Source organism: Pinus tabuliformis, chromosome 6 (assembly GCF_031772625.1).
Source record: "Pinus tabuliformis cultivar Carrire ecotype Pingquan chromosome 6, CPIR1, whole genome shotgun sequence".
Lineage (NCBI taxonomy): Eukaryota > Viridiplantae > Streptophyta > Pinopsida > Pinales > Pinaceae > Pinus > Pinus tabuliformis.
The window spans coordinates 285,873,463-286,017,641 of record NC_142292.1 but is presented as its reverse complement, the minus strand read 5'-3'; the positions used below and the strand labels follow the sequence as shown (position 1 = coordinate 286,017,641).

Below are 144,179 nucleotides of genomic sequence, written 5' to 3'. Positions count from 1 at the left end.
GCTTTACTATGCCCTTTCAATTCCTTCAAACTAATTTTTCAAACCAAGCTTATTAAAAATTTTGAAAAAAATTACACACCTTTTTTCACTTTGTAGGAGCTAGATATTGAATCTGATGTATCTTTGTAATTTTGAATCATCCAGCTCTAAAATTGAGATTTGTGGTAGCCCTCTATGTCCTCTTTCCAATGCCACCAATCTGATCCAAATTGGATTCTCCAAGGAAGAGTTATGCCAAATCTCCCACATTGACCTGATTATAGACTAGTTCAGAAGAACGAACTTGTACGACGTGCCACGAGTCACTGTTTCAACCTTTGGCTCTAAAAAATATATGCAAGAAACTACAGTCCATCCTCTTTTTTTACCTTCTTATGAAATTTCAATCTGATGTGCAGAGAGAAAGCTATGACGGTTTTCCCCAGGTCACCTTTTTGGAATGTAATTCAGGAGTCTACAGAAAGACCAACTTCCTCAGATCATATCTCCGTAAATATGGCGTAAAAAGCTCTGAAATTTGGACCTGAGGTTTAGCACGATGTCTTCTCAAATGGGTTTTTTTTTAAGCTTCTGAAACATCACAGGACAATAGTTATAGTGAAAATTCCATGATGACGTATTTGGAGCAGCAAAACCCTAGAATCCAAAGCTCTGATACCAAATGTTATGAACCCAGCTCACAAAAAGATAGAAAAGATAGATCAACGCCTTAGAATTAAGCCTCTTCGAGGGGGCAACCTCCTTTACATTACATAAATGAACAATTCTTGGATGATTCAAATGACAAAACCTCATTTCTATATATAAGAGTCTAAGGAGTCACAATATAACCCAGCTGACCTAACAATAATAATATAAAGCCACAAAAATAACAATAGAGAGATTCTATGGGGCACAGTAATAACAATATGGGAACAATAGGGGCACAACAATATTAATAAGGGATACACCTACAATAGTAATGGGTCAATCACTAGTATTATAGGGACCTAACAAATTCACTTATTCCATATCCCTTTACTGACTAATAGATAAAACCATCATCGTTACATAAAGTAACTTTAGGAATGGAATAGTAAGTTACATAACATAACAATCAATGTTGCAATATATTAACATAATATTCCTATTGTAATATTACATCATTATCATCGTTCATTTAATTAGGCTAGTTAATCAAATGTTTGATGATGTAAATGTTAACCTCATGCAAGAAAGAAACATCATTAGAATGGAACAATAGGAAAACACATCCTTAGACATCGACATACCCTGGAAGCCCTGTACGTAAAAACCAACAAACATTTAATTTTATTAAAGATATCATTAGGGTGTTCACTCCTCACTCAATGGTTGTAAGGGAGTCCATGCCTTGACCATTGGCATAAAATATTACACAAAAATATCATCTTAAATACAACATAATTAGCTAGAATTTATTACATTATCATGATATGATTTACCTACAAATATTTGAACATTATGTCTTTGTGGCCCGATTCTTCCCATTAGTGGATTATCCTACAATTGACATTCCTTCAATTTGAATGGACCACTAGTTCTCTACCTACCATAATGTTAAAGATAATTTTTCCTTCACATAAATCACAATCCTTTCCTACAATTACTACTGTTATCAAACTCTGACATCCAAATAATAAATCTTTACTAGCTATGCATCAAACATATTTTCATGTGCATAATTAAAATACACACAAAGTATCAAGATGTGTCTCTTTTAATAACACCGAACATGCATTAATTAAAAGCAGATAACTACTAAAACATGTCTATTTATCTTTTCATGTGTAAGGTTATTGTAGAAAGTTCTCTATAGATCAGCTAGATCTGATACCATGTAGAAATTCTCACTGTAGATTAAACTGATTATGAAATATACTAAAGCAAAATACTTGATCTACTTCTACTATCAAACTTTGCGGAAGCTTAATCAATTTGAGCAAGGTCAAATAGAACAAATATAACAGATGAAGAAGAAACAATCACACATGAACACAGAAGAATACTCTGGGGAAAGCCTCAGCTAAAAACCTTGATCTCTGTATTATCATACAAGTGGAAATATCTCTGGATTACACAAAGCTTTAGCTCACAAGCTATCCAGCTCTCAGTACAATCCCTCAATGTTGCTCATAGATTGAATAGACACAACATATGCCTTCCTTCAGTCCTCCAAGCCTCCTATTGCCTTGCACAGTTTCTCCTGGGTCCTCCAGCTGCAACCTGTGTGATTCTCACCTCACACACAACATTGACCTCTGAAATAACTGTGCAATCCTAAAGGAGATAATTCCTTCTGCATGGATGAGTTTCCTATATAGGAAAATTCCTCCAACTGATAGTACATTGTCCCTTCCTCTGATCTCAACTGGGTCTCTGACTGAACTAACATGCATGAGTTATTTATGAGAGAATATTCAGTTATCTGAAGTACACTAGTTACATGCATGCATGCATTAACTAACTAAACTCACAATCAATTCCACAAATTGTTGGAACTAATCTAACTGGACTTAACTCAATTAACTGAGCTAACTAATTACAACTCAAAGTACAACTCATCCTGATCTCCTTAATTAAGGGATAACTTCCTCAATCAAAGGGATAACTGTTGCATGTCTTCACATAGACTTCATGTTTGATTTTATCCAACTAATTAACTCATGATGAATTAATTAATTATTTTTCCAATAGCTGCTAAGATCAAATTCGAATTTTAATTCTCAATTTTAGTTCAGGGACTAACTAAAATTGGAATGTATCCCAAAATGCTATTTATAGCAATGCTATTTTTAGCATTTCTATTTTATCATTCCTTGTTGCTATTTCCAACACTGGTTCCTGAAATGCTATTTATAGAATTTCTATTTTTAGCATTTCTTGTTGCTATTTTCAATAGTTATGACACATGTCTATTCTTCCAAATCTTACGTGCATAAGGAAAACTACATTAATATTATCAAGGCATGCTTGTATATCCACTTTTCACATGTATTATAAGTAAAGAAGTAGATACAGTTTACCTCTACCCACTAGAGTACGGTAATATTGAAAGATTTACCATGATAATATTTAAAATAATTTCCATGGTTATTACTATCTCTTGCACAAGGAGGGGGAAAACTTCCCAAAAGATATACATCACAACTAATATTATTATCTTTACACAAGAACACATTCTTTTCCAAAAGGAAACCCACCGTAACTACTTGTATTCTCTTAAAAGAAACTAGTATATTAGCTATGATCTTTATGCATGCAATTATATAAAATTTATCCAAGAGAAACTAGCTCCTTAGCTATTATCTTGGTGCAAGAAAATACATATTATTTTCCAAAAGAATATTTTCCAAAGGAAAGCTAACACAATATCTATTATTTATACATGCAAATAAATGCTCTTTTCCAAAAAAAAAATAACATAATAGATATTATTTCTTGCATGAAAATACATAATATTTTCCGAAAAAAAAAAAAAAAATATATGATAGCTATTCTTCTTGCATGTAAAACATAATCTTCACAAATAATTCCCTGCAATCGTTTCCAATAAAAATAACATGGCTTCTCTATCTTTTTAGGTGTAAATTTCACATGCATTCTTCCCAAGAAATATCGTGACCTCTTTATTTTTTTATGTGCATGGTTCATATGCATTCTACTTCAAGAAAATGTCATGACTTCTTATCTTTTATATGTAGGGTTCACATGTAACCTTTTCAAGAAAAACAACATAGGTAATTTTTTATCTTCCACACAGAAGCCATGAAATCTTTCCCAAAAGTACACAATAAATCTTTCCAAAAAATATATTTAACCTATGTTTATTCCCACAAGAACCGAGAAACAAGATCACATACCGCAAAATATGCTTCACTGACCTTCTCACCAGTTTGTTTTTGTTTTTATTTCCACTTTACTCTTGCTACATTATATTTTCAAGCTTGTAATATTCCTCTATGGAACTGCCCACTATAATATTTCTTGGACCATTCAAGTTTCCTTGCAGCCCGCCAGCTAATTTCAAGTTAATGTTCCACCAACCCATGTTATTTCTCATACACTCAAGAGATTGTTGTGTCACTAAATAGGGTAAGAAGGTATGCCCTAGTGTGGAGGGTGAATGTAAAGGAATGGGTTTATTCCACCATATTGGCAAATTTTCATGCATAAAATCTAAGGAAACACATCAAATCTATACATTTTTCTGTAGATTCAACATCCCATGTAATGTACTAAAACATAAGATAATAATCTACTCTACTTTCAATAGCAGAAACTAATAATGATCGATGAAAACAATAATCAGCAAGAGGAAGAATATCAATTGCACATAACACAATATTTCTCTCGAGAAAGCAACTGCTCAAAACCCCGATTATCTATATTGGATTAATCAGAAATCTAAGAAGATTATTGGATTAATCAGAAATCTAAGAAGATTATTGGATTAATCATAAACCTAAGTAGATTATTGGATTAATCTGTAGATTTTTCTGTAGATTCAATAGCTCATGTAATGTACTAAAACATAAGATAATAATCTACTCTACTTTCAATAGCAGAAACTAATAATGATCGATGAAAACAATAATCAGCAAGAGGAAGAATATAAATTGCACATAACACAATATTTCTCTTGGGAAAGGAACTGCTCAAAACCTCGATTATCTATATTGGATTAATCAGAAATCTAAGAAGAAAATATAATGCTTGTTCTCACTATAACAATCCCTACATAAGTTTGATAAACTCTTTGCCTCACAAGCCCACTCTGGCCAACACTTAGCCAATTTTGTTTCATGCCAAACCCCTATTTCCTTATGCAATTCCTAAGAGGATCAACCCATATTTAATTGGGAAATCCTTCTTCCAAAACTACGCAATCCAAACTTAGGTCCATAATTGATTGCATGCATAATTTGTACAACTCATAAAATCATACAAATGGTAGTACATTGACCTTGCACTCTAGACTCAACTGGGTATTTCTCTAAACTGACATGCATGAGTTTCTCTTGAGTGAATCTCTAGTTAGCTAGAGTAATACTCAAGATGAATCAATGCACCAACTCACTACTACACCTCTACTATTTCCTCGACCAATTAGAACTAGTTTAACTGACTGTAACTCAGTTTAACTGAGTTATCTAATTACAACTCCAAATAACTCAACCTGGAACCCTAAAATTTAGGGATCACACTTATGACTATAGAAATAATTCCAACTTGAAATTCCTAAGTTAATTAAATTAAAATTAATTAACTATTTACAAGTTACTATGAGAATAGAATTCGATTTTAATTCACAATTTAATTCAAGGACAAATTAAATTGGAATTTCTTGTTGTTATTTTTAACACTTCCTCTTAACGAGAAAGAGATTATCAACTACCCTGATCCTATCTCTATGAAACTCAAACTTACATCTTGACAATGCCTTTGTCAAAATGTCAGCATCATGATCCTCTTTGGGAATGTAATCCAACAACATAATCTGCCTCTGTACACAATCTTGAAGATGATGATATCGGATATCAATATTCTTGTATTGATCATGAAAAAATGGATTTTCAAAGAGTTTGATACAACTCTGATTATCATAGTAAATCATAGTTGGATCCATCTGCTGACCAAACAAACCAACCAGAATCTTCCTCATCCAGATGGCCTCACATGCTACTTGACTTGCAACCATGTACTTTGCCTATGTCAAAATTAATGCAACCAATCTTTGTTTCTTATTGTACCAAGAAACAACTGCTGACCCAATACTAAATATCCCTCCTGGTGTGATCTTCCTGTCGGATGGACTCCCTTCCCAATATGCATTGGTGATGCCTTGAAGCTTCACTCCATTTGTCCATCTATACCACAATCCATACTGAGCTGGTCCTCTGATATATCTCAACACATGCTTGGTCACCTTCCAATACAACTTAGTAGGCCTAACCATTACTTGAATAAAAAGGTTAACTGTGTAGCACATGTCCAGTCATGTGTTCACCAAATACACGAGTGAACCCACAAGCTTCATGTGAACAGTAGCTTCCACTACTTCACCCAAAGTAGCATCCTCCTTCCTCCAGTTACCTACTAAAGGAGTCTCCATGGGTTTATTGTTATCCATGTGGAACTTGTTAATAGTGCTAGACCTTCCAACATGTCAAGGGGATCTCCCCGGTAAGAAGTCCCAATTAGACCTCAGACCGTTGGTGTAGGAGTCCCAGCAGTGGGTCGTAAGGTAATTCCTTGACCGCGATGTCACACAGAGGAAAGTAAGATGACTCTGTCAGTAGCAAGGGTGTGACTACTACAGTGAATTGAGGAAGGTGAATGAAAGGTTCTAACACAAGTGGGTTGGGAAGAGTGTGCCCCTTGACAACTTGTAACAGTACTCAGCTGGGAAGGGAAAACACGAGTGAAGATGCATCACAAGCTAGAAAGGAGAGCATTCGACAATCCAAAGTGATGGTTAAACCAATAACACATTTGCAACAAGATTAATATAATTTCATATGAATCAGTTCATACACAAATATGTAAGTTAAACAACATATATCATTAAGGAAATCGAAACAGTCCAACTACAATAACAACATATGCATGAAAATGTGTTGGCTTTTATTATATAAAGAAGTGTAAGTTCCAATCTTACAATACCTCCATGTAAACCTGCTAGCCCCAACAGTGAAATGTTACATCCACATCTGTCTGCTCCTCCAGAGAGATGTAATAGCTCCGTTCAGTGGAGAAACCATGGCGCGTTACAATATTGTCCAAGATTTCTTCAAGATAGTCTTAATAGAAGCTTGGCTGACCAAAAGCCCTTACAATGAGTTATGAGGGACTATTTATAGCAAAGGGTGGGGTGACCCTTGACATTCCCCTTTGTGACAGTCCAACTACCCTCATGACTCTACACCTACTCTATGAGTGTTACATCTAACTATTAACACTTGACTTACACTTGACATGACGTGACATTACAATGCACATGTACTCATGTGAGACAACATGGCTTAAGCAAGCCATGCAAGAAATCAGTGACACTTGGTACATTGTGATGAGACCAAATCTTTGACATGCTTGTGATGGTGAAGGTGATGAGTTGATGCCAAGCTTGGTCATCTGTGATGGTGTGCATGTAGCTCATGGTGACATCTTGTTGAAGCAAACTCTTGCCTCTATTACAACCAATGCATTGGTCCAGCCCATTCATCCAACTCGTCTACTAACATGTGCATGGTCTTCTTGGGTGTAGCTAAACTGGAAACACACTAATGCATAGTATTTGTGTTGATATTCAAGTGTTTGTTGGCGGTCATGCACATTAACTTTCCGAAGTACATGTTTAGCTCCAGTTGGACTTGCTTCTTGTCTTCGCCTTGGTGAGTGTGCTGAATGGGTTGGATCACATGCCTGCACACAATTACATGCATGATGTTGAATCGCTTGCATGTGATCAACAACACTACTCACCACGTTTGCTCCATGTCAGCTACTGGGATGGATCTTCAACTTGTACGGGTGTAGTTTCATCAGTGAGTGCATGTTGCGCCCGTTGTTGTTCATGTTCCCGCTGTAACTCATTCGCTTGTCTATGCAGCTTCATGTTCTTCCTTGACTTAATACTTCAGCACATGAAACTCCTTCTTTGTTCCATTCTCTATCTCCATACAATCTTCATGTCATGTCGTCACCTCATAGCCTGAGTCTCCAAAGTTGTTTTCATCATCAATGGATATGCTTGAGCTTGCAACTTTATTTCGCCTCTGTGTTTTCAACAACCCTCCTCTTACATTCATTGCATCTGGTATGCTTCCTTCAGCTGCTATTCATGATGTTTCTCGCTATGGTGTTGTTGTTGTCATATCTTGATGCCCTTGTCTACAAACAGCTTGATGTCTTCGTGAGTAGGCAAGCTCATAGACACTTGATCAACTGCATCCCCAAGTGTGCTTTAAACAATGTCTTCAATTCTGCTCTCCTCGAACCATTGTACCTATGCTACTAAGAGGAAAATGAAACCTGTCATACCTTGTTACAGGGAAAAGTTTCTATGTAGAACTACTAATCCCACTAAGGTGTGGTAGCTACCTTAGAAACAAACAAAGTAAAACTATTTTCGTTTTTCCTTTATGAAAGATAGATGAGGGAAGAATAAAGGAGACCAACCTCTGTCTTGCGCTTGGTTCCTTGCTCAATTCCTCTCTCTTCTGATAGTCCTTTGCTACTTGCTTCCTTGTACACCTAGCTTCACAGAGTACCTGTAGAATCAAAGTAGCATAACACTATACAAGAACATGGATCTATTATCATAAACAATCTAGGATCAGATGTAAATTGACCATACAAATGCATAAAACATTAATGACACAAGAGTATGGAGGAAAACTTGAATAGCTTTATTGATAATTAAGAAAGAGCCAAGAGAGTTACAACCAGTTGTTCTGACCCAGCATCATCCTCTCAGCAAGTAAGCCCTTCTTACCTCATGCAAAGCTTAGATCACCCAACACAATGATGTTGATGCAAGAGCATCTAACCCCTCCTTAATTAAAGAGGAATCTGAAGCTAAGCGAGGAGGACTTAGACAACGTAACTGAACAAAGGGAAGATCTGCTCTTAAATTGATTTAAAATGAGAGATTTAAGTAAGTTGTTGAGTGAGTTTAGGATCTTATGAAGCAATAGCGGATCTGGAATGATCCAATCTATTTTCCTCCATTCTTATAAACTAGTCTTGGTGCATTCGTAGGGGGGCCAGACGCATGTATATCCAGCGCTACCAAGGCAACCTAGCTCAATAAAAATGTATTGTAATCTGAATTCAGAGATAATATAAATCATGTGTTTTGTGGTTACGATTTTCTTTCATTATGTATATGAGTATGTCAGTTTTAATTTGATCCTGCGTGCTGTTGTGAGAAGCGTGAATCCAATTTAAAGGCATAATACTTAATTGAGGAGTGTTGAGAGAAGAGTAAGATCGATTCACAGTTACAGCGTTATAAATCTGGTTAAAGAGCCAAATTCTGGCTTGGCGTTGAAATCTCAAGAATGTCGAAGGAGCGATATTACAATCGCGTGGAAGAATCTATTGAATGAAATAGCTTTAGGAATCGATCTGCAGGTGGAAGTGAGGGGTAATAGTATTGACGCTCAGCAGAATGGTGAAACCGATTCTCATCGTACGTTTAATGATGAGAAGTGTAATTGCAGAACATTGCTCGGACCTAAGAACGAAGTGTTGCAGATTCGACCGATGAAGACAGATCGATTTACATGAATTGATGTTATTATATTTTCTTTGTATAAAGATAAGTACCAGGGTATTGATGGATTTTATTGTTGTATAATAAATTGTTTTGTTTAGATCGTGGGCCATAACCCACAGGTCAAGATTCAGAATTTCTACATGAAAGGGGATTTTGGGCTTACCCCAAGATTTCTTTTCATCAAGTGGTATCAGAGCAGGGAAAGTTTCCTGCGAGGAGAAGGATTCCAGAGAGAAAGAAGAAGAAGAAGGTACAGTTGGTTAAGTTGGACAGTTTGTGGTCTTACTGTTGTGTAGATGGCGACAGCGGAAGGTGAGAAGATTTGCAGCAACCTAGAGCAAGGTGTGCTCAATTGGTTCCAGAGAAGAGAACTAGAAGGATGCCAAAAGACCGAGTGCGGAGGGCTTGGTGAGGTATCGTGTAACAGAAGGAGACTGTTACTGCAGAGGTTGGTTGCAGCTCACAGAAGATCATGAAAGCAGTTCTACTGAAGGAATACAGTGGATAGAATTGCTAAGGACCAAGAGAAGAATATGACCAGGAGGTCATAATTTTTTTTTACCTCAGGAGTCTGATGCAGGAGCATCTAACCCCTCCTTAATTAAAGAGGAATCTGAAGCTAAGCGAGGAGGACTTAGACAACGTAACTAAACAAAGGGAAGATCTGCTCTTAAATTGATTTAAAATGAGAGATTTAAGTAAGTTGTTGAGTGAGTTTAGGGATCTTATGAAGGAATAGCGGATCTGGAATGATCCAATCTATTTTCCTCCATTCTTATAAACTAGTCTTGGTGCATTCATAGGGGGGCTAGACGCATGTATATCCAGCGCTGCCAAGGCAACCTGGCTCAATAAAAATGTATTGTAATCTGAATTCAGAGATAATATAAATCATGTGTTTTGTGGTTACGATTTTCTTTCATTATGTATATGAGTATGTCAGTTTTAATTTGATCCTGCGTGCTGTTGTGAGAAGCGTGAATCCAATTTTAAGGCGTAATACTTAATTGAGGAGTGTTGATAGAAGAGTAAGATCGATTCACAGTTACAGTGTTATAAATCTGGTTAAAGAGCCAAATTCTGGCTTGGCGTTGAAATCTCAAGAATGTCGAAGGAGAGATATTACAATCGCGTGGAAGAATCTGTTGAATGAAACAGCTTTAGGAATCGATCGGCAGGTGGAAGTGAGGGGTAATAGTATTGACGCTCAGCAGAATGGTGAAACCGATTCTCGTCGTACGTTTGATGATGAGAAGTGTAATTGCAGAACATTGCTCGGACCTAAGAACGAAGTGTTGCAGATTCGACCGATGAAGACAGATCGATTTACATGAATTGATGTTATTATATTTTCTTTGTATAAAGATAAGTACCATGGTATTGATGGATTTTATTGTTGTATAATAAATTGTTTTGTTTAGATCGTGGGCCATAACCCACAGGTCAAGATTCAGAATTTCTACATGAAAGGGGATTTTGGGCTTACCCCAAGATTTCTTTTCATCAGATGTTGCCTCAAGAAACCAACAGCAATTCCTTACAAGATGCAAAATTCCAGCCTCTGGATCTCTGGGATGAGAGATCCATATATAGATATCTATAAGGGAAATGAGTCAGCTTGTGATTTGATTAGTGTCTTCCCTCTGATAGTTCTTGCTTCCACTTGGAGATTGATGATCTCTTACTCATCCTTGGTCGAATTCAAAATGGCAAGTGTCACAGGAGAAGTTTCTGGAAGATTCCATGCTTCTCCACCTCACGGATTAGCACTGCCATTTATCTCTTCTCACCCATCGCACCCCATACAAGGGCTTTTTGAAATGCAATGCACCCATAGAGTGTACTTAGGTGAGATGCAACGCACTTTGCCTATGGAGCAGGTGAAATGATCCTGTTTTGACCAGTTCTGAGTAGTTTTTCATGGAGAACTTCTGGGAGAAGCTATAATCAGTTGACCTTGTTCCTTTAGGGGTTGGAACAACACTTTTAGGTACTTAGGATCCCTTGGTTTATGGACATTTTATGCTTGGGGTTGCAGTGCCCAAAAATTTCTATAACAGTTGCCCCCTAAAGCATGAGGTCGTTAATCTTTTTTGATGTCGGGTGAAAATGCTTTATCATGAGAGTCCGAAGTTCTTTCAAGCTAGGAGGAGACCTGTAATAAGATACAATACAATACATTATCTTCATAATATTTTCATGATCTAGCTGATGTGGGCATTCCCATGCTCAGCTTTATAAATTCATTTTCATGTACATAGGACAGACAATCGTCTGAGTGTAAACTGATGATTCTGGTAGAGCCATCATCCCTTTGATTGGATGATTATCTGCGCAGCAATGATGTACATTTGATGTCTTTATTTTCCTGAATATATATCGTAGCGCAGATGGATGAAACTAGATCCGGGGTCTTCAATCTCGTTTGATCTTCACTCAAAGTACAAGTCGATCCATGTGAGAGATGTTCTGGTGTCGAACATGGAAAGACATCGCCTGATTACCAGCGAATGATGTCAGCTGTTAACAGGCACGAGAGGAATCACCGATAATGATAATGACCCTCAAGGTACTGCAGTACAATTCACGTGGTGTGAATAAAGGACTTGGCGTCGAACACCACGCAAAATCTTTCGGTCGAAGGCCATTGATGTAAACCTGTCGCCGGAAGTGAGAAACTTGCCATTAAGGCATGCAAGCTTCAAAGTACTGAAAGGGGTGTTCCTAGATCAACTTCTTGGATAATGAGTTGATGTCGATAAGAAGCGAACCATCATGGGAGGGCCCTAATGAATCCCACATCAATGACACGGAACGGAGCAAATGATTTTAATGGAGGTGAAAACAATCTGGTGATATAAGGTTCAGGGTGGTGGTCATGAAAGAATGGAGCATAAATGTATTGCAGCGGGTGAGACACAGGTGAATTCTCTGAGTGACTTCTCTTGAACATATCGACGACACTGACGTGATAGATTGGTAGCATTAACCCCAAATGTGGATGGTGTGATGGGACCATGGTGATGTGACCGGTGAATGAAACAACCCAACCCGACTTGCATGCGGAGTGAAAGTGTCATGTTCAAGAGCGACTTGCTACCAACAAAGTTTCTTCAAGTTTTCTTCCCAATTTTCCCCAGTCATTGCTAACCAGTACCTCTTTATTTTTGTCAAGCTTGAGGAGGATAACATATGCTTTTTCTATAATTTTCCCTTCGGGAAAACCCATTACTATGTTTTAACAAGCCTAGCGATAGTGAAACTCGTTCTTGTCTGCTATGGACAAGTTTGTCGCTATTAAGTTTTAACGAGTTTAACCACAAAGATAACTCGGTCCTTTTCAATTTTAGAGAGTCTAAAAAAGGGACGTAAAGGAAACTCCAAAAATCCTTTTTCATCATCTAATCCCTTAGGTCCGAAAAAGTATAAAACAATATAGAAGGGATGAATTTTTGGTACTTTTTAACGAGCCGAATGAAACAAGCGCTCGATCTTTTTGTGTAATAATCCCTCAGTCCAAAAAGATTAAAATCTAAAGGAGGGATAGCACTTCCGGTCCCTTTAACGAGCTGGAGAGGCCAATGGCTCGGCAATCTTTTCATATTTTACGAGTCAGTTGAAAAGAGCTTAAAGGAGACTCGTCTTTGAGGAACGAGTGATAAAATTGGGTAGCAGCTGATTCCAGGTAAGGTTTGGAATTTTCCAATCATGGCAGTGTTACAAGGATGGCTAGCGGGATCACTCTTCACAGTTGTTCCTCAAAAGGGGTAAACAATCAAATGGAGGTGAATGATCAGCCAATACAGAGTGGAGGTGATGATGGGAACACGACCAAGGCTTTAAAGGCTGAAGTACTACATTCACGATGGTTATTTACCGGGAATTGGTTCATTTTTTATTGAGCTTAAACGCTGGGGGAAACATTTGCTCATTGCTTATGTTTATTTTTTAACGAGCATGAAGTCCGCGTTAAAACTGCTCGATTAATCCAGTCGTATAATAAGAATGTCTCATATATGAAAACGGCAATTTTTAGAGTTTTTCCCCACATCCTTTCTTTATGCAAGTTAGGAAACGACCAATCCTACGATTTTAAAGAGTTAGAGGACCTACAAATTTAAAAAAATAAATGGTTGCTCTTCGCTTGCACGCCAAAAGGTTTTCATGCCCCTAGGTATAAAATAAAGCTTCAAGGTCACCTTTTATTCTACCATCAAAACATTTGTTTCGTCGGGAAAGGTTTACCTCTTTCAGATTACCAAAGATTGTTCTATCTGCACCGCAAACAAAACACTTCTTCGGCGATGCCTACCTAAATAGACAAAGGAGAGCGAATCCACTCACATAACTTTGACGAGGGAATCTTATTCCAGCCTAACCCCCTTTTCTAATCACGGACGGGAGTACAGATTAGTCATATATCTCTCGTGAAAACCTACCCTATACTCGAAGTTTTCTTACCGAAGCAGACCAGGGTGCATGCCCCCTGGGTTTCAGTCATGTCCCCCGAATCACTCGCGCTCATCAGGTGGATGGATTGAGGATTGATGAGACATTCCTTGTGTGAAAAGACCATTCAGGGATGGTATATGACTATTTGCTATGTGTGATCTGGGAAATGAAAGCTGGTCTACGAGCTTGACCACTCTTCCTTCGTGCGGAAAACACATTACTCTAAAGAGTGAGGAGACAATTGCTCCCATGCAATAAATATAGTCTTCTCCAAGGAGTAGATTATAATCCAGGGGTCCTTGGACTCATTACATTCATATGAACAGTTTTCCCTCTCAATGTTATGGGCACATTGGGAAGGATCCCTAACGGTCGATTGGTTCCTTTGTCAAAGCTTGTTAGATTTCTCATCTCAGGCAAAAGCGATGGCGAACCAATCGCTTTCCAAGCAGTCGAGGAAAGGATACTCATAGAAGCCCCTTCATCTATGATGGTACCGGCCATAACCATTCTATATATTTGAACAATGATTCGGAATGGTACACTAACCGGTAAACGGGTCTGCCTAGTTGATTCCAGTCAAAGGAAACAACTAGGTTGCTTGGAGGTGGGACCGAATAGAAGGCCGGGTACGACTCTGGCGAACTTCCTTCCTGTGGTAAAGGAATGGGTAAATTGCCCCCATGTTCATCGGAGTCTGTTCTTACGAAAAGAATTTGGACGGTGTCATCCTTGTTCTCTTTGGTGGCTGTATCATCTGAAGATGGAACCTCTGAAGGCAAGACCAGGTCAACTTCCGTCTCGACCTTTTCACTTTCATCTGGTATGGGTTCAAATGGTTTGTCTTCAATGATAGACGCTTCGACCGACCACCCGGGTGGGTCAGCCGGATTTTCAACTAGTGACGGACTCGGCAAGAGTTTTTTATATACAGGAGGAAGTCGTAACGGTGAAACCGGACGATCATCCAAAACTCTTTTAGCCTCATCTAAGAAGGGACAACGGTGGATGGCATGATCGCCTTCGCACAATTTACAAGGAAATCTATATTTTCCTTTTTGTCCATGGGCTTCACTTTCACTAGTCGACGGTGTGTTTTCAACTTGATCATCAGAGGTTGACGACATTGGGTTTTGCAAATGAGGAGACCAGTCCCTTAAGATCCGAGGGATGCAGGGACAATCTCTATGATAGTGGTCTCATTTGCAAAGGACACATGGAAATTTAGGCCTGGTCGGTGCAGTGTGTGGATTTTCGCTAGACAATGCTTGGTTGCCCCTTTTCACCTTTGGCTCCTTCTTCTTCTTCTCTTCCTTCTTCTTTTCCTTATTCTTCTCTGGTACTTGATTTTTGGCTTTACCAGCCTCATCAAGCAAAGAGGAAGGAGGAGAGGAAGAATTGGAGGAAGTAGAGGGTTGGGGAGTAAATCTGGAATCATCTAGTTGCTGACTTGATTGTTCAGGAATTGCGGTGTTCTGAACGACAGAGGTTGAGAAGAGCCATACGGGCAAGCCGATTGTCAATCCTGGAAGCGACAATGTGGCCATGTGGGGTGCACCAACATCTCCCCAAGAGGAGAAGGGATTAGGATTTCCTCCAACGGGAATTCCTTGGTTGGTGGATTCCATTTTCTCAACCTGAGACCAACGTAGGAAAGGTGATGATTATTCCGTTTAAAATAAATTTTAGACGCTTTGACACAACTCGTTTTTTCAATTTTAAAGAGTCGAGAAAAAACAAAAGATGACTCTAGTCGCCTTCGATTTTTAATGAGCCTGAAGTGACAAGTGCTCAGATGGACCTTTTCCGTGAAGGAGTCTGAAAAGGAACGAAAGGGACTGCTCTGGAAATCTAGGTAGAGGGATTACCAAACCAATCGCAAAACTACAGAACACTTTTTACGGTACGGCAGTCAATCTTCCCGAATGCTGTGTTCAATGCATTGCGATCGATAGGGCGGCAAACACGGCTTCCTATGGATAAAGGATAAAGCCTATTGTGGTCTCCCAAAATATACTCGACGGTACGTGGGAGCACAAGTCCATACTGGCACTTATCATCTCAAAGTGGAGGAATCACACAACTAACAGTGAGAACAACAGTTACCAGGCTTTACGACGTCGGAATACGTCTCTAGCCTAGACTTCTAGATGTTGTGCGTTAGGTTCCAAAGCGTTGTTAGATTCATTAAATTTATTTTATAGTTGATCTTGCTTAATAAATTTGCCTTTCAGGTTCACCCCGTGATGTAGATGTACAATTCCTAAAATGCAATCTAAGATGATAAATAGTCTTTTATCTTCTTTGTGCAATGAAAATCCTAGCTACTAAGGAAAGAAAGACAGAATTCTTTCAACAAAGAGCAAAGAGCACACACTATATGCACTGTCCTAAATCAAACCAATCAAACGGTCTAAATGCAAATGCACATGCATGTATTTGTTTTCAGCCTTCTTAATATGTGAATGATAAAAAGAAAGCTAATGTGCAAATCTAAATTACTTTTCAAGCGACAATTACTAACAAGTTTCTTTTCAAAATCAAAAATAAAGACAATGACAACACTTTGCGATTTGGAAATGAAGACTTGCTTTTGACACTAGAAAAACTACAAATTCAGATCAAATACAACAGTAACAGGGTAATCGACTATCAAGAGCAATCAGACTCTCTTCTATGACTGAAAACGACACTTGCGACACTTTCAAATCAAGAAACGACAGTACAATTATGTTACTTTTTTGCAAAGGAGAACTGAAAATGACTCAACAAATACACAAAAACATTTACAGTTCTTTGCACAATAGAGGCAGAATATCAGCAAGGAAAGGGGTTTCAAACAGAGGTGTACTGACTACAGGCAGCAAAATTCTTGAATAGATCTGAAAAGAGTGAACAGAAACCAACATTCAGGAACAATGTCTAGTCTGATCAGCGCACCTGTAACACAGTGAATTTGAAATGCAGCGCACCTACTACACTCGGGAAGTGCGCTGAATTTCAGATTCACAGAACAGAGAGTGCGTTGGGCTAGAGATGAGACTTTGCTTGGGTTACGGGTCACAGTTTGCAGTTTAGTTCAGGGATTTTGGACGAGCAAGTGGTAATCAGTAAATCAACAACAGGGGTAGATCTAAGGAGGTTACTAGAGCCACCACAAGGGCAATTAGAGAGTTTGTAAATCAGTTGTTTAATTCATAAAAAAAACCCGGAGATTGACTAAAGCAGCATTTATCTACTTTGCATTTGCATAGCAAATGCAGTTCGAAAGCTACCTGGCTCAACTTCAGGCTCCGTCTGTAAGTTTATAAAGTAAACAGAATGTAGATAAACAAACAACCTAGTCGCTCCCCAGCGGAGTCGCCATTTTGTTACAGGGAAAAGTGTCTATGCATAACTGCTAATCCCACTAAGGTGTCGTAGCTACCTTAGAAACAAACAAAGTAAAACTACTTTCGTTTTTCCTTTATGAAAGATAGATGAGGGAATAATAAAGGAGACCAACCTCTGTCTTGTGCTTGGTTCCTTGCTCAATTCCTCTCTCTTCTGATAGTCCTTTGCTACTTGCTTCCTTGTGCACCCAGCTTCAGAGAGTACCTGTAGAATCAAAGTAGCATAACACTACACAAGAACATGGATCTATTATCATAAACAATCTAGGATCAGATGTAAATTGACCATACAAATGCATAAAACATAAATGACACGAGAGTATGGAGGAAAACTTGAATAGCTTTACTGATAATCAAGAAAGAGCCAAGAGAGTTACAACCAGTTGTTCTGACCCAGCATCATCCTCTCAGCAAGTAAGCCCTTCTTCACCTCATGCAAAGCTTAGATCACCCAACAAAATGATGTTATCTCATGAAACCAACAGCAATTCCTTACAAGATGCAAAATTCCAGCCTCTAGATCTCTGGGATGAGGGATCCATATATAGATATATGTAAGGGAGATGAGTCAGCTTGTGATTTGATTAGTGTCTTCCCTCTGATAGTTCTTGCTTCCACTTGGAGATTGATGATCTCTTACTCATCCTTGGTCGAATTCAGAATGGCAAGTGTCACAGGAGAAGTTTCTGGAAGATTCCATGCTTCTCCACCTCGCGGATTGGCACTACCATTTGTCTCTTCTCGCCCATCGTACTCCATAGAAGGGATTTTTGAAATGCAACGCACCCACAAAGTGTACTTAGGTGAGATGCAATGCACTTTGCCTATGGAGCAGGTGAAATGATCCTATTTTGACCAGTTCTGAGTAGTTTTTCATGGAGAACTTCTGGGAGAAGCTGTAATCAGTTGACCTTGTTCCTTTAAGGGTTGGAACAACAATTTTAGGGACTTAGGATCCCTTGGTTTATGGACATTTTATGCTTGGGGTTGTAGTGCCCAAAAATGTCTATAACATACCTGGAGACATGGAAACACTCATGGCAAGCAACCTGCTAGTCGAAAACCGAAATGAACTAGAGCATCAACTTGCAGCATACCTGTGTGACTAATCATGAAGGTTGTGAAATTTCTGCCGAGAGGTCAGGAGACTAACTGCCAAGACCATGCAACGCATAGTATGAGCTATCATGAGGCATACTGGCTACTGGAATTGCACAATGCACAGTCCAGCCTAACTGTTGACTACTGGAACTGCATAATGTGTGATTTTAGCTGGCAATGACTGCAGGCTCAATGACTGCATTTGCGCAATTTTCTGAGCCAGCAGTCACTGTCCCTCAGGATTTCACAAGGTATGCCTGAGGAACAGTTACTGGGAAGAAATACACATTTCTGGAGAGGGAGACAGAGCCTTCCCTCTCAGGATTGCACAATGTTGTCTTGGTGAGGTAGAGTCTGGGCCAGGGCTGGCTAGACTCGCCAATGGGCAACTGAATATGATGGGAATGTGAATGCATGTTGATACTAAGTTTAAGCATAAGTGAATGATCATGCATGCAAATGGTTAATGAAAGATTCAGAAAATGGAACAACATGCATGTGGGTAAGGCAAGTCGCCAAATTGGCAACTGTTCATGAAAAATAGTTTCATGCATGCAACAATAGTGAGATAGCAATGAAAATTGAAACGGTGCTAGGAAAATCTAGTATACATGTAAACGACAGCAAGCATTCAAATAAATTAAGCAAAAAGCACTCATACAATCGAAAACACAAAAAGCGACAAAAATGTAACACAAGACATGGGAAGCGAGCCTACCCCAAAATAGTTGAGTTGAATGTGCCGACTGCTCCTAGATGTGATGTGGGATGTTAAAGCTACAAGTCCGATGTGAGGAATGATCTTTGTGATGTCTGGTTGATGATTTTTGATAACATCGAGGTTGTGACGCGCATGCCACAAATCTAGGGAAAGCAACACTTGGTGGGAGGTTTTTGAATTGATCCTTGCATGTAACGTCCAACTAGTAAAAATAGATCCCTGAAACAAGGGATTCCTTTGCATGTTGCCTTGGGAGAAGCATCCCACGCATTCAAGTTTGTTTTGCTCGGTTCTAGAGGGAACCGATCAACTTAGCTGCACATGCAAGAGGTTGTTCAACTTCTTAAAGGAAATTTGAATTTCTAGCTATGAGCTAGGCTGACTGCCTAGGAGATTTGTGCAAAATCTAGGCAGAGCAGCTGATTGTTCCTCAGATTTTCAGAAATTCTGGGCTGAGTAGCCCTATTGGGGAAATTTGCACATTTTTTGTTGGGAGTGTTGGCTGGCAGAATTACTCAATTCTGGAGCCCAGCAGGCTGCCAGATAGAATTTCGTAGTTTTTGGAGGGAAGGTTGGTTTCCCTCCAGAAATGCACAATTTTCTAGGGGAAGCTGCTTAGCCTAGAGCTGGACCAAGTCTGATTGAACAGCCTATGAGGTAAATGCATCAAGTTGTGATCGACAGGCTACCTTTGTGCATGAAAAAAACTGAAGCTTGTGAACTTGACGAAGCAAGGCAAGCCATTGTGAAAGGTTTGTAGGGAGGCTCCAGAATGGGCTAAGGCAAAATTTTGGAGGGTGTTTGTATCCGCTACAACACTTGGCGACACATTGGTAGAACTACATCTCTTTGAATGGACCTTGTTCATGAAAAGTAAGTCTAACAACTCTCGAAGTATTGTTTAGTTCTCAACTCATCTTGGTTTCATGCTAACTTGATTGTAAGATGTAGCATCTGCCAAGCTCTTAGTTGATTGACACACATTACAAGCTAAGGCAACACAGTTGTTTCGATTGGGGTTGAGGGTTATATTGATGCACAAGCAGTATATTTGTCAGAGTCTTAGTTTCATCCCTGGTGTTGCTCCACTGCTAGCAGGCCTGGACAGTACCCCAGTGGAGTCACATAGGAACAAAAGCATAGCTCCGCTTCCAATGAGCCTGGTCAGTACCCCGGCGGAGTTACTTGCATCACCTCCCTGCACAGGAAGCCTTTCTCTTCTTTCACCTTCTTCATTTTTCATATTGAATTTTTTGACTTTTCATTTTTTATTCTCACTGTGCATAGCACTTATTCATTTCAAAGGTAGAATATGGATCCCACCTTTTTGAGAGCATAAGAGGATGTTCTAGAAGAGAAGTAGTTTATTGTATCTATGACGTTCCTGTTAAGGTTTTCCCCCTCACCTTACTCTACTTAATTGAGCTAACAAGGGTTAACCCAAAAACAACCAACTAGAGAAGGTGACACTAGTTAGTGCGCAAGTGTTGTGTTTTCACCAAGGTTCACTTTGAAAAGTACATATTTTCCTTTGACGTATCATGGAATAAAAGTAACAAGCTCATCATATAGAGGCAAGATGACAGATAACCAAGTAGTGATAGTTGTACAAGCCCTCTTGTACTTTACCCAGCTTCCTTCAAGATTCATACATGGTTTCATGTAAAACTATCCTACGAACGAAACAAGAAAAAGTGAAAGTGAAGCAAGAAAACAAACAAGCAAACAAAGCATGTAAGTAAATAAGCATGCAAGCAAACAACTGAAAGTAAACACTACTCCTACTCTTACACTAACGGTGCATGGGCCTGATCATGTGAAGTGATACTTCCAATGCAACCACTGGCGCATTGGTAGACCCATGTTGGTGAAGGGTTGGTCCACAAGCAACCCAGTTGTGCAAACCAGAAAGCAAGAAATATATAGCAATGAAGATAGCCACACTTTGTGTTTCAATGTGCCCACAGGACATAAGTGAGTGCATGTGCATGACGAGCTGTCTGTGGACTTATCATGGTGTTCGTGGCACTGCATGCAACTTTGAAGCATAAGCACACTCTTGACTGTGACATGCAAGAAAACTAAAAAAAAATATAACTTGCGTCGCAAACAACTGCTTGCAATGTAAGACTCCTCCAATTCATGAGCAATGGGATCGTGCAGTTTGAGTGGAGGAAGTTTGATTTGTGTGTGATATGGATCTTTAATTCATACAAATGACTGATGAGGAGCCTTGGGCGATTTAACAGTTTCATGATCGAAAGTGAGACTAACCCCAAGAGAGCGAGGGCCTACATAACCATCAACTCAAGCTGAAGTGCCTCGACAGTCTTGGGTGTCTCAACTTCTTCATCTAGTAGATCATCATAAACCAATGGCTTCGAAAGATCAACTGCGATAGAGTCATGATCATGATAAAAAATGGAAGTAAATGGATCACGACTGCCATGATCAGAAAAATCAATGAATTCTTCGGCATCCTCATGATCAGATGAATCAAACAGAGGGGTAGATGAAAAGTGAACAAACTCATCCTGTGTATCTCTGAAAAATATAGATGAAGGATCAAGTGGATTTTCAATGAATAACTTATCCTCTTCGTTGTCAAATGATGGACCAACATCCAGTGAGTCCTACGAGTGATCAAAAATGGGTGCATCCGTGGATGAAGACATACATGAAAAATCATGGATGGCAAGTTCACCAAAGAGGTTAGGAAAGAACGAAGGGGGATCAAACAGAAGGGAATCATCCTTCACTAAGTGTTGATGCTCAAGCTCCCACTCATACACTTCATGAATGACAACGCATGTTGGTTTTGCAACACCAACTCCGTCAATGGGTTGTTCCTCGTTAACAACAAGTGAAGAGTTTGGAATGGATGAACACAAGACAGCATCATTTGGAGGAACACTTGAGTGCGAAGACGGAGGTTGTAGACAAGAATGCTTATGAGAACTCGAAGGACTCACAACCAAATCTACACGAAAATTGAGTGAAGTGATGTTGGGAGAATGTGAAAGATGAACAAGCATGTGAACATGCTCTTCAACATCAGTCAGCAGTGGTGGAGCTATTGAATGAGAGGAAGGTGGACAGTCAGTTGAGGCGTTGTCTACATCCACATGAAATTCTATATCTCCCTCAATGAAGAATGTTGAGCGAGTCTTGATTTCAAGCCTTCTCTTGGGATGGGCATATTTCTTAAGGCAATACTTGAACCGGCCCCAAAGATAAGCAAATTTCATCTAGCTCCTCGGAGCTTGAAACTGTAAGTCAAGGAAGCACTACCAAAAATCAATAACTAATTCATGTGGAGCCCTCTGTTGTTGTAACAGTTTCTGATCAAGATGTTCTGGATCAAAATGATAGAACTTGTCTCCAATGAGATCACATAAGTGCTCAAAAGAGTCCACGGTGTCAGCTGGTAGGCTAAATACCCAACGAAATGGAGATTCGTGAAGTGTGTATGCAAGCAGCAAACTAGCCTGTTCGTAAAAAAACTCATCTTCCTCATGAAGCATAAAAAGAAATTCATGTAAGTGCTCAGGCCATGCCACTTCGCCTTCACCAATGATACGTGAAAGTAGACAAGAGATTGAAAAGCTTCCCTGTGATGGAGACATCTTCATGATTCGAAAAACACCGCGGGGAAGAAGAGTGCAAGACTCCATGAAAGATGTGCAAAGGCTCAAAATTGGATGAGAGGACACAGCTTGTCATCGGGCCCTCCCTTTAGCGCCAGAAATGTTGATGGTGCTAGACCTGCCAACATGTCAAGGGGATCTCCCCGATAAGAATTCCTAATTAGACCTTAGACTATTTGGTGTAGGAGTCCCAGCAGTGGGTCATAAGGTAATGCCTTGACCGCGATATCGCACAGAGGCAAGTAAGATGACTATGTCAGTAGCAAGGGTATGACTATTGCAGTGACTCAAGGAAGGTGAATGAAAGGTTCTAACACAAGTGAGTTGGGAAGAGTGCACCCCTTGACAACCTTTATTAGTACTCAACTGGGAAGCAAACACACGAGTGAAGATGCATCACAAGCTGGAAAGTAGAGAAGTCGAAAATCCAAAGTGATGGTTAAAACAACAACACATTTGCAACAAGATTCATATAATTGCATATGAATTAATTCATACACAAATACGTAAGTTAAAAAACATATATCATTAAGGCAACCACAACAGTCCAACTAAAATAACAACATATGCATGAAAATGTGTTGGCTCTTATTATATAAATAAGTGTAAGTTCCAATCATACAATACTTCCATGTAAACCTGTTAGCCCCAATAGTGAAACACTACAGCCACATCCACCTGCTCCTCCAAAGAGATGTACTAGCTCCATGTAGTGGAGAAGCCAAGGCACATTACAATATTGTCCAATATTTCTTCAAGATAGTCTTAATAGAAACTTGGCTGACCAAAAGCCCTTACAATGAGTTATGAGGGACTATTTATAGCAAAGGGTGGGGTGACGCTTGACATTCCCCTTTGTGATAATTCAACTACCCACATGAATCTTCACCTACTCTATGACTGTTACATCCAACTATTGACACTTGACTTACACTTGACATGACTCAACATTACAATGCACATGTACTCATTTGAGACAACATGACTTGAGCAATCCATGCAAGACATCACTAACACTTGGTCCACTATGATGAGACCAACTCTTTGACATGCTTGTGATGGTGAAGGTGATGAGCTTATGCCAAGTTTTGTCATCCGTGATGGTGTGCATGCACCTCATGGTGACATCTTGTTGAAGTGAACCCTTACCTCCATTGCAACTAGTGTATTGGTTCAGCCCCTTCATCCAACTCGTCTGTTAACATGCGCATGGTATTGTTGGGTGTTGTTGAACCAACAACACACTGATGCATAGTGTCTGTGTTGATCTTCAAGTGTGTGTTGGTGGTCATGCAAATCAACTTGCCAAAGTACATGTTCAACTCCATTTGGACTTTCTTCTTGTCTTCTCCTTGGTGAGTGTGCTGAATGGGTTGGATTGCATGCGTGCACATAATGACATGCATGTTGCTAAATGCTTTGCATGTGATCAACAACACTGCTCACCATGTCTGCTCCGTGTCAGTTTCTAGGATGGATCTTTAACTTGAACAGGTGTAGTTTCATCCGTGAGTGCATGTTGTGGCTATTATTGTTCCTGTTCCTGCTGCAACTCATTTGCTTGTCTTTGTAGCTTCATGTTCTTCCTTGAGTTGCTGCTTTAGCACATGTAACTCCTTATTTTTTCCTTTCTCTGTCTCCCTGCGATCTTCATGTCTCGTCGTCACCTCATAGCCTGAGTCTCCAAAGTTGCTTTCATCATCAACAGATCTACTTAAGCTTGCAACTTTGTTCCACCTCTGTGTTGTCAACAACCCTCCTCTTGCATTCATTGCATCTGGTATGCTACCTTCAGCTATTTTTCATGATGTTGCTACTGTCATATCTTTATGCCCTTGTCTACGAACAGCTTGATGTCTTCATGAGTAGGCAACCTCATAGACACTTGATTGACTGCATCCCCAAGTGTGCTCTAAATGATGTCTTCGACTCTGCTCTCCTGGAACCATTGTACCTGTGCTGCTGAGAGGCAGATGAAAACTTGTGATACCTGGAGACATGGAAACACTCATGGCAAACAATCTGTCAATCAAAAACTGAAATGAACTTGAGCATCGACTTGCACCACACCTGTGTGACTGATCATGAAGGTTACGCAATTTTGGCTAGGAGGTCGGGAGTAACTACCAAGACCATGCAAGGCACAGTCTGGGTTGGCATGAGGCTGACTGGCTACTGGAACTATGCAATGCACAGTCCAGCCTAACTATTGACTTCTGAAATTGTGCAATGCAATTTCAGCTCACAATGATTGTAGGCCTAGTGACTGCATTGCACAATTTTCTAGGCTAAGAGTCATTGTCCCTTAGGATTTCACAACACAGGCCTGGGGAATAGCCGCTAGGAAAAAATTCACATTTCTGGAGAGGGAGGCAAGGCCTTCCCTCTTAGGATTGCACAATTTTGTCTTGGTGAGGCTCTTGGTGAGGCAGAGTCCGGGTCAGGGCTGACCAGACTCATCGATGGGCAACTGAACGCAAATGTGAGTGTGAATGCATGATCATACTGAGTATAAGAATAAGTGAATGATAATGCATGCAAATGGTGAATGAAAAATTCAAAAAATGGAACAACATGCATGTGGGTGAGGCAAGTTGCCGAATCGGCGACCATACATGAAAAACGGTTTCATGCATGCAACAACAGTGAGATAGCAACATAAAATGAAATGGTGCTAGGACAAGCTAGTATACATGTAAACAACAGCAAGCATTCAAAGAAATCAACATTACTCATACAAGAAAAAACACAAAAAGCGACAAAAATACAACACAAGCCATGGGAAGCGGGCTTACCCCAAAACGGCTGAGTTGAATGTGCCGACTACTCCTAGATGTGATGTGGGATGTCAGATTTGCAAGGTTGATGTGAGGAATGAGCTCTATGGCATCTGTTTGATGAGTTTTGATAACATCGAGGTTTTGACGCGCATGCCACAAATCTAGGGAAAGCCACACTTGGTGGGAGGTTTCTGAAATGATCCTTGCATGTAACCTCCAACTGCTAAAAATAGATCCTTGAAACAAGGGATGCCTTTGCATGTTGCCCTGGGAGAAGCACTCCATGCATGCAAGTCTATTTTTCTCGGTCCTAGAGGGAACCAGTCAACTCAGCTGCACATGCAAGTGGTTGTTCGACTACTTGAAGGAAATGCGCATTTCTAGCTGGGAGCTAGGCTGACTGCCCAGGAGATTTGCACAATTTCTGGGCAAAGCAGCTGATTGCTGCTCGGATTTGCTCAAATTTTAGCTTGAGTAGACCTACTGAGGAAATTTGCGTAATTTCTATTGGTAGTGTTGGCTAGCGGAATTGCGCAATTTCTAGAGGGAAGGTTGGTTTCCCTCCAGAAATGCACAATTTTGTAGGGAATTCGCTCAGCCTGCAGCTGGTTCAAGTCTGGGTGAATAGCCTGTGGGGGAAATGCATCAAGCTGTGATTGACAGGCTACCTTTGTGCATGAAAAACATTGAAGCTTGTGAACTTGATGAAGCAAGGAAAGTTGTTGTGAAAGGTTGGTAGGGAGGCTCCAAAACGAACGGGCTAAGGAAATATTTTGGAGGGTGGTTGTAGCCACTAAAACAGAACTTCTATAGTATCTCATTGGCATACTTTCCTTGAGAGACAAAAATTTCCCCATCACCTTGCCATACTTCCATGCCCATTAATTAATGCATGATCCCCAAGTCCATCATCTCAAACTCTCTTGCAAGATCCTTCTTACAAGACTTGATCAACTTATGATCACCTGTCATAATCAAATCGTTGACATATAAAATAATGATCAACTTCCACCACAATGTGGTATAGGTTCATCTCTGCTTCACTTTTGGTGAAGCCCAACCCGGTGAAGTAGCTATAGATCCTGGTGTACCAAGCATGGGGTGCTTACTTCATCCCATGCAACACTCTCTTGAGTCGGCACACATGTGACTCATAGTCAAATGTCTCAAAACCTTCAGGACATACAATATATACCTCTTCGTCAATCATGCCATTAAGGAAGGTTGTCTTTACATCCATCTGATGTATCTTCCACCCATATGCATTGATAGTGCCAATATGGATCTGATCGATGAATACCTTGCAACAAGAGAAAAAGCCTCATCATAGTTAATCCCCTCTACCTATGAGAAGCCATGGGCCACAAACCTAGTCGTATACTTCTCCACACTACCATCTACTTCTTTCTTTACCTTGTAAAGTCATCAAGAGCTCACCACTGACTTGTCTATTGGTCTTGGGACACCATCCCAAACATGGTTACGAACAATGGAGTCATACTCCTCCACTGTGGCATCAACCCAAACTAGTTGTTGCACTGCCTCCTCAAAGGAAGATGCCTTTGTCTCAATAAATCTTCTCATAAGATCCATGTATCTAGTGTACCTCTCAGGTGACCTCGTCTTCCTGCATTGTGATGTGTGAGCTCCCACATTCTCTCTCGAATCATGCAATAACATGTCAACCTCTCTGGTGTGCTTTCTCCCATCTCTGGAAGACTCTCCCTGAGTGCATGCCTCCACTCTCAGATCCTTTGCATGTGGATGCTCCACAAAAATCTGAGGCTCCTCAACCTTAGGATCTAAAAGCTCATCAACCACATGTAGTTGAAGCTCCCTCTCAAGGGAACATCACAATCCCTTCTCCTCATTGAATCTGACATCCCTACGAACCACTATCATCCTACTAGTCGGAAGATACACCCAACAGTTGTGAGTTGTATTAGTGTACCCCACAAATATCCTCAACTCTAATATCGGCTCAAGATTCCTCTATGAAACTTTGGTCACATGGAAATATACTATTGACCCAAAAATCCTGAAGTGACCCACATCTAGTCTCTTCCTTGAGAAAGCCTCCTCTGGTGTGCTCATCCCAAGAATCCGATGAGGGCTTCTATTTTGCAAATAAATAGATGTGTTGCATGCCTCAGCCCACAAGTGTAGTGGTAGGCCTTGATCATCCAACATCATTTGTGTTGTCCCTACAATGCTTATGTTCTTCCTTTCGGCCACCCCATTCTACTGTGGGTTATGGGGTTCCATCAACTCTCGTTTAATCCCTTCTGCCACACAGAAGTTCTTAAACTCATTTGAGACATACTCACCACTGTTTTCACTCCTCAAAGCTTTAACCTTCTTTCCAAACTCTTTCTCAAACAATGCTTTAAATTCACAAAACTTTACAAAAGTTTGATCTTTCTTCTGCATGAAAAATATCCATCATTTACAAGAAAAAATGTCAAAAAATATAAAACAATACTTGTGTTTGGTTGTGGATGTTGTCGAGAATGGTCCACACACATCTGAATGGACTTTCTCTAGAATCACCTATGCTTGATTTTCTCTGTCGTGAAGGGGAGATTTGGTGTATTTTCCCAAAGTACACCCCTTGCATGTATCAACTTGCTCTACTATACCTTTAGGAAGACCGGTAGGAATATACCACATGATTTTCAAAGCCCCATGATGCAAGTTTCCCAATTGCATGTGTCACAACTCACTGATGTCGTGGCTCTACACCATCTCTACTTTCATGCTCAAGGCAGCATAATCTTCTACCTCCAATTTATATAGATTCTTAACTTAAATCCCTATCTTCTTTACCTGACCCATGGCTATGTGTTGAAGGAACGCCTTTCCTTTGCTAAAGACCACATCATAGCCTCTATCCTCCAACATGGAAATGGATACCAAGTTCTTCTTCAACTTGGAAACATACATAAAATCTCTCAAGGTGAGAGGAGCACCTGACTCCCTCTTAAAGGTAACCACACCCATAGCACTATACCTCCCGTCATCACCCATCTCGATATTCATCTGGAGATCCTTCTCCTCCAAGTCACTAAAGAGCTCCTCATTGCCATTCATGTGGAATTAAGCTCCACTATCTAGGTACCATACACTACCCATTATTGATGACTCCATGCATGCAATGAGGGTAAAGTCCAATTTGAATTGGGTGGCAAGAGCCTCTCCTGCTACTCCTCTTAAGGACTTCTTCTTGTAGTTATTAAGTAGAAAATTTGTAGCAAAATGTCCCAGCTCTTGACAATGAAAGTACTTGACTTTTGACATGTATTTCTTCTTGCCTCCATGCTAAGAATCTGATTTGGAATGGGAAACCTTCCCTTTCTGTTTCTTTTCCTTGCCTACTAAGGCACAATTTTCCTAATCATCAGTCTTTGATGAGGAACTGTCCTTGGTGTTCCTTCAAATCTCTTCCTGTAGCATATTCAACCACAGTCATTCCCAATCTGGTAGCTTCTCCCTCCCATTGACAGAGTCCTGATAACTATGCCAACTCTTGGGGAGTCTTATAAGAGCTAGGCTCACCATATCATCCTCGGAAATGGTTATTCCAACACTTCTAATCTCATCACGATAGTGAGTGAACTTGGTCAATTATTTTGGAATGGTGTCACCCTTCTACATATTGATTTTTCAAAGTTTGCCTTTCAGTTCCAACTTCCTATGGGCACTGTTGTTCTGAAATAGGTACGTCAATTCTTTCAACATAACATATGGAGTTTCCTTGCCATGGAGACTCAAGAAAATGTGGTTTCAAACTCCCTCAAGTATTATCTACCTCACCTTCGCCACATACTTCTTTCATTCAGCCAGATTCTGAGCATCTGATGTTGGTGGCTTAGGAATGTCTTCATCAATGAATTTCTTTAGGTCATTTTCCTCTAGCACTACCTCCATCTTGTCCTTCCAGGCTATGTAATTCAAGTTTCCTTCCAAGGCATACTCGAGTCTCAAAATGTAGAAATCCATCTACCAATCCTGAAGTATGAATTGCAAATTTGAATTTCACATGTAAGCCCAAACTCAAAATATCCTCTAGTATATTGTCTTCAGCTCTGGTACCATGTAGATTTTTCTGTAGATTCAACATCTCATGTAATGTATTGTTGTAGTAGCTGCAACACACTCCAAAATTTTGGCATGCATCCAAATTTCAAAGCCTTCCTTGGTTTTTCCACTGATGGTTGCAAACATTTGAGCTCATCCATGAGCTCTTGTAGATTCTTTACACCCTTTTACTTGTCCAACTAGCATCATCTTTTGGCATGTTGATTTCTTTGTCATGCTTACGATCTTGTTCTGGATATTTTGAAGGTTTTTCTCTGTGTTCATGAGTTGTCTTCAATCTGTGAACATCATTCATACTCACAAACAAGTTGTAAGCGATGTCATGCAAGTGTAGTCAAGGTCGTTCGAAGGTCTATCCCAACTATTGTACTTGTCGCTCTTACCTTAAGACAGTCTCACTGAGCACATGTTTGTTTCGTTAGTTTGTGGTGTCCTACCATCAAGTCATGCTAACTATCTGATCACAATGTCACGTCTACAACAATTCACTTACTCTCAAAATTAGTCATTTTTCTTCATACTATGTCGACTGGACAAACCCCTTCAACTGGACCCCGACTGAGCTGCACTGCGTAGTATAAGATCTCAGTGAGCTTTCTCTGCTGCCCAGAACTACGCAGTGCTAGAGGTTTTCCTCCTAGGAAGTTGCACAGTGAAATCCTAGGAGTGAGCAAGTTTTCTATCTCCTAAAACTACATAGAAGTTGTCTCCAAGTCCAACCCAATCTTCCCTTCCCACAAGGCCAGTTATAAAGCCTCCCTTTGTTCTACCAAAAATATGCATTGTACTGTGACCTAGGGTTTCACTGCTCTCCAAAATTGTGCATACATATCTAGCTTCCTTCCCTACACTGCCTACAGAAACTATAGAGTCATGTCGATTCAGGCCTCCTGCTGGCTTGCTCTGCTCTATTCCTAAAAATTGTGCAATCCTCACTAGTACACCTTCTTCTTCCCTACTCTGCATTGTTTCTAGAAACTGCATAGTCATGATGAGAAGGCCCTTGTTGCATGTCCCTCAAAACTGCGCAGTTGTGACCAACATCTCCCTACATCCTGATCATGCCTTACTCTAGAAAACTGCACATAATTGCCTACCAATGCCCTTTGTTCCCATGCTTTGTCTCCCATTGAGAAACTACACAAATTCCCAGCTAGAACTTGAGTGGCCTGCTAGGTCCTCATCTTGAAAATTGTGCAGTTATGCCCAACTGAGTTCCACCTTCCATTTGTCACTATTGTCCCTGATTGTGTAATTTTTCCTCCCAATGACCTTTGTGCAGTTTTTTCCGATAGCACTTTGGAGCCCATCATCCCCACTTGAGTTATGCTCTATGTAGTTTCAGTGTCTTATCCTCCCTCCTGGTCACCTGGACCAAAATTGAAAACAATTCATCATGCTAGGCTAGGAGATTTTTGTATTTCATGTTGTCCCATCATGATTGAATTGCAGAATGAGTACATTGATGGAACATGGCACAATGACGAACGGGATGAAAAAGGATCTCATTCTAAGAGACTTGCTCACAGCTGAACAGATATACAAAGAACATCAAGTATCAAGTGAAAGGGATACATTCACTGAACCATTAAGCAAAGACAAAGACCATTGAAGACCCTACAACACTTTGCCATGCGAAGGTGAAGACATAACACACCGAGAGCACATTCATCACTCAGCAGCATAGCAGCTTAACATGGACACCACAGTCAGCTAGTACATGTCAGTAGTGTCATATCGAGTTGTTTCATGAGATGTCTCGGCCACATCACTACTATGGGCCATACTTCTTGTAATCAAATGTAATGTAAAGTGAAAGTCCAACAGATGCACATATGAAGTTGAAGAGTCACGTCAATTGAAAATTTACAAGAAGTTGAATGGCCATGAGGGAAGTCCAAGAGTCACAAGGGTCAAGAATCACCCTTGGCTATATATACCCCTCACTGTATGAGGAAAGGAATTTTTACCTTGGCTCCTCCCACATAGCCTTGAGAGTCTGTAGTCTATTCATTGAGGAGCGATGAGTAGCTCCAATGTCTCACTACTAGGACTAGTGATGTATGGTGTACAAATGTGTCTCGGAACGTTTTCTTAATTCAGAAGCCTATCTCAAGCCAGCACATTTTCACGCATGTTTTGTATTCGTTTTTAATACTATTCTTTAAACGTTTGTAATGCATGTTTGTTTAACCTATACTAAGATAGTTGAACTACTTTGGTTATTTTAGTACGTACATTATTGAAGATGTGTTGTATTTTTTATCACTATTGTCTCATTTGTGTGGACTACTCCGAAGGACATTAGACATACCATTATTGTTTTTCTTGGTTATAACGACTGTCAGCCTCATGTGGACTACTCCACTTGATGGTGTACATGTTTTCCCTTGCACTTTGGTTTTAATGACTACCACATCCATTGTGGAATACTCCGCTGGATGTTGGACAGACCCTTGTTGTTTTCACGTGTCTCTCCCTGGGTGGTAATACTACCTCTCATCTAGAGGCTCACTTTTACCCTCCCCCTTATAGTATGAGAACCTAGACACAAAGTTACATTAGGAACTAACCAGACATACTCACCTCGCTTTTTAAAGATACAAGGATAACACTCTCATCTACTTAACAACAAGAACTAAGGCAAATCTCTAAGATAATGGAAACCAGACCGTCATACCGGATGGGACTCCTACACCAAACAGTGTGAGGTCTAGTTGGCACTTCATACCAGGGAGATCCCCTGAATGTTGGTGGGTCCAGCATCGTTAACATTTCTGGTGCTAGAAGGAGGGCCACCAGTAATTTAACATTGAATGTCCTACCAACCCAACTTATCTATCTGTGAAGTAGGAAATTGTTTCCTTTGCGAATAGAGGCAACCCCTCTAACCCTAGAATGGGTCTAGTCACAGTAAAGAAAAAACAACAATCGATTCCCTTAAATAGTCATCGTTGGAGGCCTACCTCAAACCAATGGTTGATGAAGTTTTGTTGCGCTGCTCCAGCTTCTATTTCTTTCTCCTTGATGAGCAATCAACCTGAAACACCATAACAAAACAACAGAGCACATAATCGAGAACAACAATGATCTATTTACTTATAAAGTTAAGAAATCATAAGCTATCAATTAAATTGTACACAAGATACAGGAAACCATCATTGATTGTATTAAGATGAATCAAGAGCAAAGCTTACAACCAAGTCTTGACGTCGCAAGCCTTCTCGGAGGGTCTAGCCAGTATGTTTCTTCAAGCATTCACTCTCAAGAATGGGTCTCCCAAATAGACTATATCTCTCTCTCACTCACAAGCTCTAATACAAGATTAAGACATTCCACAACCTCTTATCAAACTATTAGTAACCCCACACTTGTCACACTCACACCAAAGCTATCTACCAAACTTGAAAGGACAAGCAGCACTACCCAACTAAAGAACCAGTAGATCAAGGCAATGGTGAGCGATTTTATAGGAGGAGTCTCCATGAAATGAGGGAGAGGGAGCTTATCCTCAAGGGAGGTTGCACAAAATATGGAACCACCATCCTAGAGGAGGATGGGCAACCCAAACTGACCCAACAACCAGCTCTAGAGACATCCAAAAGGCTGACTGTTTGAAAAAATTCGCCCAATCTGGATTGTCACTAGTCATGAACTAAGTCTCAGCAACGGCATCGCAAGGAGGCAATGCATGCTGACCAATCGTCGCGATAAATAGCTGGGAGCCTCACGCTGGGCCCTAAAATTCAACTGTCGCGGGAAATAGGTGTACACCTGCGACGACGTTGCAATGAGACTATTTATGATAAGGGTTCGTTGCGTATATTAATGGCTTACTTGCAACAAGGAAGAAACTTACGAAATAAGGGTCAACTTGCAGCATCAGAGAGAATTTGCTTAATCTTCTTACATGAGTGGGAATATATGAACATGTTTATTTGATACATGACACAACAGAGGGACTAAATGAGGATAGTGACAAATTGTTGTGTAATAGATGCCCCATAAAGCATGAAGCCCGAGAGAGTGGGAGGGCTGAAATGCTTTACGAAACCATGACTGAACTGGAACACCACCTTGAAGAACCTGCAGGTGCAAGTACAACCGATATCTCTAATAGTGAAATACATGTAGTCTAGGCATGGGCACAGCCATCCAAAAGACATATGAAACTTGGTCTATGGTATGGACGCAACCACCCAGTTGATAAGACCATATATATTGATAAAGGTATGGTCGCAGCCATCCAATCAAAGAGTCATGTATGTAATCACGAACCAATCCACACAGCCCAAACATATGTAATCTTAGTTCGAGGTCTTGAAACCCTAACCTATCTTAGTACAAATTCTAGTGCACGAATGAATGTGCTAAATTTGAGCATGATATAAGGTCACTTGATTACCGGCCAATAATGAAAACCGTTAACAAGCACGAGAGAAACCACCAATAATGCCAATGGCTCTCAAGGTATTGTCCAGTACAATCCACTAAGTGTGAAAAATGAGCTGAAGTCGAACACTCGTGGAATCACCCAATCGAAGACCAATGATGAAAGTCTATCGTTAGGCATGAAGAACTTGCCATTGATGCATGCAAGCTCCAAGGTACCAAAAGGGATCTCTAGATCAACCTCCTGGATAATGAGTTGGTGTCGACAGGAGACAATCCATCACAGGAGGGCCATAATGTTTCCCTCATCAACAATGCGAGATAAGGAACAAGTGGTAGATGGTGAAACAGAGAAACAAAGGAGGAGGTAAGGGTGTGAACTGTAGAAGGAGTATGCTCTTGAACATATTGGTGACATGACTCCAGAATATGGCAGCATTTTGCTACCAAGGGATCGGAGGTCTGACAGAGACAACATGGATCAGATGGAATGAGGCAAAATGGCAACCCAAAACCCTGGAAAGCCAATGACGATGTGAGAAGCAAAAGTGTCGTGTTCAAGAGTGACTAGTTGTCGTAGGTAACCAATGACGACTTCAAAATTTTCCCCCACCATTGTTGGCGAGTACCCCAATTATTTTTGAAAACAAGCTTGAAGGGGATAGTATATGCTTGTAATATAAGTTTGACCTTCAGACGAATCCAACCTAGTAATAGCTTAATGAGCCCTAGGGAGGAGAAGCTCGAGTCTCGTCATGGTGGCGCGTCCAATGTCATCAGGCTTTAACGAGCTTGACATAGGTAAAACTTGGAGTCTTTTTCATGTTTAGAGAGTTTGAAAAAGACACAGAAAAGAAAACTCCAAGGGGGTCCTTTTTCATAAATTTGTGTCTCTCGAGCCCGAAAAAGTAATACCCGAGAGAACCGCTTGACCATTACGACCAAGGAGTACTTTTCATAATTAGTGGTCTCAATCTGAAAAAGTAAAAAATTGATCGAAGACACGTCATTTCATAACCACAATCAAACTTGAAACGACAAAAGTCTGGCGATCTTTTCACGTTTATACGGTTAGAAAAGCGCTGAAAGTGGACCACCTTTTTATTCTATTTAACGAGTCAAAAAGGGAAAAACTCAACAATATTTTCATATTTTATGAGTCAGAAAAGAGCTTAAAGGTGACTCATCCTAGAGGAACGAGTGGTATAAATGGGAGCAACTGGTTTCGACAATGGTGGAACTGCTCAAAACATGTAATGGTCAAGAGGCTTGCTAATAAAACCATTCATCACTGCGGTTCCTCGGGAAGGGAAAAACAACCAAGTGAAAGCATATGATCATCCAAATAGATGGTGGCGATGGAATGAAACAACCAAGGCTCGTCTAGCATAATTTAGCAAATAAAAATGGCAATCATGAGATGTAAATCGGGTATGGGTTCATGTTTATACAAGCTGGAACCATGGAGAACTCTACTTGGATTCAATTTCATGTTTACACAAGATTGAAGTGAAATATATATGCTTATTATAAGTTCGCATGCCCCCAACATAATGACACAAATCAAGGTACATGCCCCCCAAGCTTCATTGCATTCAACGAGGTGGATGGAATGAAGGTTTACTTTCGAGATCTTGGAAAGACTCGACTTAGATTTTACGAGATCTTAAGCAAAGACTCGATTTGGAAAGGGAGTTGTTTCATTTTTTAATGAAGTTGACACAGTAAAAGAACTATCCTCATAACCCTTTTTTCATTTTTTAACGAGGTTGACACAAGAAAAAGAACTCTCCTCAGAACTCCTTGATTCATTTTTTAACGAGCTTGACACAAGATTGGGAACTATGCTCGTCACTCCTTGTTTCATTTTTTAACGAGGTTGACACAGTAACAAACTATCCTCGTACTCCTGTTCATGAGCCATATGAGAACATGGCCCCCAAGAGGTCTTTGCATGATGGAAGAAACACACTCTGGGAGGAATACATGTCATGAGACACTAATGACAGATCGGGTTCCAATGCTCCCAATACATGATGTACGAGACCATCTACATGATCATCAACAGATGCAGGGATAGAATGGGTAGCCACATAATTGACCTGTGGCAAGGAAGGGACTGCTTGCAGATAAGAACCGATGGGGGATGATGGTGGTACAGGAGGCACCGGGTGACTAAAGAATGACAATTGATCAATAGTCACCATTCTTCCATCATGTGGAAAACAAACCACATGGAAAAGTGAAGAAACAAGAGCCCCCATGGCATAAATATAGTCACGACCAAGGAGAAGACTGAAATCTAAAGCACCTTGGACAACCATTACATTGATATAGATGGTTTTGCCTCCCAAAGTAACAGGGAACTTCAAAAGGATCCCTAAAGGTTGACTGGTTCCTCTGTCAAATGCCAACAAACTCTGTGTGACCGACACAAGCTGTGGGGAGCCCAAAGCTTGCCAAGTAGTGAAAGGTATGAGGCTAACCGATGTACCCTCATCCAAGACAGTACCAGGTACTACCTTATCATAGGCATGTACTGTAATTTGGAAAGGCATGTAGGATGGAAGGTAGAAAGCAATCAAGTGACTCCAGTCGAAAGAAATGACCGAACTACTTAGTGGGGGTATCATATGATTACCCCCATGCTCTACAGGAACCGAAGAAGGACTCTCTGAATCAGCTCAGATAGGAGGGTCGTTCTTGGACTCAGGAGAATCTGACGAGACAAGAAGAACATGAGCAGTGTAATCATGGTGCTCTTCCAGAACAGAGTGATCAACAGGTGGTGAATCCAAGTCGACACTCTCTCCGACCAGTGGTTGGTCTGGAACAGGCTTAGCACAACCAAGCTCAAAAAGAGGAGGACGGGCAAGAGAAGAATCTAAGTCAATATCTTTGTCAACGAGGAGAGGTTCTAAAGATATCCTCTGATAACCAACGAGAAGTTGAGGTGAAGAAGCTGTAAGACTTTCCAAAACGGCGGAAGCTTTATCCATGAGCGGACAAAGGTGAAGGGGATGGTTGCCTTCACACAGTCTACAGGGGAATCGAATCTTCCCTTTCTTCTTACCACTGCCAATTGAGGATTGAACATCGACATGAGCTTCAGAGGACGATGAGGGACGAGCCAAATCGTGAGACCATACTTCTAAGATCCTAGGAATACTAGGACAATCACGAAGAAGATGGTCACCCTTGCACAATTTACAAGGAAACTTAACCTTCCACGGAGGAGCAGAAGGTGTTCCGACCTGAGATGTACTCAGAGAAATAGTTGTACGAGTGGTCTCGCACTGATCAGACTTCTTCTTCTTCTTTATCTTCTTCTTCTTCCTCTTCTTCTTCTTCTTCTTCTTCTTCTTCTTCTTCTTCTTCTTCTCCTGGTTACTAGATGTGGAACGTTCACCAGGCGAAGTAGGAGATGGAGATGAAGATGAAGGAACAGGGGAAGAAGGTGCAGGCTCAACCTTGGAATCATCATGTCATGATTCAGACGAAGGAGACAGTGGAATATGAGTCATGACACTCGGGACCACTGAGGTTGAAAACAACCAAATGGGCAAACCGATGGTTAACCCAGGCAAGGACAGTGTTGCCATATACGAAGCATCGGCATCTCCAAAAGGCGGAAACGGACTAGGATTTCCATCCGGGGGAAGACCTTGGCTGGTAGACTCAGGGAAGGTTGCCATCGGGAACGAGCCGGAAAAACACTTGCACTGTAATCAAGAACTCGAACTATTACTAGGAATATTTCGTGGGCAGTAAAGTTTATGACACAAGAACAAAACTAGACCTTTTCATGTTTCAAGAGTCGAGAAAAGGACGAAAAGGTGACTCTATCTCTTTCGAGTTTTAATGAGCCTGAAAGGACAAGTGCTCAGATGAACCTTTTCTTTTAAGGAGTTGAAAAGGAATGAAAGTGACTACTCTGGAGAACTAGGCAAAGGTTTACTAGACAAACCGTAAAACTACATATACACCTTGGTGATCAAATGAAAGAAAAAATGACCTAGGAATTTCCGTATGGCAGTTAATCTTCCCGAATGCTGTGTTCGGTGCGTTACGGTTTGCAAGGTGGTAGACATGGCTTCTTATGGATGTAGGATGATAACCTAGTGGGATCTCCCGATATATACTCGATGGTACTAGGAGCACAAGTCTGTACTAGCAGCTATTGAGTCACAGAAGGAGGAATCACCCAACCTTAAGCAGAAACAATAGTGACTAGGTTTAATGACATCGGAGCACGTCTCTAGCCTAGACCTCTAAATAATGTGTGTTAAGTTTCAATGCGTTGTTAAGTTCATTCAGTTCATTTTAGAGTTGATCTTGAATTAGGTTTCAATTTCCAAGCCCTACCGTATATATATCAAAACCCTAGGATGCAACTAGGATGAGTAAAGCATCTTTCATTTCGATGAACACCTACTTACAAAAATATAGAGAGTTCATTCCCAACCAAGACAAAAACAAGAAAAGCAAATGCAAGCGCTAAAAAACACAATGCATTAACACACCAATCCTACAATGCATCGATACTACTAATGATAGAATTAAAGTTTGCTTTCCAATTTCTCAAACATGAAAATTTGAAATGCAAATGTACTTTCACTTTCGTATACTAAATGAATGCAATCTTTTGATTTTGATTGTTTTGAATTTAAAGAGACAAACAAGCAAGTGTGAACTAATCGATCCAAACAATTGTGATCTATACCTGGTAGTGAAGAAATCGAATCAATATCAAAAATTGGTTCAATAATGGACACTAAAAATCAACCAGCAAGCTACAAGCAATGAAAAAACCTCAAGCAAACCAATAAGATGATTGCGGATGAACCTTGGGTGGACAAGAAACCCAGAAAAATGATTCAAAAACTTGAAAGAGCTAGGTCACAAGGCCTAAAAACACAAGATTCACTCAATGAAACCAAAGAGACAATACCTTTAACCAAAAGCAATTAACAAGATGATGGGTGAGAGGAAAACAACAGGGATAAATAAGACTAGTGAATTCAGGATGTGAAGCTGTAAAAACAACTTACACAGGAATCGTCATGGGTATAAAACCAGCAACTAGTGACAATCAGCCAATAGTCGTAGCAACAGAGCAACGTCATTGCGGGAGTACACCTGTCTTTCATGACGTGCCGACTCCAGGAATCGTCGCGACTGTACGAAAGGATTCAGTGACGCACAGGTTTACAAAATGAAGACAGGGCGACGTCGTCGCGACTATCAAGATTTTTTCAGTGATGAGCTCGAAAACAAGAAAAAAAAACAAGTGAAAACTCCCAAACAAACACCAGACTATCCTTCCAGATAGTAAGGGGAATTCCCAGATTGACCTAGGTAACCCAAAAAGCTGATGGTTTAACCCCAAAATTCAAGAGACACTATATCAAAACTAAACAAAAGCAAACAAGAGAAAAAACATAAAAAGGATTCCCTAGTGGAGTCGCCAACTTGTGAAGTAGGAAAGTGTTCCCTTCGCGGACAGAGGCAACCCCTCTAGCCCTAGAGTGGGTCTGGTCACAACAAAGACAAAACAACAATCGATTCCCTTAAATAGTCATCGTTGGAGGCCTACCTCAAACTAGTGGTTGATGAAGTTTCGTTGCGCTGCTCCAGCTTCTGTTTCTTTCTCCTTGATGAGCAATCAACCTGAAACACCACAAGAAAACAACAGAGCACATAACCGAGAACAACAATGATCTATTTACTTATAAAGACAAGAAATCATAAGCTATCAAGGAAATTGTACACAAGATATAGGAAATCATCATTGATTGTATTAAGCTGAATCAAGAGCAAAGCTTACAACCAAGTCTTGACGTCACAAGCCTTCTCGGAGGGTCCAGCAAATATGTTTTTTCAAGAATTCACTCTCAAGAATGTGTCTTCCAATTAGACTATATCTCTCTCACACTCACAAGCTCTAATACAAGATTAAGGCATTCCACAACCTCTTATCAAACTATTAGCAACCCCACACTTGTCACACTCACACCAAAGCTATCTACCAAACTCAAAAGAATAAGCAACACTACCCAACTAAAGAACCAACAGATCAAGGAAATAGTGAGTGATTTTATAGGAGAAGGAGTCTCCATGAAATGTGGGAGAGGGAGTTTATCCTCAAGGGAGTTTGCACAAAATATAGAACGACCATCCCAGAGGAGGATGGGTGACCCAAACTGACCCAACAACCAACTCTAGAGACATCTAGAAGGCCGATTGTTTGAACAAATTCGCCCAATCTGGATCATCGCTAGTCGTGAACTAAGTCTCAGTGACGGCATCGCAAGGAGGCAATGCATGCAGACCAATTGTCACAATAAATAGCTAGGAGCCTCGCGGCCCTAAAATTCGACCGTCGCAGGAAACAGGTGTACACCTGCGATGATGTCACGTGAGACTATTTATGAAAAGGGATCGTCACGTATATTAATGGCTTACTCACGATGAGGCAGAAACTTAGGGAATAAGGGTCAACTTGCAGCATCAGAGAGAATTTGCTTAATCTTCTTACATTAGTGGGAAGTTATGAACATGTTTATTTGATCAATGACACAGCAGAGGGACTGAAATGAGGACAGTGACAAATTGCTGTGTAACACTATCATCTAGTCAAGGCAGCAATAAGAACTCCCTTTCTCCCATGCGCAACTCTTAAGTTGGTTACTCATCACCTCCTAGACCCGAATAAGAAATTTCATATCATCATAGACGTGTTGTCTATCCCATCACCTGTCAGTTTGCTAAGGTTGTTGGACTGATTCTAGGAGTACACACTCTTCCCTCTTCGCGGAGGAAGAAAACGACTACACCCACAGGAGTGGTAGTCTCATGTGTTGAAGAAGTAATCCTCGCCTCTCTTAAAGAGATGCCAGAAGTTATTGAAAACGTAGAGGAACCTCTAGTTTTCCTAGATGTAGAAGAAGATAAAGTCTTACTCTTGGGCTCAGGTTCTGGGGGAGGCAACGGAGGAAGTAGAGGCAGAGACGTACCAATAGATTCAATGGTTGAACAGTCAGATTCAGAAGACGAGGAGGAGGACGAAGAAGAGGACAACATGGTTGACCAATATCTGGAATGGATGACACAGGGCCAATTGGCACTCTCGAGTGTCTTGCATAAGATGCCAAGACACGTAGAGAAACTGTTAACAAAATATGACCCTGATAAAGCAGTGAAAGCATAAGATCATCTAGACATGTTCTACCTACATTTGCAAATACTCGTGGTATGTTATGACGATGTTGCATGTGGATTGTTTCCATGTACCTTGGATGGTAGAGCATTTGTATGGTACCATAGATTACCTGTCAACTCCATTCAGAACTGGGGCTTGTTCATGAGAATTTTCCTTGAGAAGTTTGTTAAAGACAAAACCCCTACCATGTTGTTAAAAGAGTTGGGTAATCTCAAGATGGAGCACAAAGAAAAACTGAAGGATTTTAACCAGAGGTTTAATCGTGACTTGAACAAGTTCACTACAAACACCAAAAACATAGTTACCGATCAAACAAGAAAATGTTCTAGTACCGGTTTTTTTGAGATGGCAAAAAATCACCCGATTTTGAAAAGTGGTGATGCAGAATACACCCTTTTTTTAGCATATTTTTGGTACTTTAAATTTTATTATGTATCAAGTATGAACATTTTTTTTTAAATGTTAGTGATTTTCATCTTGATTTTGAAAAGTGCTAATGCACCATCAACACATTTGTTTAAAGAGTTTATTTTTGACACTTTAAATTTTTTTATGTATCAAGTATGAACACTTTTTTTAAATGTTAGTGATTTTCATCTTGATTTTGAAAAGTGTTGATGCAGCATCAACCATTTTTGTTTAGAGGGCTTATTTTTTACATTTTAAATTTTCTAATGTATTAAGTGTGGATATTTTTTTTAAATGTTTGTGATTTTCATGTTGGTTTAAAAAAAAAACATGAGCAAAAAAAACTCAAAAAAAAAAAAAAAATATATATATATATATATATAACAAAAAAAAAGAACCAATAAAAATGTAAAAAAAAAAAAAAACAAAAACAAAAACAAAATTAAATTGTAAAAAAAAAAAAAAAAAATAAATAAATAAAGAAAAATATTTCAAAAAAGCATATAATTTAAAGAAAAAAATTGAAAATTAAACAAACAAACAAACAAACAAAAACACATCAATAAGGATTTTTTTATGCTAAAAAAAAATAAAATATAACTACATAATAATAATAAATAAATAAACCTAAACAAAATTATTAAAAAAAATTGAAAAAATAAATGAATATTAAAAAAAAAGTTAAATTAAAAAATGAAAAAAAAATCATAAAAATTATAAAATTAAAATAATAATAAAAATAATAAATAATAAAACAAAAAAAATTAAAAATTAAAATAAAAATAAAAATAAAAATAAAAAAATTGAAAAATACCAAGAATTAAAAATATTTAAATTAAAAAACAAGCACAAAAAATCAAATCAAAACCAAACATTTAAAAAAATAATAATAATAATAAAATTAAAAAGAAATAAAAATAAAAAATTGGAAATTGGAAAATACCAAAAGTTAAAAATATTTAAATTAATAAACAAAAATCAAAAATCAAATCAAAACGAAACAATTAAAAATAAAATAAAATAAAATAAAAAATTTAAAACAAAAAAAAAGATTAAAAAAACAAAAACAAAAACAAAAACAAAAACAAAAACAAAAAACAAATAACAAAAATAAAATAACAAAAAAAAATTAAAAAAAAAACAAATTAAAAAAAATTAAAAATTAAAAAAAAATTGGGCCACCCATGGGTGGGGTTGGCCATGGGCGCGGGTGGGTAGGTGACAGGAATTTATTTATTTTTTAATTGCTTTTTTAAATTGTTTTATTTTGATTTTTAATTTTTTTTAATTTTTTTTTCAATTTTAATTTTCTTAATTGTTTTTTATTTTAATTGCTTTCTTTTGATTTTTGTTTTTATTATTTTTTTCATTGTTCTTTATTTATTTGTTTTCTTAATTCAATTTTATTTTTTAATTATGTATTTTTTTTTTTAAATATATATATATATATATATAAATAAAAGTTATGTCTATTTTTTTTTCTTTCTTTCTTTTTTTAATTATTTTATGATATTGTTTTATTTTTTATTTTTTTTGTCAAATTTTTTATATTTAAAAGTTAATTTTATTTTATTTTTTACATTTTTTTAGTTTTTTTTCTCTCGTTTTTTAGTTGATTTTTTTGTTATGTTTTTAATTTTTTTAATGCTTTATTTCTTATTATTAATTTTAGAAGAAATTATGTTTTACTATTATTATTATTGAATTTTTGGTGTTTTTTGCATTATTTTTGTGTTTTTTTATTGTTTTTAATTTTTTATAAAAAAAATTTCCCTTTTGTATTTTTTTATTGTTTTTTTTCAATATTTGAATTTTTTGCTTTTTTTTGTATTATTTATTGTTTTTTTTTTATTGTTTTTTTTTTTCAATATTTAAATTTTGTTTTCTTTTTATTATTCTTTGTATTTTTTTTTTCATTGTTTTTTCTTTTTATCAGTATTAAATTTTTTGTTTTCTTTTGTATTATTTTTTTGTATTTTTTTTATTGTTTTTTTTTTCAATATTTGAATTTTTGTTTTCTTTTGTACTTTCCATTTTTATTTTTTATACATTTATTTTTTATTTTGGTTTTTATTTTTATTTTTTTTCTACAAGGTCAATGTCGATGCTCATCTAGCAACCCAATCCGATTATTAGCAATGTGATAGTTGATTTTAAAATTTTCGTTATAATGAGTCGAGTCTGCCCCCACAATGTATCAATTTGATGGCTGGTCTTTAAGTTTTCATTACAACGAGTCGAGTTCACATACACTACGTGTCAATTTGATAGTTGATTTTAAATTTTTGTTGCAATGTATCAAGTTGTCTTAGGCAAAGATTTTAAAATCACTATATATTTAACATTTAAAGAATAAATTACTCTTGGGTGTTCATTTTTTAGGTTTTTTGACACAGATTTTCCATAATGTCATGCTTGAAATATTTTTAAAACTTGAGTTTTTTTTGTAATCATAATCTTTGGTTTTAATTGCATGGTTGAAACATTGTCAAGATTTTAATGTTTTTCTAAGTCATGATATTTTATCTTTAATGCTATGGTTGAAAACAATTAGAATTTCAGGGTTTTTTAGAGTCAAGACATTTTATCTTTAACAACATGGATGGAAATTGTTGGAATTATTAGGATTTGAGATATGATATTTTATCTTTAACATCATGTCCAAGAATCATTGGAATTTTACAGTTTTTCAAAGTCTGGATATTTTATCTTTAATTCCATTGCTAAAAAATGTCAAAATTGTAACTCGATTTTTTTTTTGCTATTCCAAAATCAACACTTATTTTTTAAGGGTGTTTTTTCATCCATTTTGCAACAAAAAAAAAGGGGGGTTTTTACTTCCATTTAAAAAAATGTTGAAAATTTACCCTTAAAAAAAACATCATTCTCGAATACATAATTTTCATTTTTGGGTTGTTTTTTCATGTTTTTTGGGGGCTTTTGGGCTAGAGTACCCATTTTGAGGTAATAGTTCCCTTTTGATCAATAACTATGATCAAACCTCATAAATCCATCATAGTTGACTACGACGCATCTACACAGTCGACCAGCATTACGCAGTTCGTCAAGCAAGCTACGAAACCAACACTTTTGGAAAATTACCAAGAGGAAATTGATGTGGAGAAAGACCTGCGAGCTATTGGATTCACTGTAGATGACGAACCAGCTAAGGACTCCAAAGACACGGGCAGGAGGTCTCAGGTTGTTGTGAGTAACGTAAAGGAAAAGGAAGCAAGTGAAATCAAAAACCTTACTCAGCTCATCAAGCCCTTGATAACCAAAGTTTCCGAACTCAAGAAGTAGACAAGCGAGACAACTGTGAATAGTAGGCCTACTAGATTTGCATAGAAGAAGAACTCAAATTCTAGCAGTAAGAGTCACCCATCCAAAACTGTGCATAGCTCTAACCTTGTGTTCAACGTAAATGTAATCGTGACAGATCATTATTGCAAGTTCCATGTTGAGCAACATTCAGAGATGATTTGTGAAGGTTGGAACCAAGGGATGAGTGCACTGATACACAATTAATTGATTGATTTATGGCTAGTGAGTAGGATGAGGTAGAGAATGAAGACCAAGAGGAAGTTGTTGAATCTGATGAAGCTCCATGTTTTGGGCATGTTATCAACATGTATGAAGGTGCTAACACTACCTAGAAGGCAACCATCGAGAAGGAGCCTCTGAGTGATTGTTCGGCCCCAAAGCAAAACAGTCGATACAGTTTGAGGAGTCAAGGGGCCCCCACTAGTTTTGAGGTACTAAGAGAAAAGGTAAGAAAACATTTGCTCAGAATAGTGGATCCACCAATCATCTCAACACAGAAAACACAAAGCAAGTCTGGGAAGACAGCTACAGCTAAAAGTACATCCATGAGCAGCAAAGACAAAACTAGCCCACTGGATAACACGAACACAAGTCTAGCCCCGGACAACTCAGTGAGTCTTCCCGCTCTAGACTACAATATTGTTGAAGACATGAAAAAGACCCATGCGAGCATCTCCCTTTATAAGTTAACCAAGCTCACGGGTCAGTGGGATATTCTTTTGCGTGCACTGGGGAAAACCTCCACAGACAGTGTTGCCAATTCTAGTAAGGGACCAAGCAAGTCTCTTGACTCACTCGTATCTATGCTCAACGTGCTTCACATGGAGGAAGCAAACTCACTCTGCCACCATTTTTGTTATCATTTGAAATACTCAACTTCAATGTCCATAATTGTTTGGTCGATTCTGGTGCATCGGTCAATGTCATGCCACTCTCTATTGCTAAGCGGATCAATGATCAATGGAGTAGTACAACTGCGCAGATCATCCAACTTGATAGAACATGTGTGCCAACCATCGGAGAAACCTGAGATGTGATCATTTGTTTATCGTCTCATAGATGAGTTCACTAGTGCATTAACATTGTGATTGTGGACATCCCGAAAGAATATGGTTTATTACATAGAAGAGACTGGCCCAGCAACTTGCAAGGATACTTTGCTATGGACTTCTCACATTTATGGCTTCCATACAAGGGCAGAAACAACTAGATTTAGGCATTGTCAGAAAGATACATGAAACATAACGTTACTCCCTTGAATGGTGAAAATGAACCGTTGGATTTCACAGAACTTCTGTTCGGAAATTTCTTTCTTGAAACGTAGTTGGGGTGTTATCTTGCGCAGCCAAGCCCCACCCCACCAGACACACAGTTGGGTCTCCTTCCTTGCCCAACCGAAAGAAATGAAACTTGTTCAGTACATTGTAACAGTAGTAACAGTAGTGTTAGCAGTACTAGTGAGGAAAGCAGTCCTTGTACAGATGACATGTGGATGTTGTATTTCTACAGATCTAAGACACATGATGGTTCTGGAGCTGGGTGTGTTTTGATAGACCCAAGGCAAAGGAAACATTTAGTATCAAGCCACTTGGAGTTCGAGTGCACAAACAACATTGTCGAATATGAAGCCCTGGTTTTGGGCTTACAAAAATCCATCAGCCTCAACATTGTTGTGTTTAAATTGGTAGGTGAATCAGACATCGTGGTACGTCAAGTATGTAACACCATACACTATGTTTCACCTCGTCTTAAAATTTACCAACAGAGGTATGACGACTTATCTCTAACTTCCAATATTTCAATATTGTTTATGTACCAAGAATGTGCAACGCAACTGCAGATTCCTTGGCTAATGCAGCTGCTAGGATGACACCGCTTAGGGATAGATTTTCTATTAAAAAAATTTATAAGAGATCGATCCCTAATAACATCACTAACTTAAGCATTTTTTATGATGATGAACAGATATTGAATTTCATGGCCAACACTGACATCTTCAAGGACGCAAAAATATATGAAGATGAGCATGAGCAGTCACTATAATACACAGCTGATGCAAGTAAAGGAAAACTCATCCTGAAGGGTGTGGTTTCACTTGAGAAGATATATGACTTGAAAAACCACTTCGAGGAACCCAGGAATGCTAAAACCCACATTCCCACAATGATGCACGAATAGATTAATCTGGGAAAAGACAAAGATCTAAAGTTCGTGAATCTTTGTACATGTTCCACACTCGAAGAGCGGCAAGCCTTTTTCTGCCTGTTCAAACAGTATCGCTATGTATTCGCATGGACGTATGATGACTTGAAAACATATGACACACGAATAATCCAACACATCATCTCAATCAAGGAAGGGGCCAAACCATTTCAGAAAAACCTCAAGAAAGTACATCCATCGTTGGAGCCCCTCATTCAAAAAGAGTTGACTAAGTTATTGGATGCTCGGATCATTTACAAAGTTTGTCATTCTACATGGGTTTCAAACTTAGTTCCTGTGAGAAAGAAGTCCTGCGTGATCCGCCTGTGCATATATTTATGTAACCTCAACCATGCCTCGAACAAAGATAATTACTCTGTCTCGTGTATGGAACAAATCTTGTAGAAAATATCTAGAGTAGAAATGTTTTCTCTGCTAGATGGTTTTTTGGGATATAATTGTTAAGCCCCAGAATTCTTGTACTTAATGCACCTTCTTATTCATCTCATGCCCTACTTATTCCCTTGTTTTACTAGTTTATGAACTCTTTCTACATTCTTTTAATGCAATAGCGAAGATTTGTGCTTAGGTTGTGTTTTAAATAAGAATTCCTTCGTTATATGCATTTCTAGGATTAATTCTCATTAAAATGTTGTTAATGTAGTTTGTCTTGTTCTTGCATCGCACAGGGATCCTGTACCAAGTATATGCGAAATACTCTATCATTCAAGCTTGCCATGAAGGAAAATGCTAGTTGATAGTACAAATATGTGTTTGGAATGATATTGGATCCTTTTTTATAGTTAGAGGTGGACCTATCTTTCATTGACTTATGCCTGCACTAAAGAGCAGTAGTCCTACACTCGAGAGCAACCAATTTGGGGCTTTCATACATCGACGCATTTTCGGGAAAATATGAGAAAGGTTTTTGTTCAAAATGTTGTTTGGGAACCTTCCCATGAGTTGGATTACACTCAGCTCAGACGTGTGGTTCTCTAGAAGCAAATCAACAAATCTGATCAAAATTCGCATGGTTTACAAACTTCTAAGTTTGACCTTGATTTGGGTGAAGATGGAGGAAAATCTCAGAAATATGAGAATATGGGATTTTTACCAGTATAACAAATTATCTAGAACAAAGCCATTTCCCAAGATTGACATTGGTTTAAAAGTTACATGAGGGTCTTTGAGGCGGCTTTATAAAACACCATTGTTTTTCCAAAATTGTATGACCTTGCCTAGATTTGCAAAAATAGCCAAACAGACAACTTTGGGCATGCTTTCCAAGGAAATGGAGATGAATAATAATATTCCAAGAGAGTTTTTGTTGAAAACATGACAAATTAGGTTGCATTGAAACAAATTTCCCAGATTGGCATTGTCTTAAGAGTTACACGAGGTTCTTTGAGGCGATTTTATAAAAAAGACTATTTTTTCCAAAATTCCAAAATATGCCTAAATTTGCAAAATCTATATCAGATTTGTGTTTCTTCAATTGGATCATGGATGAACTAGATCTCCCATCCATGGCATATTTTTGGAATCAATCTCTATATTGTTTGCAAAGGATTGGCTTGTCTAAAGCCAAACTTGTAATGTAAAAATATTATAAAAATAGAGTTATCGCTCCAAGCCTAGGTAGCAAGACATTTCTTTGTACCTTCATGCTGTTGCCCTGAGTGTTGGGGGTTCTACCCTATTCCCTCTGATCACTTAGATGCTAGACTACTGCATATGGTGTAAAAGACTAAGATTTTAATTTAATGCCAGGTTCATGTGTCTCTTATGTCTATTTTTGTATTGGTAATTTCACTCGCATAACTTAAGAGTTTTCCTTAAAGGGAAATGAGATGGTTGGCTAGGGCTCATCCAACCCATCTCATTCTCCCTATCTTTTGTAGTGTGTTTAGTGTGAACAGAGTGATTTTTACATGCTTAAGCTGGAAGGTTTGGCGAAACCCTTGTGAATGTTTTTATGCGTCATCTCAAATCTGAAGAATCCTCGTGTGTGTTGGGTTGATTTCTATTTCTAGTTTCAATATTTTATTTCTTCGTAAAAGCGTCACACTGTTATTTCGTTTTTTGAGAGCGTTTTCTGAGTTATTTTCGAAAGATTGGATAGGGTTTTGAGTTTGATGATTTAAGTTTGATTCATTTCCTTACAGCATAGCATGCCCTTATATGAATACAAATTATGACTATGTAATGATAACTTTTTGCATAAAGTCAAGACTGTAATGATTTCCTCACATAAACGCAAACTAAATATCACTAAGTATAGGAATCATTTATGGCATTGTTCTGGGCTTAAAGACTATAAAATTTATCTTTCAAGAAGAGTATATTTATTACTGTGACAGAGATCTAAAATTGGTTGAGCTTTATCTTTTGGATAGTATACTTTCATTTACATCACAAGAGCTTTTCCTTTCTTCTATCATGAGAATTCCCTTCAGTGTTTTCAATTATTTCTATTGAATGCCATCTTTGGATTGGGAGTCTTTTATATTAAATTTCAAGCTGAAGTTTTCCTCTTTCTTTTGGTTATTTCTAATTTACTAGCCATAGCACATTAATATATGAGTGAAGGGTGGTTGAAAGCAAGTATGTTCTTTTGCAGGAACAATGAGTTCTTCGTGTAGGAACAAAATGGTCCAATACATGAATAGAACATTCCAGTACATGAACAGAGCATTCCAGTACAGGAACAGAGCATTCCAGTACAGGAACATAGCATTCCAGTATAGGAACATAGCGTTCCAGTACAGGAACAAAGTCAGTCTAGTACAGGGACATAGTTATTATAATATAGAAATGAATTTGTTATGTTTTCCTAGCACAAGAAGAAAATTTTCTAGTACGGGAACGAGGTCATTTCAGTATAGGAACAGAATTGTCATAAAATAAATGAACACACTTTCTTTTCCTAGTATAGGAATCACGGTATAGGAATAGATATACTTTTCGAATATTTTGAGTTTTGCAATTGATTTATTGAGTGGCATGAATTTTGAGTTTATTTATTTCTTTTAAGAAGTATTTTTCCAGTAAATTCCTTGACTGTTATTTCCTAAGTGAGAGTCTAGTTTCCAGATTTATTATGTGGTATCATTGTATTAACTAATGGTGTGAGCAGTATCTACACAAGTTATGATTTTCTTTTGTAGGTTGCTAGATTCATTCTCTGACATTTCCATTGATGCACCTTGAAGTTAACGAACTCCTCAATTTACATTTAAATGTTTGTACATTAGTCAAACATATACTACACCCAACATTTTGGCGTGGTTTCCAAGGAGGCGCTTAGGGGATTGACCTTGGTGACCTGTTATATTTGGTTTTCTTTTTCACCTAGTTTTTGTTGCAAGGTTTTGTTTCTTTCCTGCAAATGAATTTTTAGTGTGATTCTCTTGCTTGTTGAAGCACATTGGATGGTATTTCCAGAGAGCTCACAAGCCTGGTTTGTTTTCTTCCTTACAAATGAATTTTTAGTTTGATTCTATTTCTTGGTGAAGCATATTAGACGCTATTGATAGAGAGCTCACAAGAGATGCACTCCGAGAGCTTTCTCAGATCTTGGCAATAGCTGGTGTCTTTACTTACTAGGAGGAACAAATATTGGAAGAAGTCAAGAGCAGATCCATCTTTTCATATGTAATAAAGGAACAAAATACCCATGAACTATCCCTGCAAGAAAGTAGAAAGCTTGATTTGAATATCTTTGTCAATCTAATGAGGAAATTGAAGAATCATGGATCAGGTCGGAAAAGGAGGAAGAGCCATTGGAAACAGAGATTGAAGAGTTCTTGACATTTCTAACAAAAGGTCCAACCTACACTAAAGAAAACAATCAGAAATCTTGGGAAGGCCGACATGATATGCCAGAAGAGGGGACGCCACCAATTACTAATGAGTGAGAAGACCAATAATATGTGACCTCCATAGAAAATTGGTTCCAAACAATTGTCGGTACACAATGTTCCTTCATCATTAGAAAACTATTGGTACCATCTCAATTAAAGTAGTTGGTTTCTCATACTCTGGTATGTGTTGAAGTTTATTCTTTAAAACTGAGTGTGAATATATTTAGCATTCTGTTACGCACATGGTTACATTGGAAGTACTCCTACAATTGAAGGAGATATTCCTCTCTCTAAATTAGGTTAGAGTAGTATAAGAACAATAAATAAAAATGACATCTAAAATAAAATTGTATAACAGCTCTCTTAAAACTGAAATTCTTAAGGCACAACTATTGAATTTTTTTTCATTAAGCTCTCTTGTGGTAAGACTTGTCAGAAGCAATTCACTCTTAATGCTTCATATTTATAAAGTGACTTTGATTATTGGCCAAGATTATTCATTGTGTCAATTAGGGGATTTTTATTTTTATATTTAATACTTTCCATTCATAAGCTTAAAAACCTACTTTTGGCCTATTCATTCTAACAGACTGTCATCCAACAAACCGTTTCAAGTTTCTCTTCGAAGGTATCGATGGAAATCCTCCCATGGTGGACCACTCCTATAAAACCCTGATGAGATCTCATGAGAACCCTAGCATGATAAACTCAAGGAATATTTCAATCATTGTCTGAGATTCTTTCTTTAAAATGATTCTTTAAGATAGAATGACCAACCGGTAAGGATTAGAAATTAAAAAAATTTCACGCCATCCCTTGCTCTTAAGGAGCATATTTTCCTCCCCACCTATTAACTAACCTATTTAAGGTTAATTATAATCAAAGTTCTTTTTAAATGATTAATTGAAGGATAGGAGGTCTCATTACAAGTAAACCTACCATGATCATGGATCCTAATGAGAATGACATTAACACTACTCGTCACCAAGCCAGGATAATGGATTTCAGTTGAAAAATTGGAATACAAGGGGTCTCATCACGATTCGGCTTGTTCATTTCTACTAGTTCTTGTGAATGTTACTTTTGTTAGCTGGTTACCAAGCTAGGACATTGGCCTTCAATTAACTTCTAAACAAATGTAAATGCTTTCAACTGACTCTAAATTTATATCTAATAGATAAGTCATATGCATTTCTTTGGGTTACAAGGCATCCTTGTCGAGGCTATAGATGCCTGCTGGCAGCAGGGCCATGCCTCTGAAATTAAAGTTAATTTTACACTATTATTTACCTAGTTTTTTTTGTCTTTCCCTGAACTCATTATCATATATCTCTGAGAATGGATTTAAGATCCTTTCAGCAATGTTCTTTGGAGTTCTATGTTTCAGAAATAATTTGGTTTTTATGGATGTGGGGCCCTTAGTGCAGGTGATTCACTTTGGTTGAACAAGAGGAGCTTCAGCTATATGCTTGGGTAACGGTAAGATGGTCATCCTGGGAAGGTATTGTTTTGTCATTTTTTTCCCCTATTTTCCACCCATTTTAATGCCTTGGCTTCCAAATGATGTAACTTATATTTATAATAATGAGGCTATTGAGAGTGAATATTTGTTGAATTGGACTTCTCTTGAGATTCTTTGAGGAAATTTTTATTGTTGGCTATTTCATGATAACGCTATTCTTGCAGTAATGGCATTATTAGCATTCCTATGGTAGCCCTAGCATCAAAATTTATTTGGATCAATCTTAATGAATAAATAATCCAGTACGGAAATGAACCAGTGTGCATTATCTTTTAGAACAGTTAAATCTAGGAAGGGACATTTGTTTACACATGCTTGCCAGAAAATTTATGGTTCAATTTTGGTTTTTTGCAAGGGAACATCAGTATATCAATTGATTTTCTTGCATGAGGACATGCAAGATGATCAGTGTGGGGGGATGTTAGGCCCCAAAATTGTTGTACTTAATGCACCTTCTTATTCATATGATTCCCTGCTTATTCCCTTGTTTTACCAGTTTATGAACATTTTCTACATTCTTTTAATGCAATAGTGAATATTAGCACTTAGGTTGTATTTTACATAAGAATACCTTCGTTGTATGCATTTATAGCATTACTGCTCACTAAAATGTTGTTAATGTAGATTGTCTTGTTCTTGCATCGCATAGGGATCCTGCACCAAATATATGTGGAATACTTCATCATTCAAGATTTCCAAGAAGAAAAATGCTAGCTGGTAGTAAAAACACGTGTTTGTAATGACCTTGGATCATTTTTTATAGTCATAGGTGAATGTATATTTCATTGACATGTTCCTACACTAAAGAGCAGCATCTTTGCACTAGAGAGCAACCAATTTGGGGCTTTCATACATTGGCACATTTTTGGGAAAATCCGAGAAAGGTTTTCATTCAAAATGTTATTTGGACACCTTTCCATGAGTTGGATTGCACCCAAGTTGGATGTGTGGGTCTCTAGAAGCAAATCAACAAATCTGCTCAAAATTCGCACAGTTTTCAAACTGCCAAGTTTGAACTCGATTTGCGTGAAGATGGAGGTGAATATCGGAAATATGAGAATATGTGTTTTTTACCATTATAAAAAATTATCTAGAACCAAACAGTTTCCGAAGATTTTCATTGGTATAAAAGTTACACGAGGGTCTTTGAGGTAGCTTTATAACAAAACAATGTTTTTCCCAAATTCTAGTATCTTGCCCAAATTTGAAAAAATAAACAAACATTCAACTTTGGTCACACATTATGAGTAAATGGATATGAATCAAAAAAATTCAATGGAGGTTTGTGTTGAAAACATGACAAATTAGGTTTCATCGAAACAACTTTCCCATATTCGCATTCCTCTAAGAGTTACGCAAGGTTATTTGAGGCAGTTTTATAAAAAGAATGTTGTTTCCAAAATTCCAAAATATGCCCAGATTTACAAAATTCATATCATATTTTTGTTTCTTCAATTGGATCATGGCTGAATTAGATCTCCCATCCATGCAATATTTTTGGGATTCAATCTCCATATTGTTTTCAAAGGATTGGCGTGTCTAAAGCCAAACTTGTAATGTAAAAATATTATAAAAATGGAGTTATGGCTCTAAGCCTAGGTAGTAAGACATTTCTTTGTACCTTCATGTTGTTGACCTAAGTGTTGGGGGTTCTACCCCATTCCCTCTTATCACTTGGAGGCTGGACTACTGCAGATGTTGTAAAAGACTAAGATTTTAATTTAATGTCAAGTTCATGCATCTCTTATGTCTATTTTTGTATTGTTAATTTCGCTCACATAATTTTAGAGTTTTCCTTAAGGGAAATGATTTGGTTGGGTAGGTCCCAACCAACCCATCCCATTCTCCCTATCTTTTGCAGTGTGTTTAGATCTAGTTATGCTTGTGTAAATAGAGTGATTTTTACATGCTTAAGCTTGCAGGTTTCGTGAAATCCTTTTGAATGTCTTTATGCATGATCTCAGATTTGAGGAAGCCTCACTACTTGTTATTCATGATCTCACTACTTTTTTAGCAAAATCTGGGTGAAAGACATGTGAACTGGATGATAGGACTGCAAGAGTATGATCTTGACATCAAGCTAGTTCACACCATCAAGGGTCACAGTCTCTTCAGGTTGGTCGTGAAGGCACACACGCACAAGAGTAAGAAGAAGAGCTCGCTTGTTGGGAGCAATAAATTGACATGTACAATGTTGGGTGAGCCCCCCACCCCCCCCACTTTGCACGGTAACTCTTGGTATGAAGAAGTGCACCAGTACCTTGATCATGGCACTATGCCCTCTCACTTCTTTATGTGGCAGAAGAGGGCACTCCAACTCAAAGCCTTATCTTACCAATTGGTGCACGAAGTGCTTTACAGAAAGCACCACAATGGAATTTTTCTTAACTGCCTCAAAGCACAAGATTCAAAGAGAGAATTACATGATCTACATGATGGACCAGCTGGGGGCCACTTCACGAGTAACACAATAGTGCATAAAGTCATGAGAGTCGGTTTCTACTAGCCCACATTTGTCAAATATGCACACGCTTATGCCCGCAAATTCTCATTCTGTCAATGATGCGCCAGTAGAAATTGAAGGTCAACCAACCCACTACAGCTTGTTGCATTGGACGAACCATTCCAATAGTGGGGCTTGGACATCATTGGGGATATTTTCCCATATTCATCAAATCTGCACCACTACATCCTGACTGCTATAGATTACTTCACACCGTGGATAGAAGAAGTTCCGCTCAAAGAAGTGAATGACCAGGAAGTCATCAGCTTCCTACAACGGAACATCATCTCAAGGTTTGGCATTCCTGTATCACTTGTTTATGACAATGCAATGTACTTCTCTTCATTAAATCTTTATGAATTTGCATTGAAAAATGTTATTTTGTTAAATCATTCAGCTAACTACTACCCGCAGGGAAATGGTCTTGCTAAATCCACCAATAAAAACCTCATATGTATCATTAAAAAAACGATTTACTCTAAACAGCAAAACTGGCACTTTGTTCTCACGAATTCTCTATGGGCTGACCACGTCACACCCAAATCCTCTCTGAACACATCTCAATACTTCCTGGTATACAAAAAGGAAGCCATCCTCCCACAAATATCTATGTGCCTACTCTCCAATTGTCCCAAGAATCCCAAGGTAGGCCATGTCTGTTAGTTCAACATAGGATGGGCACACTACACAAGTTACAAGAAGAACGAATGAAAGAAAAAGAAAAAAAATTACTCCACCAGAACCATATCAAGAGATGGTTCAATAGAAAGTCTACAGGGAATACCAACTTCAGTGTGGGTGATTTAGTCTTGAAGTGGGACAAACCCCATGAGGACAAAGGAAAACACACAAAGTCCCAATCCCTGTGGATTGGTCCTTTCACAGTTCACAAAAAGCTTGGACAATACACATACTGTCTTCAATCACTTGATGGGAGGATTGAAAACCTTCATGTCAATGACCAAGATTTAAAATGTTATTTTCAATGATTTCGGGTCGTTCCCCACACTATGTGCATAGTATGTTTATTGCTTGTTCTGTTGTTTTGCTTTTCTATTTTTGCTTCATTTTACTTTTCTTTGTTTTGGTGTCTTGTCATTTATTTTTGTAAATAAGTGTTTGAATAAGTATGTGGCTAAATTTTAGGAGCCTTGTCACACTACAGTGCTTGTCTAGTCCTGTGTTCATCTTCTTTGTGCTTGGTTGTAAATTTTGGCTGATTGAAGTCTCAACAAAAAATACAATCCTTATGTAAGGGAAGCTCATGTTAAATCATGAACATGTGTCATAACTAGGAAACCCCATGCATGTACTCAGTCTTCAGCTCTATGTCTTCAATCTTATCCAACTAGTAAAAATGGAGAAGGGGAAAATATAAAACTTAAATCAGAGGTCTTACATGCTTCTCTGACGGAACAACCTCTCCTTCTCTCAATAAGTCGAGATCCATTTCCGCCCCAAAAATAAATAAGGGCTTATGCACAGTCCTCTTTCAAAAAAATACAAATGAAAAAGAAGGGAAAGGCTTCCTGCGTAGATAGGTGAAGCAAGCAACTCCATCGGGGTACTAACCAGCCTCGCTGGCAATGAAGCAATGATCTTGTTCCTGTATGACTCCACCAGGGTACTGTCCAGGCCCCCTGGTAGCAGGGCAACACCAGAGATGAAATACTCTGAAAATATTAAGCTCGCGAGCAATACTACCCTTCCCGATTTTGAAACATTGTGATCTGGTGGAATCTTTTGTTTTGTTCAACTGAGTTCATACAAGGTGAACCATGTCTATCCATGTGGTAAGTGGGGAATACGAAGAGACCTGCACAATGAATAAATACTCCTTGAAAGGCCAAGGCCCTGTGCTATAAATGAACCAAAACAGAGAAACTGGTATTCAACCAGTGCATCGCCAAGTGTTGTAGTGGCTGCAACACCCTCCAAAATTTTGGCCTGCATCCAAATTTTGGAGCCTTCCTTGGTTTTTCCACTAATGGTTACAAACACTCGAGCTCATTCCATGAGCTCTCATAGAGCCTTTACACCATTTTTATTGTCCAACCAGCAGTCGTCTTTTGACATGTTGATTGCTTTTTCATGCTTGCGATATTGTTCTAGTGATTTTGAAGGTTGGTCTTTTTGTGCATGAGTTTTCTTCGCTCTATGAACATCGGTCATACTCAGACACAAAGTTGTAAGCACTGTTACGCAAGTGTATTCATGGTCATTTGAAGGTCTATCTCAAGTGTCACACTTATTACCCTTAACCTTAAGACAGTATCACTAAGCACATGTTTTTCTGGTTAGTTTGTGGTGTCCTGTTGTCAAGTCATGCTAAGTGCCTGAACACAATGTCACGTCTACACAATTTTACTTTCTCTCACACTTATTCATTTTTCAGAAAATCTGTCAACCAGACAAACCCCTTCAACCAAACCCTGAATGAGCTACACTACGCAATCTCAGCTCTCAGTGACCCTTGTCTACTGCCCAAAACTGCACAGTGCTTGAGGTTGTCCTCTGGGGTAGTTGTACTCTGCAATCCTGGAAGTGAGCAAGTTGTCTATCTCCCAGAGTTGCGCAGAATTTTTCTCAAAGCCTGACCCAATTTTCTCTTCCCGCAAGATCAGTTATCAAGCCTCCCTCTATTCTACCAGAATTTTCACTGTACTGTGACCTGGGGCTGCACTGCACAGAAATTCCCAGTTGTCTTCCCTCCACTACCTACAGAAACTGAATAGTCATGCTGAGTCAGGCCTCCTACTGGATTTCTTTGCTCTGCTTCTAAAAATTGCATAGTCCTGACTAGTACACATTCTGCTACCCCACTCTTCACTATTTTTGGAAACTATGCAGTCATGATCAGAACGCCCCTGCTTCCTGGTGCACATTGTCCCTCAAAACTGCTCAGTTGTGACCAATAGCTCCCCGCAACCCGATCATGCCTTGCTCTGGAAAGTTGCACATAATTTCCTGCCAGTGCCCTCCACTGTCTCCCTCCAAGAAACTATTCAGATTCACAGCTACACCCCAAGTGGATCACTCAATCCTCATCCCAAAAATTACATAGAAATGTCAACCAGTTCCCCCTGAAACCCTACCTTGTCTTTCTCCTTAGAATTGTGCAATTCTGCCCAGTTGGGTTCCACCTTGCAGCTATTAATGTTGTCCCTAATTGCTGATCTGAAATGAGGGTTTAAAATCTTGTTATACTTACAAGAACCTCCCACTCCAAATCTTAACAAATATTTGATCTAGCTTATGTTGACAATTGCGGAATTAAGTACTTGAAATAGGTGTATGTCTTTGTTTGTTTTTAACTATTTTAGTGCTTTAACTATTTCTGTTGATATAAAACACATATAACAGTAATATAATGCAGCAAGTAAGCAACACACACATAACAGCAAATTTAATCTAGGAGTTCACCCTAATATCATGGGCTACATCTCCTTGAGCTCTTGTCAACTTGACTTGGCTCTTTGGGATTATGGTAAACCTTCTTTTACAAGTTCCACACTTAACTCCAAAGGTTATTGAACTAAACCAATGGGCTTAGAATACCATCTATATCCCTAGTTTTCCTCACTCTGCAAACAAATCTAAGCTTCCTTGGACTTCATTACTTCAATCAGTGCTCTGAGTTGTCTTGATCTTCTTGATGGCACTAACTCCCTCAAAATTCTTCAATGGTATTTGGAACTTCTTCTTCTGTCTCCAGCACATATCATACACCTAAAACAAACTGATCATTTGATCATTTTCTATCTGAAACTTCTCTTTAGAATCTTGGCCTTTAGAAGTCTTCATATGCTTCTGCAAATCCCTGCAATGGATTCAGAAGGTCCTTTATAGTCATAATTGACTATTGGATCACTAAGAATGAGTATTGGTAGCTCCTACAACTACTTCCAACCTCTGGTGGCTTCTAAGCTCCAAATCAATCTTCCTGGATGAAATTCTACATGAAGATGACTTCTTCAGCTTCTCTAGATTATTCCATTGGCTTGAGAAGGCTCAAATTAGCCTAGTGAGCCTCTTGTTTCACACTCACTAGGCTTCTAAGCTTCTTTGTCTCTTCTCTGGACTCTCTCTATTTTCTGCCTTCCCTGTTTGAAAACTGCTCCTGTAGTGTATTTATGCTTTATCCTCTAAGGATACTCCACCAATTTTGGTGACTACACTTATCTCCAACTAAACTTAGCATATCCGCTAAACTTTAGCCACTCTGCCAGGCTGACCCTTGGAGGTATCCATTACCGTAATTGTTGGGCGCACATATGTGCGGTATAATCCCGGTGTTTAAGGATAATCCTCCATAGAGCTTGCAATTGAGCTAACTCTCAACCATCGATCTATCCCATCCATCCAACGATTGTCGCTTCATCTGCTGGCCAACTAGCCTGGATGATCTCCACCATTGATGTGACCCCGCTCGATCCAACAGACATTGCACAATCTCGTGTAGATTACTACACGAGCGATATCAAATAGAGGGCGCACAAGAAAAGAAATTTTTCCCTGCTACGTGTCGCTTGCTGAGGCTAATCGCATGCTCTTGGTAGAATACCACTTCCAGCCTTTCAGCCGTGCGAGAAACCATTTACCGTCTTTATAAGACCACCCACATGCTTAATTCATATCTTAATAAAAAGGCGCTTAATAAAGGTTTTATCTTTTAAAGCCAATATTAACCTTTTAATGCTAATTCATGTAGGACTGGCAGTCATGTGAACTGCAACCGCATGTACATTGTTTACAAACTTGTTTGCAAACTTATTCTTAATTGCGGTTAAGGTCCTTGATCAATATCTAATCACTCCTTCCCATTGAGAATCTTTTGGACCCCAAAAGACTGATATATTGATTTGTATAGTAGATGAGAGTACCAGCACCCTCTTCTTTCAGCCTCCATACACTTGCTTTGTATGGCTAGTGCCTCTGAACCAAAACTCAAAGGTAGTCAACAATTTCCTTTCTGAATGTGCTTGTCCTCCTGCTAAGAATGATTTTCCTTCTCAATTTCCATTAAGAAGTTTACAGAAGGTAGTTGAACATCTCTTCCTTGATCATTAATCCAGGGTGGCTCAAACAAGTGTTTTTCTAACATCTTGTCAAAAAGACATAATACAAGAAAACAACTTGATGACATAAACTCTTGCTTCATCAAAAGAAACAAATTTCACATCATGTGAATCATCATCATGTCTTTATATCTTGTATACAAATGATTGACTAAATAATAAGCTGACAAAAAACATGCCTTTTCAAACAACTGACTCTTCAAGTCAAGCATGTACAAAAGGAACTTAATGATTCTTTTTCAAAGTAGAAAGAATTCCACCTCTTGTGAAACACTTCATCATTATCTCCTTTTTCAATATTGGAGACAAAATCAACTTTTTCCAAGTCAATATGACATTACATGCATGTTTTAAACAAAGTAATCAACCATCAAGTCAATTACACATACATGTTCAAATATAAGGAAATCATCAACATCCCTGTGTTCATACATACTATTCTCATGCATGTATTCCAGTCTTCAACTCTCTCATAAGCACAATCAATAGTACAAGATCCTCAATCATATGTACATGTACTTACAAAGCTGAAATGAATATAATTTTGTTGCAATAAAGCGAGTCTCATACTCAACTTTTTCCATTCACCTTTTTGGTAAAACCCTGCAACTTGCACTCCATTAGCAAAGAAATGCATCAGATCAAAAGACATGCAACCTTAATTGGATAATAAATCTAACTATTTCTTACCAATCCATATCAAAGGTGCTTCCTTTGTCTACACATTGACATCAACATGTGAATCATCCTGTAGCACATCAATTATGGAAACTTCCTTTCAATTCTTGCCATTTTCTCTTCCCACCTTCTTCAAATTTTATGGAAGCATTGTTGGATTCAGAGTCCAACACTTTGCAGCAATATGTCCTTGTTTATGGAAATAGGTGCAACACATGTGCATCTTCTTGACGGCATGATTTGCCTTGTCCAATGGACCTTTGGGTTCTTGCCTCCTTTTCTTCAAAAGTTTCCTATATGTGGTCATTCTCTTCCAATATCTAGAAACACTATGGTTATCCAAACCACAAAAGGAACATGCAATTTTTTCCCAATGCTTATGTGGAAATTTATCATGCTTTACATAATCAAAAGAAATATGATTGAAATCAGATTTATACCTTTCTCTTTCACCTTTGTTACCTTCATGACGAGGTGAATCGAATGAAGAAGTGGCTCCCTTTGGAACACCATCAATATATTCAATTCTTTTAGAGCTTTCACAACTCTCTTGTTCAAGTGCATGCTTATGAACACCTTCTTCTTGCAAAGTATGTTTCAAATTATTGCATCCCCCATGAATACAATCTTTACAAACTTGAGGTAGAGAACCTAAAATGAAACTCCTTCCAGGAACTGTTTCACTTGACTTCATGGCTGCTTTGGAACTTTCTCCATAAGATTGTCCATACCCAAGACCCAAACACTTAGGCCTTTCCTCAACCATTATTGGCTCAACAATTCCTTGTGCATGTTTGCCCAATCCTTTTCCTTCATAGCCCATTTTTGATATCAACTTGGACCCTATACCTCTTGTATGTTTTTCAAAAGAACCAACATAAACATTCTTAGAGGAAATTGAAGGCAAACTAGGATAGTTTACCTCTTCTTCAAGCTGATACTTGACTAGGGCTTCTTTGGCAACAAGAAGTTGTGTCTCCATCTCATGCATCCTTTCCAGGCTCATATTTGCAATATGAAGTTGGCTCTCCATTTCCTGCAATTTGTCAGAAAGCAATTGCTTCTCTTCCTTCATGGAATTCAACTGCTCTCAACATTTGGTGCTCTTCCTTTCATCCTCATACATTTCTCTTACCATATCCATCATGATGAAAAAGTCTTGCTTCATGTCTTCATCGAAGAATCTTGTGAAGGAGGAAGGTTTTGAGAACTCACTTGTAGAAGTTTTCATTATAGAAATGAACAAAAGAACTTCAACAAAATTTACAAAGAGCTTATTCAAGCATCCTTTTGGAAAAAAACCTTCTTGTGTTTCAAGGATTGCCTTGAGGTCCTTGGGGTAAGGAGAATGCCTTCATCCCTTCTTCCTTCTTGTCCTCTCCTGGACTTAGCTATTTGTAGCTTTCCCTTCACGTTTGCAAACTCAAGCAATAGTCATTTTACAAACAATCAAACAGTCAAATTCTTTGTATTGTTTAAACACCTTTCAATTCAAACAAGCAATCTATTGCTCTATCTATCAAGGAGCTATGCTCTATCAATTAAGCATCATATTGATCTATCATTCAAGAAAATATGCTTTGGCAATCAAGCAGCTAGCTCTGATACCACCTGATCTGAAATGAGGGTTTAACATCTTGTTATACTTACAAGAACCTCCCACTACAAATCTTAACAAATATTTGATCTAGCTTATGTTGACAATTGCAGAACTAAGTACTTGAAATAGGTGTATGTCTTTGTTTGTTTTTAACTGTTTTAGTGCTTTAAGTGTTTCTACTAATATAAAACACATATAATAATAATATAATGCAGCAAATAAGAAAGACACGCATAATAGCAAGTTTAATCTAGGAGTTCACCCTAATCTCATGGGTTACGACTCCTTGAGCTCTTGTCAACTTGACTTGGCTCTTTGGGGTTATGGTAAAGCTTTTTTACAAGTTCCACACTTAACTCCAAAGATTATTGAACTGAACCAATGGGCTTAGAATACCATCTATATCCCTAGATGTCCTCACGCTGCAAACAGATCTAAGATTCCTTGGACTTGATTCCTTCAATCAATGCATGAGTTGTCTTGAGCTTCTTGATGGCACTAACTCCCTCATAATTCTTCAACTATCTCTGGAACTTCTTCTTTTGTCTCCATCACATATCAAACACCTACAACAAACTAATCATTTGATCATTTGTTGTCTGAAACTTATCTATAGCATCTTGGCCTTTAGAATTATTTAGATGCTTTTGCAAATCCCTACAATGGATTTAGAAGGTCCTTTACAGTCAGAATTGACTATTAGATCACTGAGAATGAGTATTGGCAGCTCCTACAACTACCTCCAACCTCTGGTGGCTTTTGAGCTCCAAATCAATCTTCCTGGATGAAATTCTCCATGAAGATGACTTCTTCAGCTTCTCTGGATTATTCCATTGGCTTCAGAAGGCTCTAACTAGCCTAGCAAGCCTCTTGTTTCCCTCTCACTGGTCTTCTGAGCTTCTATGTCTCTTCTCTGGACTCTCTTTGTTTTTTGCCTTCTCTGTTTGAAAACTACTCCTATAGTGTATTTATGATTTATCCTCTATGGATACTCCACCAATTTTGGCAACTGCACTTATCTCCAACTAAACTTAGCATATCCACTAAACTTTAGCCACTCTGCTAGGCTAACCGTCAGAGGTAGCCGTTACTGTAACTGTTGGGCATACATATGTGCTGTATAATCCCGGTAGTTAGGGATAATCCTCCATAGAGCTTGCAATTGGGTTAACTCTCAACCGTCGATCTATCCCATCCATCCAATGGTTGTCATATCATCCATTGGCCAACTAGCCTAGATGATCTCCACCATTGATGTGACCCCGCTCGATCCAACAGACATTGCGCAATCTCATGCAGATTTCTGCATGACCGATATCAAATCGAGGGCACGCGAGAAAAGTAGTTTTTCCCTGTTGTGTATCGCTTGCTGAGGCCAATCGCATGCTTTTGGTAGAATACCGCTTCTAGCCTTTTTCCTGCACGAGAAACTATTTACCATCTTTCCAAGACCACCCATGTGCTTAATTCATATCTTACGAAAGAGGCACTTAATAAAGGTTTTAGTGCTTAAAGCCAATATTAACCTTTTAACACTAATTCACGTAGGACTGATGGTCATGTGAAATACAACTGCATGTACATTGTTTGCAACCTTATTCTTAACTGCGATTAAGGTCCTTGATCAATATCTGATCACTCCTCCCCATTGAGAATCTTTTGGACCCCAAAAGACTGATATATTGATCTGTATAGTAGATGAGAGTACCAGCACTCTCTTCTTTCAACCTCCATACACTTGCCTTGTATGGCTAGTGCCTCTGAACCAAAACTCGAAGGTAGTCAACAGTTTCCTTTCTGAATGTGCTTTTCCTCCTTTTAAGAATGGTTTTCGTTCAGAATTTCTGTTAACAAGTTTACAGAAGGTAGTTGAACATCACTTCCTTGATCATTGATCCAAGGTGGCTCAAACAAACATTCTTCTGACATCTTGTCAAAAACAACATAATACAAGAAAACAACTTGATGGCATAAACTCTTGCTTCATCAGAAGAAACAAATTTCACATTATGTGAATCATCATCATGTCTTTACATCTTGTATACAAATGATCGACTGAATAACAAGCCGAAAAAAAACATGCCTTTTCAAACAACTAACTCTTCAAGTCAAGCATGTAGAAAAAGAACTTAATGATTTCTTTTCGAAGTAGAAAGAATTCCACCTCTTGTGAAACATTTCATCGTTATCTCCTTTTTCAATCTTGGAGACAAAATCAACTTTTTCCAAGTCAATATGACATTACATGCATGTTTTAAACAAAGTAATCAGCCATCAAGTCAATTACACATACATGTTCAAATACAAGGAAATCATCAACATCCATGTATTTATACATACTATTCTCATGTATGTATTCCATTCTTCAACTTTCTTTCAAGAACAACCAATGGTACAAGATCCTAAATCATATGTACATGTACTTAAAATGCTGAAATGAATATAATTTTGCTGCAATAAAGTGAGTCTCATACTCAACTTTTTCCATTCACCTTTTTGGTAAAACCCTGCAACTCTCATTCCATTAGCAAAGAAATGCATCAAATCAAAAGACATGCAACCTTAATTGGATAAGAACTCTAACCATTTCTTACTAATCCGTATCAAGGTTGCTTCCTTTGTCTGCACATTGACATCAACATGTGAATCCTCCTACAGCACATCAATTATGGAAACTTCCTTTCCATTCTTGCCATTTTATCTTCCAACCTTCTTCAAATTTTGTGGAAGCATTGTTGGATTCAGTGTCCAACACTTTGCAGCAATATGTCCTTGCTTATGGCAGTAAATGCAACACATGTGCATCTTCTTGACAGCATGATTTTCTTTGTCCAATGGACCTTTGGCTTCTTGCCTCTTTTTCTTCAAAAGTTTCCAGTATGTGGTCATTCTCTTCCAATATATAGAAACACTATGGTTATCCAAACCACAAAAGGAACATGCAGTTTTTTCCCAATGCTTATGTGGAAATTTATCATGCTTTACATAATCAAAAGAAATATGATTGAAATCAGATTTATACCTTTCTCGTTCACCTTTGTTACCTTCATGAGGAGGTGAATCGAATGAAGAAGTGGCTCCCTTTGGAACACCATCAATCTCTTCAATGCCTTTAGAGCTTTCACAACTATCTTGTTCGAGTGCATGCTTATGAAAACCTTCTTCTTTCAAAGTATGTTTCAAACTATTGCATCCCCCATGAATACAATCTTTACAAACTTGAGGTAGAGAACCTGAAATGAAACTCATTCTAGGAACTGTTCCACATGACTCATTGCTACTTTGGAACTGTCTCCATAAGATTGTCCATAGCCAAGACCCAAATACTTAGGCCTTTCCTCAACCATTATTGGCTCAACAATGCCTTGTGCATGTTTTCCCAATCCTTTTACTTCATAGCCCATTTTTGGCATCAACTTGGACCCTATACCTCTTGTATGTTTTTCAAAAGAACCAACATAAACATTATTAGAGGAAATTGAAGACAAACTAGGATTGTTTACCTCTTCTTCAAGCTGATACTTGACTAAGGCTTCTTTGGCAAAAAGGAGTTGTGTCTCCATCTCATGCATCCTTTCCAGGCTCATATTTGCAATATGAAGTTGGCTCTCCATTTCCTACAATTTGTCAGAAAGCAATTGCTTCTCTTCCTTCATGGAATTCAACTACTCTCAAAGTTTGGTGCTCTTCCATTCATCCTCATACATTTCTCTCACCATATCCATCATGTTGAAAATTCTTGCTTCATGTCTTCATCGAAGAATCTTGTGAAGGAGGAAGATTTTGAGAACTCACTTGTAGAAGTTGTCATTATAGAAATGAACAAAAGAACTTCAACAAAATTCACAAAGAGCTTATTCAAGCAGCATTTTACAAACAAACCTTCTTGTGTTTCAAGGATTTACTTAAGGTCCTTGGGGTAAGGAGAATGCCTTCAGCCCTTCTTCCTTCTTGTCCTCTCCTGGACTTAGCTATCTGTAGCTTTCCCTTCACGTTTGCAAACTCAAGCAATAGTCAGTTTACAAATAATCAAATAGTCAAATTATTTGAATTGTTTAAACACCTTTCAATTCAAACAAGAAATATATTGCTCTATCTATCAAGCAGCTATGCTCTGTCAATCAAGCATCCTATTGCTCTGTCATTCAAGCAACTATGCTTTGTCAATCAAGTAGCTAGCTCTGATACCACCTGATCTGAAATGAGGGTTTAACATCTTGTTATACTTATAAGAACCTCCCATTCCAAATCTTAACAAATATATAATCTAGCTTATGTTGGAAATTTCAGAATTAAGTACTTGAAACAGGTGTATGTCTTTGTTTGTTTTTAACTGTTTTAGTGCTTTAACTATTTTTGCTAATATAAAACACATATAATAGTAATATAATGCAGCAAATAAGCAACACACACATAGCAGCAAATTTAATCCATGATATCACCCTAATATCATGGGCTATGTCTCCTTGAACTCTTGTCAACTTGACTTGGCTCTTTGGGATTATGGTAAAGCTTATTTTACAAGTTCCACACTTAACTCCAAAGGTTACTAAACTGAACCAATGGTCTTAGAATATCATCTATATCCCTAGTTATCCTCACTCTGCAAACAGATCTAAGATTCCTTGGACTTTATTCCTTCAATCAGTGCTCTAAGTTGTCTTGAGCTTCTTGATGGCACTAACCCCCTTAGAATTCTTCAACTATCTCTGGAACTTCTTCTTCTATCTCCAGCACATATCAAACACCTACAACATACTAATCATTTGATTATTTTCTGTCTGAAAATTCTTTGTGGAATCTTGGCCTTTAGAAGTATTCAGATGCTTATGCAAATCCCTGCAATGGATGTAGAAGTTCCTTTACAGTCAGAATTGACTATTGGATCACTGAGAATGAGTATTGGTAGCTCCTACAATTGCCTCCAACCTTTGGTGGCTTTTGAGCTCCAAATAAATCTTCCTGGATGAAATTATCCATGAAGATGAATTCTTCAGCTTCTCTAGATTATTCCATTGGCTTCAGAAGGCTCTAATTAGCCTAGCAAGCCTCTTGTTTCACTCTCACTAGTCTTCTGAGCTTCTCTATCTCTTCTCTAGACTCTCTCTGTTTTCTGCCTTCTCTGTTTGAAAACTACTCCTATAGTGTATTTATGCTTTATCCTCCAGGGATACTCCTCCAATTTTGGCGACTACACTTATCTCCAACTAAAATTAGCATATCCGCTAAACTTTAGCCACTCTGCCAGGCTGACTGTCGGAGGTAGCTGTTACCATAACTATTCAGCACACATATGTGTTGTATAATCCTGGTATTTAGGGATAATCCTCCATAGATCTTGCAATCGAGTTAACTCTTAACCGTTGATCTATCCCATCCATCCAACGACAGTCACATCATCCGCTGGCCAACTAGCCTAGACGATCTCCACCATTGATGTGACCACGCTCGATCCAACGGACATCGCACAATCTTGCGCAGATTTCTGCATGACCAATATCAAATCAAGGGCACGCAAGAAAAGTAGTTTTTCCTTGCTACATGTGCCATGCTGAGGCTAATTGTGTGCTTTTGGTAGAATATTGCTTCCAGCCTTTCGCCCACACGAGAAACCGTTTACTGCTTTCCAAGACCACCCACGTGCTTAATTCATATTTTAAGAAAAAGGCACTTAATAAAGGTTTTAGCACTCAAAGCCAATATTAACCCTTTAATGCTTATTCACGTAGGACTGGCGGTCATGTGAACTGCAACCACATGTACATTGTTTTCAACCTTGTTTGCAACCTTATTATTAACTGAGGTTAAGGTCCTTGATTAATATCTTATCATTGCAAAATTTTTCCTCTTAGTGACCTTTGCATAGCTTTTCTCGACAACACTTCGAAGCCCATCATCCCAGCTTGAGTTGTGATCTACACAGTTTCAGTGTCTTCTCCTCCCTCCTGGTCACCTAGACACAAAACTAAAAACAATGCATCATGCTAGGCTAGGAGATTTTTGGATTTGATGGCATCCTGTCATGAGTGAATTGTAGGAATAGGTGCATTGATGGAACATGGCGTGATGATGAATAGGATGAAAAAGGAGCGCATGCTAGGAGACTTTCTCATAGCTGAACAAATATACAAAGCACATCGCATAGCAAGCGAAAGGGATACATGCATTGAACCATCAAGCAAAGATCAAGACCATCGAAGACCCCAGTAATAGCTTTCCATGTGGAGGTGAAGACACATCACACCGAGAGCACATCCATCACTCAGTAGCATAGTAGCTTGACATGGACACCATAGTCAGCCAGTACATGTCAGCAGTGTCATGTTGAGTTGTGTCATGAGTTATCTCAGCCACATCACTACTATGGGCCATACTTGTTGTAATTAAATGTAATGTAAAGTGAAAGTCCAACGGACGCACATATGAAGTTAAAGAGTCACGTTAGTTGCAAAGTCATAGGAAGTTGAATGGTCATGAGAGAAGTCCAAGAGTCACAAGGGTCAAGCATCACCATTGGCTATATATACCCCTCATTGTATGAGAAAAGGGCTTTTCACCTTGGCTCCTCCCACATAGCCTTGAGAGTCTATAGTCTGTTTTTTGAGGAGCAAGGAGTGGATCCAATGTCCCACTACTAGGATTAGTGTTGTATGGTATACAAATGTGTCTTAGAACTTTTTCTTAATTCAAAATACTATCTCAGGCCAACAAGTTTTCACGCATGTTTTGTATATGTTTGTAAGACTATTCTTTAAATGTTTGTAATGCATGTTCTCTTAACCTATACTAAGATAGTTGAACTGATTTAGTTATTTCAATACTTACATTGTTGAATATGTGTTGTATTTTTTATCATTGTTGTCTTGTCTGTGTGGGCTACTTTGCAGGACATTAGACAGATCATTCTTGTTTTTCTTGGTTATAAGGACTGTCACCCCTGTGTGGACTACTCCACTGGATGGTGTACATGTTTTCCCTTACACTTTGGTTTTAACGACTGTTGCATCTGTTGTGGACTACTCCACTTGATGCTGGATAGACCCTTGTTGTTTTCGCGCCTATCTCTCCCAGGGTGGTACTACTACCTCTCATCTAGAGGCTCACTTTTACCCTCCCCCTTACAGTAATAGAACCTAGATAGAAAGTTACAATACATACTCACCAATTTTGTTGCCTGCCAAGCCCATATTTCCTTTTGCAATTCCTAATAGGATCAGCCCATATTTAATTGGGAAATCATTCTTCCAAAACTATGCAATCCAAACTTAGGTCCATAACTGGTTGCATGCATGATCTATACAACTTGTAAAATCATATAATTGATAGTGCATTGTCCCTGCACTCTAGACTCAACTAGGTATTTCTTTGAACTAACATGAATGAGTTTCTCTTGAGTGAATCTCCAGTTAGCTAGAGTAGTACTGAGGATGCACCAGTGCACCAACTCACTACTAGACCTCTACTAGTTCCTCCAACAGTTAGAACTAGTTTAACTTACTATAACTCAGTTGAACTAAGTTATCTATTTACAACTCCAAAGAACTCAACATGGACCCCCAAAATTTAGGGATCACACTTACATGACTACAAAAAGACTTCCAACTTGAAACTCCTAATTTAATTAAGTCGATTAAACTTAATTAATTATTTACAAGTTGCTATGAGAATAGAATTCGATTTTAATTCACAATTTAATTCAAGGAAAAATTAAATTGGAATTTCTTGTTGCTATTTTTAACACAATCCACCTCCAAGAAATCTCTATCCATGAGCGAATTTCCCAACCTCATATAAGAAATCTCTTATTTTATCTGTAAAAGTAGGTGAAATTCCTCTAGCGAAAGTACCCACAAAACTATTGTGGCATATGGTACTTTACAAGAATTAAGGCCCTTTTCCCTCAAATTTGGGTCGTCACTGAAAATTCCCTATTAGCTTCTCCTGCCAACTAAAACTAGTAAAATCAAGCCACAATATATTAATACTTATAAAAATGTTCAACAACATGCTTCCCAAAAAAACATATCTTTGTTTTCCTCTCTTTTTTCACCATGATTTATCATTTTCTTTGTTTGATTCATATTAGTTGCCAACTAATTCATAATAGATCCTGATAGCCAATTGTCTTGTCAACATTTAACGTGGTAAAAATAATATTTCCATCATGAATGCCAACATGTATGGGGTTTATATGGATATTACATACTCACCCCCTTAAAGATAGCATTGTCCTCGATGTTTGTCATTAACGTTTACTCGTGATATAACAATCTAAACAACCAAAATGGAATCCTTCCCTTTCAAAATGAATGATTTTATTTCCAGAAATACTTGTAAGCAAAAAAAATAATGTTTTATCAATAATCATTAGAATTTATAGCTACAAAATATCCAATTTCATAGAAACAAAAACAAAGTTTATATACCAACTTATTGTTACATGCTAATCACGCTTGGAAATTATGGTCACTTTACACACAAAAAATTAATTACACGTGCCTTATCAGCTGTGGCCATCACTTTAAGAGTGGTTTAATAGCCTAACAGCAATCACATGGGGTGGTTTCACAATCTCCATGGTAAGCACCCTGTAATTTATGATCAATAAATTCAATATAATCACACTAATCACAAAATTTTCATCATTAATTATTAATGAAATGTCAAATGATATTTTAATCACAATACTTGTACAAGTACTCAAAGAGAACCTAGCTCTCTAATCCTCAAAATGATCAATAATTGCACCAAGTACATATTATCTTATCTCCTACTAAAGATATCCACTCAGTACTTCTACAAGTACTTAAAGAGCAGCTAGCTCTCTAATCATCGAAATGATAAAAAAATATACCAAGTGAATATTGACTTAGCCTCAACTAAAAGCATTCATAAGATTGGTAATACAATAAAAGAACTACACTTCTAGTAATTTATTTCTGAGCACTAGGCTCCTTTCCTATCAAGATGTACATAAAATTCTTACACAATCATATAGAAAAAATATTTTTTAACACATCACTTATATTATTAGTTAACTTGGTTTGCTATGAGAAGCAAAATGGGAAAAATAATACTCCTCCCAACCAATTGGAACTAGTTTCCACTACCAGATTGAGTCAATTTCACATCCAGAATAGTTCTCTAACTGAGACCATACTAGGTTCGCCTAGGGCTTCTCTAACCACACCAAATCCAACCTAGGATTTCACTGACCACACAAGGTTTAGTCTAGAATTCCACTTATCATACCAGGTTCAACTCAAATATTCCGCTGACCACACAAGGTCCAATATAGGATTCCTCTTGGAAACATCCTACCTATTCCTCTGATAGCATACTTTCTGTAAGGAATTTGGAGCTCAACAACTCACTCTTTGGGGCTCCTCCAATAGGTTCCAAAACCAACAGATTTTCCACAATATTTTTCCCCTCTCACCATGTTGACCAACTATTTTCCCTTACTGAGATCATCTATCTCTAGGGAGAGGAAATCTAGACTTCCATCAATACATAGCCCTCTTTGGGCCTTTCACAACTGTGCCATAACTATCTGGCATGTGAAATTCTCTGTTAGCACCTTTTTCCCAATGTAATTTACAGAATTGACCATATGCAAATTAATATTAAAATAGAGGAACATTTATGTACACCATGCATTCATACTTGACCCTCACCATGGGTCCCATACTCTATAAAATAAAGTTGATAGGAAATCATGACTGACATCACATGTCATAGAGATGGTATTCATTTCAAATTTTCCACATAATAACCATCGTACAATTTAGAAAAACATTTACCATATCTTGCATATCATAACATTATATCTTCTGATTTGCAATTTCAAATCACATTGTAATGTTTTACCTTTCACAAGTTCTTACGTTCCATATTATTGGAATGTCACCATGTTGCCATTAATCTACCCCTGCTTAATCATACTAGCAACATTGGCCATAATTTTTTTGATAAAAACATACCTTCTACAAAGTGTTGTTATTTACAAAATATCTTGTCAATTCAACATTTCAACAATGTACAAAGGTATTGGTCCTATCCATATTTCATAAATAAATTTATGTGCCTAACAAATAAGGCTACATCCAATGAACTTCAAAACAAAGTTTCCATGAAATTGTTTTCCAACAACAGTTAAGGGAATGGGACATTCAAAAATACCATAGTCACTAATTCATGCAAAATGACACATTTATGCATATGTATCTAAACAACAGTCATTATGCAGCATTGCAAAATTAAAGTCAATCATACAAACTTTTCTTGGTTAGACAAATTAGTAATGCCAATAGGTTTAAAATGCCATCTAGATTTTTCTTTAGTGATGACAAGTAAGACACCACATGTCCACAACCCAATAAACTTAACTGATTAGAGTTAATATGTAATGTTACTGCACTATTCACATGCACTATATGGAATTTTTAATAGATAAAATTAACATCTTTGTTAAATGTAGGATGCATACCAACTAGTATCATCATTGAATCATCAATTTGTAAAGTTGTGAAGTTTAAACAAACAATGTAATCAACAACATCAAATTACCAGTAGTCTATCATTAATTTGGTCGAACATACATAACAGATTTCATCACAATACATTTTAAACTATTAAATAATCTTGGCTACTCTTAACCCACCAATTATTATTTATGTATGTTGATATGCAAACTCACAACATTTTTCTATTTATTTTTATGAATGACATAATAATGCATTTCTTACCAAATCAGTCACTTTAATGACACTAATGTATCATGTTCCAAGTTCTTTGTAACCTTCAAGAACTTGCAGACATATGTATGAATTGTTAAACAAGTATCTAATTTCACAATCATTCTAATTTTCTTGCATATGCACAAAATCCTATACAAAGTCTTAATCATACAAAAACACTTATATATTATTAGTAAGTAAGTGTTGATAACAATTATGGTAACGGTCCAAATAACCCAAAATTCATCAATGTATTATCACTATTAGAATAATCTTCCATGATCACATTATTTACCATTTTAGCAATAATCTTAAATTAAAATTGATTCATGCATATAAGTTTAATAATTAATCAAACCAATGATCTTAAATTCAATAAAAAATGATGAGAAGACTCAATCATCATTTAGCCACTACATTCAAGTCCTACCACTTGACTCATTGTTTATATTTAAAATCAAAATGGTTTCTTTCAATGTCTCTTAAAACATTCTATTTTCCTTTTCCAAGACATCCCCCACCTTTTATTTCTTTCTATATCACATAGAACAATACACGCATTCATTCTTTATAAGTACATTGCAACTTAAATCATTTTTCTTTAAATGCACCATTATCATTATCATAATAGTATGCATGCAAATGGTTGGCAGTGAATCCACACTATCACTAGTGAGTACTCAAGAGTTTTCATAAAAGAAAAAGTTTTTTTTATTGTCTTGTATCCACATAGAGATTCAAATTTCATGAGCACAATTTTAAAGAAAACATTATTAATTACTATTCTTTAATGTGGTTATTAACATGCATCATGCATCTCATGTCAAATGCATTCTACTGCATTCATCATCACATAATATCACCAAAATCATACCTAAGCTAATATCCAAAATCATCGTACCTCCACTTCTTCTCTTCTTACAAATTCTCAAAAGGCGTCAATGATGCAAACATTTTCTCTAATACCACTTGTAACATCCCCCCATAAACCTCGTGTAAACGTACATACGATTATAACAATAATTATGGAATTTTACGAGCATGTAATAATCAGAATTCACTTATTTCATATACCTTAACTGACTATTAGATAAAACCATTGTCATTGCACAAAGTAAATTTAGGAATGGAATATTATGTCACATAACATAATAGCCATTGTTGCAGTATATTAACCTAAGATTCGTGTTGTAATATTACATCATTACCGTTGTTCATTTAATTAGGCTATTTAATCACATGTTGGATGATGTAAATTTTAAGTTCATGCCAGAAAGAAACATCATTATAATGGCACAATAGGAAAGCACATCATTGGACACTGATGTGCCCTGAAAACCTCGTAGATAAAAACTAGAAAATGTTAATTTTATTAAACATCTTGTGAGGGTGTTCATCCCTCACTCAATGATGGTAAAGAAGTCCATATCTTAACCATTTTCATAAAAAATTACAAAGAAATATCATCTTAAATACAACATAACTAGCTAGACACTATTACATTAATTATGATATCATTTGCCCACAAATATTCAAACATTATGTCTTTATGGCTCGGTTCTTCTCATCAGTAGATTATCCTATAGTTCACATTCCTTCAATCTACATGGACCACTAGTTCTTTATCTACTACAATGTTAAAGATAATTTGTCCTTTGCATAAATTACAATCCTTTCCTGCAATTGCTATTTTCAGAAAACTCTGATATCCAATTAATAAATATTTACTAGTTATGGCTCAAACATATCTTCATGTGCATAATTCAAATGCATACAAAGTATCAAGACATGCCTCTTTTAATGACATCGCACATGCATTAATTAAAAAGACATAACTACTAAAACATGTCTATTTATCTTTACATGTGTATGGTTATGACACATGTTTGTTCATCCAAATCTCATGTGCATAAGGTAAAATACATAAATATTATCAAGGCATGCTCGTTTATCCACTTTTCAGATGCATCATAAGTAAAGAAGTAGATTAATCTTACCTCTGCCCACCAAAGTATAGTAATATTAAAAGATTCACTATGATAATATTTAAAAGAATTTCCATGGTTATCATTATCTATTTGCCCAAGGAGAGGGAGAAACCTCTCAAAATATATACACCACAACTAATCTTATTTTCTTTACAAAAGAATGCATTCTTTTCCAAAAGGAAAACCACCATAACTACTCATATTATTTTAAATGAAATTAGTGCATTATCTACGATCATTATGCATGCAATTATATGAACTTTCTCCAAAAGAAACTAGCTCCTCAACAATTATATTTGTGGATGAAAATAAATATTATTTTTCTGAACAATCTTTTTCAAAATAAATCTAACATAATAACTATTATTCATACATTCAAATACATGCTCTTTTCTAAAATAAAGTTGTTGGAAATATATTCACTACTGAGAGGGGGGTGAATCAGTAGTGATGGACATTATACAAAATTTCACCAAATTAATATTTTCTTCAATATCTAGTATTCATGCACATCCACAACAATAGTTCATCAAAACATTTATGCAACAATAAACTAAAATCATAACAACAAAATATATAACCATGAGAAACATAAGCGTGCACACATAAGAACACAAGTATTTCTGGTGGAAACCCTTTCAGCAAAAAACCACCTTGTTGTTGTTGTGCTACTCAAATTTTCTATTAATATGTTGAAAATATTTGCATGGATTATCTTACAACCATAAGTCAGAAGACTTGGCCTCTACTACAATATGATGGTATCTATCATTTCAAAAATATGCTCCTCTTATCGATCTACGGACCATCATTCGCTAGAAGCTCCCACAACCAATGATCCTCGCCCCACTCCAATGGGACTCTTCAACTCCTATTGGATAAAGAAATCTCTTCCTACTATGAACCACTAAATTATTGTCTCTTCTGAAGCCTCAACGTGCCTTCACTTCCTCCATGTGAACCACGTTTCACAATATTTCACACTGGGTTCATTTTCTCAACATGAGAAACCCAACAACTCTAACATTCATCTCACAAATTTGAATCACCAATCTCTACCCAAACACTTCTCTCAAACAAATGTTGCATACTTGGCTCACTCACAATACTTTCACACAAGAAAACTCACTTACTCTCCAAGCAACCAACCTCAACATACATAACCACAATACATTAGATGCAAGTAATCAACATGTAATCTAAAATATACAACATAAGCATGAAATATTACTACAGCTGTGTAAAATAGCTCTCTTCACCTACATACACAAATAAAACAATCATAACAAAGGAATTATTCTTTCTTCATCTCCTCCTCCATCAAGATCTCAATATCTGCAATAGAAACATGCTTTTAACTCAAGAATTATCCTTTGAATACATTATGTAATAGGAACTCAACCTACAGGCTTCAGCTCGACAATATGTGAAGCACGTCACTCACAAATGATAGAGGTACTCCTCTACTTATACAAGTTTTGCATCTTCTCCGCTTCTTGGTCCATTAAAGGCGTTCACACTTTTAACCACATGAAGACATGTTGATTAAGTCAATACAAACCTTTAATGAAACTTCCTGAACAAGACATAACATAAAAACCAAATAATACATTCGAAGAGCATGAGAAATGTAGAGAAAACTCATCTACAAGCCCAGTCACTCCCATGACACATTGTGCAAGCATCCAGGTCCTTAGTCTCTCTCATGACACACTATGTTAGTGTCCATAGTCTCTCTCACAAGCCTCTATGCTTGTGTCCAGTGCAGAGGACCTTATTTTTCTCTCAATCGGGATCGAATTTCGAAAACCTTCTCATTAAGAAGATAATTGGGTCTGTTATGCACAAAACCCATGTCTCAGAATTTTCATATTCATCTTCATTTTCCCATAAAATCAAATCCAAAACTGTCACTTCTATCCAAACACCATACTAAACAACTGGGCCATCAAACTTCTCTGCAACATCCCTGCCATCAGTATGCAACTATAATACCTATGAGACATCCTCCAAAACATGTAAAACCATCTCAAACATCCACTACCACATGTAACACCTCTTCAAGCCCAAAACATAACATCATCAACATGTAGACCTAATCTAGAACATGGATACCAAGGAGACCAAGGAGACATAATCATCAAGGCTCCTCACCTCTAACTCTTGTAGAAGCCAACAACCTTGGTATGCAGCAACATGATCATGAAGACCATCATCATGGGAATACCTCCAAGTTATTCCAAGCTAGTAGACATGCTAAAGACCATCTGCAACGCATCCATAGACAAGCCACTTGCAGCCACCTATACTCATGCATATCCAACACATCTATAGCCCAAGAAACCAAGTTGATATCAATGAAAATCAAGCACACATTTGCAACATTGCACCACACAAAAATTCCAAAAATCTACCACTTTGGCATTGATTTCAACCCCCCAGCTGAAACAATCATATGATCACCATCCTCACATTCCCCCCCTTTGACAACAATGGAAAAGGGAAAAACATGTCAAAGATGATTTCTATAAACTCCTCTACATGCAAGAGGCTTCAACAATAAAACATATACTCCACTCAAAACATATGCAAGTGACAAACAATGGAGTGCAAGGTGGACATACAACAACACTCCTTCTCAACACTAAATATGTTCAATCATCAACATAGTAGAAGAAACATTAATCAAATCTCACTTAGCAGCAGAAAACATTGAAACACATGCTCTCCCACTGAAGCAACAACAACATAATCAATTTCATAACAAACAAAATCATATCATATCACCAACACATAGTAGCAGCATAATAATGTGATCTACTAGCAGCAACAACATTGATCAACTCCATAGCAACAGCAACAAATATCCATCCACTTTGAAGCAACAGCAGCAAATACATCATCTCCACCACATATTCTCTAGCATCACTCTCTCCATCAACATCACTAGCAGCAGAAAACATATACATATCAACAGCAATGTAGCATCTCTCTGAGGTAGATACGGTAGCAACAACTACATGATGACAGGTCACAACAGTGGGACCATCCATACTCCACTGAAGCATCTCCATGGCTGAATGTAAACTGATACACAAGGTCATTTCCTCCTTTCCATATGCAAGAGGCTACTCCACAAGAACCAAGACTATGACTCAATGATATGCAACAAAGTACATAGCCTCAAAGGCTTATTACATGACTACAAGAATGATAATACATGATTGTACAATGACAACAATAAGCCCATATATGGCTGAACATGACTCACATGACTCTCTCTTAATACATGCATGACTCTAGAAAGCCTCTCCATGATAAGTATGAGAGTGTACAAGAATAATACATGAAAAGTATGGTTGTACCGACATTATTAACAACCCATATAACATGACTAACTCTCATGACTCAATATACATCATATGCCAAACATGGCTCTCATAATAACTCTCACATCAATGCATGTCTAATACTATGTCATGATACAAGTACATGGATCATATGATCAACCATAAATCAATATTCCAGCAGCAGTAACATATCACATCATTCAACCCAACACATCATCTCTTCATGATTGTACATAGAAGCAACAATAACCATCATATGGAGCATGAATAAGCATACATTGATAGCAACAACTAGACAAAGATAGCAGCAACATCATATCATCAACTATAAATATCATCCACCATCATGCTACTCCATAACAACATCATATGTAGAATGTCATCGAATGTAGCAGCAATAAAATAAAACACATCCATCACAAAGATAAGCATCATGCACGATCATCTACTAATATCCATGGCACAACCACATGCATAATCAAAATATAAACATCTACAACACATAAGCATGGGAAGCATGTCCAACTCCACCAAGGAGCCATGGAAGCATATAAAGTGCTCCCCCTAAACTTGTGCCATCTCTCCTCCTGATCACACCTCAGAAAAAAAAACATTAGTAGAAAAAATAAAATCCATCATCATGAAATAAACATAATCGAAGAGATAACCATCACAACACAAACTAACTGCATGAAACAACAAAAATGGCATATACTACCCCTGAGCCTATAAAGGCTTCACATCAATTTTGCAATCTAAAGGATATATCATGCAAGAGCAGACTACAATATGTTTTGATCTCTTCTACTTTGAATCTCATGATGAAGAAGAGTACTCTCTTGGTCTCTTCTTACTCTTTACTCTACCCTTCAACACATACACATTGTCTAGGGTCTTGCCTCCTCTTGTATTTACTCTCTTTAATCCTTCTTCCCTAATGAAGAAACCTTTGGAGTTGAAGACCACTTCCTTACCTCCATCAACCATTTGGCTCACACTTAGTATATTATGCTTTAAGCCTTTAATGAGCCATACATCTTCAGCATTGGTCCTCTTTTCACCAAGGTTGGCCTTGCCACTACCCAATACTCTTGCTGGTTCACTTCCTTCAAAAATAACATGACCACCTCTAATTCTCTTAAGGAAGTGAATTTTTCTCCTATCTCCTGACATATGATGAGAACATCCACTATCAATATACCATTTTTCATCCTCATCATGTGAGCAAAGAGCAATACCACACCTTCCTAACTGCTCCTCCTTTTTCTTCCACATAGCTCTTGTTTGAATTCTATGTTGTGCATCTCTCTTGGGTTGCTTCTCTTGTACTGACGGTCTCATCGATCTAGGCATCAAGCAATCCTTGTCCATGTGTCCAAATTTGTTACACATAAAACATTCTACATGACCAAGATAAGAAGCCAAGGGATCTGATATTTTAGTCCTCATGCTAGATTTCCAACTTCTTGTACTAGACGTGCAATCAATGGATTTATGCCCAAATAGGTTACAAGCATAACATAAACCATTAAAAGGACTTGCATACCTGAAGGAAGACCTCATTATTTTTTTTCCATACTATTGCATGCATGTATCCAAATTGCTCCTACAATAAGTTGCTCCTACAATGGAGAAAATGAATTTTGATTTCTCCTTTGAATTATGCTTCTATCAACTCTAGGAGCATATGATATTCTCAGCATGGAAGCTCCTTTCGAATCTCTTCTCTGTTGTTGATAAAATTGTTGCCTCTTCTCTCCAACATTCTCCTAGATGCTCACAACATTCGTTGTAGGTTTCTTTGGATCTATCTTGTTAATTTATCCTACATCCAAAATTGCATCGCTTCTTTGAAGGATTGAGCTAAATTTGTTCACTGGAATTCTTCTCTTAATCTCTCCGAGTTGTCAGTCCTTTTTTGCAACTTGCTTCCTCAATTTATCTATGAAATCTTCCAGTGCTTCTACATAATCTTTCTTCTCTTTTTTCTTGCTTCATATTACATCTTCATTTCTTTTTGTATCCTCCAGCTGGGTTCTCAAGGTAGTGATCTCCTCCTTGAGAGTTTTCTCTTTCTCATCACAAATATGCAACAATTTCTTATGATCTCTACATGTAGTTGTTAACTTATCTACTTCAATAGTTAATTCCTTTATAACAATAATTGCATATTCATATTCAGCTTTAATTTGAGAAACATCCTTCTCATCGTCACTGTCAAACCCAAAATAATCATCAAAATTATAATTCAAAAATGCATCCAACATATTACCTCGTGATACAACATCTTGGCTGAATTTTCAGAATTTCTTGCTTCCTTTGTAATGGATCGATCTCCTTCCTTCTTCAAATTCTTTTCCTTTTGAGACATCCTCCTTTACTTTTGGCCATGATCCACGATCTACTCTCCAAGAGATCAAGCTTCACTAAAAAGCACTAGCTCTGACACCAATTGTTGGAAATATATTCACTACTGAGAAGGGGGTTGAATCAATAGTAATGGCTTTTATACAAATTTTCACCAAATTAATCTTTTCTTCAATATTTATTATCCATGCACATCCACAACATTAGTTCATCAAAACATTTATGCAGCAATAAACTGAAATCATAACAAAATAATAAATCACCATGAGAAACACAAGCATGCACACATAAGAACACAAGTATTTCTAGTGGAAACCCTTTTGGGAGAAAACCACCCTACTACTAATGCACTGCTCAAATCTTGTATTAATATGTTGAACAAATTTACATGGATGCTCTTACAACCATAAACCGGAAGAATTGACCTCTACTACAGTATGTTGGAATCTATCATTTCGGAAATATGTTCCTTTTGCAGATCTACGGACCACCATCTACTGGAAGCTCCCACAACCAATGATCCTCGCCCCACTCCAATGGGACTCTCCAACTCCTATTGGATAGAGAAATCTCTTTCTACTATGAACTGCCAAATTATTGTCTCTTCTGAAGCCTCAACGTGCCTTCACTTCCTCCACGCAAACCACATTTCATAATATTTCACACTGGTTTCATTTTCTCAACATGAGTAACTCAATAACTCTAACATTCAGCTCACATATCTGAGTCACCCATATCTACCCAAACACTCCTCTCAAACAACTACTGCATACTTGCCTCACTCACAATAATTTCACACAAGAAAACTCACTTACTTTCCAAGCAACCAACCTCAACATACATAGCCACAATACATTAGATGCAAGTAATCAACATGCAATCTAAAATATACAACATAAGCATGAAATACTACTACAGCTATGTAAAATAGCTCTCTGCCCCTGCATACACAAATAAAACAATCATAACAAAGGAGTTATGCTTTCCTCATCTCCTCCTCCATCAAGCTCTCAATATCTACAATAGAAACATGCTTTTAACTCAAGCATTAGCCTCTGAATACATTCTATAATAACAACTCAACCTACAGGCTTCAGGTTTGCAATGTGTGCAGCAAGTCACTCACAAATGATAGAGGTGCTCCTCTATTTAAACAATTTTTTCATATTCTTCACTACTTGGTCCATTAAACACTTTTAACCACATGAAGACCTGTTGATTAAGTCAATACGAACATTTAATGAAACTTCCCAAACAAGACATAACATAAAAACCAAATAATACATCCGAGGAGAGCGAGAAATGCAAAGAAAAGTCATCTACAGGCCCAGTCGCTCGCATGACTCACTCTGCAAGAGTCCAGGTCCTTAGTCACTCTCATAACATATTTTTCAGCGTCCAGAGTCGCTCCCACAAGCATATATTCCTACGTCTAGGGAAATGAACCTTATTTTTCTCCAAATCTGGACCAAATTTCAAAAAATTGTTCACTATGAAGATAATTAGGTATGTTATGTACAAAACCCATGTCTAACAATTTTCAAATTCATCTTCATTTTCCCATAAAATCAAATCCAAAACTTCCACTTCTATCCAAACACCATTCTAAACAATTGGACCATCAAACTTCTCTACAACATTTGTGCCATCAGTATGCAACTACAATACCTATCACACATCCTCCAAAACATGTACAACCATATCAAATATCCACTACCATATGTAACACCTCTCCAAGCCCAAAACATAACATCATCAACATGTAGACCTAATCCAGAGCATGGAGACCAAGGAGACATAATCATTAAGGCCCCTCACATCTAACTCCTGTAGCAGCCAACAACCTCGGTATGCAGCAACATGATCATGAAGACCATCATCATGGGAAGACCTCCAAGCTATTCCAAGCTAGTAGACATGTTAAAGACCATCTGCAACTCATCCATACACAAGCCACTTGCAGCCACCTATACTCATGCATATCCAACACATATGTAGCCCAAGAAACGAGGTTGACATCAATGACAATCAAGCACACATATGCAACACTACAGCACATATCAATGTCACTTTTCATGCAATTATATAAACTTTATCCAAAAGAAACTAGCTCCTCAACAATTATATTTGTGGATGCAAATAAATATTATTTTCCAAAAGAATATTTTTCAAAATAAAGCTAACATAATAACTATTATTCATAAATGTAAATACATGCTCTTTTCTAAAATAAATCTAGCATAATAGTTATTATTTCTTGCATGAAAATACATAATGTTTTCCAAAAGAAATTAACATGAGAAATATGCTTCTTGCATGCAAAACATAATCTTCACACATAATTCTCCGCAATCTTTTCCAATAAAAATAGCATGGTTTCTCTACCTTTTAATATGTAAAGTTCACATGCATTCTTCCCAATAAATATCATGACTTATTTCTCTTTTTATGTCCATGGTTCATATGCATTCTACTTCAAGAAAATTTCATGACTTCTTATCTTTTATGTGCAGGGTTCACATGTAATCTTTTCAAGAAAAACAACATAGGTAATTTATGTATCTTCCACACAGAAGCCATGAAAGCTTTCCCAAGAATGCACAAAAAATATTTCCAAGAAAATATATTTAACCTATGCTTATGCCCACAAGAACTGAGAAACAAGAACTCATACCTCAAAATATGTTTGACTGACCTTCTCACCAGTTTGTTTTCCTCATTGTTTCCACTTTACTCTTGCTACATTCTAGTTTCAAGATTGTAGTATTCCTCTATGAAGCTCCCCCTGTAACATTTCTTGGTTCATTCGGGTTTGTTTGTAGCCCCCCTGCCAATTTCAATTTCTTGTTCCACCAATCCATGTTGTTTCTCCTACATTAAGCGACTGCTGCATCACCGAGCATGGTAACAAGGTAGCCCCCAGTGCAGAGAATGAATGCAAATGGATAGGTTTATTCCATCATCTTTGCAAATTTTCCATGTGGAAAAGCTGAGGAAATGTAGCCAATCCACCTCTAAGAAGAGAAAGGTCTTGTCTTATTTGTAAAAGTAGGGGAAATGCCTCCAACAAAAGTACCCACAAAACTATTGTGGCATATAGTACTTTGCAAGAATTAAGCCTTTTTGCCCTTAAATTTGGACCATCACTAGAACTTACCTACTAACTGCCCTGCCAGCTACAATTGGTAGAATTAGGCCACAATATATTAATACTAGTAAAAATGTTCAACATTCTTCAATAATAAAAAATACATCTTCTTTTAGCTTTCTTTTTTCTCCATGTTTGATTCAAATTAATTACCAACTAATTCATAAAGATTATTGACATCCAACCGTTTCATCAAAGATTAAACATTGGTAAAAATAATCTTTCCATCCTGAATGCTAACGTGTATGGGGTTTATAGGGATATTACATCAAATCTTCTTGATGTTAATTTCACTAGTGACCTCATCCTAGGGACTGGTAAAGCGACCACTATAGGCCTATGTAAACCACGTCAACTACAACATGTGATCCGATAAATAGCTGAAATTTTCAGCATACAATTTCGAACTAACATAACATTTATTTTTCATGAGTTTACGAAGTAAAATTGTCCAAAATTTTATATATATGATAATAATAATAAATTCATTATTTTTAAATGAGGCTCTGTTCCGTTTCCTATGATTGCTTCTTATAACGAGCACATTTATGTTGATCGGATGTTTTGAGGTAGATTGCTTCTGAAATATTTATTCTAATTGGATGGTTAGAGGTGTATATATATTAGGTAGACTATGGGTAGACTATATATATCACATAAGCTCTTTTTAGGATATTTGGTTGGGTCATGTGTGAGGTAGATTGTGTTAGGAATATTTATTATAGAGGATTGGAGGTGTATATAGGCGAGTAAATAGTATATTATCTCATGAGCATGCGTTTTCTTAATATATTTGAATATTGCCATGTAGATTGTATATATGATATAATTTATTTTTTAATATATTGGGATTTTTTATTTATATAAATAAGTTTTAGGCAAAGAAAATTTTAAGGATGGAAATTTAGTTTAAGGATTAAAAACTTTAGTGAATTTTACTAATCCATAATATGAAAACTATAAAATGCTTGGTGATATTTTAGTAAAAGTATTCAAATTTATAATGATTTTATATAGTCTCTATAAAATTTTGGCGATTTTTAAGGTAAAATATTTTTTCCTTAAAAAATTTGGGCGAATCATTTTTTGGAAAAAAAGGGAATTGATGAATCTTTTTTTTGGAAAAAGCATGGAAAATTAGCCCATCTGCCAATATTAGCCCATAAAATTTTCCCTGGTTTTAGGTGTAGGTGTGAAAGCACTAAGTGTGAAACGTTAGTTTGGTTGATATATATTGTGAGGGAGATGATATAACTTATTTTTTAATATATTTGTATTATATTTGTATTTGGTCATGATTTTTTTATTGTGTAGGTATGAAAGAAGTATAGAAAGTTAGTATGGTTGATATATGTTTTCGGGTGTGTTGGATGTAGAGAAATTTGAAAAATTAAAGCGTAGTTTAATTAATTATTATTATAATTTTATGAGATATAGAAATAAATTTTTAAATAAATATTATAAAATATTACTATTGTATTTAAAGGAATTAGCAATTAGGTTGGTTTTGTACTTGTTTGACTCTTCCACCAGATTACAGTGTGATTTGAACCTTAAACTTCTTTACAAATAATACTTCAATTTTATGGAAATCACCAATTGAGATGCCTCTCAAGGGTGTTTTATTATTTTATACGATGGTGATGATGATTAACATCCACTAAGGTCAATATGGTCTATGAGACCTTAAGACGGTAAGAGATTAATTGATATTTTTTAATATTTTATTCCTTTGCTCAAAAAGAAGCAAAGGAAGTCTTCTGAGATTACCATAGTTATGTTGACTTATCAATTCAAGAAGGTTGGTAGTATCACAAATATTTTGAAATTTGGAATGGATGTGAGTAAAAGTTGGGCAATCCAAGAGAAAGTGTTTTTCATATTCAACCCTCATAGTATTTCATAGTAGGTAGAATATTTCATCCCATAGCCTTTTAGGAATTGACCAACACCTATCTTAGTTTCATTTTATCCTCTTACTATTTATCAGCCCACAACTAATCCTTAAATTTAGAAGTAATAATATGTTTAATATTATCCTTATTTTTCACCCCTAAAGGACAACTCAACTAGAAATCATGTGTAAATCGAAGTGATTTGAGTTGAAATCCCCCAAACTAACTCGTTCTTTTGAAAGGGGCATACATAGGCACCTAGGGGTTATAGTGGTAGTGGCTGGAATCAACCATGTGTCACGTAAATACAAACCAACCCAGTTATCGATTCCCCTAGTTTGTATATATATAATTCTTATTCTTCAATATTATCTATTCCTTTATCCCCCAACAATCTAGCCAAGATTAGGCATCTTGATGTCATCCTAGTTTAGGTGGGGGTTTTGGCTAGAGTTAGAAGGAATTTTAAGAAACCTCTTGGCATCCATGTTGAATAACTCAATTTTATACATGAGATATGTAGTCATAGTAGTGTTTTGAATGGGGGAAAGGTTAGCTTCAATCAAAAGGAATAGGTAGGGAGTATTTCCTTTAATCTTGAGTTTGTAAGTTATAAATTGTTTTTGGATCAGTTCAATCTTCCTACACAATTCTCTAAATATACTATAAATGATAATTGAAAAATAATTTAAATAATAAAATTAATTTATTTTATAAATTTAAAAATAATTGAAAATTAATTCAAATAATAAAAATAAAATTTATACTTAAAATAAAATAAAATTAATAATATATTTTATATTTATAGTATGCTAAAATGTCTTCATTATAAATTAATTTTAAATATATATAAAACTATTTTTTTATATTAAATTTTCATGTGAGGAGAGAATGAAATTTAATGTCTACTTTCATTTTATATATCTATCTATATATATATTTAAATGAAAATCTTGTAAATTAAAATGAAAATCAATACAAATTTTTAAAACAAATATTAATTTAGCTTTTAACTTTTTCATGTATGTTTTTTTCATTATTATACATCAGCAATCTATAAATCCAAAGATTGGTGATCTTCCTCGCTCTGATTCTGAGGCTCTGCTCTCGTATATAAACACATTCGGCGATATAGCATAAGGGTGATCTATATCCTCCTTCGATTCTGAGGCTCCAATCTCGCATATAAACACATATACAAATTCGGCGATATAGCATAAGGGTGATCTATATCCTCCTCTGGTTCTGAGGCTCCGGTCTCGCATATAAACACATTCAGTGATCTTCCTCGCTCCGGTTTTGAGGCTCCGCTCTCGCATATAAACGCATTCGGCGATCTATAAATCCAAAGATTGGTGATCTTCCTCGCTCCAGTTCTGAGGTTCCGCTCTCACATATAAATGCATTCGACGATATAGCATAAGGGTGATCTATATCCTCCTCTGGTTCTGAGGCTCCGGTCTTGCATATAAACGCATTCGACAATCTTGAGGCTTGCATAAATCCAAATATCGGTGATCTTCCTCGCTCTGGTTTCTGAGGCTCCGGTATCGCATATATAAACACATTCGTTGATCTTGAGGCTCACTTAAATCCAAAGATCGGTGATCTTCCTCACTCTGGTTCTGAGGCTTTGGTATCACGTATATAAACACATTCGGTGATCTTGAGGCTCACATAAATCCAAAGATCGGTGATCTAAACTACATATATAAATCCTCAGTGATCAATATCCTCGGTGATCTATATCCTCCTTTGGGTCTCAGGCTCCGATCTCGCATATATAAATGCATTTGGCGATCTTGAGGCTCGCATAAATCCAAAGATCAGTGATCTTCCTCGCTCTGGTTCTGAGGCTCCAATATCGAATATAGAAACACATTCGGTGAAATTTAGAGGCTCGCATAAATCCAAAGATCAGTGATCCTCCTCGCTCCAGTTCTGAGGCTCTGCTCTCGCATTCGGTGATCTTGGTTCTGGGGCTCGCATATATAAACGCATTCGGTGATCTTGAGGCTTGCATAAATCCAAAGCTTGGTGATCTTGGTTCTGAGGCTCGCATATATAAATCCAAAGCTCGGTGATCTTGGCTCGCATAAATAAACCCTTGCTAAACTGTATATATAAATCCTCGCATTCGGTGATCTTGGTTGTGAGGCTCGCATATATAAACGCATTCGGTGATCTTGGTTCTGAGGCTCGCTCGCCCTTCGGTGATCTTGGTTCTGAGGCTTGCATTCAAATAATAAGGGTCTCTCTGGTGATCTTGGGTCCGTCGACGGCATCTTCTGAACTCGATCCAATCAGGTCTGCGGGCTGCGGTGGGCACGTGCGATCTACAGACAGGGTTGATATCAGGTGCACACTTTCCTTTCCTTATCTTTTTCTAATACATATTTGCTCATATATTTTCAAGTATGAATATTTCACCATAGCTACCAAAAATTACCAAAGGCAGACCTAGCACAGTTACTCTACAAGGCCTCTATGAGTATATAGAATCTGTAGAGAAACGTAGAGAAGAAAGAGAAGTCAAGCTACAAACAGAGTTAGAAGCCATGCTGGCAAATAAATTTGCATCTCTTGAAGACACAATCCAAAAACAAATAGAAAATAAAATAGAACTATTGGAGAATAAAATGGTGGCAATAGAGACTAGGTTTTACGTTATAGAAAAACAAAACCAAGATACTAACCAAGCATTCCAGCAAGGAGATGCTTTAGAGAGCCTTAAAATGAAGGACATGATTAAAGATCTAGAAGAAAAAGTCAATAGCTTCCTCACCCTAAATAATGTGGTAGATAAATTAGATATCAAACCAATTAAAGATGAAATGAACAAATTAATAGAATTAGACCATGAGCATAACAAAAGGGCCTTGAACCTTATAATCTTCGGTTTAAAAGAGGAGGTAAATGAGGATACTTTAGCCATAGCCAAGAGAGAACTACATAATAAATTACAAATTGAAACAACGTGTCTCACAGAAGCAACAAGGTTGGGGAAATTAACTGAAAATAAAGGAAGACTAATCCGAATAAAGGTGAGCTCTACTGATCATAAGTATGACATACTTAGCAAAACCTCAAGTCTAAAAGGAACAGGAATATTTATAAATGAAGATCTCATCCCAGAAGATCAAGCAGAATTAAGAAAGGAGGTTCAAAAGGTAAAAGAAGCTAGAAAGGAAGGAAAATGGGCAATAATCAGAAATAGAAAAGCCTTTATTCGAGATAGAAACCAAAAATATAGTACTAAATAGCAATTCAACATGCTCTGGATTCTTTCTTGGAACTTCTGGGGCTTTCCATGGAACAAAGGCCCCAAGCTAAGCTGGATCTCAAATGATGTTGATATTATTTTTCTTGTAGAAACTTGGGAGCACGAAGAATCTAAGGTCCCTAACATAAATGGCTTTACGCTATGGTCTACCTAGAACAAGCGATCCTCCCGTAGAGGCATTGGGGGAATAACTTGTTACATTAAAAAGAACATCTCCCCCCATGCTAGGATTTATAAAAATGACACTTACAACCAATATAGCTGGATAGAGATTACCGACATTAATAATAAAAAGACCTACATAGCATTATGTTGTTTTCCCCCCATCAATTCTAACTTCTATAAGAAGAAGAATCTAGATAAAAGTAGTCCTTACATTGGTTTGGAGAATGATATTTCTAGCCTAAGGAATGAAGGTAATATCCTTTTAATAGGTGACTTTAATGCTCAAACTTCAAGCAAACAAGCTATTATTCTAAGAAATCATTCAAACCCTAATCCTCTTTGGTTGGATGAAGACCCTACTCTGGCTAGTAGGTACAAAAGAAGCTCTGAAGACCTCGGGGAGAATCTGTTTGGGTCAGAGCTAGTCAAGCTTTGTAATGCTTAGGATCTCATAATTTGCAATGGTCTAAACAAGTGGCCTAATTCTAGCGAGATGACCTGCATCCATGGGCTTGGTAGCAGTGTAGTAGACTATGTTATTTCCGATCTCCCTTTATACAATGAAATAATAAATCTTGACATCTTAAACGACCACGAGCCTGACTCTGATCATAGGCCTTTACTTATAACTCTCAACTTTGTCATGCATAGGGATCCCATAGAAAATAATACTTATAGCCAAAAAAAATTAATATTTGATAGAAATAAAAATGATCTCTTTCTAAAAGAATTAAAAACTAATTTTCTTCCTTTATCTAGCATAGGCAACATAGAAGACCTATACCATAATTTTACTACAACCCTCTCATATTCTATTAATAAGTTCTCAATTGAAGTTTTAAATAATAAAAGAAATAGAAGAACCAACCCATGGTATGACAAAGATGTTAGGATATTCTGACACATAGGAAATAGTTAACTTGGTCTAGTATAGAGTTAGGTATAGAGTTAGGTAAAGTGTGTTTCTTTACCATTGTACATTTTGTAACTTACAATCCGACAGTCACGATATGTAGTGATCCGACGGTTCATTCTCTCCTCGGTATTACCGACACTTGATCCGTGGCTTGACACCTGATTGGTCCATGAATTCTATTTAAAGCGCATGGAAGGTCATTTGTAGGGTAATCTGTGCATGAGAGAAGCTTATGTAAATTTTCATTCTTTGATTAATAAATTGCCTGAAGTGGCCGCGTTGGCTCAGGCCGTGGACTGTTTCCCTCTTTGAGGGTTTTAACCACGTCAAAAATACTAGTGTATTGATCTGTGATCTGGTTGTGAGCGGTGTCCTTTTGGTGTTCTTTCTGAGGAACTTACCCTGTAAATTCCTACATGGTATCAGAGCTATTTGAGGGCCGCGTTCGTTGGTGATCCAAATCTGAAACCGGTAGAACTGCATCCGACTGCTGTTTCCTAGATCTGCTGTTTCTGACTGCTTTCGGGCCGAGAGGACTGCTCTGTTGGGTTTGGAGCATCTGTTCCAGTGAGGAACCCCTTTCGTTTCACGCGAAAAGGTTTCCGGTAGCCCTAACTGCGTCATTTTTAAGATCTGGAGGTATACAGTGTTTATTTGCAGTTTACTGTTATTTTCTCTCTGCTTATTTCGGTTTCGGTTTATTTAGATTTTTTTTAACCGGATCTATACCTTTCATTTTTGCATATGCTCTTTGCCTTGCGACTCTGTGCGATCTGGGCAAATCAGAAACAGAAAGGAAGGATTTTTCTCATGCGTATGCTCTTTTCCCTGCACCTTAGTGTGATCTTGGAAAATCAGAAACATTGAGAAAAATATTCAGTTTTTCGGCTAAAGCTAACTTTGAGCCGCAAGGTTCAATTTTTGAAAATATTTAGTTTTTTGGGTAAAGCTAACTTCGAGCCATAAGGTTCGTTTTCTTTGCATGTCCGTGTTGGGTTTTGTGTTTTTTGTTTTGTAGGGAAAAAGAGCTTTCTCAAAGCAAGCACGCAACCCAAATCCCCCCCCCCCCCTCTCTCTCTCTCTCTCTCTCTCAAATTTTTTGTATAGATCAATTGGTTCAAAGCTATTTTAAGAGAGTAGAGGTCTTGGGTTCAAGTCTCCATTTTGTGGGGGCGGACTTTTTCATTTCCGCACATTCCCGCACTTCGTCGGCAACTTCAACAACTTTTTTTCAAAAAGCCATAACTTCTTCATCCGGAAGCCTTTTTCAGAGCTGTTTTTTTAAACCAGCCTAATTTTTTGAGATCTATCCATTGGAACACTTACTTTCAGCATCTTCAGCTTCAGTTTCTGTTGAAATGGAAAGTCAATACCAAGTTACCCTTGACAGCACCAACTACTTCCAATGGTTGTCCTACATGGAGGATTTACTTAGAAGTAAAGGTCTCTACCGAATAGCCACAGGCCAAGAAAAGAAACCAAAAGATGAAGACAAGGCTGCTAAATGGGAAAATAGACAAGATCAAGCACGTGGTTTGATAGGGATGTCTATTTCTCCAGATCTTAGATTCCATATTGCAGAACTTGAAACTCCTCATGAAGCAATGGAACAAATCAATAAAGTTTTTGGGATTAAAAATGAAATTAGAGCCCGTCAACTTGAAAATGAGTTGCTTACATTGGACCCTAATAATTTTTCTTGCATTGAAGATTTCTTGTCTAAGTTCAAGACCCTTAGATATCTTTTGGAAGGTGTTAAGGTTAAGAAAGAAGATAGTAACCTTATTTATTCCATCCTTACTAAGTTGGGACCAGCCTACTCTGTATTTGTTTCCACCTTCCATTCTACAAGAGAAGCCTTCATTTCTCAAGGAAAAGACTACAAGCCCCTTCCTTTGACTCTTTTTGTGATTCTTTAATAAGAGAACAAGAAAAACTCTTACACCTTGGTCTTCTTAATCTTGGAAACTCTTCCAAGAAAGCGTTAGCCGCCCAGCAGCAACCAAATTCAAAGAATCCTAAGAAGTCATATCCTAAAAAGAATGGTCCTAAACCAAACAAGGGTCCTAAGCAATTTCAACCCCAAAATGAAAAATCATTTCATCAATATGATAAGACAAATAAAAACAAAGGGAAGAAGACTGATAGACATTGCAATTTTTGTAATCGAGATGGCCACTTAGAATCAAAATGCTTTAAAAAGATGGAAGCCTTGGAAGTAGCAATGAAGAAGCATAACATCCATTTGGGACAATCTTCAACTTCAACTTCATCTTCAGGAATGGCACTTTTTGCATGTGGTTGTCAAGCATATCGGTCTGGCTATGCATTAAATGTATCTTCTTCTTCTCATTCTCATGAGTGGCTCATTGATTCTGGAGCTTCTTATCACATGGCCAAAAACAAAGCCATGTTTTCTTCTTTAAATGATTGTAACACCAAAAATATCTATGTTGGTGATGATAGATCTCTTAATGTTGTAGGGACTGGAACTATTCATCTAGACAATGGTCAGTTTAATGATGTATTATGTGTTCCAACCTTATCCTGCAACCTTCTATCTGTATATCAGATAACTCATTCAAGTGAAGGTAAAATCGTTGAATTTTCACCTCATGATGTTGTAATCAAGGACTTAAAAGATCCTAAACAGATTTTGGCTACTGGCATTGCTGATGATTCTACAAGGTTGTATAAGTTTCACAACTTTGGGTCATCAAATCTTCCCTCAGTATTTGTTGCTCATAACGATGAAGTGAGCAAACTTTGGCATGAGCAATTTGGTCACTTAAACTATCGCTCCCTTCAGCATCTATGTAAAGAAAATATGGTGACAGGTGTTGGGGGGAAAAGTATCCAATACGGAATGACCCTATCCCACTCTAAGGGTGATAGTACCTCAACAACAACTGAAAACAAAGCTATTCAAGATTACTTCTTTATGAGATGAGAGAGAGAAGAGAAGGATGATCTACTAACCGTTATCTTGTGCTAATAGTCGATCTAATCCTCACTCCTTGTTGCTTGCTCCTAGCTCCTTGCTCTTTCACCGGCCCAGCTACACAAAGATCCTGTAAAAGCACAAGAAAAAGGAAACTACAAGAAGCATACATCCATAACTGATTTAAGGATTAGAATAAATCAAATATACAAGCATCAATACGCCACAAAGATACATGCATATAGAAGAACCTCAAATACTTTATTAATGGAAGAAGTAAAGTTCTGAGAGTGTTACAACCATCATAGGCCCAATCCAGCAACACCTCCCAGCAGAAATAAATCTCCTCTTCACCTCCTTCAAAGCAGTCACCCAATAGTTCTATACACAAACCAACAGCACTTCCTTACTTGCACAAAATTCCAGCCTCCCTAGACCTCATGAGAGAGCTCTATATATAGGAGATTTGGAGAAAGGATGAGTCAGCTTGAGGCTGGCATAAAGCTGACTAGTGTCCTCTCCCACTTTAGTTAATCTTTAGTTCTTGAGTCCACTTGGAGAATCTTGCTTCCACTTGGAGATCAAGACCCTCTTACTCATCATAGGGCGAATTCCTTGAACCAAGTGTCAGTTTGGAAGCTTCCTGGGCAGTTGACACCTTGCAGAATGACTGTGCCACTTGGCCAATCTCGCCCAATGCAGGTAGCCTTCATTGATTTTGACCTTCAGCGCAGGTACAAGGAGGAGCAGTTGACATTCAGCACAGATGCTCAGTGGAGCAGCTGACATGATCCAGAAATAGCCTGTTTTTGAGTGTTTTCAGGTGGAGAACTGATTTTCAGTGCTGTGGTTTGCAGACCTTGTTCCTCTAAGGGTGAGAACAACATGTTTAGGGACTTTGGATCCCTCAGATTATTAACATTTCATGCTTCATGCTGTTAGGCACAAAAATGTCTATAACAGTTGCCCCCTAAAGTATGAGGTCGTTTATCGGGTGAAATGCTTTATCAGGAGGATCCGAAGTTCATTCAATCGCTGAGAGGTGACCTGTAATAAATACAATACAATACATTATTTTTCATTCTGCTTTCATGATCTAGCTGAGGCGGGCATTCCCACGCTCAACTTTATAAATTCATTTTGGTACATAGAACAGACGATCGTCTGATGGTAGACTGCTAATTCTCTGCTGAAATTATCATCCTTTGAGTAGGATGATCATCTGCTGAAATGATGTACATGTCAAATGTCTTTATATCCTGAATATATATCGCAGCCCGGATGGATGAAACTAGATCCAGGGTCTTCAAACTCGTTCGATCTTCACTCTAAGTACAAGTCGATCCATGTGAGAATTGCGCTGAAGTCGAACATGGAAAGACATCGCTTGATTACCGGTCAATAATGTAAACCGTTAACAAGTGCGAGAGGAATCACCGATAATGATAATGACCCTCAAGGTACTGCAGTACAATTCACGTGGTGTGAATATAGGACTTGGCGTCGAACACCACGCAAAATCTTCTGGTCGAAGGTCATTGATGTATACCTGTCGCCGGAAGTGAGAAACTTGCCATTGAGGCACGCAAGCTTCAAAGTACTGAGGGGGTTGTTCCTAGATCAACTTCTTGGATAATGAGCTGAAGTCGACAAGAAGTGATCTGTCAAAGGAGGGCCTTAATGAATCCCACATCAATGACACGGAACGGAGCTAATGATTTTAGTGGAGGTGAAAACAATCTGTGAAATATGATTCAGGGTGGCGATCATGGGTGGATGAAGGATAATGTATGGCAGTGGATGGGACACGGTTGACTCTTTTTGAACAACATCTCTTGAACATATAACGACACTGATGTGATGGATCGGTAGCATTACCCCAAATGTGGATGGTTTGGCGAGGACCATGGTGATGAGACCGGTGAATGAAACAACCCAACCCGATGTGATACGGAGGACAAAGTTTCATGTTCAAGAGCGACTTGCTACCATTAAAGCTTTGAGGTTCTCCCAATTTTTCCCCAGTCATTTCTGACCAGTACCTCTTTATTTTTGTCAAGCTTGAGGAGGATAACATATGCTTGTTCTATAACCTGCCCTTCGGGCAAGCCCATCGCTATGTTTTAACGAGCCTAGCGATAGGGAAACTCGTTCTTGTCTAAAGACAAGTTTGTCGCTATTTAATCATTTTAACGAGTCTAACGACAAGGAAAACTCGGTCCTTTTCATTTTTAGAGAGTCTGAAAAGGTACAGAAAGTTAACTCCAAAATTCCTTTTTCGTCATCTAATCCCTTAAGTCCGAAAAAGTATAAAACAATACAGAAGGGATGAGTTTTCGATAGTTTTAACGAGCCGAACAAAACAAGCGCTTGATCTTTTTGTGCAATAATCCCTCAGGTCCAAAAAGATTAAAATCTAGAGGAGGGATAGCTCTTCCAGTCGTTTAACGAGCTGGAAGGCCAAAACTCGGCAATCTTTTCATATTTTACGAGTCAGTTGAAAAGAGCTTAAAGAAGACTCGTCTTTCGAGGAACGAGTGATGAACAGGGATAGCAGTTGATTCCAGGTACAGGTTGGAATTTTCCAATCACGGCAGTGTCACAAGGATGGCTAGGTGAAATCACTCTTCGCAGCTGTTCCTCAAAATGGGTAAACAATCATATGGAGGTGAACGATCGGCCAAATGAAAGTGGAGGTGGTAGGTGCAAAACACGACCAAGGATTTTATGGTTGATCAGGTTACATACTTAATGGTTATTTACCGAGATGGGTTCATTTTTTAACGAGCTTGAATGCGCCAAAACACTGCTCAATCTTATGTTTATTTTTTAACGAGCATGAACTATGTGCTAAAACTGCTCGGTGGTAAGTTCGCATGCCCCCAGCATAATAACGCAAATCGAGGTGCATGCCCCCCAAGCTTCATTGCATTCAACTCGGTGGTTGGAATGAAGGTTTACCTTTGAGAAAGGGGATTTGTTTCATTTTTTTAATGAGGTTGACACAAGATAAGAACCGTCCTCGGACTCCTTGTTTCATTTTTTAACGAGGTTGACATTAGATGAGAACCGTCCTCGGAGTCCAAATCCATCAGACATAGAAGGTTTCATATTCCACTGTGGCCACTTCCACCAGATTACTTGGAGGCGGTAGGGCAAAAGTACCCATTAAGGCAGGGTCTTTTAGGAGACCTACTCCGATATTGTGGAGCGAATGATTCCTTCCATGGAACATCGGAATGCTTCCCGTAACTTGTGAACTGTTGGGGAGAAAAATTTGTTGGTCGATGATTGTAATTCCTCCTTGGAAGGGAAATGAAATCTTCCTGAAGTAGGTCGACACAACCGCGGCCATGGCATAGATCCAGGGCCTTCCCAGTAGGATGTTGTAATCGAGGTTTCCATCAATTACTTCAACATCAATTCCTACTGTTTTTCCCCCCAATTCAACTTGCAAGTTACTTAAAATCCCGTATGGAGTGTATGATAGTCCATCAAATGCTTTTAACATCGTTGACGATTTCGACAAGGGTGGTGAGCCTAAATCTTTCCAGCAACTCATCGACATAAGACATGCAGATGCCCCCTCATCGATAATTGTTCGATGAACAGTTTTGTTGAGGGCTTTCACTTGAATAAGGAAAGCTAGTTGAGCTGGTAACTGAGGGTCATATCCTTTATGATTAAAGGCCACAAGATTGGAATCCATTGGGTCAATCCCACCTATTGCTGATAATAAAGCTTGCTCTTGGGAGAAACAATTTTGCGGTACCTCAAGTGTCGACATAGCAGACGGCGATTGGGCCAGGTCCTCTATCTGTGCTATTTCCGCACAAGGATTAAATGTCGATTTGTGTACTGCTCCCTTTTGCGACTTTATTATTGGCTTAGGAATAATGGGTGGCACAACTTTGGTCAAAGTTGTTGTCGAACTATTAGTTTGTTCATTAGCCTTGTTGTTCGACAGCTTTGGATTCCTGTAATCTTTATTCCTTGTCAAAGCATCATTTTGCTGCTTCGATACAGACAACATAAGCACTTGGGATCGGGAAGCATTTTGATTAGCAACCAGACATTGACCTGGATTAGGAAACGGATCAGTCAATACTGCTGGGGTTTTTGGACTCTTAAAGAGTTTCTTAACTTCAGCGATATGTGGACAATCTTTTGTCCAATGATCCTCATCGCATATATGACACCCTGCCGGGGGTTTCCTTTTTCTCCCTTTCTTTTTCTTCTTGCCCCCTGGTTGCTTCAGTTGTTTGCCTTTGTCGGTCGACATGGCATTTACTTCTGAGGCAAGAAGTTCTTCATTTGCATTTTGACTAGAAATTTTGTGCTTGCCAATCACGCCCTCGCCGGCGTGAGAGTCATTGTTTGATTTAGGAGGAGGAGGAATTGAGAATTCCGGTCTAGGGGCGTCAGGTATTTTGTCGTAGAGCGTGCCAGACTGAGTATATACTAAGTCTAGATATTGAGCACGAGCAATAACTTGCTCCTCCGTTACGACTCCCCCCTTGGCCACATCTTCCGTTATAGCCGGAAGTAAGGACTTGATAAACCATTCAGCTAATAGCTGATCGGGAACGTATGTTTTTACCATCCTACGACGACGTCGCCACTCATGTATATGATCAGATATATGGGTGGCAGTCGTCTGTTTGAAGTTGGTAAGGAGTTCTATTCCCGTTTCATACCTTATTGGTAATTGAAAATGGGTTAAAAAGGTTGTGGCTAAGGTACTGAAGTTGTCGAACGAAGCTCTAGGCAATTCAATGTACCATTTTGCCGCTGGACCCGTTAACGTCCTCTGAAAGAGGCGAAGTCGTATCGAATCATCATTCAGGGTGTTTGATGAACACCATAGATGGAATGTCATCACATGATTCGATGGATCTTCACCCGGATTTCCATTAAATTTAGGAATGTCTGACGGAAGTTTATGCGGAATCGCTGGCCACCAAGGGGCATAAGCAATTGGATCATTCATCAGCCGGTTTGGATCTGGTAGTTCTAGAGTCGCTACAAAGGGCAACTGTTGGTTCAGGTTAGGCGAAGCATATCCAGGATAAGATGGTATCGCTTGAGCAATGGGTCTTTGCAGACCAGCATAATGCTGACAACTTTGACAAGGTTGATGGGCATAACCATTATAGTATGGTTGCCCATTACTTACAAAGACTTGTTGCTCAGGTCCTTGATATGATTGCTGGAATGGCGGTTGTTGAGATTGAACCAGCTCTGATTGTTGGACCATTTGCTATTGACCAATACTGGATGATTGACCAAGATGAGGAGTCACAGTACTTGTTTGAGCCTAAGTCGCTCCAGATAAGGAGGCACTACCCTGAGATTGTGATTGAGTCGTTGAGACAAGAGGCTGTTGTATTGCAACCTGAGAAACTTGGGGTTGACATACAACAGGTGGAGCTTGTACTTGCGACGCATTCACTATAGCAGGTATGGTGGGAATATTCGACACAGGGTGTACTGGTTGCATTGAATATACAACCCCTGGTTGTTGAGGCAGTATTGGTACCCAACCGCTGGATGTAATTCCAGTTTGACCTGAACTTTGTTGTAAACTCCCATATGGTTGTTCTCTGGGAGGGAACAATGAAAGAGCATACTGCCCTCCATATGGTGGAAATCCAGTACTTAAAGGGTAAATTGGCCTTTGAAGACACATTGGATCAATTTGTTGAGTTTCAACATAAGAAATACCAGATGATAATCCGGATGAAGAAATAGGAACTAACCATGTCGTTGTCCTTGATTGGACTCCGGCTTGTTGTTGACAATTGGCCGGGACAGATGGTATACCAGCGAACATCGTTAGAGTAGTAGCAGGAGGCTCTATTGCTGCTGTGTCGGACGACACAGTCCTAGATGTCGACGGTTGTTCAGACATATCTAGTCTATCCAAAAGATTTCTTAGCGATTCTACAGGAACTTCCACTTGTGGTGGACTAACTTCGAAGATCAACGAGGGAAAGGTGATGATTATTCCGCTTAAAATAAATTTTATAACGACGCTTTAGACACAACTTGCTTTTTCAGTTTTTAAGAGTCGAGAAAAAGCTAAAGATGACTCTAGTCTCCTTCGATGTATTAACGAGCCCGAAGTGACAAATGCTCGGTCAGACTTTTTCAGTTATAGAGTTTGAAAAAGGCCAAAACAAACTGCTCTGGAGATCTAGGCAGAGGGTGTGCCAAACTTTTCGCAAAACCACAGAATACGTTTTACGGTACGGGTGGTCGATCTTCGTGAATGCTGTGTTCACTGCATTGCAATCAGTAGGGCGGCCGACACGGCTTCCTATGGATAAAAGATATATGCCTATAAGGGTCTCCCAATATATACGCGACGGTATGTGGGAGCACAAGTCCGTATTAGTGCCACCGACTCTCAGGAGGAATCACCCACCTTCGTCGAGATCGACAGTCACTACGTTTAACGACGCCGGAACACGTCTCTAGCTTAGACCTCTATGTGTTTGCGTTATGTTTCAAAGCGTTGTTAGGTTCATTCAATATATTTTAAGTTGATCTTTTTAAATTTTGCTTTTCAAGGTTCACCACGAGATGTTTTGATACAAATTCCTAAATGCAGTCTAAGATGAGAAGCAAGCTTTTTCAATCTTTTCGACTTATGAAAATCTTAACTACTGAGGGAAAAGAGAGACAAAATCTTTTCTCACAGATCAAAGAGCATACACTAATGCACTTTTTCCCTAAATCAACATACAAACTTATATGCAAAATGCAAAATGCAAGTATTTCTTTTCTCTTTCTTAATGTTTGTGCGACACAAAAAGAAAGCTGTCGTATAATTTCGAATTCAATTTCAAGTGAAAGCAAACAAGCTTGTCCAAAATCAAAAGACACCTTAAGATTTACTTGTTTCGACACTAGAAATATACAAATTCAAACCATATGACGAAAGCAAAAAGCTCAATCAGCTATGAACAGCAAATAAACTAACTCTTAAGATCAAAACGACACTTTATCACAGGTCTAGATCTAAGAGGCCACAGCAAGACTAGTTCACTTTCGTTATGGGAAACTGTAAATGATACAAGAAATACACAAAGAACAAACACAGTTTCTTTATACAACCGAGGCGGAATAGTGGCAAGGAAAGTTGGTTTCAGATAGGTACATTGACTGGTAACAGGCTGCAAAAACAAAGGGTGAAAACAGGGCAAGAAACAGCAGGAAACCCCAGTAGCACAAGGCAAGACTAGTTCAGCACAGGTGGTACACTGTCAGTTTGACATTCAGCGCAGGTAGCCCCTTCGGGAACTGCGCTGAAATGCAGACTGCCTTTGTACAGCCTGCACTGAAGAACGAAACTTTCGTTTCTGGTGGTTTCCGGGTCACAGATTGCTCAAAAATTCACGTTTTAGCTCAAATCAGAAGCTATCAGTCAAGGACACACTAAGGGATGACAAGGAGGATGAAAAGCTATCACTAAGAGCTTATTAGAGTCCTTGTGGATCAGCTCTTCAAATCATAAACTTGCCCAGAAACTGAGCTAGAGTAGCTGCCCTCTACTTTGTATTTGAATGATTCAAACACAGTTCGATTCGGTACTCCCTTTGTTTATGAAATGAATAGCAAAAACACAAAAAACCAACAAGATACGATCCCCAGCGGAGTCGCCAATTTGTTGGGGGGAAAAGTATCCAATACGGAATGACCCTATCCCACTCTAAGGGTGATAGTACCTCAGCAACAACTGAAAACAAAGCTATTCAAGATTACTTCTTTATGAGATGAGAGAGAGAAGAGAAGGATGATCTACTAACCGTTATCTTGCGCTAATAGTCGATCCAATCCTCATTCCTTGCTGCTTGCTCCTAGCTCCTTGCTCTTTCACCAGCCCAGCTACACAAAGATCCTGTAAAAGCACAAGAAAAAGGAAACTACAAGAAGCATACATCCATAACTGATTTAAGGATTAGAATAAATCAAATATACAAGCATCAATACGCCACAAAGATACATGCATATAGAAGAACCTCAAATACTTTATTAATGGAAGAAGTGAAGTTCTGAGAGTGTTACAACCATCATAGGCCCAATCCAGCAACACCTCCCAGCAGAAAGAAATATCCTCTTCACCTCCTTCAAAGCAGTCACCCAATAGTTCTATACACAAACCAACAGCACTTCCTTACTTGCACAAAATTCCAGCCTCCCTAGACCTCATGAGAGAGCTCTATATATAGGAGATTTGGAGAAAGGATGAGTCAGCTTGAGGCTAGCATAAAGCTGACTAGTGTCCTCTCCCACTTTAGTTAATCTTCAGTTCTTGAGTCCACTTGGAGAATATTGCTTCCACTTGGAGATCAAGACCCTCTTACTCATCATAGGGCGAATTCCTTGAACCAAGTGTCAGTTTGGAAGCTTCCTGGGCAGTTGACACCTTGCAGAATGACTGTGCCACTTGGCCAATCTCGCCCAACGCAGGTAGCCTTCATTGATTTTGACCTTCAGTGCAGGTACAAGGAGGAGCAGTTGACATTCAGCGCAGATGCTCAGTGGAGCAGCTGACATGATCCAGAAATAGCCTGTTTTTGAGTGTTTTCAGGTGGAGAACTGATTTTCAGTGTTGTGGTTTGCAGACCTTGTTCCTCTAAGGGTGAGAACAACATGTTTAGGGACTTTGGATCCCTCAGATTATTGACATTTCATGCTTCATGCTGTTAGGCACAAATATGTCTATAACAACAGGTCTTCCTATGGTATCTTGTAGAGATGGTGTTTGTTCCGGATGTGTACTCGGAAAACATCATCGGGACAGTTTTAAAAAATGTGCCTCTTGGCACGCCTCAGCCCCTTTACAGCTTGTGCATAGTGATTTATGTGGTCCACTTCCAGTTGTGTCATTCTCTGGTTAACTTTCATTGATGATTTCTCCAGACGCACTTGGGTATACTTCTTAAAACTCAAGAGTGAAGTATATAACACTTTTTTGGCCTTCAAGGCCTTTGTTGAAAAACAATCTAGACATCAAATTCTTAAGTTAAGATCTGATAATGGCGGAGAATATGTTAAAAACACATTCATCAACTATTGCACTGAGAATGGAATTCAAATGCAACATATTGTTCCATATACTCCACAACAAAATGGTGTAGCTGAAAGGAAGAATCGCACCTTAAAGGAAATGGCTAATTGTATGCTACAATCTAAAGGACTTGGTCTTAGTTTTTGGGCAGAAGCAATTAACTGTGCAAATTACATAATAAATCGCACTCCTACTAGGGCTTTAAAGAATATCACTCCAGAAGAAGCATGGAGCTCAATCAAACCTGATGTAAGTCACTTTCGTGTTTTTGGAAGTGAAGCGTGGGCCCATATTCCAGATGAAAAGCATAAAGCTTTAGAACCTAAGAGTGAAAAATGTACTTTTGTTGGATATTCTGAAGATGTCAAAGGCTATAGACTTATTCCATTTAAGTCCAAAAATGTTATCATTAGAAGAGATGTAAAATTTGATGAAAATATATCAGCCTGCGAGCCTAGTCCGGTGGATGTGCCACCTCTCCCTATCTCTTCTACCTTTGAAAACATTTCTTCTTCAGATGATGAAAGTGAGGATGACAATCCTCCCCCACCATCTCAAGATCCTCCTTCAGCTCCTGAGCTTCCAAAATGGGTTCGTGCTACCCGAGATGCAGCAGGTGATCTTGTCCGTGATCCTACAGATCAGCAACGCACACGTTCTTAGTTCGAGAGAGCCTCTTCTTTACTGGCTCGAGCTCCAGTAAATTATGATCCTGACACCTTTGCAGAAGCTTCAGGCCATCCAGATTGGGAAGCAGCTATGAATGAAGAATATCATTCATTATTGGCAAATGATACATGGGATCTTGTTCCTTTACCAAAGGGACAAAAACTTGTTAGATGCAAATGGGTTTATAGAACCAAGTATGGACCAGATGGAAAAGTTGATAAACATAAAGCTCGTCTTGTTGCTAATGGCTTTTCACAGGTTGAAGGCATTGACTACACTGAAACCTTCTCCCCTGTTGCCAAAATGAACTCTATCCGCCTTGTTCTTTCCCTTGCTGCCTCTTTCAAATGGGAAGTCCATCAGATGGATGTTAAATCTGCCTTCTTGCATGGGGACTTGCATGAAGAAATCTATATGGAACAACCCATTGGCTTCATACAAACAGACTCCAGCCTTGTTTGTCGACTTAAGAAATCCCTTTATGGTCTCAAGCAAGCTCCTCAGGCTTGGTATGCCAAAATGGATAGCTTTCTTTTAGAGTCTGGCTTTTCTAGGTGTCATTCTGACAATACTGTCTACACCAAGAAAGTGGGCAACTCTCTTATCATCCTTGTTATTTATGTTGATGATCTTATCCTTACTGGTAGTGATCCCAACCTTATAAACCATGTGAAGTCTAGCCTCAAAAGGAAATTTGAAATGACAGACTTAGGACACTTACACTATTTTCTTGGTCTTCAAGTCTTGCAATCCAAGGAGGGTATTTCCCTTTCCCAGTCCAAGTATGCTTGTGATATTCTACGTCATTTTCACATGGAAGACTGTAAGCCAGCCCCTTCTCCCTTTCAGTCTGGAGTCAAACTTTCAGTCACTTTTACTTCTCCTGAAGTTGATGCTACATTATACCGTCAACTTGTAGGAAAACTCTTGTATTTAACCCATACCCGTCCTGACCTTTCCTTTGCTGTTGGCCTTATTTCTCGGTTCATGCAAAACCCCTGTGAAAGTCATTGGAAAGTAGCTAAAAGAATACTTCGTTATGTTCGAGGAACAGTTCAGTTTGGGATTCATTACAGTGCCAAAGCATCTCCTCTATTGGTTGGTTTCATTGATTCCGATTGGACTGGTGACCCTGATGATCGGAAGTCTATTGCCGGTTATGTGTTCACTCTTGGTTCAGGACCTATTACATGGGCTTGCAAGCAACAGGGTGCCATTTCTCTTTCATCAGCAGAAGCAGAGTATCGTGGTGCCGTAGAAGCTAGTAAGGAAGCCTTGTGGCTTCGTCAGATCCTATCAGAATTTGGTTTTCAGCAACAGCATCCGACTACACTTTGGTGTGATAATCAAAGTGCCCTTCAGCTATGCAAAGATCCAGTTCAACATCAGCGCAGCAAACACATTGAACTGCACATGCACTTCATCAGAAAGCTCATTCACGACCATGTTCTTGAAGTGCAATATTGTTCAACAGATGATCAAGTTGCAGACATCTTCACAAAGGCTCTCACAGAGGCGAAGTTCACTAAACTTCGATTTATGGTTGGAGTTCAGGAAGTTGTCACTAAGGGGGGATAGGCTCTAGTGCCTCCTTCCTTCTCCTATTGTGTCATATTTGTAAATCCTTCAATCCTATCCCAAGTTGTTCTTAAGGGGGGATGTTAGGATATTCCGACACATAGAAAATAGTTAAGTACAACTTGGTATAGTATAGAGTTAGGTATAGAGTTAGGTAAAGTGTGTTTCTTTACCGTTGTACATTTTGTAACTTACAATCTGACGGTCACGATATGTAGTGATCTGACAGTTCATTCTCTCCTCGGTATTACCGACACTTGATCCGTGGCTTGACACCCGATTGGTCCATGAATTCTATTTAAAGCACATGGAGGGTCATTTGTAGGGTAATCTGTGCATGAGAGAAGCTTATGTAAATTTTCATTCTTTGATTAATAAATTGCCTGAAGTGGCCACGTTGGCTCAGGCCGTGGACTGTTTCCCTCTTTGAGGGTTTTAACCACGTCAAAAATACTGGTGTATTGATCTGTGATCTGGTTGTGAGCGGTGTCCTTTTGGTGTTCTTTCTGAGGAACTTACCCTGTAAATTCCTACAAAAGATTGTAAAAATGCGAGGAGAGCTATTAAGAAAGTTGTTGATGAATCTCTTAAAATGGATAAGATAAAAATATACAAAGCCCTAACTAAAAGAAAAAAGAGGCAGTACATTCGTAAAAGACAAGAGAATCTCTTACACCTCTCTAAGATAGCTCCTAAGAAATTTTGGAGGCAAATCCTAACTAGGAAATCTAAAGATAATAATAAAATTGCTTTACACGATTGGAATTCCTATCTTAAAAAGCTCTATGAATCTCCAAATATCATGAATAACTTTGAAACCCTGCCCGCAGCGAAAGAACTCTTCTCTCTAGAAGACATTGATTTTTGGGTTAAACACCTAGCTAATGGGAAAGCTAAGGACATTGAAGGTTACCAGGCAGAAATCTTAAAAATTGAAGGCCCTGTCCTCATCCCCCACATCCACAAGCTTTTCGATCAAGTAGTCAAGCAAGGGTTCCCTAAGTTATGGACTGACAGCCTCATTCTCCCTATTTTTAAAAATGGGGACATAAATAACCCCTCTAATTATCGGAAAACTATGATCAGCCCTCTCTTAGCTAAGTTATATGGTAATATTTTGGAAAATAAGTTGAGCATATGGCTTGAAAGTGAATATAAGCGGGCTAAAGGCCAAGAAGGTTTTAGAAGGCATCACTCAACAACAAACCACCTCGTTACGCTTAAAATCATTGTGGAGGAATTTCGTAATGATAAATCCAATCTCTTTTGTTGCTTTGTGGACTTTAGAAAGGCTTTCGATATGGTTCCTAGAAACAACCTTTGGAATAGATTAGAAGAGCTAAAGGTTCCTTTCGAGTTGAGAGCTGTCGCTATTAGATTATATGATAATGTAATTGCTAAGCTAAAAAGTAATGAGGGGTGGTCGAAAGATATTAAGTGTAATATCGGAGTTAAACAAGGTTGCCCCCTCTCCCCTACCCTATTTGGTATTTACATTGACAAGCTCGAAGGTTATTTAGAGGAAGCAGGATGTGCTGGCACAATCTTAGCTGGGCTAGTTGTCATCCTTCTTCTCTATGCTGACGATATTGTTCTCCTCGCAAAGTTTCCATTTGATCTTGATAAGTAGCCTAGGCTTCTTAAGGATTTCTACTCTACCATGGGTATGACTGTTAACACTGACAAAACAAAAGTTATGATTATCAAATCCAAGAAGGACACCTACGCTAATTTTATGTATGACAATAATAACTTGGAGGAAGTATATTCTTACAAGTACCTAGGAATTGATATTCATCACAAGCTCAACTGGAACTATAGCATTGAGAAAAGGATTAATGGGGGGTGGAAAGCTTACTTTGGTCTTGAAAATAATTGTAAAACAGCAAACCTCGTAATGTGGGATAAAAATAAGTTCCTCTTTGAAACTTTAGTCACTCTTGTTATCTTATATGGATGTGAGGTTTGGGGTTGCAGCATCTCTAGAGAATCCTGGAGAAAGATTGATCAAATCTAGAAGCGCTTTATAACGTATAACCTGAAAATTAAAAGCAATACACCCTACCCTATTCTCCTTATAGAAGTAGGTCTTTCCCCTATCAAAAGCCTAGCTATGACTAGGCTTCTATTGTATAAGCACAAGCTCAATAACATAAGAGATCATAGACTTCCCAAGCTAGCTTTAAATTCCAGCCAAAACCATCTAAGGCTCAAACGGGGGTGGTATAAAGACACGAGGGCCTGGATAAACCATTGGGAGATCAACGAGAACGATGCACTGCAAAACATTAATAACATTAAAAATATTCATATTTCTGAGTTCAAAGAAAAAATGTGGTGTGAGAAAGATTTAGCGGCTAAAAGAAAATTAAGTTATTATAAGAAGGTCATCAACCCCACCTTAGAAGATCAAAAGTATCTCTCTATTTTAGCTAGCTCAAAGAAGAAAATTAATTTAGCAAAGTTTAGAATGAACTCTCATGAACTCCATAGTGAAACAGGTCATTGGGCAATTCCTAAAACACCATGGACGAAAAGAATATGCCATCTCTATGATAATAGGAACATTGAGGATGAAAACCACTTCCTCTTAGAGTGCCCCGCGTACAACCACATTAGATCTCATTTTCATAATCTTTGTGACAATACTAACCTTCCTAGCCTTTTACGAAGTCAAAATTATAGTGAGCTTGGGAGGCTTCTCTCCAAGCTTTTTGAGCAAGAAATAAAATCTTAAATCAAACTAAATAATTTGTTTCTTTAGGTCCGATAGACCAAAGTTTGGTCTCAGTGGACCTTAACCACCATCATCATCATCACATGGCATTATTTTGTCTTTGATTCCATATTAGTTTGTTTTTACTAAAAATTTCTATAGCTTATCCATAGTTTAACTTTGGGAATTCATTTTTTGTTATTTTTTATTATTATTTAAATTTATTTATTTGTAAGGTGATTGGTTGAGGTCTTATTATGGGCTATTTAGTAACTTCCATTTCTATTAGTTACTAATTTTTTGTTTTTAGTTTTATTATAGGCATGGTATTTTTATTTTTACTAGGCATTAGTTTGTCATTGACCAAAAATTTATGAGGCATATCCATAGCTTAACATTGGGAATTCAATTTTTATTATTTTTTATTATTATTGAAATTTATTTATTTGTAAGGTGATTGGTTGAGGTTGTTTAGTAACTTCCATTTCTATTAGTTACAATTTTTTTTTTTTTTGTATTATTTCATTTTTATTTAGCTATTTTATCTTTTATTTTATTTTTCTATTATTTCTATTTTCATGAATGGTAATTTTTTCACAATATTTTCAATTTAAAGTGATTTATTATTATATTAAAAACATATTTTAATAAATTTAATAATAGACAATTATATATTAATAAAAATATAACACACACATAGCTATATGTATTTTAATATAAACAATATTAATTAATCATATTTCCTATTTTTTTGTGATGACATTCAACAATATAATATTTCATTAGTTGCTTTATTTTTGTGATGAAATTGTTTTCTTTGTTATGTTTTTATTTTTCTTTGTTATTTTTTTTGTTTCATTAAGCTATATTTAAGCTAAGCTACAGGTACTAGCTACTATATAGCCCTTGTTTCCTTTTTCTTATTGAACTTTTTTATTTTTATATTTATTTTCCTTTTTCTATTTTTTCTATTTTCATGAATTATAATTTTTTCTCCATATTTTCAATTTAAAATAACTTATTATTATATTAAAAACATATTTTAATAAATATATATATATATATATGTATGTATGTATGTATGTATGTATGTATGTATGTATGTATATATATGTATATGTATATATATATATATATGTATATATATATATATATATATATATATATATATGTATATATGTATATATATGTATATATGTATATATATATATATATATATATATATAGAGAGAGAGAGAGAGAGAGAGAGAGAGAGAGAGAGATTATTTTTATTTTTTCATTTTTCTATGTTTTCCATTTTCATGAATTATAATTTTTTCTCCATATTTTCAATTTAGGATGATTTATTATTATATTAAAAACACATTTTAATAAATTTAATTATAAAACAATATATATATTAATAAAAAAATAAATACACATATATAAATATATAAAATAAACATATATATGTGTCTTTTCATTATTTAAAAGGAAAATTAGAATTTTGATATTTTATAAACAATTCCTACACCATTTTTTCTTTCATGAATTTCACTTTATGATAAGTGTAGGCATGGTATAATGCATTGAGTTTTGATTTTGACTAGATTATATTAGTTTGTTTTTCTTCCATGAATTTCACTTTATGATAAGTGTAGGGATGGTATAATGCATTGAGTTTTGATTTTGACTAGATTATATTAGTTTGCCTTTGAACAAAAATTTATGACCTTTATCCATAGTTTAACATTAGGAATTCAATTTTTGTTATTTTTTATTATTATTTAAATTTATTTATTCTTAAAGTGATTCCTTGAGGTCTTATTATGGGTTCTTTATAACTTTCATTTCTATTAGTTACAAAATTTTTGTTTTTAGTTTTATTTTCTTTTTATTTAATTTTTTGATTTTTCTTTTTTTTTCTATTATTTCTATTTTCATAAATTATAATTTTTTCACAATATTTTCAATTTAAAGTGACTTATTATTATATTAAAAATATATTTTAATAAATTTAATTATAAAAAATTATATATATTATTAAAAATAAAACACACACACATATATATATATATATGTTAATATAAATAATATTAGTTAATCACATTTCTTAAATTTTGGAGATGACATTCAATAATCCAATATTTTTTTTTTTGCAATGAAATATTTGTCTTTGTTATTTTTTTTTTAATTAAACTATATTTAAACTAAATAGGAAGTACTATCTACTATTATTTTTTATTTTTTAGTTTAATTAAACTATATTTAAACTAAGCTCATATAACCCTTATTATTTTTAAAAATAAAGTAACATTTTTTAGAAATGTTATTGTTATTTTATATAAAAAAAAATTAAACGAACATATATATATTATATAGTTCTATTATATTTTTAAATTTATAATTTAAATTATTAATATAATAAACTAAAATTAATATAACTTGTTTTAAATGCATTAATTAGTAGAATAAATAAAAGATTAATTAGTAAAATAAATAAAAGTTGATTTATAAAATGTAAGGAGCTTTTCTACGCTTTTTACTTCTTTATTTTTCCTTATACGCTTTTTACATGTAATATTAGTGAATTTGATTTTCATTTTCTCATGAAGTACAATTAAGCTTACCGAGGATATTATATTATATAGTGTTATTACATTTTTTAATTTACAATTTAGATTATTATTATAATAAACTAAAATTAATATAAATCTATGTTTTAAATGAATTAATTAATAAAATAACTTAAAGTTGATTTATAAAATGTAAGGAGCGTTTCTCTGCTTTGTACATCTAAGAGTAATGATTTTCATTTTCTCATAAAGTACAATTTAGCTTACAGTGGTCGCTCCTACTTATCGTTACCTCTCAACACGTTCATCAAGTCTCTATCTTTTTATATGTACATATTCAAATTGATACGGATAGTTGTTAGATAATTATTGTTTTTTTAGGTGTGAACTTATAAATTGAGTAATTATAATTTATCTTAAACATTGACCATAATGCAGAATGGGTTTATGTCCACTGTAACAGAACCAAAATAAAATAAAACTTACCTGCTGATTTTATACAGAGAGGATTAATTCAAATGGTTATACATTAGAATTGAAAATTTCTACTTTAAAATTGGATTATAGGATTAATTCAAATGGTTATGCGTTACATTTACTTTAAAGTTGGAGAGATGTAGATTTGATCATCTTTATTCTATATATATATATCTATATATATGTTATGTCAACATGGCCACCTAGTTAAAATGTAGACCGCAATCTGAAATTGAGGATGATATTTAAAATATTTTTTAATATTTTTTTTGGTAAATTAGTATAAATTTATCTTAATCATAAATTGAGTAAGTGTCTAGACATTAAAGTTTTTGTAGTATGAAACTTAAAAAAAACTTATATCTTGGAGTTTGATCCATTATTCTCTTTATGTGTGTAGTTTCATTATTTAAATCACATTCATGAATGGATTCTATGGCTTGAAAATCTTCTTGGACACTTGATTGTGTATGTTACATATAAACTACTTGTAATTCCAACAAATATTTAGTAGATTTTAGATCAATTTCACACACAAATATAAGTGGAAAATGACGAAATTGTAGAATATAATTGGAAAATGATCAAAATGTAGAATAGTTAGACTTAGTTAAAATGTTTTAATCATAGTAATTTATTTTTTTCAATTGCTTTATATAATATATAAATAGCTTTTGCTTTACTTAGTTGACATTAATTAATATTATAAGTTATTGTTATTAATATTTTTAAATGCAATATATTAATTTTATATTAAGAATTGAATGAACTACAAGTGTTTCTTTTATTAAGAATTAGTTAATTTTTTTTACTTTTGAGTATTGAAATATTTTATTTTATTCAACATTAAACTAATTTTTTTAATCTTTCTCTCTATATATATTAAGGAAGTTGGTATTGAAATATATTAGTTACATGGATATATAAATGGTTTATTTTAGTCTTATATTTAAATATTTTTAAAAGATATAGGAATATTATATTTTCCATACTTGAAATTTGTTTTATATTAATTCTATTTACTTGATATATAATTATGTTATTTAATTATTGACAAATATATTTTATTTATAACTTAGTGAAATATTTTTGCAAAATCTCCTTCATACTAGGTGTAATATACAACTAAGGGAGTGAGCACAATAAGAGTTGGATTACTTATTTTTTATAATGTTTTTAATTAAAACATATCCATGTCTTACATTGTTTTTATATTTAAAGGATAATTTATTTTAATATTAAAAAGAATACTTATCAACTCAATGTTGAGAGTAGATGGAATTATACATGTCCCTCATATTGGACTATAGAATGTGGCTCTTGATGCAATAATAATTATATCAATTAGATTGTATATATTAAATAAGATTTGTTAATACATTATGATAGTGTAATATTTTTTAATGTATATTATTATAGCTTTTTACACACAATATATCTATCTATCTATATATATATATATATATATATATATATATATATATATATATATATATATATATATATCATACTTGGCTTAATATAAGTTGACTATCTTAGTAGGTCAATCTAGTTAGTTAAGAAAACATTTCAAACACATTAGAAGGTCTCTCACACACATAATCTATTTTCAAGTGCATTGAAGTTAACAAGAGAAAATAGGAAGCATCACAAGCATGATAGGATGCACTATGGCAAAGATTGAGAGGACATCGTCGTAAAGGCATAGAAGGATAAATGAAGTAACATGTTGAATAATTTAAAGTCATATAGAAAGATAGAAGATAAATACATCATCGTACATCATCATCATTACATTGAAGCATTTGTAGAATGAGGATCATCAAGATACTCTATTAGAATCTTTGTTAGAAGATTCACCTCTACTTAGAAGAAGCAAGTGTCTCACAAATAGTCTACATTCCACCTTGTGTGGGATCCATTGGTTAGAAATATGAAGGTATGGTGAAAGAGATGTGTAGCATGACAAGTCAGTTGAAGTAGTTTAATCTTCAAGCAAGGAAAGGAAGCTACTAGAAGGAAGTCTAGGTAACCAAAATAAGGAAGAGGTATGTATATATTTGATGGATAAAGTCATGTCATCATATGGTTGTAGATAGAATGGTTAAATAATTAATCTTATAAACATGATGAAAGAAGAGGAAACTCTTCCATTAGAATGATACATGAATTAATGTAGAAAATGTGCCTTGAAATCTTCTACATATTGACAAGATTAAATCAACATAATATGACCTTATAAAGAATACGAGGTTGTTGGAAATTATGGTTCCTATGATGAAGTAACTATGAATAAGAGATCTTGAGGAAACAATATGTGAAGAAGGATGAAAGAAGAGTTCATGAAGGATGTATATATAGTCACGTAAGATAAGTGATCAACATCTGATAAAGGATTAACTATGACATCTCCATGGGGAAGGTATGAAGACCCTGATATGTATGTTGAAGAAGGAGAAACTTTGTAAATGCATGTCTTGGAGATGGATTCATATAGGATGTGAAAGGATGTTGACATTGATATAAGAATATGTCATGACAAAGGGCCATCATAACAAGGTAACTTTGATTTAATGTTCTTTTTTGCTTTTAAGAAAGCATCTAGTTGGGTTGTAACAGGACTACCAAAAGTGGGTCGTAGAAGTTCATCTACAACTGAGAATGGATGGAAGATCTTGAAAGAAACATGGCTTAGAAAAGGTTTTTGTATGAAGGATAGCTATGTGTGGACTAAAAGATCACTTTCATATGAAAAGAAGGATGGCATGACTATTGGTTCAAAACTATATTTCATTGAATGAAGGGAGTGATGGATAAGATGGTCAATATCCTACAAAGAAGTTATGGAAGAAGAAGGTTTCATAATGAAGAAGATGAAGTTCATCCATGATATAATTTCAAAAGGAGGAGCCATACAAGCAATTGATAGTACCATCATCTCCACCAAAGAGAAAATGCCTACTATTAGTAACAAGTCCCTAGTTAAGAGTGAGCTTGGGTAAGTATCTAATTAATAGGGAACTTGGGTATATTCATTTTACAGGAATAACTAGATCCTTCCTATTTGAGAGGGAGGGATAGACACATCATTCTTTTCTTCATGTTATGAAGAAAGAATGAAGGATTGGGTAAGCATGTCGTTTTTGATACTCTTTGAGGATGAGGTAGGGCATCCAATAGGTAAGATTAGTCGAAGAGGAAATTCAATGAGAATCTGTAAATACAAGATGAGAATGGTCCTAGAAGGACATACATTGTGAACATATGGATGGGGTATTTCCTTGAGAGACAATGATGAAGGTGTCTATAAATCATTTGTCTCCCCAACATTGTGCTCTAATCTTGTGGAGAGATAGAGTTGTTAGTTAAGGCATTGCTATGTGAAAAAGTTGGTTTATATGATGAGATGCATTAATATAACCTGAATAAATAGCTTATGAGATGGCTTACAAATACGAATCTTCTTATGATAATTCTTCAGTATGCCCATGTAACAACCCTAGTAAAAATTCCATGTAATAAAAGTTAATAAAAGAAAAAATAATAACCACGGTTGATGGGACACCTATTCCAAGCTGAATGTTGGGAAAGGAATCCTAGTGTGGGTGTTCATTTCTTTATTAATGGCCAAGTAAATTCGCTAAGGAAATGGCTAAGGATTTGGAAAGGCAAAATGGAATTTTTGGCACATTTATTTATGAAATAGTGGAAATTAGGAGAAAAAAGAGGTGAAAGGTCACAGGTTACATGTGACAAGGAAAATGAAGGAAACTAATGGAAAATGAAGAAAATAGAGGCATCATTCATAAAAATGTTTCTGAGGATCACTTGGTAACCTTTTGTTAGTTAATTTTTGGAGCTCTCTCATTATTCTCTCTTTCTCTCTCATATTATTGGAGACTTAGAGTTATCTTGGATCACTCTTGGAGGGTGTGGCATACTTGGATTCTTGGATCAAGAAGGCAAAGGAAGAGTAGGAAATTGCAAGAGGACATTAGGATCAACAACTACAACGGGATTTTTTTGCAAGGACAGAGAGGCATGTATGTTTTCCTCACTAGTTTTGGCATGCATGGCATATGCATGTGTATCTTTGGTCATGAACTATCATTGGCATAGAGGATTGCCTAGATTGGTAGTGGATTTCCTAGCCTTGCCATTTGCTAGATAGCCATGGAGATTGTGGGTTTATTTCCTTGTTTTTTTTGTTAGTTCTCATGTTTCCCTAGCTTGGGTTGAGTTATTAGTTCTTGGAAGCCCTATTTGGACAAACTCTCTCGAAGCCCTATAACAACTTGGGTTGAGTTACTAGTCTTGGAAGCCCCGGATGAAAAAATTCTCTGGAAGCCCTTGGTGGGTTGATTTACTAGTCTTGGAAGCCTTGGTTGGAAAAACACTCTGGAAGTCCGACGATAGTTGTGGGTTGAGTTACTAGTCCTGAAAGCTTTGGTTGAAACAAATGCTTTGGAAAACCTAGAAGGGTTGGATAGAGACCAATATGATGATGGTTTTGTGATGTCCGACCATGAGGTGGAATCACTATTTGATGGATTGAGGTGGATGGCCTCTGGAAGCCCTCGATGGTTTAGATTGATGTGTTCTATGAGATCCCACATTCATGCTTAGAATATGGCATGGGGGTGAATGGTTGAAGAGATATTTGGCTCAACGTAGAATTCCCATTCCAGGTTTGAATTTTGCATCATCAATATGAGGTTATTTTCCTTGTATCTCTGTGAGTATGATACTAGATTATATGTGGTTTATATGGCTATGGTTTCATTGGTATTTATGTTGCTATTATGTTGGTTATATATATGTTTTACGAAAAAGCTATATATGTCTCTCATAATATTTGTACTCTCATAATATTTGTACTTGTAAATGAATGATCATTGTATCTATAACCTAATTGATAAAATGGTAGTTGATGTGTTGAGGCATCAGTGCTACTCTCACCTAAGTATGAGACTTACATATTCGTGATATGTTTGACGAAATGATAAAATGGTAGTTGATGTGTTGATAAAATGGTAGTTGATGTGTTGAGGCGAGAGCGCTACAGTATGAGACCCCTATGCTCAGATCTATTATTTACACCTGTAAATTACCTATTCGTGATATGTTTGACAAAATGCCCGTCATGGCTAGTAGGGCTCTAATCAAGGTCTCATTCAAGTGATTTCATTTATACTATCATTTACTTTTTGTTTTACTATTATGAAGATATGATTTAATTATGGGAAGTGAGCTAGGCTCTAGGCGTGAAAAGTGGCTCAAATTTCGGGGATATTGGCACAAAACTAACAAAGAGTCCCTAGACATTGGCTTGCAAGCTTGTGAGATCACCCATAGGTCACTGGACACTGGCATGTCCATAGTATCAGAGCGTCTAGAGTTCAAGTTGTTCAGAAGCTCAGTAGGAACAAGGGGTTGGTGGCAGAAAATTTAGTTGGATTGGTTCCTGAGGATCCTAATGTTGATGTTGAATGTATGTATGGTGTCATTCCGCCAATTCCACTTCCTTAACGTGACTTAGGAGGTCGAATCATATCATAGTGGTCTCTCATAGCATGTTTACCCTAGCTCAGTTGCTTGGGTAGATGTGGGAAGAGGGGGTAGATGTGAGCAAAGATTTATTTATAAGACAAGCACCGATTGAGTGCTTCTAGAGTTTGTCATAGAATCAAGAAGTCAATTGAGTCATTGTCATATATGAAAGGAGTCATTGTCATATATGAAAGGCCCCATTGGGCATCTTGTACTAGGTCAGGAGAATGTGTCAAAGTCCCTCTAATACCAATTTATTTAAGTCATAAAATGTGTCAATGTCCCTCTAATACCAAGTTGGCCTACAAGGAGACAAGTAGGCCTCATTAGGGTTGTTTGAATTGCACAAGGAAGCCTATATATAAGATACTCAACCTTATTCACTCAAGCTCATTAAAGCATAACAACAACAAGAATAGCTAGCAAAGAAAAGTAGAATAAGAAGGAAAACAAACCAAATTTGTAAGGACTATTTTTGGGGCTTCTCCTACCACACATGCAAAGATATTTAGGGCATCATTCTCCTATAGCAAGGCCGAAAGTTACAATCATCACAAAATTCGAAGTTGTGGCTCAAAGGATAAAGTTGAGTTTCCAAGGCAAGAGGATCTAACCAAGCGAAGGATAAAAGGATCACAATTCTTCCCCAATCCACTCACATGTGCGAATTGTAGAAATTGCAAGCAGGCTGAAAATTGTAGTCTTAAAGCAGCAAGAATATGAAATCTGAAGTAGCAAGGTGACTTGGGTTGACTTTTTGAAAGACAAGCTCATCAAAAGGAGAAGTTGACTTGGTTTTGGAGGGTCATTGTTAAGGGTCCAACTTTTACCAAACAAAACCCAAATATAAAACTTATTTTACCACACAAAACCCAAAAATTCAAAAGGAGAAGTTGACTTGGTTTTGGAGGGTCATTGTTAAAGGTCGAAATTTTACCAAACAAAACCCAAATATGAAACTTATTTTAACAAACAAAACCCAAAAATTCAACCCCTGCAAATTTAAGTTTTCGGAAAATAGAGATGAAATCAACGAGTTTGTTCAACGTATCCTCTATCCGCCATATCATCATTTATGAAAGTTATATATTTTTATTTTTAAAAATGAGACTTTATCGAACTCTCTTGCGAGGGGAATCGAACCTCCCTCCTCTCCCTTGTCGTGTAGGTACTTACGATACAAGGTAATAGATTTCATGGTTTCGAGAGGCAATAATGACCTGTACAAGGAGAATCGAACCTTCCTACTTCCCCTTATATTGGAACTTTCGATAGAACTAACCGATTTTAGGGTTTCGAGAGGCAATAATGATGTATTGCAAGGGGAATCGATCCTTGCAATCCACCTTCTCGTATTGCAACTTGCAATACAGCGTAGCAGATTTAAGGGTTTTGAGAAGCAATAATGATCTGCCGAGGGTTTTAACTAGCCCCGAAAATGCAGAGAGAATATCGTCTCAGGAACGATCATACTGGAATTAATAAAGCGTGCCTCTGCTCTGCAAGCCTTTCTTTACCGCGGGCAAATTATTATTTTCTCGCTTTCGAGGGCAGATTCTTTGGAGAGATGCCAAAGTTCCAGATTAAAAGCAGCCGCTGAAAAAAGATGAAAACGTATTCTCAAACAAAACGAGCCAAAAACTGAAGCCCTGAAACTATTAAACTCAGAACGAAAAAGGCACTCCAAAGAAAAATATCTACATCCACTTGTTATTCTCGGAAACAAAATGAAACCCTGCTACAGATATGAATGCTACAAGAAAGCCGAACTTAACACTGTCCGATTTTCGGATATGAAATGAAACCCTTGTACAGATGTAAATGCTACAAGAGAGCCGAACTGATCTTCATGATATGAAATAAGATGAAACACTGCAACAAATGCAGCCCTACAACTAAGCATAACTTAACATACAGTTACGATTTTCGGATATAAAATAAAACCCTAATATGTATGCAGATGATTTTCGGATATAAAATAAAACCCTAATATGTACGCAGATGCTACAAGATGCCCGTACGCAGATGCTACAAGATGCCCGAACTAAACAGAGCATCATTAATACGAAAACACAGGTTCGTGAGGGGTATCAGAACATTACAAGGTGAGTGCCCATTAAGCGTAACAAGGTAATATTTGGGGCGGACACCCTTCTCGCAGTTGTGCGAGGGCTTACCTCTCCTCATCTACCCTTTTGAACCTGTAATTTTTTACAGTCCTCGAACGCAGTATATGTAGCATCCCCTCCTAGTGATACTTTAAACACCAAAGCAATGTGGGATGTATCAAATTTTCAACGTTTTGCATTAATAGAGTTCTTTGTATTCCATCTTTGTGTGATGCGAAGAGAGAAGTATGGTGGGCATTGATAAATTACAAAATTTTAAATTCTTAAAGTTTGTTTTTTAACAACCTCAATCACAAAATAAGTTTTGAACATGAATGTTAAGGTTGATGTAATAATAGTGTATTTTTCGAATTATGTTTAATGACTGGTTTTTATTAAGATAATATTTTATGGCTGATGTATATTGATATTGATTCATTTTATTTTATTTCTCACATTTAAAGTATATAATAATATAATATACTTTATAATTATTTGGAAGGTGTCATATATTAAAGTGTTATACACCCAAGTGTTTTTTCTATGGAGTTACCCAAGTGTTTTTTCTATGGAGTTTGCCCATGTTGATGTAATAATAGTGTATTTTTTGAATTATGTTTAATGAATGGTAAGTTTTATTAAGTAATAGTTTATGTTTGAGAGTGTGTTGTATATTGATATTGATTTATGTTTTTTTATTTTTCACGTTTAAAGTAGATAATAATATAATATATTTTATAATTACATGGAAGGTGTTATAAACTAAAGGTGTTCTTTTTACGGAGTTGGGAGTAAACATTGTTAATTTTATATCAGCGAATCTCAAGGCATCTTTTTTATCCTCCTTGGTCAAGTAAAAAATCAACACGTGGAAAGGGATTTTGCGAGTGTTGGGAGGCTTGGGTTTTCCACTCTCCAAGCCCCTAATTAATGGATGTGATGATGCATTTCCCTTCGCCGATTTCCCTTTGCCGATGACATCATGGCAACAAAACCATTGTACATGACCCCCATTTTAATAGATACATTTTCAACCTTCTTAATTTCCAAACAATAGCAGGGCTATGACTCCACAAGCCAAACCCTTGTCATTCAAACAGAGATATCACTCTAAACCCCCTTCTCTCTCGAGCATGTTAATTCTCTTTGAGGAGCTCAAGGGCGGAGTAATTGACGCGTTGATTGAGCCCCCACCATGAATCAACCTACCCAACCAGGACGCTGACAATGACAATGAGAGGTTCTTGAGCCGTGTGATCAAAGAGTTCATCGCCCCTGCTCCATTGTGTTTCTCCAACCTTTAGTTGTTCCATCTTCTCATGCATTGATTTTGTTGTTTCTCCCAGCTTACCCTAATTACGGTTGCAGATAAGTGTATAAACTCATGACTAAATCATTTATCTAAAACAATTTCTTAAAATTATTCAATTGAAAGAGCCCTTTGGCATTTAACTATTCATAACATCAAAGCAATTTCTTCCTGTCTTGCATGCGACAGAGTCCTTGGCATACTTGAATTTTCCTTAGAGGCCCTTGAGGGCCGACATGATACCTTCCTTGAGACTACCCAATGCAAAAGAGGCAGACTCTGCGATGGCATCTTTGGCAACATGTGTCATCCATTTTGTAAATGCTAAGTTATCAGAGACATTCTCTTGTCTCTCTTCTGCCTCCTGGCCTAAAGGTTTTCTCACTTTCTCATGTTCTGAAGCCATTGATCAAGAACTTGAAAATCAAAAATATCAGTTCAAGTATTCCACACAACTCCAAAACACCAATTCAAATGAATCAAAATAATTATGCTAAATGTGTAAAACAAATCTATAATAAATTTCCTATAGGCTGATACTCTATGGAAATACCCTTTCTTTTTAAACTGAAAAAATAATGTCTGGAGAACTTCTCAGACATACATAGTCCTACTTGGGATTGGACCACAAGACATGTAGACTCTATGGAAATACCTTGCTAAAGGGAGTTACTACATAAACTGGCAAGAATGTGCTTGGCTTTAAAGTCAAGTATTGGACAGAGAATAGCTTTAACACGTGTCTTCTACTAGGTGGTGATTCTCTCGACAAACGTTGTATGTTATTGTCATGTCCCTTCTCAAATACATTTGTAACAGGGTGCTGCTACACAATTTTGCACAATTTTGGCTAAGGAAGAGAACCCATCATTTTCGACTTAGGGACTTAGGAGGCAATTCGACTTAATTTGATTGCTAGTGGAATGTGGGGGCCACCCACATGGGAATTCGAATTGGCCCTAGGAGGGAAATTCGAATAGGTGGATGGAGGGGCCCACATGAGGAAGGGAAGCCCAAGGAGTTATAAGGAGGGAGCAACTCTCATTTAAGATTTATTGATACATCTTGCAAACAAAATCACTTGATTGTTCACCCTGTTGTTTAGCTGATTCAACTGGCTGTTTAGCCACGAATCTCTCAAGCGGGAGATTCAATCTCTACTTCGGGGTACCATCCGTGCCTATCCTAAAGAGGTAGTCCTACAAGGATTTCAGGAGTTCTAGGGCAATGACATAGCACCACCAACCAGCGTAGAGCAAGGAGTGTGTATTTCTGGGCAGTCAGGAAACACGTAGAGGGAGATTGAGGCAAGCAAAGATCTGATTGCTTGTTCGGGAGTTGGGGAGATGAGGTAGAATCATTAGACCAACGTTCTTGTTAGGCTTTACAGCTAGTTGAGCCAACATTCTAGCAATTCAAACTACTGGGTTGGGGGACAATGTAGAGGCCACACAACAGATTTTCATGGTACTTGGGAGCAACTGAGTTGGGACAAGAGATCATCCGAGGAGTCAGGGATTGGATAGCATAGGTGAACTCAACATTTTGGAGAAGTTTTCAGGTGGATTTACAGGCAATTTCCAGCAAGTTGAAATTGGCATCTAGAGTTGAGGTGAGGCTCCAAGGGGGTTGAAAATCAGAAGTCTGAACCAACCAAAGTCCTTTGTAGGTTTTCTGGGTTTTTAACAAGGATCCCAAATATAAAGTTTCATAATTTTCTAAGCACTGGAGATGGGGTTTTAAGTCATATTTTCACTACAAATAGTGTAGAATTGTTGGGATGGAATAGTGCCTTTGGGGGTCAATTTTGGGAAGTCCAAATCGGGCCAAACCATTTCTGGTTTTTTGTGGGTTTTTGCCAAGGAGTCCAGTGTTAAAATCATATAAGTTTCTGGGTAGTTTTAGTGCACCTTCCAGCCTTTTGAACTTCAGCAAAGCAGTAGTTTCTGGGCATCGCAATCCAAATTGGTGCAGTAGCTGGGCAGCCTTCAGCTCAGCCATTTTCCTACGTGGGTTTGGTCTTGCTTGTCCTTTTAGACAAGCCCAGTTGCACCATTCCATCATCTATTGTATTTGACTTTCATAAATATAATAAAATGGCTCAGAAGTTCTCTGTTTGGAGCTTTTATATGGGTGTTTGCTAAATATTTCGTTTTTGTAATTTGCTGCATGTATTATTTGCTTGTTATCACTTGTATTCCTATTAAGGATCATTACAGTTATTAAAAAGAATACTTATCAACTCAATGTTGAGAGTGGATGGAATTATACATGTCCCTCATATTAGACTATAGAATGTAGCTCTTGATGCAATAATAATTATATCAATTATATTGTATATATTAAATAAGATTTTTTAATACATTATGATAGTGTAATATTAATTAATGTATATTATTATAGCTTTTTAAACACAATATATATATATATATCATACTAGGCTTAATATAATTTGACTATCTTAGTAGGTCAATCTAGTTAGTTAAGAAAATATTTCAAACATTATAAAGCTAGGAGCTAATTACAACCTCCAACTCATTTAAAAGTTACACTAACTAATATATTTTATGATGAGGAATATCAAATATTAAGCACATGACAAGTAGGATTTCATGTCTCCAACACCCTCCTGTAACCGATACATACACATAATAATAATAATAACAATAATAATAATAATAAAAAATTAAAAAAAAAAAAAAAAAAAAATTACCTAGCTTTTACACTAGAATTATTATTATAGTTAACTTTCAAACTTGTTTGGGACACTAGAATTATTATTATAGTTAACTTTTAATAAATATGATGTTTGGTCTAACTATGGGTTCCCACTGATAAGTTTAAAGCCTGACACATGAATTCTTAATAATCAAATGTTCCGCTGTGGACAATTTTAATATATCTATGGCAGTTGATCGTCTATTATCATAATTACATGGTTTTTATTAGGGTTATGGTGTTGATTTCCCATACACTAAGATATACCTCTTGAAGTTTCTCGAGGGTCTACCATACCACCTCAACGTGACACAAATCTTCTACCGTAGAAAACACTTGTTCGACAGTGATCTATTGATCATCCACCGCCTCAATCAACTATGAAGATTTCAGATTTGGCTACCTATGTAACCACCTACCCTACTCTCCCACGATTGTCGAGTCATTTAGACATTCTGAGCTTGTGGTTTTGTTGGTTTATGGTTCGATTAGGGTTTCGACACCAAGGGTTTCGCTTACCATCAACTACAGGTAAATCACGCAGCTCCCATCCCGCTAACAATTTTGGTTACAATTTCGTTTATCCACTTGTCACGGGGATTTTGCTAACAAGCTTGTTCTTGTTGCGGGTACCCGGGACATTTCATCATTCACCTAAAGAATATGAGAGATATTTTTGCAAATAAGAGTTCTATTACCAACTATTTTCCTTCCACAATAATTTTCTCTTTAACCTCCTCATGCTCTTTCCTAACAATTAACGATTTCTTCCAGGTACACAAGGATCATAGGTCCAATTATTCCCTTTACCCAAGTACAAGTTCTTTGGCCTTCCGAGCAAGGCTACGTTATGTTGTTTAAAGTTTAGAATTTTAACTTATTGAGGACTAACTCATGTGCTCTTATTATATGGCACAAGTTTTCTTCTTTGTAATTTTGTTCGTTTTCCAATTTATGGTACACATCATTCAATGAATCATAGCGATCATGGCCTCATCTAACCCTCGAATGACTTTCTCCAGGTTGGTTCTTCAATTCCTTACTTGGAATGTTTATTCTGTAATTTCACTGGCACCTAGTGAAGGGTTCCTCCTCGCAGCTTCGGAAGGTTCAATAGTTCCAGTGGAATGGTTGTATGGGTTTTCCTATTTAATCTGAGTTTCTCAGTAACCGTCAATCGTGGCTCAAGCTTCTCATCATCATAGTTATTATTCTTCATTTAAGGGTTTGTTTTTATTATAGAAAATATTTGGATTTTGGCAAGGGTTTTAACCCTCGTATACTGTAAACCCTAGGTTGTTTAAACGTAAGTCAGAAAAACTTGTTTTAATGTCTGAAAGGGAATTATTTACAGTTTTTCTTGTTATAAAGATTATTAAAGGTTACATATTACTTCAGCTATACTTTTCTTGATTCAAGTTAACTCTTCGCTTGCTACAACGCATATTACCGATTATATGTCTTGAGGGTTTGTTACATGTCTTAATTTTCAAGCAATAATAGTTTGAGTTACTTTGTTCAGATTCTTTCTCTATCAATTCCTGTGTAGTCAAATCTTATTCAATGACTATTACCCAGCAAATAAATGTGTGTTAATGTTGAGTGAATGCATAAATGACCTTACATTAGGTTATTTGTGTTAATGTTGAGTGAATGCATAAATGACCTTACATTAGGACTCTTGTGATGGAACCTTTGAGTTGAAGTTGTGTACCTCTTAATAAGTTTTGTTTCTTGTGTTTTCTTAATAAGCACCCAATAGTAATTATTAGTTTTGTGGTGAATTTTTCGTATCCCCTTTACCCAAACAACTTGGGTTCAACTTCTTGCTCTATATATATTAATTAAAAACTCATACTATGTTAAATATTTTGTTATCATGACACTCTCTTGTTCATATAACTGGTGATTGATAGATTTAACATTGGTGTATTATGTTGGTCTTTCTCAATCATAGAATCAAAATTGCGGTTGTAGTACCTCGTTTAGTCACTATAACCTCATTTAACCATTTAGATTACAAAGAGTTTTAGTATTTATTTAACTTATTGCATTTTACGAAAAAATAGTCTAGATACTTTCTCGTTATTTCCTTATTTGGAGACGTGCTACCTTTCTTCTTGAAATTTTATATGGCTTTGGACTATTCCAAACTATCAGGTTAGCGCCTGTTCGACTTGGGACTAACCGGTGCCTTTTCTTGATAACTTTAACTACTATTAAATACATATGTTCATATGTATAGAAAATAATACTTAGAATTTTATATTCAATCACTAGATTCTATTTCATTCCGAACAAAATACTAGGTGCCATAACATCTATTGATATAAGAAAGATTTAGTCATACCAACAAAATACTTATCTAATTCCCAACACTGTTAGGCTACACAAGATTACTAAGGAGAAAAGATTGCTCCTCATAACCAATAAGTCTGGCACCTTTACTATCACTTCCCTTGAACCATTTTGCTTCCAGAACATTTCTTTAGACATGGACCCAATCAAGTCCACCTAGAACCAAGTCTGTCTAGGTTAATAATACTTAGGGAATTTCTACTGGCCAACCAGCACAAGAAATCCCTTTGGCAGCATCCTCCCTTTCCTCCACAACATCTTGTAGGAGGATTCAACTTACTTCTTCCCTAGGATCCCCTCCATCTAGATCCCAGGTCTTCAGGTTGCCTCAAGTTATTTTCCCTCTCACCCTCTTGGCTTCCTTTTCTCTAACTGGAATATTTATCTTTAGGGAGAGGATTAATTGTCTTAATTGTCTTAACTGTCTCGTAAGTGAACTCTCGCTTAGCATATTTTTCCTTCAGTAATTTTTTTGCAAGCCATATTTAAATTAAAAATTCAAAATATACAGTCATGTCTATTCTCTATTCTTATCAATTAATTTTCTAATTACTGCAACTACTGAGGCTTGTTACATATTCCACCTCTTGAGAGAAACATCATCCTCGGGGTTTATTTTTTCTTAGTGGAATAGGCTTGACATATACTTGTCTGCATAAAAAATTCATTTTTCAGGTAGCCTTATCCAGCTAAGGTTCCTCCACTACACTTTAACCTTAATGATTATTGCTTCCGTAGCATAATTTCTCTTTGTTTGTTAATGTGCAGATTCTTGGTAGGAATACCATGTTTGATTCAACTTACATCCATAATCATTATAGTTTCCAATAGTCATTATGACATACTCACTCCAAATTTTATTATGTTACAAATGTCATATATATATATATATATATATATATATATATATATATATATATATATATATATATATATATTCATTCGTGTATCCATCGAGGGTCATCAATATACATCACAACCAACAAGGAAACCTGCACTCGTTATGAGTTAATAGCATCATGGTAAGATTATCACCCATGGCATTGTATTCCTTTCAATTTCACTTGTATTATTTACATAAGGTTAATAATATTTCAAATCATTCATGGTTATGTCTTTATGCTAGATTGCAGTTGCTATGCTTTAATTTCAAATATTACATATGTATTAGTTATGTATAAGTAAGATTTAGGTTTATTTCCATTTACTGACATGTCTAAGGTAGTTATGTTGTTGTCTAATTTTTCCAGGTATATTTAGTTGCGCCTTATCTGGGCTATATGTTATTTTTATTTTAACATAGAACCAAGAGTTCACTTTACTGTATTCCTGTAATTTAGTCCCTTTATCTTTGTGCCCTACCTGTGGTTGATACAATTGTAAGCAACTTTGCTCCCTTGCATATTTATGGGATTTCTTTCTTTTGAGTTCGTATCCAGGTTGATTGTTCACACCTACCCATGATAAATGTAATGTTTTTCTTATATATCAATTCTTAATATGTCATTCGCTTCATTCATGTGAATTGTTAATCTATTGCAATCTTACCCTAACATAAGAACAACTATTCGGTTTACATTACTCTTACTTTCTATGGTTCTTTTTTTATTATCATATATATATATGATGATGATGATGATGATGATGATGATGATGGTTAACGTCCACTGAGACCAAATTTTGGTCTATCGGACCTAAAAAACGAATTATTTAGTTTGATTTAAGATTTTATTCCTATACTCAAAAAGCTTGGAGAGAAGCCTCCCAAGCTCACTATAATTTTGGCAACATAAAAAGCTAAAAAAGTCAAATTACATCACTATAATTTTATAAATTACACCACTAAAATTTATATTGTAAGAAAAATTTAACTACAAAAGATGATAAGATGCCTAAAAGAGAAAAGTGAACAAAAAGTGAACAAAGAAAGATGGTAAGATGCCTTAAAAAGAAAAACAAACAAGGAAAACAGATCGAAGAAAATACAAACTTTCTATCATGCTGAAATATACCTATTTATACGTGTGTATTCTATGATACAAACACCTATCTGTAATGATATCATGGAATTTGATACTTTAACAATCTGCTTTACTTTTGGATTCGCTACTCTCCGAATCCACACATACAAGTTTGGTTCGAAATAAATATTAAATGGAATGAGATAACATATAACTTTTTATTAGCGCCCTATATCAAATATATCTAAATATAATTTATGCAATCCATTTCCTTCTCTCCCATGCATACCAAGGTTCCATTAATTTGCACTTAATAAAACTGTAAAATGTATCCGTGATTACATTCAGAAACATATAAATGCATCGTTCAGCGCGCACTTTTATAGCATCGTCACCATCTCGAACAACAACAAACACTCTTTCACGGAACAAGATGCACCCAACCACGTTTGGAATTTCAAATTTTTTTGTTCGTGAGATGAAAATTTGATGACGGTTTGGTATTTTTCATGTTTTTTATTTTATGTTTTACTTAAATTTGTGAGTGTTAATTTTTCTTTATCTAGAAACTTTTTTTCAACTACTCCTTTTAATCTCTCTCAAAAATTGCCTTGCTTCTTTCTAAGTTAGCATATGTGTTTAGCCGTGTGTCCACTTCCTTTATTCTCCCTCTTATATATATATATTATAGATACTATCATAATTCCGTGATGATAAACGTCACAACTTCTTACTATTTTCACGGAAAATATTGTCTTTGTCACTTGCTTAAGTGACCTCAGTTATGTCCACATTAATTACGGTATAAGTCTTGATAAAGGTTTCATAATTCAACTAACTTCTTTATTTCATTCTTTTCTTTCTAGTGCCATCAAGACTTATAAGCACAAAGTAATATTATATAAAATTCATTGTAAAGATTCAAGAGCACACTTAAAAATCATTTAAAATAACTTCATGTTACCAAATATTGTAATGCCTCACCCATGAGTTCCTCTTGACCTGCTAACTATTGATTAAGGCATATTGGGAGTCCTTGCCCCCTTCTTTTGCTTTTTTTTAGCATCTTTTGTGCTTGTCCGCTTTCTCAAAACATCACCTTAGTTTAGTTAACTTGAAATTTTTTTGTAAGCAAAATTTACTTCCAATCAATCATTTGACCAAATTTCATTGTTTTTTATTTTTTTTAAGAGAAGTCATCTTGAAGTTCTTGTGGTATTTATTTGGGGTAGTTTTAACTGATGGCATGCTATAATTTCCATATTAAAAAGCATCAATATGACTTCTGTCAATATGCTATCAATCATTTACTTCTCAACTTTACATTTTCTTAGGATTAACCACCACATTTTCCTAGTTACCCTATTCAATTGTTTGATAGCTCATGTTCATCTCTCTCATCTACAATTTTTCAATTCACCCTTGGACATCAAACCATCAGAGCATTTAATATATACTCATTATGTGTGTGTGTGTGTGTGTATGCCAATTTCAGTTCATACTCTATCTCAATTTTTTTTAAAAGAGATGGAGCATAGACCAACAATGACCAAGTTAAGAATTTTCCTCTATAACTTATGGTTGTATTGTTTAATATTCAATATATAATTCTCGCAGTCCCAATAGAGTACTCATGTACCCTAGCGTACTTCTATTCCTATATGTCCTATTCTACCATCTTAAGTTAATCTTCAAATACAAGAATTATTTCTATAATTATAAATGAAATTCTCTCTTTATCAATTTCGATCAGACTTAGCCCTTCCAATAGAGATGAGGTTGAAAAATAAACCCATTAAAGAATCACTACATCATTTGGTATTAGAAGTTTATGCTCAGCAAATTTTTATTTTCATTTTTATGAGAAGTTGTTTAAATTTCTTTGGTTATTTCACTTAATTTGAAATTTAAATAGGTTTGCACTAACATATTTTATGCTTCCTTCACAACTATGGCTTCTAGTTGCAACCTTCAGCCAATCTTTTTATCTTTCTTTCTGAGGAGCTCGATGGCTTGTTTTCCTGAGTTCTTGTTTTGATATCAAAGACAAAGATTTCGTTGCAAAAATAAAAAACCTAATAAAATATTGTATTGTTGAACTCCATCACCAAAAATTAAGAAATATGATTAACTAATATTGTTTATATGTGTGTGTGTGTGCGCGCGTGTATGTGTGTGTTTTCTTTTTATTAATATATATAATTGCTTATAATTTAAGTTATTAAAATATGTTTCTAAGATATAATAATTCATCTTAAATTGAAAATAGGGTGAAAAATAATAATTCATGAAAATGGAAATAATAGAAAAAGGCAAAAAATAAAAAAGTTAAATAAAAATGAAATAAAACTAAAAAAAAAAAATTAGCAACTAATAGAAATGGAAGTTACTAAACAACTCATAATAAGACCTCAACCAATCTTACAAATAAATAAATTTAAATAATAATAAAAAAAAAAAAAAAACAAAAAATTGAATTCCCAATGTTAAACTATGGATAATCGTGATAATTTTTTTGGTCAAAGACAAAGTAATAGATAGCCAAAGGCAAAACTATTAAATATACATGTTCATATGTATAGAAAATAATACTGATAATTTTACATTCAATCACTAGAGTCTACTTTGTTCACAACCAAATACTAGGCACCACAAGAACTATTCATATAAGAAAGACTTAGTCATAGCAACATAATACTTATGTAATTCCCAACACCATTAGGCTACAAAGGATTACTAAGGAGAAAATACTGCTCCTCCCAACTAATAATTCTGGAACCTTTACCAGCACTTTCCATGAGCCATTATGCTTCCAAAATAGTTCTTTAGAGATGGACCCAATCAAGTCCACCTAGAACAAAGTTTGTCTAGTTTATTCATACTCAGGGAATTTCTACTTGCTAACCAACTCAAGAAATCCCTTTGGTAGTGTCCTCCCTTTCCTCCACAACGTCCTATAGGAGGATTCAACTTACTTCCTCCCTAGGACCCCCTCTATCCAAATCCCAGGTCTTTAGGCTGCCTCAAGTTATTTTCCCTGTCACCCTCTTGGTTTCCTTTGCCCTAACTGATATATTTAGCTCTAGGGAGAGGATTAACTATCTTAACTGTCTTAATTATCTCCTAAGTGAACTCTCGCTTAGAATTTTTTCCCTTCAGTAATTCTTTGAAAAGCCATATTTAAATTAAAAATTCAAAATACACAGTCATGTTTATTATCAATTCTTAATAGTTAATCTGCCAATTACCGCAGTAAAAGTAAATAAATAATTTTTACTAGCTACCGAGGGGTGTTACATCTTCCCCCTCTCGAGTGAAACATCATCCTTAGTGTTTTTTTTTTCCTCGTGGAATAGGCTTGACATATGCTTTCCTGCTTAAAACTTTCATTTTTCACGTAACCTTATCTGGATAAGGTGCCTCCACTACAATTTAACGTGAATGAGTATTTCTTCCATAGCATAATTTCTCTTTGTCCATTAATGTGCAAATTCTTGGTCAGGAATACCATGTCCATTTCAACTTACCTCCACAATCATTATCGTTTACATTAGTTCCCATTAGTCTTTATGACATACTCACTTCAACTTTTATTACAAATGTCATTATTATTATTATTATTATTATTATTATTATTATTATTATTATTATTATTATTCTTTTTATTTTTTCTTTTTCTTTTTCTTTTTCTTTTTCATTTTTCTTTTTTCTTTTTTTCTTTTTTTTTTACATTTTGTTTTTCGTGTATCCATCCAGGGTCATCAATATACATCAAAGCCAACAAGGAAACTTGCACTCATTATGAGTTAATAGCATCATGGTAATATTATCACCCATGGCATTATATTATTTTCCATGACTATACTAGTCACAAAGATCCACTGTATAGTTTTACTGTAGTGTTCAATTCATGGAATTATCAATTCCACTTGTATTATTTACATAAGGTTAACAATATTTCAAATCATTCATTGTTATGTATTTATTACATATGTATTAATTTTTTTTTGTTAAGTTTGGCAGGTGTATTCCATTTTGTATTATATAATAGGCAAATTTACACCACACATATTAACCAAGTGGCCTCAACTTGCCCTAAGGGAAAACCAAGTCTGTTGGCCATCGGTCAACGTTATAAGCCATCTAAAAATAGAATTGTTTCATTCTTTCTAGCTAGGCTAGATAAGTCTCAATCTCATGTCCAAATACTACATAACTGTAAAAACTAGCATATGAAACAGGAAAATTAAAAGCTAACCGCATAAACCAAAATTATGCATGGGAAAATCTAGTCTTTCTGCTCCTCAGAGGTAGATGTGACTGGAGTAGGATCTTCAGCAGTAGCCCCTGGCATTCCATACAGCTCCAAAATGCAAGGGATGTGGCGGTCAATCCTGTCCATTATGATGTCTTGTTTGTGCAGCTAGAAAATAATTTTCTCCATATATTTTTTGTAATTAAGTAGTCCCTGGACTATAACCACCATCCCCACAGAGATTTGTTCCATCGCCTTACCAAGTAGTCTCTTCATTAAGTAATACAGATAGAGTGTTTGTTTAAACTGTGTAATTCTCCCTCAAGTATTCCTTGGATCTGGGACTAGCGTCCTCCAATTTCCCAGCTCATCCTCAGTCTCGCTTTCTTGCTTAATCTCCTCTTCCTAGTCTTCCATCAACTTTTGAATTCCAGCATCAGTCTCGTCTCAGTATGTCGTTGCTGCCTCTGTGATGAGGTGCTCTAAAGGTTTACAACCCCTGCAAGTTTCTGACATGCTCGGTCCCTTATCTGTTTGGGCGGTCAGGCCTCTCCTACCGTGCTCGTGTCCTCTCACTGCTCGGGGCATGAATTGTTCGGCAGAGCCCTGTTGACACCCAAACGCAATTAGATTCGCCAAACTTTTCTCAACACCCCACCTTTGCCATTCATGAATTTCCTCTCGTCCATAATTATTTTTGTGAGTGTAAGGGTAGCTAAGAGCCCACAGGTGCCAGAGAGGGGTGTGTTTCAGACTCTTCTCCCAAGGCCCATCATAGTACCCCTCCCCCTTGCTATGGATTACATTCTGATCGTCCCACTGCATCTCCAGCCGAGCCCGCAGGCCCTCTAGAGTCTGGCAGGTCACCTACAGTGATTCCATCTTCTTGCACCCGCCAACAGATGAATGTCTTGGCTTCGCTTGCCCCTTTGGCAAGTTTGCTACACAGGGTTCCTAGCTTTTCCTTTAATTCCATACGAGTTCCAACTCTCCCAATGGTTTCTCTGCATCCTATTTCCATGGTTGTAGCTCCATCCCCCTGCCCTCAACTCTTCACTGCCTCCCTCTACAGCTCCCAGGCCCCCTGGAATTGCACTAGCGCTATCCCTTGTCCCCCTAAACTTAAAAACTAAGCATAGACCCACATATCTTTGCAACCCACTTTTACCCACTCTACATCCATGGTTCTAGCCCAATTCGGAGAGAATAAAAATGCAAAACCAAGCCATGGTATGCACTTTCCTCCACCATTGCTGCCCATAAAATTCTAATCCCCATTGCGTCGAGCGTTCCCCCCCCACCCTTCCTCCCAGTAGAATCCCAACCAGATCATAGAATCAACAGAGAGACATGACCAAATTGCATACTTGGATTCAGGCTTCTATCCGCGACCAGGATTCCCCTCTTGTTGTCAACCTTCCCTGGCTCTGTATCTCCACCCTTCTCCATAGCCATTCTCACCTACCCAGCACGTCGAATGGCCTTACCTTATTCACCACCCTACCTTATTCCCTTCCCCGCTACCTTGCCCACTTACCATCCATGCATTCATTCTGAAGGGCACCGCACCCCCTACCTTGAGCATGTGGGGTGCAGCGACTATTATGGCCCTCGTACTACATATATCGACTCCCAACCTAGCCTTTCTGACATCGACTCGCATCCTGATCAGGGGATTACATATGTATTATTTGTGTACAAGTAAGATTTAGGATTACTTCCATGTATTGTCGTGTCTAAGGCAGTTATGTTGTTATCTAATTGTTCCGGGTTCATTTACTTACGCCTTATCTAGGCTATATGTTATTTTATTTTAACATAGAACTAAGAGTTCACTTTAGTACATTCTTGTAATTTCAACTCTTTATCTTTCTGCCCTACATGTGGTTGATAAAAATGTAAGTAACTTTGCTCCCTTGCACATTTATGGGATTTCTTTCTTTTGAGTTTGTATGCAAGTTGATTTTTCACACCTACCCATGATAATGTAATGTTGTTCTTATATATCAATTCTTAATATGTCATTTGCATTTGCTTCATTCATGTGAATTGTTAATAAATAACAATCTTACCCCAACATTATAACAACTATTCAGTTTACATTACTCTTACTTTCTATTGTTCTATATATATATATATATATATATAATCCTTTAGACACTATCATAATTCCTTGATGATAAACGTCACATCTTCTTACTATTTTCATGGAAAATATTGTCTTTGTCACTTTCTTAAGTGATCTTATTTATGTCCACATTAATTACCAAGGTTTCATAATTCAATTAACTTCTTTATTTCATTCTTTTCCTTCTAGTGCCATCAAGACTTATAAGCACAGAGTAATATTATATAAAATTCACTATAAAGATTCAAGAGCACACTTGGAATAGTGTGGCCATGCTTAAAAATAATTGAAAATAACAAGTAATTAATGTTATCAAATATTGTAATACCTCACCCACGAGTTCCTCTTGACCCGCTAATTGTTGATTAAGGCATCTCGGGAGTCCTTTTCCCCTTTTATTTTTTCGTTTTTAGCATCTTTCATGCATGTCCGCTTTCTCAAAACATCTCCTTAGTTTAGTTAACTTGAAAAATTTATTTTGTAAGAAAAAGTTACTTCCAATAAATCATTTGACCAATTTTCATTGTTTTCTTTTTAAGAGAAGTCATCTTGAAGTTTCTTGTGGTATTTATCCGAGGCATTTTTTACTGATGGCATGCTAGCATTTCCATATCAACAACAATCAGTATCACTTTTTTCAATATGCTATCAATCATTTACTTCTCAACTTTACGTTTTCTTAAGATTAACCACGACATTTTCCTAGTTACCCTATTCAGTTGTCTAATAGCTCTTGTTCGTCTCTCTCATCTACAATTCTTCAATTCACCCTAGGACATCAAACCATCAGAGTATTTAATATATACATTCATTATTGTGTATACCTTATCATATATAGATAAATAGATAGATATATGCCTATTTCAGTCCACTTTTTCTCAATTTTTTTAAAGAGATGGAGCATAGACCAATAACTACCAGGTTAAGAATTTTTCTTCATAATTTATGGATGCATTTTTTAATATTTAATATATATTTACTGCAATCCTGCTAGAGTACTCTTGTACCCTAGCCTACTTCTATTCCTATCTGTCTTGTTGTACCATCTTAAGTTAATCTTCAGATACTATAATCATTTCTATAGTTATATATGAAATTCTCTCTTTATTAGTTTCGATGAGACTTAGCCCTTCCCATAGAAATAAGGTTGTAAATAAACCCATTAGAGAATCACTACATCATTTGGTACTATAAGTTTATGCTCAACAATTTTTTATTTCTTTATTTTTTATCAGAAGTTGTTTAAATTTCTTTGGTTATTTCACTTAATTTTAAATTTAAACAGGTTTTGCACTAACATCTTTTGTGGTTCCTTGACAATTATGGCTTCTAGTTGTAGCCTTCAACCAATACTTTTCTTTATGAGGAGCTCGATGGCTTGTTTCCCCAGGGTCTTGTTTTGATATCATACCTCCTTCTCTCCCAAGTGGTTGGGTGCATGCTCATCTAGGATTTATACTAGTGTTTTCCTGGTTTCTTTCATTTGAGAAATTGTATTAGTAAATCTTAACACTGAGCTAGATTTTATGTGCCCTGTCAAAATAAACTTGTTAATATTGTTTAGTAACCATACGACCAATCGTCTTTTTCTTTCTTAAAAGAAATTATCTAAGTTTTATTCCGGGGATATTCCATTCACTGATTAGCGACAATGATAATTGTTTATGTACCGCATAATTTAGTTAATGGATATACTATGATTCGATTTTGGTTTTTTTCTTTCAGTGATAATAGCAACGATGTTTTCCTTTGTAGAGTATTAATTCCATTTTCTTAATCATATTCTTGGTTCTTCCATATTATCGACAACAACATCAATAGTTGTGTTAGTTGTAATGGTTATCCAATGATATTTTATATTTGTAATAGTTGATTGATTACAACAATCACATATTACTCTGTGTTAAAATGAATTCAATTAAGTGAATCAGAGCATCATGACTTTCATAGGTCCGTGCACATGATATATATATATATTTTCAACCCTCTTGATGAGCTAATGCCCAAAAATTGTCATCGAAACCATACAATGGTAACCATGGTAACGTGACTCAAACCCAAACCCAATCCAATCGCGTTTGGTAACTCAAACAGTATATAATATGGAAAAGAAAAACATAAACTCCCACGGAATGTTCCAAGATGCATTATTTAATATACAACTAATGTTAAGATTTGAATTGTTTTCCATACAAAATCACCTGTATGACTATAGTAGGATGAGGTTTTTCTTATATGTATAATGGTAAAACATTGAATAAAAAGATAATAATTGTGATTCTTTATTATTATTATTATTATTATTACCATGGGTATGAGCGTTACAAGATTTTGTATCTCAGAATATTGGGTACCCTTATGACAATGTCTTGTTAGTGCTTTTCACATTTATGTTGTTACAATTAAATAACATTGTCGATGGTACTTTTAACCCGTTATTTCCTATTGATCTCTTTTCTTATTAAAATTATTATGAATGTTAGTCTTATGAATATCAATCTTATAAATTAGGTATTGGAATAATCTGTGCAATTAACAAAAGAGTCTTTAAATTATTAGTAGGAAATCATATTACAGTCACTCACTCACTAACAATGACAAAATATAATTTTCTAATATTGTGTTTTATTAGATACATGTTCCAATAGATTTGTATCCCCTAGGCGCCTAATATGTCATTTCTCAATCAGCGATCTTGTGCCCCATTCGGCCCCTCTTTTTTTTAATCATCATAGTCGGTATGATCATGTGGTTCTTCTCCTACACCCATGTTTCCAAGATTTGATTTCAGTAAGGGACTAGGAGCACGGTTACCATACTTCCCATTCTTCTTTTCTAAAGAATATAACTTCGTTTTCTCATTATCTTTCCCTTAATCAGGGCCTAGTGCTAAACCCTTCAACTCTGATAACACTTGTAATAGATAGATAAAAAAAAAATTACCTAGATTTACACTCAAACTTTGTTTGGGACACTAGAATTATTATTATAGTTAACTTTTAATAAATATGATTTTTGGTCTAACTATGGGTTGATAAAAAAAAAATTACCTAGATTTACACTCAAACTTTGTTTGGGACACTAGAATTATTATTATAGTTAACTTTTAATAAATATGATTTTTGGTCTAACTATGGGTTACCGCTGATAGTTTAAATCCTAGCACATGAATTCTTAATAATCAAATATTAAATGTTCCACTACGGACAATATTAATATATATATATATATGGCAGTTTATCATCTATTATCATAATTGCATGGTTTTTATTAATTTTATGGTGCTAATTTCCCATACCCAAGGCTATACCAGTCGAAGTTTCTCGAGGGTCTGCCATAACACCTCAACGTGACACGACTCTTGTACTCTAGAAGACACTTTTTTGGCATAGATCCATTTATCATCCACTACCTCAATCAACAGTGAAGATTTTATATTTGGCTAGCTGTGTAACCACCTACCCTACTCTCCCACGATTTCCCATCCATTTCAACATTATGAAATTAGGGTTTCGCTGGTCTACGGTTCTATTAGGGTTTCGATGCCAAGGGTTTCTCTTACAAGGAACTACAGGGAAATCACGTAGCTCCCATCCCGCTCACAGTTTTGGTTACAATTTGGTTTATCGACTTCTCACAGGACTTTTTCTTACAACCATGTTCTTGTAGTTACATTGGGATGGTACATTGTTCGCCTGAAGACTATGGGAGAGAGTTCTGCAAATAACAGGTCTGTCACTACCTATTTTCCTCCTACAATAATTTATTCCCTAACCTCCTCGTGCTCCTAACTAACAATTAATGGTTTCTTCCAAGTACATAAGGAGTAGAGGTCAAATTCTTCCCTTTACCCGAGTACAAGTTATTCAACCTACTAAGCACAGCTACCTTCTATGCTCTTATTATATGGCGTAGGTTTGCTTCTCCATAATTTTTTTCATTTTCTAATTTATGATACACGTCATTCAATGAATCATGGTAGTTGTGGCCTGGTCTAACCCTAGAAATGAATCATGGTAGTTGTGGCCTGGTCTAACCCTAGAACGACTTTCTCCAGGTTGGTTCTTCAATTCCTTACTTGGAATTTTTATTCAGTATTTTCAGTAATCCCTGGTGAAGGGTTCCTCCTTACGTCTTCAAAAGGTTCAATAGTTCTGGTGGAATGGTTCTATGGGTTTTCCTATTTAATCCAAGTTGCTTAGTAACTTCCGTTCGCAGCCCGAGCTTCTCATCATTATAGTTATTATTCTTCATTTAAGGGTTTGTTTTTGTTATAGAAAATATTTGGATTTTGGAAAGGGTTTTAACCCTCGTATATCATAAACCCTATGTTGTTGAAACTACAATAAGGAAAGCTTGTTTTAATGTCTGAAAGAGAAAGTCTTTACAGTTTTTCCTGTTATAAAGATTATTAAAGGTTACATTGTTACTTCAACTATACTTTTCTTGATTCAAGTTAACGCTTCTCTTTCTACAGCGTGTATTACCAGTTATATGTCCTAAGGGTTTGTTACATGCCTTAATTTTTCAAGCAAGGACAGTTCCAGTTACTTTGTTTAGATTCTTGCTCTATTAATTCCTCTGTAGTCAGACATTATTCAATGACTATTGCCCAACAAATAAATGTGTGTTAACAATGAGTGAATGCATAAACAAACTTGCATTGGGATTGTTGTTGTGGAACCTTCGGGTTGAAGTTGTTTACCTCTTAATAAGTTTTGTTTCTTATGTTTTCTGAATAAGCACCCGACGGTAATTATAAGCACCCGACGGTAATTATTAGTTCTACGGTGAAGTTTCCATAGCCCCTTTAGCCAAATGACTTAGGTTCAACTTCTTGTTCTATATATATTAATTAAAAATTCATAGTGTTAAATATTTTGTTATCATGGAACTCTCTTGTTCATATAACTCATGATTGATATCTTTGATGCTAGTGTATTATGTTGGGCTTTCTCAGCCGTAGAATCAAAATTGCACTTGTAGTACCTCATTCAGTCACTATAACCTCATTTAGCCATTTATATTACAAAGAGTTTCAGTATTTATTTAACCTATTGTATTTTATGAAAAAATAGTCTAAATAATTTCTGGCAGTTTCCTTATCTAGAGACCTGCTACCTTTCTTCCAGAAATTTTATCTGTCTTTCGACTGTTTCAGACTATTAAGTTAGTGCCTCTTCGACTTGGGACTAACCGATGGCTTTTTTTGGTCAAATTAACTACTATTAAATACTATTAAATACATATGTTCATATGTATAGAAAAAAAATATTGATAATTTTATATTCAATCACTAGAGTCTACTTCGTTCAGAACAAAATACCAGGCACAACAGAACTATTCATATAAGAAAGATTCCATCATAGTCTGTCTTATCTAATTCCCAAAACCATTCAGATACCACAGGATTACTGAGGAGAAAAGATTTCTCCTCCCGATGAATAAGGCTAGCACCTTTACTAGCACTTCCCCTAAGCCATTCCACTTCCAGAATAGTTCTTTAGACAAGGACCCAATCAAGTCCACTTAGAACCAAGTTTGTATAGGTTATTCATACTCGGGTAATTTCCATTGGCAAACCAACTCAAGGAATCCCTTTGACAGCATCCCTTCCTTTCCTCCACACCATCATGTACGAAGATTCAACTTACTTCCTCCCTGGGACCCCCCAATCCAGATCCCAAGTCTTAAGGTTACCTCAGGTTATTTTCCCTCTCACCCTCTTAGCTTCCATTTCCCTAATTGAGATATTTATCTCTAAGGAGAGTATTAATTGTCTTAACTGTCTCGTAAGTGAACTCTCTCTTAGCATCTTTTCCCTTTAGTAGTTATTTGGAAAAAATATTTAAATTCAAAATTCAAAATATACATCTATGTTTATTATCTATCCTTATCATGTAATCTGCCAATTACTATAGTAAAAGTAAATAAAGAAATTTTACGAGCTACCAAGGGGTGCTACACTTCCCTTAAGAGTACTTGTATTAATCTCCAATTTTTGTCTGGTAGAGTCCTCATTAACATCTTTATTCATTTTGAAGTCTCGTATCTTGAGCTCCATCACAACCTTCCATATTGATCTATATGTCAACATAAACCACTTAAGATATGATTTCTTCAAACCATCGATTTAATATTTATAATGACTAAAGTAATAATCACTCTATTGACATACTTCCATTTGTCAAAATACATGGCCCTCCACTGCATTCACTAATTATCTAAGAATTTAGTCTAGATATTGAATGTATATAGAGTCAATCCTACATCATGAATATCATTTGGTTTTTAATATTCATCATCATCATTTATTCCATTTTCTAATATAAATATCCATGAACAAGTTATTGAATCAAATCTTTTTCTTAGTGTATATGTGATCATTACTATTGTGAAGGGGAAATATGCTTACAAAATAAGTTATGTATACCAAAGATGAGAAGGAAAAGATGAACATCTCACCATGATAGCTTTCAAGCCTCTCATTTTTTTCCAGTGACTTTTTGACTCTGATTCACAAGCACAAAATCTCAAAAAATATATATATAATACCACTAGTGCTTCTAAATCATCCTTCAAACACGTTGAATAATACACATGATAAATATTCTAATGTCAAGTGCAACATTTTCAATTTCTCAATATCGCATGATTTCATATACATAATGTCATATATTACTAATGACACTATGCTCCATCTCTTTCTAATTGGTAAATATTTTCTCAACTCACATCATTCTTCACCTAATTATTGGGTTGTCTATACAAATTGACCAACTCACTCTGATGCTCATTGAAATAAAGAGAAGCGTCTCCTCCTTCGTGAAGTTAACGAACTAGTGGTTAATGGAAAAGTGCAAGGATTTTTCTGCACAGGCCATGATACCACATCCTTTCATATGATATGAAGAATCATATTATAAAAATATAATACTAAATGAAAATAGAAATCCCTGAGTTGAAGTTGTAGAAGCATTCCAAGGAAAAGACCCATCTATAATCAAAATTGGTGCTACATCGACAGATGTTCAAGAACATAAAAGTGGGAAGCCTAACAGAGAATTATCACAAAGAAAAAAACTCACATACAACACAGAATAGAGTATTACTCTAACACACTTGCATGTTCTTGTACCCTCCTGTAAGGGAGTTACATCGAGAGTGACTAGATTTTATATCAAATTAAAAATAATTTTGATATCAAATTAGAAATAATTACACATAAAATTTATTTTTATGTATATTACTAGACACAATATCATATATTTATATATCAAACTAAGCTTAAGAGATATTGACTATCTTAGCTAGCCAATCTAGTGTGTTGAGAAAATATATCAACCACACCTAAGACTAAGACTAGGATCTAACTACAACCTCCAAATCATGTAAATATTAAAGTAACAATATAATCTATAATAACGAATATCAAATATTAATCACAAGATAAACTAGGAGCTAACTACAACCTCCAACTCATGTAAATAATAAAGTAACCCATATATCCTACAATGAGGAATATGAGATATTAATCACAAGAAAAGTAGAAGTTAATATCCCCAATAATTATTTCATTGGAAAATATTCCTTGGGAAAGAATATGAATTTACATGCACAAAAACCATAGTATTGTATCAATTTCCTTGGAATATATATATGGTAATGATGGTATGATTTGCTACATTAGTTTTATGGATAATAAAACATGTTTTTTTATGTCCTATTGTGCTAGATTTCTTCGAAAAGAAAACATGTGTTTGCATAATCTATTGTGTTAATAATTCTTTTGGAAAGTGTATGCATTCGCATATGAACAAAATTCGTTGAGTTATCTTTCTTTACACATTTGCATGCACCAAAAGAAATATCTGAAGGGATATTTCTCTTGATAAAAATTTATGTAATTCTCATGCAAGAAGATCAGAACTGATGTGTTAGTTTTCTTTAGAGGATTGTCTGGAAAGTTGTAGTGATTTGTCTTGCAAGAACATGTGCTTATGTAAAGGAAATATTAGTTAATGTGGTATTTATTTTATAGACATGCTTTGATGGTTATTATAACTAGTGCATATGCAGTGTTGTTAAAGGAAGCATGTCGCTATAGTTTTCTTACATTTCATGAATGCATATGAATAGATGGTGAAGCATCATTAGTATAGATTTCTAAATTGGATGATTAATACTTTATGTAATCATGATATTAACATATAATGACAACAACGTATTTGAATGATATTCTCTAGTAATATTTTATAACAATGGATAAGGTATGGAATCCCTTATAGGCCATTGAGTGAGGGGTGAACACCCTCACGAGTGTTTGATAATAAAATTAAATGTTTTTTGGTTTTCACCCTATGGGGTTTCTAGGGTATATCAGTGTTCAATGATGTGAATGATTATTGTGTCAGTGATCCAAAGCTTGCAAGGAGGCCCCCAAGATCTAAAAGATTGAAATGGATCTTGTGGGGGAGGCCCCCAAGATCTGAAGAATTGTAATGCTAGAAAGAAAATGACAAAACACATAGTAAATAAAACCACAAAGAGACTTTTTATTAAAATCGATAATAACTATAAAGGTTACATTGTGGCGGACCATTTATCCTTTAACAAAATGCGACTTGTTACTTATAGTATTTTTCAGTTACAATACCATGGGTCAATTCCATGGGTGAATGAATACCATGGGTGGATGTCACAATACCACGGGTCAATTCCATGGGTAAATGAATACCATGGGTGGATGGCACAATACCATGGGTTAATTCCACGGGTGAATGAATACCATGGGTGGATTTCACAATACCATGGGTCAATTCCATGGGCGAATGAATACCATGGGTGGATGTCACAATACCATGGGAAAATACCATGGGTGAATGAATACCATGGGTGGATGTCACTTACAATACCATGGGTGGATAAATACCATGAGTGGATGCCACTTACAATACCATGGGTAAATTCCATGGGTAGATGAATAACATGGGTGGATGAATACCGTGGGTTGATGCCATTTTCCATTCGGATCAGTCAGTTTGATGATGTTGATTCCTTACCTGATGTGATTTTCATAATGTCAATTATGTGATTAATTAATCTAGTTAAGGGAATCATGAAATGGATGCAAGGCTTATCATACAGTTTATGTTAATATACTACAACAATGGTTGTTAATGGTTATGAAACTTACTATTCCTCCATTGAAAGTTACTCTATGTACTAATGAACATTTTATCTAATGGTTAATGGGTTGGATAATTTCTCGTGGGTAATTTGTATAAACAAATTCTAACTTCCTGCATTTTCATGTGATGTCACAAGGGGATGTTACAAGTGGTATTAGAGCTAAAGGTTGCAGCATTGGAGCTTTTGGGAATTTTTGTCGAAAAAGAGATTAAGGTATTCTACTATTTGGCATTAGCTAAGGTATGAGTCTAAAAATCTGCATATTGATATATGTAGACTACTTTTGACTTGAGATGCATGGTGCATGTTTATAACCACATTAAAGAGTAATAAGTAATAAGTTTTGCTGCAAAATTGTATTCATGAAATTTGAATCCCGATGAGGATAAAGAATAACAAAACCTCTATTACACCTATGAACAATCTTGAACACTCACGAGTGAAAGTGAAAATTGGCTACCAACCTTTGCAAATATGGAAATATTAATTATACATTTAACAAACATGACTAGAGTTACAATGCACTATTTTTAATGAGTGAATGTAAAATATGGGGAATGTTCAATAGAATGATAGAATGTTTTAAAAGGAAATTGGAAGAACCTGTTTAGATATTAGAAATAAACAATAAGTCTAGTGAGACTTGACTTTAATAACTAATTGTTGATTAAGTCTTGTCATGGCTACATTAAGATGGTTGGTAGCAGTGATTGGTTAGTATTGAATGACTAACTAATAAAACTTATATGCATTAATTGGATTTGGTTTAAGCTTATTGCAATATGTAAACAAGTGATTATGGTAGCTACTTCATGTACCGGTTTATTGATGACAATATACTGTGGGAAATTGGAAATGTTTGTATTGTTAACCTAATTGTTATTAACATTTACACATTAATGAATATTTGCATATAATTTTATGCATGACAGTATTGTATGCAGGAAACTAAAATTATTTGGAAAGTGAATGCTTGTTAAATAATGCATATTTATGACTAATGTTGCTTATGGGATTAAGCATTGGTAGCTTAATGGAAACAAGAAAACTTGTGAAGGTAAAATGTTGCAATTTGAATTGAAATCGTAAATGAGAAAGTATAATGTTATGATATGTATGATTGTGTTACTTGGAAAATCAGAATATATACCACCTATATGTCGGTTATGTTTCATGTCAATCTAGATATTGTGGACTCATGTTGTATGAATGCATGATGTACATAAATGTTTCTTTTGTTTTAATGATAATGTGCATATGGTTCATTATGTAAATTATTCTGTGATAGAGTCCTAAAAAATGTAACATTCCAAATAGTTGTGGACAATTGTGAAAGGCGAGAAGGCCTTGGTTTGATGGTGGTTTCCTACCTAGAGGGGTTGATGACGCTCGCCTGCCTGGATTTCCTTTCCATAGAGATAGATGATCTCAGAAAGGGAAAAGAGGTTGCGAAGATGATGAATAGGGGAAAAAAGTCTAAGCAACTCTATTGATTTTCGAGCCTATTGGAGGAGGCCCAAATTTCCTCATAGATGGGACGTTGTCAGATAAATAGGCAAGACGCTTCCAAGAGGAATCCTATATTGGACACTATGTGGTCATTTGAATTCTTAAGTTGGTTGGCCAATGGAATTCCATACTGTACCTAGTATGGTATCTGTCAAAGAACTATTTGGATGTGAAATTGGTTTGATCTGGTTCTGGAAACTAGTTCCCATTGGTTGGTAGGAGAATTATTTTGCCACTATGGTTCTCAAAGAAGAATACATTAACTAATCATTTATGGGTTGTGTTGAAAAATAATTTTCTATATGATTGTGTAAATATATTATGTACACCTTGACAGGAAAGGAGCCTAGTGCTCTGTAATGAATTATTGGCAATGTAGTTCCTTTATTGTATTACCAATTTATGAATGTCTCTAGCAAGGGTTAAGAGAATTTGCACTAGATGCAATTATTGATAATTTTGATGATTGGAGAGCTGGGTGCTCTCTGAGTACTTTTAGAAGTATTGTGTGGATGTATTTAGTAATGCATGTGGTGCAATGATTTATCATTTTGATGACTAGAGGGATGGTGCTCTTTAAGTACTTGTGAAGGTATTGTGGTTAAAATATCACTTGGAATTATATACATGAGTCATAGTTATAAGTATTTCATTTGATTGAAAATATTGTGACTGATGTGATTATTTTGGATTTGTTGATTATAGATTACAGGGTGGTCATTGTTGGGTTGTTAAACCATTGAAGAAATTGCGTAAAAGTGACCGTGACTTCCAAGAGTAATTGGTAAGTAATAGTAAGTTGGTATAGAGATTATGTTTTGCTTCTATGAATTTGAGTAATGGCCAAGTGATGGAAATTAGATTTTCATATTTTGGTAGCTATAAATGTTTATAAATATTGATAAAACATTAATGTTTTGTTTAATTGTATTTCCTAGAAGGAA

General features: G+C 36.6%; 1 non-coding gene across 1 annotated transcript; it reads right to left on the bottom strand.

Annotated features, from left to right (window-relative positions):
* Positions 1-117,783: 117,783 nt before the first annotated feature.
* LOC149258466 (small nucleolar RNA Z279/snoR105/snoR108) lies at positions 117,784-117,889 on the bottom strand. The gene has a single exon (XR_016261409.1). It is a non-coding gene; the product is annotated as a small nucleolar RNA Z279/snoR105/snoR108 (small nucleolar RNA).
* Positions 117,890-144,179: the final 26,290 nt, after the last annotated feature.